This window comes from Ovis canadensis, chromosome X (genome assembly GCF_042477335.2).
Source record: "Ovis canadensis isolate MfBH-ARS-UI-01 breed Bighorn chromosome X, ARS-UI_OviCan_v2, whole genome shotgun sequence".
Taxonomy (NCBI): domain Eukaryota; kingdom Metazoa; phylum Chordata; class Mammalia; order Artiodactyla; family Bovidae; genus Ovis; species Ovis canadensis.
The window spans coordinates 58629270-58773448 of record NC_091727.1 but is presented as its reverse complement, the minus strand read 5'-3'; the positions used below and the strand labels follow the sequence as shown (position 1 = coordinate 58773448).

Here is a 144179-nt window from a genome sequence, read left to right as displayed (position 1 = left end):
TTTTAAGTGTACATAGTCAGTAATATTAAGTATTTTCACATCTTTGTGCAACCAATCTCCAGAACTTTTTCATCTTTCAAAATTAGAACTCTGTACATGTTAAACACTAGAGCCCCATCTCCCCCCATTACCACCAGCCCCCGGCAACCACCCTTCTACTCTCTGTCTCTATGAATTTTTCTCCTCTAGGTATCTCATGTAAGTGGAATCATGCACTATTTTTGTTTTTGACTGGGTTGTTTCACTTACCATAATGTCCTCAAGTTTCATCCCAGTAAAATTTTTAAAAATCCTTGTAATTTGGAAAATTTTAAACATACACAAAATAAGAGAGAATGGTATAAAGAGTGCCTATGAGCTGTTACCCAGCTCTAACAAATGTCATCCATTTGCCATTTCTGTTTCATATATTCTGTGAAATCTTTTTTGTTAGAATTTTCCCTCCAACTTTTTATTATGAAAAATTTCAAATATCTACAAAAGTTCAAAGAACTGTACAGTGAATACCCATGTGGCTATTGTCTAGATTCTCTAATGAACATTTTAATATATTTACTTTATCAATAGTCTGCTTTATCTGAATAACATTTTGCTATATTTTTTTCATTTTGCTATATTTTTAAAGAACTTTCTGCTCCATTTTGCCTGGGCTTTACTGCTTTTTAATATATAATTTACTTATTTTATACTATTGGTTGCACTGGGTCTTCATTTCTTCAGGTGGGCTTTTCTCTAGTTTTGGTGAGCAGGGGCTGTTGTTTGTTGCAGTGTGCAGGCTTCTTATTTCGATGGCTTCTCTTGTCGGGGAGCACCGACTCTATGGCACACGTGTGGGGCTTCAGTAGTTGTGGCTCACAGGCTTAGTTGCTCCATGGCATGTGGAATCTTCCTGAACCAGGGATCGAACTCCATGTGCCCTTCATTGGCAGGTGGATTCTTATCCGTTGTTCCAACAGGGAAGTCCAACATTTTCCTGTATATACCCACCGATTTTTTTTCCCTTGAGAGTGGTTAGGAATTTAATACTTGTAAATATTGCAGATTGTAGATGTAAGTTGTAAATGACCCAATGTCATTGGGCATGGGAGAAGAGACCCAAGTCAGATGTCTCAGCAGATGGTGGCAGCAGAAAACACCCAATGAAGGCACACCTGGGAATGCCAGGTGCTATGGGAATTGGTTCATTTCAGTCTCGGGGTGGCCCCAATAGGTAGGTGTGTTATGTCATCTTGGTGGTGGTTTAGTTGCTAAGTCGTGTCCAACTCTTGCGACCCCATGGACTGTAGCCTGCCAGGCTCCTCTGTCCATGGGATTTTCCAGGCAAGAATCCTGGAGTGGGTTGCCATTTCCTTCTCCAGGGGATCTTCTTGACCCAGGAATCCAACCCAGGTCTCCTGCATTGCAGGCAGATTCTTCACCAACTTGTGTCATCTTACACATGGGGAGATAGACGCAGAGACATCAGCACAGCAAGGAGCTCACAAATGGCCAAGTAGCAGAGCCAGGATTCGAACCCAAGCCCTGCTGTGTGCACTGATCCCCTGGACCCAGCTCTCTTCTGCTCACAGGGTCTTATGAGGCTGAGGCCCTAGGTTGAGCACCAGAACCACCTGGAGAGCCTGGTAACAGATTCCACCCTCTGCCCAGGATGGAGGCAGCTAAGTGGAGTGAGTCATCCCACCCCAAGCACAAAGAGCACAACAGGAAGGCAGCAGGAAGAGCTGGTGGAAAGAGCTGAGAAGCCAGGCCATGAGGCCTCCAATCCACAAGTCCTGAACTTCACATTCCCACGCCCAGGTGTGGCCATCAGACCTGCACCTGCCAGCACCAGACATTACCAGAAACTGGGTTTTGATGGTGACATGGGTGAGTGCCTGTCCACCCCAGGCTCTGTCTCATTGAGCCACTCTTTCTCAGCCTGCCCACTGGCAGAGTGGGCTGCTCCTCATAGGGACTTCAGTGGGGTGAGTGGAGGGGGAGGCCTGCCCTGCAGACCCCAGCTCCCTGCTCCCTCTCGCTCAGGAGCCTCACATATCCCAGGGATGGGTGAAACCCACAGCTGTGCTCCCATCATAACACTGTCCTGTCACCTTGATTGTCTCTCTCTCTAGTCCACGGGTTTCACCGGGGCTCAGGAAACATCTTACTCCCCTTCGCATTCCTAGTGTTAGGGCTCAGCATGGCTCCCCTAACTAGGGCACAACCTGAAATCCCTGTGTGCTAGCCCAGAAAGAATCAGGAGGACAGATAAGTGGCAAAGTGAGGAGTCCAACTGGTGCCGTGATTATCCTCGCTGGCACCACATCTACCTGCCCCAGGTAGACCTGGATTCTGCCATAGGTCCTGCCCAGTCAGGAAAACAGTGGGGTGTGTAAGCAAGATGGGTCATTCAACGCCTGGGACAAGGAAGGCACAGGCTCATTTTCATCTGCTCTGAAGCTGATCTATCTGGAAAGGGTGTGAAGAAATAGCACCCCTGCAGAATGCCAGCTGGCCTCCCTTTCAGGCCACATTTGCCAGCGGGTGGAGAGGCACTTTCTTTAAAGAGGATTCATCACTCCTCCTTTGTTGGTCTCCATCTAGGATCTGCTGGAAGCCTGGGAAAGCTGCCCAAGTTTGGGGGTTGGGGATGCTGTAGAACTCACACTTTCCACCACTTCAGCTTCAGCTGAGGAGACCAAGGAGAAAGGGCAGGCCCAAAGTCTGAGGCAGTAAAAGGCAGAGCTTGGCACTGCTTGTCCACCTGTCCCAGCTGCCCCCTTTTCAGTGCAGCAGGTGGACTCTGGATCCTGACAGTGGTTACGCTGCCCTTCAGCCCTGGTTAGGGGGCCCAGATCTAACACAACCTTTTGGTACCCACAAGAAGAGTGTTGGGGAAGGAGATGGACCCACTCCCCTGACCATCTCCACCACCCCAGAACCCGGCCCTTGGCACATGGCATCAGGGCCAGGAACCAACAAACCACAGGTACACTTAATTTCTCAAATCTGATGAAGGCTGAATGGGGTATACATTTGGGGAGATTCCCCAAACCTGGCTTTGAAGGCTCCAGCTCTCATCTGCCTGCTCCTTCTGGGGTCTGACCCCAGGCCCATCCATCCTATCTACTAATGCACTGCAACGTGAATTGCAGACACCAGTACACCTTGCCCTTGCTAGAGTGCTTTTAAGGAAAATCCCAGACGTTATTATTTCAGGCGTAAGTGTTGGGTTGTCCAAAAAGTTCATTCAAGGTTTTCCTATTATTTGCTTTAACATAACCACAAAACGATTGTGAAACCTAACAAAGTTAGTAATTCCTTATCTGCTATCTAGTTCATGGTTAAATTCTGTGGGGTGAATGCTGAATGGCTGACCATATGGACACTATCTCTCCAGGCTCCTCTGAGTGTCTGTGGAGCCCCTGAGCCAGATACCACAGTGAAGGCTGCAGGATCTCCCTTCTGGCTCCAGAAACTCTGGTTGAATTCACAGGTGCATACCTGATCTCTTTTGCATTACCTCCCCATCTCTAAATTATACACATACATTGCTAGTTCTTACTCTTGCAGGCATTATCTTGTTTTTCCACACCATGGAAGATAAAAAGCTAGCCTTCTTTTGTGCATCACACCCTCACTTCCCAAGCTCCACACTTCTAACATGTTTGTGTCATTTGGTTAGACCTATGGTCAGTATTTATTATTTTGACTATGTAAGCTATTCAGAACTGAGCCATGTTGTAATTTTTCTTTCCTGCTCATCTTCTGGTTTTTCCTACAGCTAGTAATTGTCTGACTAAGTGTTTGCTTAGTTTTCCATATGCTTCCCTGGTGGCTCAGATGGTAAAGAATCCACCTGCAATCCAGGAGACCTGGGTTCGATCCCTGGGTTGGGAAGATCCCCTGGAGAAGGGCATGACAATCCACTCCAGTATTCGTGCCTATAGAATCTCATGGACTGTACTGTTCATCATCACAGAGTTGGACATGACTGAGCGACTAAACTCACAGCACACCAGTAATGGAATTGAGAGCCCTTTTCCAGATGTGTAAATTTTATCAGCATATTCCACATATTCCGTTCAGTTGCTCAGTCATGTCCAGCTCTTTATGACTCCATGGACTGCTGCATGCCAGGCCTCCCTGTCCATCACCAACTCCTGGAGTTTACTCAAACTCATGTCCAATGAGTTGGTGATGCCATCCAACCATCTCATCCTCTGTCATCCCCTTCTCCCCTTCTTATCCCGCCTTCAATCTTTCCCAGCATCAGGGTCTTTTCTAATGAGTCAGCTCTTCACATGAGGTGGCCAAAGTATTGGAGTTTCAGTTTCAGCATCAGTCCTTCCAATGAATATTCAAGACTGATTTCCTTTAGGGTGGACTGGTTGGATCTCCTTACAGTCCAAGGGACTCTCAAGAGTCTTCTCCAACACCACAGTTCAAAAGCATCAATTCTTTGGCGCTTAGCTTACTTTACAGTCCAACTCTCACATCCATACATGACTAGTGGAAAAACCATAGCTTTGACTAGACCGACCTTTATTGGCAAAGTAATCTCTCTGCTTTTTAATATGCTGTCTAGGTTGGTCATAACTTTCCTTTCAAGGAGTAAGGGTCTTTTAATTTCATGGCTGCAGTTACCATCTGCTGTGATTTTGGAGCCCCAAACAATAAAGTCAGCCACTGTTTCCACAGTTTACCCATCTATTTGCCATGAAGTGATGGGACCAGATGCCATGATCTTAGTTTTCTGAATGTTGAGCTTTAAGCCAACTTTTTCACTCTCCTCTTTCACTTTCGTCAAGAGGCTCTTTAGTTCTTCACTTTCTGACGTAAGGGTGGTGTCATCTGTATATCTGAGATTATTTATATTTCTCCTGGCAATCTTGATTCCAGCTTGGGTTTTATCCAGCCTGGCATTTTGCAGGATGTACTCTGCATAGAAGTTAAATAAGCAGAGTGACAATATACAGCCTTGGCATACTCCTTTCTCAATTTGGAACCAGTCTGTTGTTCCATGTCCAGTTCTAACTGTTGTTTCCTGACCTGCATGCGGATTTCTCAAGAGGCAGGTCAAATGGTCTGGTATTCCCATCTCTTGAAGAATTTTCCAGAGTTTGTTGTGACCCACACAGTCAAAGGCTTTGGCATAGTTAATAAAGCAGAAGCAGATGTTTTTCTGGAACTCTTTTGCTTTTTCAATGATCCAATGGTTTCTGGCAATTTGATCTCTGGTTCCTCTGCCTTTTCTAAATCCAGCTTGAATATCTGGAAGTTCAAGGTTCACATACTGTTGAAGCCTGGCTTGGAGAATTGTGAGCATTACTTTACTAGCATGTGAGATGAGTGCAATTGTGCCAGTCGTTTGAACATTCTTTGGCATTGCCTTTCTTTGGGATTGGAATGAAAACTGACATTTTCTAGTCCTGTGGCCACTGCTGAGTTTTCCAAATTTGCTAGCATATTGAGTGTAGCACTTTCACAGCATCATCTTTTAGGATCTGAAATAGCTCAACTGGAATTCCATCACCTCCACTAGCTTTGTTCGTAGTGATGCTTCCTAAGGCCCACTTGACTTTGCATTCCAGGATGTCTGGCTCTAGGTGAGTGATCACACCATCGTGATTATCTGGGTCATGAATATCTTTTTTCTATAGTTCCTCTGTGTATTCTTGCCACCTCTTCCTAATATCTTCTGCTTCTGTTAGGTCCATACCATTTCTGTCCTTTATTGTGCCCATCTTTGCATGAAACGTTCTCTTGGGATCTCTAACAGTGAAAATAACAGCATCTGGTCCCATTGCTTCGCAAATAGATGGGGAAACAATGGAAACAGTGAGAGACTATTTTGGGGGGCTCCAAAATCACTGCAGATGGTGACTGCAGCCATGAAATTAAAAGATGCTTGGCTCCTTGGAAGGAAAGCTATGACAAACCTAGACAGCATATTAAAAAGCAGAGACATTACTTTGCTGACAAAGGTCCCTATAGTCAAAGCTATGGTTTTTCCAGTAGTCATGTATGGATGTGAGATTTGGACTATAAAGAAAGCTGAGGACTGAAGAATTGATGCTTTTGAACTGTGGTGGTGGAGAAGACTCTTGAGAGTCCTTTGGACTTCTAGGAGCTTGAACCAGTCAAGCCTAAAGGAATCAGCACTGAATATTCACTGGAAGGACTGATGCTGAAGCTCCAGTACTTTGGCCAGCTGATGTGAAGAGCTGACTCACTGGAAAAGACCCTGATACTGGGAAAGATTGAAGGCAAAAAGAGAAGGGTCATTAGAGGATGAGATGGTTACATAGCATCACCTACTCAATGGACATGATTCTGAGCAAACTACGGGAGATAGTGGAGGACAGAGGAGCCTGCTGTGCTGCAGTCCATGGAGTTACAGAGTTGGACACAACTTAGCGACTGAATAGCAACAATGCAAGGCGTTAATAACAGAGGTGATGAAATTAAATTGATATTTTAAGGCAGGACAAGAAAAATTAAATATCAAATTCTCTGTTTGTTCAGTGCTCCTCCTTCCCTCCTTAATGTTCAATGTACATCTACGTTATGCATTAATCAGAGCACCTAAAAGACAGAAGTGCCTGTTTAACTATAAAGATCAATTTTTTCCTTTATTCTGATGCTAGCAATGTAACTTCTTAAAAGAATAGCATTCTTTCCCAACTCTGTAAGGGGTCATGGTGACTTGCTGTTTGCTTAGTACATGTTTACCTGGACTATGTAACCTCGGTGAATGAACTTTATGTAAAATATTAAAATGTCATTTTGATGTACAATCCTTTGTCTCAAAACTTTAACTCCTAACAGGTAGAACTCAGAGCTTTCTGAGAATCTGAGAAGCAGATTCTTCTTGGGTTATAATCTTATTTGGCTTGAATAAAATTTCCTTTTTTTCTTCTTATCTTGATTATTATTTGAATTTTTGTCAACAGGGGAAACTGTGAGCTATGGAGAGACAAGGTATATAGGAACTCTGTATAATCTGATCAGTCTTCCACAAACCTAAAACTGCAAAAGAAGTTTATTAATTAAAAGATTAATGCAAATGGTGTTGGTCATACAGTTACTTGGATTCTTTCTGTTTTGTGAAGCTTGTATTTTCAAGATACATCCATATACTACTTAATCTTTCACAGTGCTTGTCCACCAGTGTCAGACACCCAGGCTGCCTCCAAACAAATAGATGTCCTCATCTATGTTCACTGTGAGGACACGATTTGCTCAGGGATATTTGCTTAGGATTCAGATTTCTAAATTGTAGTATTAACTTACATTTAAATAAATAGTGCCAGATGGCACTCTCAAAAGGCTGCTGTCACCCACTGGGAATGGATCTCCTCTGTCTCTCGTTTTTGCCAAAACTTGGCATGACCGAGGTCTTCAATGTATGATAATCTTTTGGGTATAAATATCAGAGTTGTTTTACCTTGCATTTATCTAAATATCAATAAGTTTAAATATTTCTTCATATGTTTCTTAGCATCTCTCTTGTTAACTGCTTGTTAACTATCTTTCGTTGTGGTTATTGATTTGCAGGAGTCCTTGTATATACTCCTGGTGGCTACCCACTCCAGTAGAACTGCCTGGAGAAGTCCATGGACAGAGGAACCTGGCAGGCTACAATCCATGGAGTCGTGAAGAGTCGGACATGACTAAGTGACTTTCACTTTCATTTGTGTATACTAGGTAAATACCCTGCTTGGTGTTAGACATTTAAAATATCTTCTCCCAATTTTTGTTTTTATGTCTATTGACTTTATCTATGGCTTCTTTCATTGAGCAAGAATACTCCTGAAATGTAATGACATTCATCAAAGTTTTGCTGTGATTTTCTTTAAACCTTTCCTCACCCCTCCTAGGCAGGATTTTCCCCTTAGCTTTATTGGGATATGTTGACACATAACATTGTATAAATTCAAGGTGTACAATATGTTGATTTGATACATTCGTATATTGGGAATGGGAACTGATTACCACCATAGGTTAGCTACCACTTCCATCCTGTCACATAGTTCCCATTTCCTTTTTGGGGTGAGAACATTTAAAATTGACTCTCTAGGCAGCATTTAAGTATATGATACAGTAACAGTAGCTATAATCACTGTGCTGTACTGTAAATCCCCAGAGCTTGTTCATCTTATAACTGGAAGTTTGTTGCCTTTGAACAATATCTCCCCATTTTTCCCACCTTCAGTCCCTGGTAAACACTACTCTACTTTTTGTTTCTCTAAGTTTGACTTTTTTAGATTTCACGTATAAGTGATACCATGCAGTATTTATCCTTTTCTGTCTAACTATTTCACTAAGCATAATACCATTCCATTCATGTTGTTGCAAATGGTAAGTTTCCATCCTTTCTTAATGGCTAAGTAATGTGTCTATACACAGACACACAGACACACAGACACACACACAAAAGGATATACCACATCTACTTTATGGATTCATCTGGTGATGGTGGACACTTAGGTTGCTTCCATATCTAGCCTATTGTAAGTAATATGCACATGGGAGTGTAGACATCTGTATGAGATCCTGATACCATTTCTTTGGATATATACTCAGAAGTGGGATTGCTGGATCATATGGTAATTAATTAATTTAATTTTTGAGGAAACTCCACACTGTTTTCCATAGTGGCTGTACCAATTTACATCCCCATCAACAGTGCACTGTGGTTCTCTTCTCTCCACATCCTCACCGACACTTGTTATATCTTCTTGTCTTTGGATAATAGCCATTCTAACAGGTGTGAGGTACTATCTCATTGTGGTTTTAATTTGTATTGATTATATTTGATTTGTATTTGATGTTGAGCATCTTTTCATACACCTGTTGGCCATTTGTATGTCTTTGGAAAACTGTCTATTTATTTTCTCTTTCCCATATTAAAATCTGATTATTTGTTTTTTATTGTTGTTATTTTGCTATTGAGTTTTATGCATTATTTATATATTTTAGATATTAACCCCTTATCATATATGTGATTTGCAAATATTTTCTCCCATTCCATAGGTGGCTTTCTCATTTAGTTGATGATTTTCTTTGCAATGCAGAAGCTTTTTAGTTTGATGTAGACTCATTTATTTATTTTTGCTTCTGTTATTTGTGCTTTTGCTGTCATACCCAGAAAGTCACTGCCAAGGAGCTTCTCCCCTATGTTTTCTTTGAGGAGCTTTATGGTTTCATGTCTGGTGTTTAAGCCTTTAATCTTAACATTTTGAGTTTATTTTTGTGAGTAGTGTAAGGTCAAAGTGAGTGCTGAAGAAATGACGCTTTCAAATTGTGGTGCTGGCAATAGAGTCCTGTGGACAGTAAGGAGATGAAATCAATCAATCCTAAAAGAAATCAACCCTAAATATTCATGGGGTGGACTGATGCAATGCTGAAGCTGAAGCTCCAGTACTTTGGCCACCTGATGCGAAGTGTTGACTCATTGAAATAGACCATGATGTTGGGAAAGATTGAGGGCAGGAGGAGAAGAGGGAGACAGAGGGTGAGATGGTTGGATGATACTGCTGACTCAATAGACATGAGTTTGAGCAAACTCTGGGAAATAGTGAAGGACAGGGAAGCCTGGCATACTTCAGTTCATGGGGTCACAAAAAGTCGGACACGATTTAGTGACTGAACAACGAGTATAAGGTAGGGGTCCAATTTCATAATTTGTTGAAGAGACTATCCTTTCTCCATTGAATGTTCTTTGCTCCGTTGTCAAGTACTAGTTGGGTGTGTATATGAGGGGTTATTTCCAGTCCTTCTCTTCTGTTCCAGTAGTCTACATTTTTCCAGTAGTCTATTTTTATGCTAGTAACATACTGCCTTAATTATTATAGCTTTGTAATCAGGAAGTGTGATGCTTCTAGCTTTATCCTCCTTTCTCAGAATTACTTTGGCTATTTGGGGTCTTTTGTATCTCCATACACATTTTAGGATTGTTTTTTCTATTTCTGTGAAAAATACCATTGGAATTTTTATAGGGATTTTGTTGAATCTACACATGGCTTTGGGTAATATGCACATGTTAACAATATTAATTCTTTCAATCTGTGAACATAAGATATCCTTCCATTTGTTTGTGTCTTCTTCAATCTCTGTCATAAAGTCTTGTAGTTTTCAGTGTACAGATTTTCACCTCCTTGGTCAAATTTATTCATAAGTATTTTATTGTTTTTGATGTTATTATGACTGGGATTATTTTCTTTATTCCTTTTTCAGATGTTTTGTTGTTAGTGTATATAAATGCAATCATTTTCTGTATGTTGATTTTATACCCTGGAACTCTACTGAATTTGTTGATCTAGTGGGTTTTTTTTTTTTGCTGGAGTTTAGGGTTTTCTATATATTAGATCATATTATCTGCAAACAGACATCCTTACCTCATCCTTACTGATTTGGATGACTTTTGTTTCTTTGCTTGCTTGATTGCTCTGTCCAGGACTTCCAGTGCTATGTTGAATGGAAGTGGTGAGAGTGGGCACTGCTATGTTGCTCTTGATCTGACAGGAAAACCTTTCAACCTTTTACCATTGAGTATGCTGTTTGGCTGTGGGTTTGTTATATATAGATATAGATATGAAATTCATCAAGACCCATACTTTTACATGGCTGCATACTATTCTGTTGTGACACGTTACGTCTGTACCATACTTTATTGAATCTCTTCCCCCCACTTACCTTACAAAAGGCTGAACTAAATATTTTTGGGAATATATCTCAATTTACTTCTTTCTATATTTCTAATGATAAAAAGTAATATCCAATCATTGAAAACAATTAAAATACAGAAAAAAAACATTTATAATGCAGCCTCCCAGACTGTATCACTGTTGATGTTATTTGCACATATCTTCTGATCTTACAGTTATTCCAAAACACCCCAACAATTCTTCCAAAACTTCTAGCATTATGCATTATCACAAAGCCTATGTTTAAATATGTTTATTAATAAATAAATGTAATTTTTATTATAGAGATTTTCAATCCTATATAAAAGAAAAATACTAGTAAAATGACCATATTTCTATCACCCAACTTCAACAATTATCAAAATATAACTAAATTTGCTTTTTCTGTACTTCAGCTCCCCAATGGAATATTTGAAAATCCCAGACACCATATCATTTTTAAGGTAAATAGTATATTATGTGTTCTTTAAGCATAAAAACTCTTTCTTCTAGTAACATAATCATAATACCATTGTGAATGTGAATGTGAAAGTCACTCAATTGTGTCCGACTCTTTACGACCCCATAGACTATACAGTCCATGGAATTCTCCAGGCCAGAATACTGGAGTGGGTAGCCTTTCCCTTCTCCAGGGGATCTTCCCAACCCAGGGATCTAACCTAGATAGTATGACTATTCACAACAGAAGAGTATGGGTTAGATCTCCCACATTGCAGGCAGATTTCTTTACCAGCTGAGCCACAAGGGAAGTCCATAATACCATTATCATACTTAAAAATTTACCAAAAATTCCTTAATATTATCAATGTTCAAATTTCTCTGATTGCCTCTGAAGTCTCTTATTTACAACTAGATTATTCAAATGAGAGTCTAATGTTGTCCACACTGTGTTTGCTTGATAAGACTCAAGTATCTTTTCATTATTAATATTTCCTATCCCTTTTTTTAGTTATTATATTTTACTTTTCAAAGCATCCTTGTCACCTGTCCTAGCATTTCACGTTGTGGATTTAGCCTCCTGTGTTTTCACTGTGTCCTACAATATAAAGCTCTATCACCTGGATTTCCTGTAAACAGGTATTAGAGGCTTGAGCAGATTCCAGTTTGATATTTTGATAAGAATATTTTATAGGAGATGCTTTGCACTTTTAATTGCATCTATTGATACACACACGATATTGCATTGTGTCTCTTTTTGTGATGCAAATATTGGCCAGTGGCTTTGAGTATTGAAACTTTTTTGTTTTGTTTTCCTTATCAATATAATGTAGATACCTTTCACTGTCAGAATCTACCAGCCTATCCAGTCAGTCTGTAAGGAAGACATGCTGGAGTTCTCTTTTGGGTCCTTATACAGTACAAACTGCTGGTACAATTGTGGTTTATAACAAGAGGTTGCAAATTTTGGAATTGTTTCCTGCCACTCATAAGTTTCACAGTTATATTAGTGAATTATCTCAAATATCTGAGATGCAAGTTATCTATATGTTCAAGAATAAACTGTCTGAAATTTACTTTGGAAAGATCTTATTATGCCTTTTAGACATCTAAGAATAAATATTCAACTGCAATGTTTTGTCTTTATTCTACTGTTTGTTTCCAAAGTAGTTGGACATTTACTCTGACATCCCAAATGCTTGACAAGCCAGACTTCTAGAAAAAAAAGTCAAAGAAAAAGAAGCAAAGGAGACTGTATGCTGATTATACTCATGAGGATATTTTTAAAACATATTTTAAAAAACACTTGTGTTTTAGTCTAGCATTTCTATGATGTTTTTAAAGTCCCTATTGGAGAACAATTTGACAATCTTTATCATTCACCATACCAATGTTCATAGCATTTAGCATGTCAACCCCATGTCTCAGAATTTTTCTTTTAAGAGTTACTCAATATCACTAAAAACTATAGGTATAAAATTTAATGAAAATATTATTTGCAATAGACCCTCTACACATGGAAAACCCTGTATATATACTTTAAGTAAATTATGTCATAGCAATATACTGTAATACTGTTTAACTGAAAGGAACAGTATGTTTATTTTTTATTCAAAATTCATCAAATTTGTATTGAGCAACTACTGTAAGTGTTGACTGTACAGGAGTGAAACAACAAGCAAACAAAACAAAGATCCTGCCCCTGGGGTTAACATCCTAGTTGCTACAGGAGGTTAATGCTGCTGTAAAAACAGCAGAAACATTTAAATAACAATATCAAGGAGACTGAAGCTGAGAAAAAAAGAATGAGTGGAAAATATAAATCTTGTGATGGCTGGTATAGAGATGCCAATTAAAACATGGAAGCCGATGATGTCATCTCATTTTCACACTGAAATTCTCAACTGTTTGCCCAAAGCTAGTCTGAACACAAGTGGCCATAATCTTTTTTTTCTGACTGCCCTTTGTGGCATGTGAGATCTTAGTTCCCAACCAGGGATCAAACCCACACATCCTGCAGTGGGAGGACGGAGTTTTCGCTGGACCTCTAGGGAAGTTCCAAAAGGCTATAATCTTGTGGTTCTCCTATGAAATGTCCCACTATAGTCTCAAGATGATAGAGTGGAAGGACATGAGCTCACCCCTTCTTATGAAAACACCCAAATCACAACTAACTGTTGAATATGTGTGTGCCATCATATCCAACTCTTTGCGACCCTTTGGACTGCAGCCTGCCAGGCTTCTCCGTCCATGGGTTTTTTCAGGCAAGAATACTGCAAGGGGTTGCCCTTTTCCTTCTCCAGGGGATCTTCCCAACCCAGGGATCAAATCTGCATCACCTGCGGTGCCTGCATTTCAGGCAGATTCTTTAGCCCTGAGCCATCAGGGAAGGCGTCAACAACAACAACAAAAAGCTGTAACCTACCAAAGAAGATACCCTTCATCCAAAGACAGGGGTGCAATCATGATAAAATCAAGTCCCATACCCGCAGGGTAGGCAATCCACAAACTGGAAAATAATCATACAGTACAGGAGTGAAAGTCTGGGGATCCAGCAACAGGAGGAGGAGGTCCCAGAGAGTCTAGCTTTGAAGGCCAGCTAGGTTTGATTGCAGGACTTCCATAGTATTGGGGGAAACAGAAACTCCTCTAAGATGTCCCAGCAAAAAGGCCCTCTACTCATGTCAGCTGCTCTCACATGTCAGGACTCCGGTACATTCTCCAAGGCAAAAGCCGTGAGGATGGTCCAGATATTTAAATATCTATACACACACACACACACACACACACACACAGAGTCTTTTCAGCTCCATACCCATATGAACAGTCTCTGTTGGTCTGCTTCTCTGTTGTCAGTCTACAAAGTCTGGTGATTTTATCAGGGTAATGAGAATACAGATGCCTTTTAAAAAGACTTTATGCTGTTCTGTTTACTCCAACTATTTTATAATCAATTGACATCAATCTACGAACAGAAAAAGTTATACATTCATTCACATTAAAAAAAAATGTATCCAAAAGTCCTGCCAATAAAAGTAACATAAAATTGTTCTATTTTTGGAGTTATTTGCTCCCCAAAGGTTCTGCAATTATGTATTTATTTTCAGCTTTTATATTAAAACCTTGTAAGAAGCCTCTGTATTGGATGGATCCCAAATCATATGTAACCAATTCCTCAGTTTATGCAGCTCATGAGGAGAACTGAGGTGAGAGCATATGTATCATGGAAGTTAAAACCCTGGATTCTGGATCAGGATGCTAACATATGTGCTAACACAATTCCGTCGTATCAGACTCTTTGCAACCCTATGGACTGTAGCTCATCAGGCTCCTCTGTCCATGGGATTCTCCAGGCAAGAATACTGGAGTGGGTTGCCATGCCCTCCTCCAGGGGATCTTCCTGTCCCAGGGATTGAACCCGAGTCCCCTGTGGCTCCTGCATTGCAAGTGGATTCTTTACCGCTGAGCCACTGGGCAAGTCCCTGGATCAGGATAACAGGTTTAAAAACTAGTTTCATTGTCTAACAGCTCCTATAACTTGGAAAAGCTACCTAATCCTAGTTTCCTCACCTCTCAAATAGAAGTAATAATACCTACTTGGTGTGGTTGTCATACAGACTGAGTAGGATAGTAATAGTAGCAGATGAACATGCATTGAGGGGCTGCCTGAGGGAGGCAATGTGGAGAAGGCTTGATAAGAATTATCTCGTTTAATCCTCACAATGACCACGTGGTGGGCATTATTATTTTCTCCATATTACAAGCGAGAAAACAGGATTAGAGTAGTCAATGCCCTTATTGAAAATTACAGAAGTAAATGACTGAATCAAAATTAATCCACAGTGATGACAGATGAATGGATACAGAAGATGTGGTGTGTATATATATAAATATATATATACATATATATATAGTGGAATATTACTCAGCCATAAAAATGAAATAATTCCATTTCCAGAAATGTGGGTAGACCTCGAGATTAAGTGACTAAGTGAAGTAAGTCAGACAAAGACAAATATCATATGATATCACTTATATTGGAACCTGAAAAAAGAGGTACAAATGAATTTATTTACAAAACAGAAGCAGACCCGCCAACATAGAAAACAAACTTATGGTTTGTTGTTGCTGTTTAGTCGCTCAGTTGTGTCTGACTCTTTGCTACCCCGTGGATTGTAACCCACTTACCAAAGGGGAAAGGAGGGCGAGGGACAAATTAGGAGTTTGGGATTAACATATACACACTACCATATATAAAATAGAAAATCAATAAGGACCTAATGTATAGCATAGGGAACTAAATTCAGTATTTTGTAATAACCTATGGGAAAAGAATCTGAAAGAGAATATATATATATTCAGTTTTATAAATATATATATATATATATATATATATATAACTGAATCACTTTGCTGTACACCTTAAACTAATGCACTGTAAATCAACTATGCTTCAATAAAAAATTAATCCACAGGCAGTGTGCCTCCAGAGCCACGTGTTAACAATGTGCTTCCAGAAATCCCATAAAACACACATAAGCTGGGATGAAGTGAATGCTTAATAAGTGGTTGTTGTTATTAAGATGAGTAATACAAAGATTAGGTATAGTTGACATAGTTCATAAACAGCGGCTATTCTGTTTCAACACACTGTATGAAAGAAAAACTGGAACTACCTTGGCTCTATGATATGCTTATTCTCTAAGAGGTCATAGTTGAAAATAGTGTGCCAATACTTCATCTTCAAGTTACATTAATGCAAGATTCCTCACTCTGTTTATGAAAAAATGGAGAATTCACAGACTTGCACTGTCCTATACAGTAGCCACTAGTTACAGGAATTGAGAAATGCAAACTACACACAGGATTTCAATGATTCTAGTATAAAAAAAGAATGCACATATCTCCTTAATAACTTCAGATTCTTCATATGCTAAAATGATATAATTTAGGACATACTGGGTTAAATGAAATGTATTCTTAAAATTAATTTCACTTGTTTCTTTTTACTTTTTATAAAGTGGCTACAAGAAATTTCATTTTTAAATGGCTTGCAAAATCTTTCTACAGAAGAGTGCTGCTCCTGGCAGGTTCTGGCAATGAAGCCTGAAGCAGGTTAGACATAATCATGGTTTATAAAATTCTAAACCCAATTAAAAACCAAATGCCAAAACATGATTGAAAGATTATTATACAAAATTGTTACATAGTATATTGATAACTGTATGAACCATAAGCCCTAGATTATGTTTAAAATGATAGCAAACAGGGTTGGGAAAGGACATTACAATGATCAGATGTATGTTAGATTCCTTCTTTTAAACAGATTCGTGCATGCTAAGTCACTTCAGTTGTGTCCGACTCCTTGGGGGCCCATGAACTGTAGCCTTCCAGGCTCCTCTATCCATGGAATTTTCCAGGCAAGAATACTGGAGTGGGTTGCTGTGCCCTCCTCCAGGGATCCAACCCATGTCTCGTATTTCCTGCATTGGCGAGAGTGCCACCTGGGAAGCCCCTTTAAACAGATGGGCCTCAAAAGCACCATTTCAATCTTAACTTCGACAATTCGAGAAAAGCCATGTGTTGTAGATTCTGAGATACATGTTCCACATCCTAATAATATTCTGGATCAGAATTTGGCATGCAGTGGATAGGGTGGGGACAGAGGTCCTGGTGGGGCTGGGACATTGGGACTGAGTGTCAGGTCAGCCTGGGACATAGGGCAGAAATATCAGCCAAAGAAAGCTGAGGGGAGGAGAAAAAATGGCCAATGTTGATTCTCGACCACTGGGTCCCCTCCTCCCAGCCACCTATCTAGCTGTTGAAGGCAGGGGTCGAATTGGTAAGAGGAAGTGTTAGTGCCAGAGACCTAGCCCCTCCCTTCCAGCTCCTTGGGCACTGCCAGGCCCTGGCTCACCCCTCCGTTTCTTCCAGTCACAGTGACAAGCTGGAAGAGAAGGGCACGCCAGGTGCAGAGAACATGAGGGAGAGGGTCTGATTAGGGAAAAGGGGAATGAGGGCAACAGAATAGGAATGGCTTCTGTTTCTCACTGCCACTCCCCCAATTTATTTTGGGGTCACTTTCACCCCATCCGCCAGGAAGCTCAGATGTGCTGGGGGGAAAGGAGGCTCTTCCAGAAGTTCAGTAGTTCAGTCAGGAGCTCTGTCTCTGCCCTACTGCAGCCAGAGCTTTAAATAAGGTCCCAGGCATAGCCTTTGCCTGCCCCAGTGGTCTAGAAGGGTTAAGACAGAGCACTCCTTCATATCTGGACACAAGATGCTGTTTGTCTTTCTGTACCCTTGTGGGGAGCACTGAGCCAGGACTGAATCCAAATTCCTTATCTGCCATCCTAGGCCTGATATACTCAAATGGAATTTACTTTTAGGAGCTATAGCCTTGGCAGTGCCAGAAAATGATGATAAAGTGGATTGTACACTTTGATATTCAATGTGTATTTTAAAACCTTGCTGGTTACTTTGCTGATATTTTAACATACTCGTGGCCATTTAATGTATATTGTATTCCATAAAGATGTACAGTTGACTCTCCACATCTGCAGATTCCACACCCCAAAACTGACAATATTTGAGGGAATTCCCTGATGGTCCAGTGGTTAGGAATCCGTGCTTCCACTGCAGAGGGCACAGGTTCAATTCCTAGTCTGGGAACTAAGATCCCACCACATGTTGCAGGGTGCAGCCAATATGTGTGTGTGTGTGTGTGTGTGTGTATTTGGTAAAATATTCCAGAAAGTTACAAAATAGCAAAACTTGAATTTGCCACTCAGGCAACTAGTTATATACCATTTACTTGTCTTTTAACTTCAATCCCGTCTATTACACTGAAGGCCTCTGTTAACACACGCAGGTACTTTGTACTGCCCATCAGGGCTCAGGGCTCAAGGCCCAGGGGCATGGATCGCTGAGCACCATCAGTGAGGCGAGGAGGAATTAAGGGATGGAAAGCTGACCCCCTCTTTGTCTAATACACATGCGGATGGAAAAGCAAGGCCAAAATGTGAGCATTTTCAAAGCCAAGCATGGATAAATTTCTTCAACTCAGTAGATCAATTGAGAGATTCTTAAATATTTTGAACCGAGAAATGTTAACAGGAGATTATTTCAAGAAGCCTACAGAGTAAGATTTTCAGTTTGGGTGGGTGTGGTTGGGGTGTGTAGGAGGTGGAGATCTTAAGGTAGGGATTCCTGGGCACAGTGGAAAGGGAGCAGAAAACTACCGTTGCAGAGATGGGTACGGGTAGATCCAAGGAACTGCTGGGGTGGGGGAGCTGACAAGGAGTCACTGAGAAGCCCTCATACCCAACTCAAGCCTTGCCCAGGCTCCCCCTCCTGCCCAGACACAGAGCCGGATGTAGCTTGCTTCCTTTATTTGTAAAAAAAGGTTTCATTTTCTTTTTGTGTGAATTTATACATACTGTAGGAATGTGAAAGATCTGTAAAAGCATTACTGTACCTGTAGAAAACCATTATTCATACTTTGGAGGAGTTTTGGTTGTCATTCCCTTTCTGTGTACAGCTAACATTTTACCATGGTGATTCATTTCTTTCACCTTACTATTATATGGAAGTCATTTTTCCATGATGTTACATGGTCCTGACAGAAGACTGTTTTAGCGTTTCAGTAATATTTTTAGAGACCGTCTACCTTTGGTTTCCTTAATTGATTATTCGGCAACTGTGATTCCAAATGTTTCCCTTTTTACGAATAATGCTTGGATAAATATCTCCACACATACATATCTTTATCTATGCATGCATTATCTATAAAACAAAAAAAGATACAGAGAAGATGGATGAGAAAATGGAAGAGGCGGGGGTGAGGAGGAGGGGCAGAGCAAGGGAGGAGGGTTATTCCTCCTTCTTAAGAACCGTGGTCCCGGGGAGCGGAGACCGCAGTGCGCACGACAGTCACCAGGGCAGCGGCTGCGGATAGGGGCGGAGCCACCAAGAGCCTGAAAGCCCAGGACAGGCCCCGGTACTGCGCAGAACCGGGCGGGGGCCTTGTGGCAGTAGCGCTTAGCTTTGGCTTTGGGCGGTCTCTGGCGCCCCCTGCCGTCCGCGTTGTGAGTCTGCAAAGGGCTGCTGTTCTTAAGTGCTCGTTCCCTTAGCCCGTGCCTCCTCCATTTTGCTTCTACATCCCTTGTCTTTCCCTCCCTTCCGTGTCCCTCTCCAGTCTTCCGCTTATTAATTTAAGGCTCCCAACTGGAGGAGCCCCTTGCGGAACTAGCTACCGTCGTTAGACCCAAAGGAGCAGGCAGAGATGGTGCCCGGGTGGGAGGGAACCGCTGGCAACGGGGCCCAAGCCCTTCCCAGCTCGGGAGAGCACAGATCTTGAGAGGAGGCTGCTTGCCACAGGGCTCGTGGCGCCTCCTAGCGGTTCCTGGTTTCTTGCTCTCTGTAGTCCCCGGAGGAGATGCCGTAAAGGATCAAACCCGGGGTATAATGGGGACTGCACCGCCCTGGCCCCAACAGGCCCTCCCGCGGACACAGGAAGTGGGACACAAGGGCCAGAGGCATGGGGTCTCTGAGGTGGGACCTGCCATTGTCAAACATAAAGCAGAGCTGGACAGCAGTCGGACTTCCCTGGTGGTTCAGCGGTAAAGAATCTGCCTGCAATGGAGGAGATCCAAGTTTGATCCCTGGGTAGGGAAGATCCCCTGGAGAAGGGCATAGCAACCCACTTCAGTATTCTTGCCTGGAGGATACCATGGACAGAGGAGCCGGGCGGGCTACAGTCCCTGGCTACAGTCCCTGGGGTTGCAAAGAGTTGGACACAGCTGAGTGACTAAGCACAGTGGACAGTAGTTAAAGTAGGAAAGTGTTAGTTGCTCTTTGCGACTCCTTGGCCGTAGCCCACCAGGCTCCTCTGCCCATGGAATTCTCCAAGCAAGAATAACTGGAATGGGTAGCCATTCCCTTCTCCCGGGGATCTTCCCCACTCAGGGATTGAACCCAGGTCTCCTGAATTACAGGCAGATTCTTTAACTTCTGAGCCAACAGGGGCTTCAGTTAAAGCAGTAAAAACAGATTTAATTCAAGACTACTGCAAGAGGGAAAAAGAGACCTCTATATAGTACCAGATTTAATTTTGAATATAGAATGCTGCTGCTGCTAAATCACTTCAGCCGTGTCTGACTCTGTGCGACCCCATAGACAGCTGCCCACCAGGCTCCTCCGTTTCTGGGATTCTCCAGGCAAGAATACTGGAGTGGGTTGCCATTTCCTTCTCTGGAATATAGAATGAGCAAGTGAAAATTATCACCAAGGAGCAGTGGGGGTATGGGTATATCTGTGGGTGGAAAATTACTAAAATGAAATATCTAGGGGTAAGGTGGGATTCTAGTTAAATCCATCTAACGGGATTCTTGGTGAGGGCAGCAAGGGTGATCAGACATCACCTGGGAGATGGTGGAGGATGGGGAACCACATCAGCTATCTGGAGTGATCAGATACAAAGAATGGGGGATTCTGGCTAAATTGACTTAGCAGAACTCTTGCAAAAATTGGACAATGCAGAGATGATCACAGAAGCCCAAAAGTTGATGGTTAGTCATGGGTTAAGATTTCTGTCAAAGTATTTGACCTGAGCCTGGTGTGAAGCAAGTTGCTGTTCTTTCTTGAACGACTTCTTCCCCCAGAAGAAGACGGTAACCACCCAAAGTTCCACCTGTTACTTTGGGAGTCTCATGGGGTCAGTGACTCACAGTCTCTCCAGCTTCTCAGTATGGCAGAGTGGAGAGTGCCCTCCTGGTTTTTCCTCTGTTCCAAGTCCCAGCCAGGACCTGGGTGACTGTGGAACTGTGGATGGAGCAGGCCAAGGGCAGGGAGCAGTTTGGCTTCTCCAATGTCTGCTTTTCTTCAGAAGCTAAAGGACTTCTTGGCAATGAGGCGGAGCTCAGCTTTCTTGAAAGTGATTTTGTTCCCTGCCTGTGTTTAACCGCTGTCAAAAGTGACAGCCAGGTGTAAGGGGGAGGAAGGGGCACGGACTGGCAGCCTCTCTCAAGCTTGCTCTTGGCCTTTGATCCTGACATTAACAAATGTACCTGTCACTTGTTGGTGTTCTTTGTCACCATAGATGTGTTTGAAAAAAGTTTGAAATATTGTAACTTTCTCTATAAAGACAAAGCAAACCAAAAGTCTGGAAGCAAAGAGAATGGTTTAGGAAATGGAAACTGTAATACAGATGAGAAGGGATGATGATATGAATTAAGGCAAGAGCTGTGGGGAGGCAGGTACACCTATCCCACATAAGCGTCCTGTGAATTTGAAGTTAGGCTAGAGAAAAGCAGCCAGCGTGGTGTCCGGCATACTACTTGGTGTCAAATAAGTGCTTTGTTGCTACTTTTCCCTCTCCCTGAGATAAATTCTGTCAGAAAGCAGGCCCATGGGTGCTATCTGTAGGTATAGGCTAGGAGTCTTGTTCTGGCTCCTAATACTGTGGCAAGTTTCCCAAGGGACGTCATGCCCCTTTCAGCTCTGGAAAGGGCTTCTAGAAATGAGGGAGCATAAGAGGTGACCAAATGAGTCAGGCCAGCACACTCTCCTGTCATTCAAGGGCTCTCCTCAAGGGTGAGGATTGCTGTGGGGGCCTCTGCTTGTTCTCTGAGAGGTTCTCAGGCCCTCACCCTCCTGCCCCAGTGGTCCCTCACCTTACTTTGGCAGCCTCCCAAGCCCCTGTGTCTAGCTCAAATTCAGCCAACTACCTCCCCTTCCCAGAAAAAAAAAAAGTTTCACTCTCGCATGAGGTTTTCCAACATAAGGAGCGAAGTGGATGTTGGGAAACAGGAGGCAGAGACTGCAGAATCCCCTGGCTCAAGCTTTATCCTCCCAACCTGACTGTGCTCTTTTACACAACAACGCAACCCTGAGCTACCCAGGGGGCCTAAGGAGCGCTGATCTCTTCACTTAGGTCAGAAGGAGGGAAGGAAGGAAGACGGGTGCGTGGATGGGAGGAAGGAAGAAAGGGATAGAGAAGGAGAAAGACGGGGGTCTAGAAACAAAGTTTGAAAGGGCTGGAGGAGGGAAAGAGAGAGAGAGACAGAGAGAAGAGAGAGAGAAGGAAAAGAGAAAGATGGAGAGGAGGAACCAGAACAGGAGGAGGAAAATGGAGAGAGGGGAGGTCTTTCCGATGGTAGCCAGAGAAGACGGAGGTCGAGCGGGGTTCTTAGGTCTCTGGTCCAGCTCTTCCTCTGGATTTACCCACAATGCCTCAGTAACCTCAACATCTCTCTTTAAAAATTTTTTTTTGTCTTTGTGTTTTGTATCTTTTTTAAATTTTTATTGAGGTCTAGTTATTGTACAAAATTATGTAAGTTACAGGTTTTTAAAGGTTACACTCCATTTTATTTAGTATAAGATAGTGGCCATATTCTCCCTGTTGTACAACATATCCTTAAAACTTATTTTATACCTAATAGTGTGCACTGCTTGATCTTAATCCCCTACCTCCCCACTTTTTGCCCCTCCCCACTTTTCTCTCCTCACTGGTAACCACTAGTTTATTCTCTATGTCTTTGAGTGTGGTTCTTTTTGGTTCTATTCACTAGTCTGCTCTATTTTTTAGATTCTGCATATAAGTGACATCATACAGTATGTGTCTTTCTCTGTCTGACTTATTTCACTTAGCATAATGCCCTCCAAGTCCATCCATGGTGCTGCAAATGGCAAAATTTCATTCTTTTTTGTGGCTGAACAGTATTCCATTGTATATGTGTATGTGTCTTCTTTATCCATTAATCTGTTGGTGAATATTAAGGTTGCTTCCATGTCTTGATTACTGTCCATAGTGCTGCTGTTAAAACTGGGGGGCATGTATCTTTTTCGATTAGTGTCTTTGTTTTCGTTTTGGATCTATAGCCCCAGGAGTGGAATTAACCTCAGCATATCTTCAGTGAAGTGTAAGTGAGAGAAGTACCAGAGATTGAGACCCGCCATAATCCCCCCACACACGCTGTCCAGTCTGGGGCACCTTCCACTCCAAAATCATGTCTTACAGATCAAGAGGGAGTGTTTGAGGGTGAGGATCTATATATCCAGAGACATTTCTTTAGCATCATATGCTTAGTGTCTGCTGCATACCGACCCCCTGTGACTTGTTCCAGAAGTACATGCCAGGAAAAGAGCAGGGGCTGGAGGTCCAGTGGGCCCCGCTGACAGTCTGATGGAGTCAGTGCCTTGTGCCTCAGGCAACCATGGCCTCATCTGAGGAGAACGTGGGTGAGAAGTGCATGGGAAGAGGCAGGTCTTGTCTGGGGGGAGCTGGGGGGATTAAGGCCCCCAAGTCAGCACCTGCCCACTCTGAGAGCCCTGGAAGCCACGTGTCTCTGTCAGGAGAAGAAATGTGCCCATAGGTTGGTTGCTTCCTTCTCCAATGGTCCAGCAGATTGTTCCAGGCTGATAGGGGAGGGAATTCTGCCTAACTGGAAGCTTCTGGGGCTGCTATGCCCAGAGTTCAGAGCCCTGCCTGACTTGGAAGAGAGCTGGTCTGACTTTCTAACCCTGCCTGGAGGGCCTCCATTGTAACTGGCTCTGGGCCTTCCTGACCCCCTTGTGAGCAACCTCCACGGCCCAGGGCCAGGTTAGTACATGGAGCCCCTCCCTAGCTCTCACTAGGGGAGTTCCTTCAGGGTAGCAACATAAGCTACCACACTCCTTGGTTCTTCCCTGCTCACCCTCCCAGAAACATAACGAAAGGTCCCCCCTTCCTACAGTATAGCCCAGGGAACTATAATCAATATACTGTAATAAACCATAATGGAAAAGAATATGAAAAAGCATGTAGAAATAACTGAGTCACTTTGCTCTACAGCAGAAATTAACACAGCATTATAACAATCAGCTATACTTCAGGGACTTCCCTGGTGGCACAGTGGATGAGAATCCATCTGCCAGTGCAGCGGACATTGATTTGATCCCTGGTCCGCATGCTGTGGAGCAGCTAAGCCCGTGTGCCACAACTACTGAGCCTGCATGCCACAACTATTGAAGCCTGTGTGCTCTAGAGCCAGTGCTCCACAACAAGAGAAGCCACCACAGTGAGAAATCTGGGCATCCCAGTGAAGAATAGCCCTCCTTGCTGCATAGAGAAAGCCTGTGCACAGTGATGAACACCCAGCAGAGTGAAAAATAAATACTTCTTTGAAAAACAATACTTCAATAAAATTTTTCAAAAAAGAGAACAGAAGAAAGGTCCCTGCCCCCACTCCACATAACTTCCCTGACTCACTGTCTAACAGAGAAGACTGAGTATCACATTGGGGTAATTCTCATTATAGGTATTCTCTTCATGGCCTACAGACAAGACAGTCCTGTCTCCACACCATCAGCTATGCAGCAGTCACCTATGCAGGAAGAGTGGTCAAGCTCTTCTTGACCCAGGGCTCAGTTCCATGATTGCCATCTTGGGCTCTGCCCTCCAGCTCTCAGAAGCACAGAGAAGAAATAGTTGTTTCTCTGTGACTGTGGCCCCATGTCAGGGTGGCCCAGGGCTAGACTAGGACATGAGCACTGATGAGGCAGTAAAGAGTAGAAGCTAATCACTTTTATCTGGAAAGATTTTCCTGTTTTTCCATTTTCTCCTTTAGTTCTATAACCACAGAAGGATTACTAGGCCCAAGGGCATAACTCTCCTTAAGGTTTCTTATTCATCTGCTAAGTGAATGTTCATTTCTTTCCAAGTGAGTTATTTTCTACTCCCACTTGCACTTTGCTCCATCTTCAGTGCTAAGTATCATCATTTCTCATTAATGCTACTTCAGTACTGGAAAATGATTTCTGATTGTGTTCATTTTAGTTTCTTTTTTTCCCCAAGTAAAGTGAACATTTTCCCATAGCTTTAAATCACCTTAATACTTGTTTGTTCAGGCCCTTTGCCACTTTATCCTTGGAGTATCTACTGTGTTTTTTTTTTTTAAGTTAGTTCTGTTCAATTAAGTTTTGATGAATTCCTACTTGGTATCATGCAGGAATTGTGCAGGGCCAAAACAATATGGAGATGAAGCGAACACATGCCTTACCCTTCAGATGAAACTCTTCATGGGAAAGCAGAGCTCCTAATGAGATCATCAGGCATAGGGAAGGGGAGCATTTTCCCCTGAAAGAAAATACCAAGTACAAGGAATAAGACTGAACCATCAGAAGAAAACTGAAGAATTCACAGGCAGAAAGAACCACAGGAATAAAGGGCCGGGGCAGGAACCAGCACTAGGTGGTGAAGAACTTGAGAAGCAGATGCATAAGGCTGAAGTGGGAGAGCTGGAGGGCTTGAAAGCAGTTGAGGCTAGGGGAGAGGCCAGAGTATGAATAACCTTGAACTCCACTGGAAGAACTTTGGGCTACTTTTTGGAAATGAGTAAAGTTAGTGAATGACTTTTAGCAGGAGAATGACATGGGAAAACTTGTCTTCAGATTTGATTCCACCTCCCACCCCACACTCTGCCCTGGCTGCAGTGTTGGCTGGTATCCAAAACAGAAGGGTGTATTAGTTTGCTAGGACTGCTGTAACCAAGTGCCACAAACTGAGTGGCTTTCCAGAAGAAGTTTACTGTCTCAGAGGCTAGAAGTCTAAGGTGTTATCAGGGTTGGTTCCTTCTGAGGGCTGTGAGGGAGAATCTGTTCCCTGCCTCTTGCCCAACTTCCTGTAGTTTGCTGGCAATCTTTGGTATTCCTTAGTTTGTAGAAGCATCGCCTTGATCTCTGGCTTTACCTTCACATGGCATTCTCCCTATGTACATGTCTCTATGTTCAAATCTCCCCTTTTTATAAGGACATCATAGTAGATTAGAGCCCACCATAATGATCTCATTTAAAGTTGATTACCTCTGTAAAAACCCCATCTCCAAATAAGATCACATCCCGAAGTACTGGGGGGCTAGGGCTTCAACATATGAATTTTACAAGGAAACTACTCAGCTCATAATAAAGGGGGAGAATAGATTAGGAGCCCAGGACTTAAACTAGGGCTGTGGAGGGACAGACAAGATGGAGGGACTAGGACAGAGTTCATTCGGTGGTGTAAAATAAACAAGTCTTGCTCTTTCATGAAATGTAAGGGAAGGAGAGTTCAATTTCCAGGTTTGGGGTACTCCACTATTTCTTGTTTAGTCACTAAGTCATGTCCGACTCTTTGTGACCCTATGGACTGGAGCCCGCCAGGCTCCTCTGTCCATGGGATTCTCTAGGCAAGAATATTGGAGTGGGTTGCCATTTCCTTCTCCAGGGGATCTTCCTGACCCAGGGACCGAACCCACATCTCCCGCTTGGCAGGCAGATTCTTTACCATTGAGTCATGGGAAGCCCTTGGAGTATTTCCATTCCAGGGCTATTTGTGTATTAGTACTAAAGGAGGAGGATGGGGAAGGGGAATAAAGAAGATTGGACTGTAAGATGACAAGATTACCCTAGATATTGTATATTAAGCTTGAAAGATCTGTAAAACATTCCCATCGGTCAGGCAGGAGAAAGATCAGAGCTGGAAACATACCTTTGGTAGTGAGAAGCATGTAGGTAGAAGTTTAAAGTGATGAGCAAGGAGGTGACTGTCCTAGGAAAGCAAAGGAAAGATAGAGGGTCAAGAACAAGAGGGTAGGGAACACCAGATATACAGACAGTGCTTAGTGTGAGAAGTTGATTGAAAAAATTCCAAGGAGGGAGTGGGGAGAGATAAATTAGGAGGTTTAGATTAACATATACACAGTACTATGTATTAAATAGGGCATCACAGGTGGTGCTACTGGTAAAGAATCCGCCTGCCAATGCAGGAGACCCAAGAGAAGATTTGATCCTTGGATTGGGAAGATTCCCTGGAGAAGGAAATGACAACCCACTCCAGTATTCTTGCCTGGGAAATTCCATGGACAGAGGAGTCTGGTGGCCTGTAGTCCATGGGATCACAAAAGGCTGAGTGTGCACATGCACACACACACACACACACACACACTTTAAATAGGTAGAGTAAGGACTTACTGTATAACACAGGCAACTATACTTGATATTTTGTAATAATCTATAATGGAAGAATCTGAAAAAGTATATATATATACATATAACTATATATATATAGGTGCTGTGTGTGCTGTGCTTAGTCATGTCCTCCAACTCTTTGTGACCCTATGGATTATAGTCCACCAGGCTCCTCTGTCCATGGGATTCTCCAGGCAAGAATACTGGAGTGGGTTGTTTTGCCCTCCTCCAGGGGATCTTTCCCACCCAGGGATCCAATCATGTGACTCCTGCATTGCAGGTGGATTCTTTACCACTGAGGCACCAAGGAAGCTATATATATATAGTAACTGAATCACTTTGTTGTACCTTGAAACTAAGGCAACACTGTATTAATAAATTAACTATACTTCAATTTAAACATTTTAAGAAGAATAACAGAACATTTCCAGCAATAAAAGAAAATTCCAAGAAGGAGCTATCTTCCATGGGAATGTTGGATCCATGAGAAAAAAGACTTGGTCTAATTTCCTCACTGCTATCTATTCAACTGCTTATAACAATGCCTGGTACAGAGTAGCTATACAATAAATATCAGATGAATAAAATGTTGAATGAGCTACTCAGAGAGGCATATGAAAAATCAAAAGTTCAGTGTCCCAGGAACCACAGGAGTGATTCTAACACCCCTACTATACTTCACTGAAAAAATATCATTCTTGTATGTTATTGACTCCAGTGACTTTCAAAAATAAGCTATTTGTAAAAGGGTTTCTAAACTTGATTTATAATATAAAAAGCATCAACAAAAAATTTATGCATGTTGTTGAAAAGAGATGTTATAAATAAACTAGATACTGTTCTTCCAATGGTAAATCTTATATGTCAACCCACAAGAATGATCAGAGTAATAGAACTTTTATATACCATTTGGCACTCAGATATTCATAGCAACTTTATTTGTAACAACCCAAACTAGGAATGACCCAAATGTCCAGGTGAATGAATAAATTAACTGTGCCAGACAATGGAATACTACTCAGTAATTATGGAATTCATATTGATGCACACAATGACACCTATGAATCTCAAAATAATATTGCTGCCTGAAAGAAGTTATGCAAAAAAGAAGTGCATACTGTATGAGTTCACTCATATAAAATTCTAGAAAATGCAAGTTAATCTATGGTGACAGAAAGTAGGTTAGGAGTTCCCTGGGAGGTTGGGGGGAAAGGAAGGAGCAGAAGGGAATGATTAAAAGGGGGCAAGAGAAAAATTTGGGGGCAAAGGATGTGTTCATGCTCTTGACTGTGGTGATGGGTTCTCTGAGGTAGGCATCAAACTTGGCAAATAGTACACTCTGATATGTGCAATTTGTTGTATGTCAGGTATATCTAAATTTTCTTTAAAAATCAAATACCCCAATTTAAAAATGGGTGAAGGACTTGAATAGATATTTCTCCAAACAAGACACACAAACTGCCACCAGACATATACAAATGGTACGTGAAAATGTGCCCAACATTACTAATCATCAGGGAAATGCAAATCAAAACCACAGTGCAATGTCACTTTACATCTATCAGGATGACTATTATCCAGACAAAAGACAACAAATATTTTGCTAGTATGGATGTGGAGAACTTTTACACTGTTGATGAGAATGTAGAATGGTGCTTCCATTAGGGGAAATAGTATGGAGGTTTCTCAAAATATTAAAAATAGAACTACCATATGATGCATCAATCCCACTCCTGAGTATATACACAAAAGAATTAAATCAGGATCTCCAAGAGATATCTGCACTCCCATGTTCACTGCTGCACTATCCATAATACTCAAGACATGCAAACCACCCAAACACCCATGACAGAGGAGTGGATAAAGGGAATGTGGCTGTCACAGAGCACCAGGTTGAGCTCCCTGTGTTACACAGCAACTTCCCACTAGCTATCTATTTTACATATGTGGGATTCAGGATGGGAGGGAGGTTCAAGTGGGAAGGGTACTTATACTTATGGCTGATTTATGTTGTTGAATGGCAGAAACCAACACAACATTATTAAGCAATTATCCTCCAATTAAAAAGAAATTTTAAAAAGTACACCCATTTTTAAAAAAGAATGTTGTATATGCACATAGTGGAATATTATACAGCCTTAAAAAAGAAGGAAATCCTGCCATTTGCAACAACATGGGTGAATCTAGAGGACTTCATGTTAAATGAAGAAAGCCAGTTGCCGAAGGACAAATAGTGTGTGGCTCCACTTAAATGAGACATAAAGCATGCATGCATTGGAGAAGGCAATGGCAACCCACTCCAGTATTCTTGCCTGGAGAATCCCAGGGACAGAGGAGCCTGGTGAGCTGCTGTTTATGGGGTCGCACAAAGTTGGACACGACTGAAGTGACTTAGTAGCAGCAGCAGCAGCATAAAGCACTCAGACTCCTAGAAGTAGAGAGAATAGAGTGGTGATTGCTAGGGGCTGACAGGAAGGGAAAATGGGAATTGTTGCTCATGGATATCAAGTTTCAGTAATGGAAGATGAATAAATTCTAGAGACCAGTACAACACAGTACCAATATATAATTAACCAAATACACTGCATGTCATTAACAATAAGGAACTGAACACTTCAAAATATATTGAGTCTAGATCTCATGTAAAGTGTTATCATCAGAAGGAAAAGGAAACATAAAAGAACACAAGGAAACTTTTATTTTATTTTTAATATTTATTTATTTGTTTATTCATTTGATGGCCTCAAGTCTTAGCTGTGGTATGTGGGACCTAGTTCCCTGACCAGGGATTGAACCCTGGCCCCCTGCACTGGGAGCACGGAATCTTAGCCACTGGACCACCAGGGAAGTCCCCACAAGGAAACTTTTAGAGGTGATGGATATGTTTAGTAGCCTGCTTCTAGTGATGACAACACTGGTGTATGCATATATGCAAAGTCATCAAGGTGTGTAAATTAAATACATACATTTTTGTATATCAATTATCCCTTAATAAAGCTTAAAAAAGAAAAGAAAATGCAGATAATTATATGAGATTTCAAGCAGTCTTAAAGTACTGGACTTGTAAACCATTGCTACATGGTGGCTGGCACTTAGTAAGCCCTCAATACTCTCCTGTTATTAACTAGAGCAGCGGCCTCCATCCTTTTTGGCACCGAGGACCGGTTTCACGGAAGACAATGTTTCCAGAGACCGATAGCATTGGGCGGCGGGGGAAGGGGGGGGGGGTGGCCGAGGATGGTTTAGGGATGATTCCAGCACGTTACATTCATCCTGAGTTTATTTCTATTACTATTACATCATCCCCACCTCAGATTATCAGGCATTAGATCCCAGAGGTTGGGGACCCCTGAACAAAAGGCTAAGAACTAACTCACCATTCTGCAACTCCCTATGGATCTTACAAACCTTGCCCCTGTTGCCAAGGGAACAAGTGCCAAGGAGACGCCACTTGGGCTGCATAGTCAGGAGCGTCCCAGCCTGTCTCTGCGGCGAAGATGGCACCAATGAGAGGCGCCCATAGCCTCCAAAGGACAAGGAATAGGGGAGGTAGGAGGCGACCTGGAAAGGAGGAACTGGAGACTAAACAGCCAGCAGAGAAGCTGGAGACCGAGGGGCTGGGAGAGAAGGATGGCAGAGGGTAGCCATTCCCCGAAAGAGGGGAAGATGCGGGAGAGGGCGACAGGGCGCCCACGGCAGGAGCAGGTTCCAGGCCAAGGTACACCCTGTAGTGACTTGACAGATTGCAAGCATCTGACTGGATGAAACAGGAACTCACCCACCCAACTAGCAAGTCTCCTTGCTCACGTAACCTATCCCCGCCCTCTCTACCCTCTACCGGCTACCCCCGCTTCCGCCGCGCAGCAAACTAAGGCGTTCATTGGTTCAGCCTTCGGATCTTTCTCGAACCCTGCAGCTTTGTCTGCAGTCAGCAAAGTGCAAGCTCACCTCCAGAAAGCCAAGCCCGTACCTTCTTAGCGACCGATGCCGGGTGACTGGAGCGCCTGCTGGGGACCTCAGGAGCTGCAAGAGGAGCATTTACTGTGGTCAGAGGCACAACTTAACTTGTCCTTTACACATCTTCATTCAGGAAAAGCTGAGCGTTGGAGCCCTGGAGAGATGAGGAGAGTGTTTGCTACCCCCACCCCCGCCCCCACCCCATGCCCCCCCAGCCCCACTCCCACCCATACTCCACCCCACCCCCACCCCCATCTTTAATGGTTTCTAAATACCACTCTCAGCTAAAGGATACAGGGCTCTTTGGAGGAATGGCTTATTCTGTGGCTACAGTAGGGAAAGTACAAGATGTACTTAGAACATCTAGCACCAGAAAGTAATGAATTGCTCAGAGAATAAGGGGGACATATCAGAATGATACAGGAGGTGGCTTGAAGGGTCTCTCCCTGGGCCAAATTTGGACAGTTTGGGCCCCCAAATAAATAATAACGACTTCCTGTGCCTGTCAAGGTGGAGTAGCCCATTCCTCCCAAGCCCTCTCTCTTACCACTGAAACCCCCCGTACTGTACATAACTCAAAAATTAAACATAGGAAGACTCTGGAAGGTGAAAAGAAAGCAGATAGATGGTCTAAGGACCTCAGGACGTAAGGAATAACACAGCAGTGAATTTCCTCAGCTTCCTTATTGTGGCTGATAAACCCTGCACCAGGGGCTCCAGAAGTCTCTGATCTGGAACTGCCAACAGGCACCTATCAAAAAACAAACAAAAGCTCTGAGAAAAGTCTGCTTCCTTTAGCCATAGGTCAGGGCAAAAGGTGACCTAACAACAGAAAAATCCTTTAGATAATATCAGCCCTACAGCTTCCCTGGTAACTCAAACGGTAAAGAATCTGCCTGCAATGCAGGAGACACGGGTTCAATCCCTGGGTTGGGAAGATGCCCTGGAGAAGGGAATGGCAACCCACTCCAGTATTCTTGCCTGGAGAATTCCATGGACAGACCATGGGGTTGCAAAGAGTCGGACACAACTGAGCATCTAACACTTTCATTTTTTTTTAATTTTTATTTTTACTTTATTTTGCTTTACAATACTGTATTGGTTTTGCCATACATTGACATGAATCAGCCACGGGTGTACATGAGTTCCCAATCCTGAACCCCCCTCCCACCTCCCACCCCATATCGTCTCTCTGGATCATCCCGGTGCACCAGCCCCAAGCATCCTGTATCCTGTATCAAACATAGACTGGCGGTTCGTTTCTTACCTGATAACGTTTCTTACCTGATAGTATACATGTTTCAATGCCATTCTCCCAAATCATCCCACCCTCTCCCTCTCCCACAGAGTCTAAAAGTCCGTTCTATACATCTGTGTCTCTTTTGCTGTCTCGCATAGAGGGTTATCATTACCATCTTTCTAAATTACATATATATATGTGTTAGTATACTGTATTGGTGTTTTTCTTTCTGGCTTACTTCACTCTGTATAATCGGCTCCAGTTTCATCCACCTCATTAGAATTGATTCAAATGTATTCTTTTTAATGGCTGAGTAATACTCCATTGTAACACTTTCATTTTTTACAGCAAGGGGAAAACCAGCATCCCACGCACACTCCCATGTTTCATCAGGAGACCAAGGATCTGGTATTCCACCCCAGCCCTCAGCAGGAGGAAGTGGACTGAGCCTCCACCCCACTCAGCATCCACAGCCTAAACAAGGCAGTACCTGATTAGATCTAATCAGGATTCCCCACTCCCCTCACCTCTGGTGTCAGCAGGGCCCAGCAGGCAAGTGAGCTTACACCCACACACAGAGGTAAGCAGATGATGTCAGTTTGTGTCCTCATTTTTCTGGGAAGGTGTGTTTCCATCCCATTCACCTACATGGAGGCGTTGTGAACAATCACTCCTTCACCTTGGCTGGGCTGGCATCCCAAAGGCCCTCTCCCAAAGAGAAGATTAAATATTATAATATCCAAAATGCTCTGGATATAATTTGTTTTTTTTTTTTTAAATCACTTGTCATACCAAGAACCAGGAACATCCACAACTTGAATGAGAAAAGACATTCAACATGAACATAAATCATATATTGAAGTTTTCTTTCAAGGATTTTTAAAGCAGCCACCATAAAGTCGCTTCAACAGGTAATTACAAGCTCAGTATTTCATGATTAAGCATGATGTCAGCTATAGGTTCCTTGTAGATGCTCTTTATCAGCTTGAGGTAATCCCTCTCTCATTTTGTCAAATACTCTTTCATGATCACATGATTTTTCTTCTGATGGAGTAAATTGTCTAATTTTCAAATGTTGAACCAGCCTTGTATACTTGGAATAAATCCCACGTGGTCATGGTGCCTATTTCTTTTCCTACATTGCTGGATTGGGTTTGCTAATATGTTGTTGAAGGTTTTGAATCTATGTTCTTAAGGGATATTAATCTATAAATTTCTTGGTTTTGTACATGATTGTTTTATTTTGGTATCAGGGTATTGCTGACATCATAATATGGGTTTTGGAATTGCTTCCTTTCCTTCTATTTTGGGAACAGATTGTGTAAAATTGGTATGGACTCTTTCTTTAAATGTTTGATAGAATTCTCCAGTGAGAGAAATTTCTTTGGGGAGAGTCTTAATTTCAAATTCAACTTCTTTAATAGTTATGAGACTATTCAGATGATCTATTTCAGCTTGGTTGTGCTTTCATAGTTGGTGGTTTTCAAGGAATTGGTCAATTTCTTCTAAATTGTAGAATTTATTTTCTTATCCTTTTAATGGCTTTTCTTTTTTACTTTTTTCACATCTTTTTTTTTCTTTTACTTTTGTCAATCTGCTAGAGGTTTATCAATGTTATTGATATTTTCAGTGAACCAGCTTTTTGTTTCATTAATTTTTTCTATTGATTTCTTGCTTTCAATTTAATTGATTTCTGTTCTTACCATTATTTCCTTCCCATTGTTTGGGCATATTTTGCTCTTTTTTAGTCTCAAAGTAGAAACTTAGATTATTTATTTGAGAACTTTCCTCTTTCCTAAATGTAAGCATTTAGTGTCATAAATTTCCCTCTCACCACAGATTTAGCTGCTTTCCATGTTTTAATTTGTTATATTTTCATTTTCATTCAGTTCTTTTAAAAAATTTCCTTTGAGTCTTCTTTTTTGACTCATGAATTGTTTAAGAATATATTCTTTAATTTCCAAGTGTGAAAATTTTACTAATTTCTAGTTTGTTTCCATTATAGCCAGAAAACATACTCTGTTTAATTTCAATTATTTTAAATTTGTTGTGGTTTTTTTAATGGCCTATGACATAGGCTATCTCCACCAATGTTTTATGAACACTTGACAAGAATGTGTATTCTACAGTGGAGGGTGTATTTATATATACACCCTTTGGGGGGGGTTCATTATTTTGTTCACTTATTCCATTGCTGATTTTTTTGATCAATTGGTAAGAGTTGAAGGTCTCAGCTATAATGGTGCATTTGTCTGTTTCTCCTTTCATCCCTATCATTTTTTGGTTTCATGTATTTTGAGGCTTTTTTGTTTGAAATGTGTGTATTTAGGATTATTATGTCTTCCTGGTAGATTGATCCTTTTATCATTTGCAGTGTCCCTCTTTGTTTCTAGTAAGATTTTTTTCCCCCTACTCTGAAGTCTACTTTATCTGACTTTTCATTCCTGCCTTTTTAAAAATTAATATTTAATCTACTTAAGTCACTGTATTTGAGGAGAGTTTCTTATAGATAACATCTGATGTGGTATTCAATGTGTATAGTGGGGATATTCAAGAAAATTATATTTTTTAAGTGGGGAGGATAGCTTGCAATGCAGGAGACCAAGGTTTGATCCCTGGGTCAGGAAGATCCCCTGGAGAAGGAAATGGCAACCCACTCCAGTATTCCTGCCTGGGAAGTCCCATGGACAGAGGAGCATGGTGGGCTGCAGTCTATGGGATCACTAAGAGTTGGAAATGACTGAGTGAGCATATACAAAGTTCTTATATAAAGCTAGAAAAGTGATCAAATGACCTTAAAAAGGGAAAATTTTCAATTGTGCCCTGGCTTCACCAAAACAAAAGAAAATTAAGATTTCTGCACTTCATTCAAAGTGGTAAATATTGATACCAATAGATAAACTATGTATCTACTGGTTACCTAGAGAAACCACTAAGAAATCTATACAAAGCAATACACTCAAAAAATATAAATAAATAAAATAATAAAAACTATAAATAAATTAAGATAGAATCCAAAACATGCTGAAGCAACCCATAGGAAGTTAAGTTTATTAAAGAGGAAACAAGCAGAAAATAAATATTAAAATGGTAAACATATGAATAGTTACAGTATAAATGGTCTAAATTCATTAATTAAAAGAGATTGGCAGAGTGGATTTAAAAACATGAACCAATAATATGCTGGAATATATAAAGAACTCTTAAAATTCAAAATTAAAGAAAAAAATCTTTTTAGGAAATGGTCAAAGGGCCTATGGCCATACTACCCTGAATGTGCCTGATCTCAGAAGCTAAGCAGGGTAGGGCCTGGTTTGTATTTGGATGGGAGAAAATGGGAAAAAAAGGGTATGAAGAGATATTTTGCTGAACAGGCTACACAATGGCAAATAACCATATGAGAAGATATTCAGCATTATTAACCATTAGGAAAATGAAAACCATAATGAGTATCACTACACACTCAAAATAACTAAAATACAAAATCATATTGCCAAATGCTGGCAAGTATGCAGAGAAACTGCATTACTCATACTTTGCAAGTGGGAATGTAAAATGGCACAAGCACTCTGAAAATGTTTGGCAGTTTTTAATAAACTAAACATATAATTGCCATGAAAGTGAAAGTGTTAGTCACTCAGTCGTGTCTGCCTCTTTGTGAACCCATGAACTGTAGCCCGTCAGGCTCCTCTGCCCATGGAATTCTCCAGGCAAGAATACTGGAGTGGGTTGCCATCCCCTCCTCCACAGGATCTTCCCGACCCAGGGACTGAACGTGGGTCTTCTGCATTGCAGGCAGAATCTTTACCGTCTGAGCCATAGGGAAGCCCATATTACCCAACAATTGTATTCTTGGGTTTTTGTCCCAGAAAAACAAAAACTTATGTTCATACAAAACCCTATACACAAATGTTCATAGCAGCCTTATTAATATAGTGAAAACCTCAAAACAACCCAGATGACCTTCAACAGGTAAATAGGAAAAGAAACTGTGGTATATCCATGCTCTGGAATATTACTCAGCAATGAAAAGGAACAAAACGTTGATACACACAACAGCTTGAATGAATCTCCAGGGAATTGTGCTGAATGAAAAAAGCCAAACCCAAAAGTCATATATTAATACTATATGATTCCATTTATATAATAGTCTTGAAATGGCAAAATGATAGAGAACAAATTAATGTCAGGTGTTAGGGTCATGGAGGGTTAAAAGGTAGTGGATGTGGTTGTAAAAGGGTAGCAGGAGCAATTCTGTGCCTCCTGTCAATGTTTATTCCCTGGTTATGATACTGTACTGTCATTTTGGAAGAAGTTACTAACAGATGAAACTGGATAAAGGGTATATAGGTTCTGTCTGTATTATTTCTTACAATTGCATGTGACTCTACAGTGCTTTCAAAATTTTAAAAATCTTTCATTTTTTAAAATGCATAGCTCACACATGATGGCTGTGTATCTCTGCTTTAGAGCATGGCTACAAAGTAGTAACCAGAAGGGCAGTGAGAATAAGGCAATGAAAGAGGAAATTTTCTGGAGGCAGAAGAGAAGACCAAGCAAGCATATGGAGGCAAGAGCCCCACTATGTGGGCTAGAATCTTGACTCTGCCACATACTAGTTCTACAGCCCTGGCTAAGTTACTCCCTTCCTCTGTGCCTCAGTTTCCTCACTGTAAAATGTGGATGAATTAATATGTACAAATCATTTAGAACAGCAACTGATACATAGCACTCAAGGGTTTGTTATTTCTATTCGAGGAAGGATATGCTCAACTTCTGGCATTGCTACAGAAATACTAAGTTGACATCTTAAAATAATTCCATAAAAATCATATCACATGAATATTTAACTCATGAGCATTTCACTATTTATGCTCTGGGGATAAATAGCATCTATGTAATAATTTGAATGACTGTTCAGATTTTGTTTTAAATTACTTCATTCTTCTCCATCTTTATCCTTATTTGTATAATAAAAATAATATACATTAAAAAATAAAATAATAGAAACAGATTATAACTAGAATAAATAGGGAATTATGAGTCCATATTTATATAAATAAATGAATACATTGAAAATATGATGAGGAACAGGATATTTACATGATCTCCATAAATTACATATTAATTACAAAGGGAGAAAGAATAACTTTACAGTGGAGAAGTCTGGCAGACTCACCTTACTTGAGTCATCATAGTGAATTATCATTGGTTACAATGCAAATTTACATTTTGTGCCATCTGATTGGATGCACTCAGGACACAGCCTCACTTCTGTGCTATCCCTGACAAAGATTAATTACCTGAGTTTAATCATAAGGAAGCATTAGACAAATCCAAGTTGAAGGACATTCTATGAAATAACTGCTCTAGAAAGGAATGGCAACCCACTCCAGTATTCTTGCCTGGAGAATTCCATGGACAGAGGAGCCTGGTGGACTATAGTCCATGGAGTTGCAGAGTCGGACATGACTGAGCAACTAACACACATGATCTTCAAAAGTTTATGAAAGATGAAGCAAGACTGAAGAACTATTCCCAATTGAAGAATATGAAAGAGATATGTAAACTAAATGCTAAACGTAATCCTAAACTGGATTCTTTTGCTATAATGAATGCTGTTGGGACAATGTGCTCAGTTGCTCAGTCATGTCCATGGGGTTTGATCTCTGGTCTGGGAACTAAGATGCTATATGCCTTGTGGCCAAAAAACTGAAACATTAAAAAACAGAAGCAGTATCGTAACAAATTTAATAAAAACTGTAAAGAAATGGTCCAGATTTTTAAAAATCTAAAAAAGAAAAATTTAAGCAGGTAATTGAAAAAAGAAGCAAACAATCATATAGAAGATGTTCAGGCTCATGAATAAAATCTCATAAAGAACCAGAGGCAGCAGTCATCTCCAATACTGGAGGTCTTCCAATACTGTGAAACCTACTTAATAAGAAAATGATTGCTTTCCTCATCATACATATAAAAATGATTTGTGCCTAGTATATTCAATATCATATGAGTAAATGTAGCTAAAGTGTTTGATCTTCATAGTGATTCAAACCTGTTCTACAATATTTATTTATTTATTTAACAGCTTTATTGAGATAATAATTGTGCAGAGAAAAAAAAATGTTGCTTGCTATTTCAGTAAACAAAGAATCTTGCCTGTCATTCAAGTAAATGACAAATGTTGCCTGCCATCAAGTCATCAACCACTGAAGCCACCACTGATGATGCACCTTGAGGGGAATTCAGGATGGAGAAAAACAAGACACTGGCCCTAGGTAGTTAAGATGCATATCTAAGGAATAATTTCAGTGGATCTAGATTCTTGCATCTTCCCATACATAGAAAAGCACTAAAGTAATTAACTTGAGATGTCTGTTTTTCTGGTTAGTAGTAATCTTTTCATGTTTGACTATATGTTGGGTTATTTCCCCCACAAAAATCTCCTATATATCCTGGCTCCTTCCTTATTACTTTGGAACAGTTCCTCCAAGCTATCTGAGAGGCTGTCTCCCAAGCTATAGTCCTCAGTAAGATCCTTGAATAACACCCAACTCACAACTTTTAGGTTTTGCTTTTATTTCTTCAGTCAATAATTGACACATAGTATAGTGTTAGGTACCACCTCCATCCTGTCACATAGTTACCATTTTATTTTTGTGTGTGTGGTGAGAATGTTATAAGGAAGATCCAACTTTGACTCCATGTTGTATCTGTTTCTTTTACTTTAATGTTTGCTTCCTAATGCTTTTGTTCACTAAAAAGATACTGTTTATACATAATGGCCTGCCTCAAGGAAGCCTGCCCCCCTTCCTGAATGTTAATCCGATATGCCTTTGTTTAGGACTCTTTCCACCTGTTGAAGGCTTCAGAAGGAAGGAATTGACACATCCCCACCCTGAAGCTGGCCATTCCAGGAGATATTTGTAAGATTAATGGCCCTTTTTACCTTACTTCCTCACCTTCCCCCTCTGTTCTATAAAAGAAATTGGCATCTAGACCCCACAAGAGGGTTATTTTGGGACGTTAGTCTGCCATCTTCTCGGTATGCTGGCTTTCCAAATAAACGTCATATTCCTTGCTTCAACATCTTGTCTCTTGAATTAATGGCCTGTCATGCAGTGAACAGAGCAAGCTTGGACTTGGTAACAAGAACATTTAAGATCTACTTTGCAGGCAACATTCAAGTATATGAAACAGTATCATTAGTTATAGTCATCATACTGTACAAAAGAGCCCTAGTTCTTGTTCATCTTAAAGTTTGAATTTTGTGCCTGTGACCAGTATCTCCCCATTTTCCTACCCTCAACCCAAGATAACTACCACTCTACTCCATTTCTGAGTTTGGCTTTTTTACATTCTACATATAAGTAATATCATTCAGTGTTTGTATTTCTCTGTCTGGTGCTTTATTTCATTTAACATAATGCCCTCAAGGTTCATCCAAGTCATCACAAAAGTCCATCTTACTCACAGCTGAATAATCTTCCATTATCAATGGCACCCCACTCCAGTACTCTTGCCTGGAAAATCCCATGGACGGAGGAGCCTGGTAGGCTGCAGTCCATGGGGTTGCTAAGAGTCAGACACGACTGAGCAACTTCACTTTCGCTTTTCACTTTCACTTTCATGCATTGGAGAAGGAAATGGCAACCCACTCCAGTATTCTTGCCTAGGGAATCCCAGGGACAGGGGAGCCTGGTGGGCTGCCGTCTATGGGGTTGTACAGAGTAGGGCACGACTGAAGCGACTTAGCAGCATATATATATATATATATATATATATATATATAACATCTTCTTTAACCACTCATCTGTTGACAGACACTTGGGTTGTTTTCATTTCCTAGTTATTATTATAAATATTGCTGCATTGAACAGGAGAGTGCAGATATCTCAACAAGATCCCAATTTTTATTCCTTTGAGTATATACTCAGAAGTGGGATTGCTGGATCATATGGTGGTTTTATTTTTAATTTTTGAGGAACCTCCATACTGTTTCCCTAGTGGCTATACCAATTTGCACTACCACCAATGGTGCACTAAGTTTCCCTTTCTCCATACCCTTACCAACACTTGTTATCTCTTGTCTCTTTGATGATAGCCATTCTAACAAGTGTGAGGTGCTATCTCACTGTGGTTTTGATTTTAATTTCCCTGATGATTCGTGATGTTGATTACCTTTTCTTGTATCTTTGGCCATTTGTATGTCTTTGTTGGAAAACTGTCTATTCATTTCCTCTGCCCATTTAGAGTAGAGTTGTTTGAGTTTTTAATATATTTTGATATTAACCCCTTATCATATAAACAATTTGCAAATATCCTCCCCCATTTCATAGGTTTCTTTTTTCCATTCTGTTGGTTTTCTCTTTGTGATGTAGTCCCACTTATTTTTGCCTTTGTTGCTTGTGCTTTTGCTGATGTATTTAGGAAGTTGCTGCCAAGACCAATGTCAAGGAGCTTTTCCCTGCATTTTCTTCTGAGAGTTTTCTTCTAAGAGTTAAATTAAGTCTTTAATTCATTTTGAGTTCATTTTTTGTGAGTGGTACACATTCAGCAACATTGTATTACCCAACAAAAGGGTAAAGGAAACATATATTTCAGTTAGCTGCCTTACATTCTGTTGGCTGAAAGCTAGAGAACAAAATTTCCTTGTACTATTAATCCCTTTAAACAACTACTCTCTTATAAACTTAAGGTAGGTGAAGGCAATAAGAACTCTTTTCTTCCCTACCAACTTGGAGATTTTGATTTCAAAATAGCATGCATCATGATTTTCAGGTGTTGTGACTTTTCCCTATTCAAGTAATACCATGACATTGTTCGATTTTTGGTAGTGATTATTTTAATTACCTGTTTAATGGCATTTTCTTTCTCTATCTCACTACTTATAAAATTGCAGATTTTTAAATAAAAAATAAATGAAATATTTCCAGTTTTCTGGGGTATCTAGTAGTTATTTGAGGAAAAAATGAAAACATGATATCTGTCTTCTCCTTCTACCAAAAAAGAAAATTCTATCTGGTTGGAAACTCTAAATGTTAAAAAAAAAAAAAGGAAAAAGAATAGAAAACTCAAAGAAAAAAAAAAACCTTGAAAGTGTTAAATTAAAATAAGGACAAATATTTTTATAATTGACAGATTGGATGTCATGAAACAAAAAACATTGATAAATTAAGCCTCCTAAAAATATAATTGTTTGTGTATGCTTCTGAACATTTTGCTATTCTTATACCAACAAAATTTTTTAACAAAAAATAAGATCAGTAAATGCTTATTGCTCTGCAACTTATTTTTATTCACTTTGAAATAAAATAAAGGCATCTTTCCAAATCAGTGCTTTTGTTTTAATAAAAATATATCTCATTATATGGAAATCTATAATGTATTCTTTTATATTCTTCCCTTTTGTTAATATCTTAACTAACCAGGTTATAGGAGGAACACCAACACTTATAATGCCTAAAGGTTCTTATCAAAGGGTTTCAAAACACCTAATGCAATGCTTTCCTGATATTCTTTGCTCCAACAAGTGGCAGGAAATAAGTGATTCTGAAAAGAAAACTGCTGAGTCATGAAGCATATTTTTTACACCACCCACAGGTGGATATCAAGTTTAGTATTTAAAAAAAGTAAGATTCTGAAGAAAATAAAGTTATGGATGTTGAAAATTACATAATTTTGCTTTTCCGAGTGGTAATAAAATGCACCATGTTAGTAAATTTAAAAAATAAACTTAATGCATCAATACATCTCAGGTAATGCTAACAAAAAGGAGAGGAAAAATGAGCTTTCTAATTTGATGATTTAAACATTAAATCTTCTAAGAAGTTTCCAAATTGTATACAAAATAAAATGTATACTTAGTTGTCTTCTTTGGCTCTCAGAAAAAATTTTCCCTACATTACATTCTCCTTGGCTTGTTTCCTTCCAGAAAGCTCCCTGGATGGAATTTTGCATTAGGCCCAGAAGAGGGCTCTGTGTTCTGAGGCACAGTCAGGCATACATAGAAGACACTGCAGACACCCAGTTAGGGAATCAGGAATGAGGGCTCCTACCTCCCACACTCCAACCACGAGGCTATCAAGTTCTAGTTACAGCTGTTCAGCTAACAACAGATGGTGTTTGCCCTTCCTTTTAATCAAGGAGTCAGAAGAAATGGTTTCTAAGAATAACTAGCAGCTTGGAAAAGTATCCCCATTTATCCCCATTATGTGAACTACCATGCAAGTATTTTATATTGCAGCTTTTATTCCCCTAAGTTCCTATTTTCATTTTAAAATGTATTTGAAAGATATACAGGTGTATAACATAAATGCTCAGGAAAAATACATTAAAAAGAAACACATCACAGTGGTGGTGAACAATGGTTATTAATGAAGAGATTATGGTTGATTTTGCTACATTCTTTTTTCCTCTAAACTTTACAGTTTGTGCAGTTCTTTTGTTTTGAATATTCCACTTTCAAAAAGAGAAAATACAGAAGAATGAAAAAGCAACAGACAGGAAGTGTAATGCTTATCAAAAAGATTCAAAACATTTGGAACAACTTTAAACAATCTTTATTTGAAAGAGTTTTTAGAATGGTATAAAATAATGTATGTGAAAATGATTCAGTTAGTCTATATAGAATTGGACCGTAAAGAAGGCTGAGCACTGAAGAATTGATGCTTTTGAACTGTGGTGTTGGAGAAGACTTTGAAAATCCCTTGGACTGCAAGATGAAACCAGTCAATCCTGAATATTCATTGGAAGGACTGATGCTGAAGCTGAAGCTCCAATACTTTGGCCACCTGATGCAAAGAGAGCTGACTCATTAAAAAAGATGCTGATGCTTGGAAAGATTGAAGGCAGGAGGAGAAGGGGATGACAGAGGACAAGATGGTTGGATGGCATCATGGACTCAATGGACTGAGTTTGAGCAAAGTCTAGGAGATGGTAAAGGACAGGGAAGCCTGGTGAGCTGCAGTCCATTGAGTCACAAAGAGTTGGACACAACTGAGCGACTGAATAATAACAATATATAATTCATCATTTTTAATCTTTTCAGGGAAAAAATATTGGAAGAATCCACTTATGTGAAGAAGGCATGGATCTTTTTTTCCAGAAACAAAGTTGAAAAGATGCACCATGAAGTACTGTTGTTTTTATCTCCGTTTCAAGGAAGGGTGAAAACCCTGTCTGATGACTCTGTCATTAACATATATTTTGAATTAAAAGATCATTTACTCCTTTATTCCACAAATATTTAGATTCTTTTTATGTGCCAGGCACTTTCACACCCTGAATGCTCCCCTATCAAAACCACAAAAAAGGTTTGCCTGCCTAATCTAGATCACACGCCCTTATCAGGAAACTAAACATGTTACCATCTTATCTCCTTTAAGCAGGTCCTCTAGCTCCCCAAATCCAGCTGTGACTTACCCAAGCCTCCTTCATTCTTTGGTTCTCCAACTATTCTTTTCTTCTAATTGAAATATAGTTGATTTGCAATATTCTATTAGTGTGCAGGTCAAGAAGCAACAGTTAGAATCAGATATGGAACAACAGACTGGTTCAAAATTGGGAAAGAAGTACATCAAGGCTGTATAGTGTCACTCTGCTTATTTAACTTATATGCAGAGTACATCATGCAAAGTGCCAGACTGGATGAATCACAAGCTGGAATCAAGATTGCTGGGAGAAATATCAACAACCTCAGATATGCAGATGACACCATCCTTATGGCAGAGAGCAAAGAGGAACTAAAGAGCCTCTTGATGAGGGTGAAAGAGGAGAGTTAAAAAGCTGGCTTAAAACTCAACGTTCAAAAAACTAAAATCATGGCATCCAGTCTCATCACTTCATGTCAAACAGATGGGGAAACAATGGAAACAGTGACAGATTTTATTTTCTTGGGCTTCAAAATCACTGTGGATGGTGACTGCAGCCATGAAATTCTGATACTTGCTCCTCAGAAGAAAAGCTATGACAAACGGAGACAGTGTATTGAAAAGCAGAGACATCACTTTACTGACAAAAGTCCATATAGTCAAAGCTATGGTTTTTCCAGTCGTCGTGTATGGATGTGATAGTTGCATGATAAAGAAGGCTGAGCGCTGAAGAACTGATGCTTTCAAACTGTGATGCTGGAAAAGACTCTTGAGAGTCCCTTAGATTGCAAGGAGGTGAAACCAGTCAGTCCTAAAGGAAGTCAGTCCTGAATATTCATTCATTGGAAGGACTGATGCTGCAGCTGAAGCTCCAATACCTTGGCCACCTGATGCGAAGAGAGCCGACTCATTAGAAAAGACCCTGATGCTGGGAAAGATTGAAGGAAGGAGAAGAACGGGGTGACAGAGGATGAGATGGTTGGATGGCATCATGGACTCAATGGACATGAGTTTCAGCAAACTCCAGGAGACAGTTAAGGATAGGGAAGCCTGGTGTGTTGCAGTCCATGGGAGCACAAAAAGCTAGACACTTACTCCATTTAAAGTTATAATGGCTATATTTTCCTGTGCTGAAGTATATATCTTTGTTGCTTATTTATTTTATACATGGTAGTTTGTACCTCTTAATCCCTTACCCCTATTTTTCCCCTTCCTCCTTGCCAGTGGTAACCACTAGTTTGTTCTCTATATCTGTGAGTTTGTTTATATTTTGCTGTATTTATTTGTTTTATTTTTTAGATTTCACTCTCCAACTATTCTTCACGGAGATCTACTCATCTTCCCCCACTGCAACTAGCTTTTGCTGTCTATCACCAGGTCATTTGCTGAACCAGGAAGGAAGGGCTCAGAAAATTCTTGAGCCAAACCTGCATTTTATGTATGTGTAAGTGAACTGTACTTATAGAAAAAGTGGTTTTGTAAGCATTCTCTAGTTCCAAGATGGGTCTTCCTTCTCCTTCCCACCATATTTACAAAATGTAAATCAGGTGCACAGCAAAATGATTCGGATATATATATATATATTTCAGATTGTTTTCCATTATAGGTTATTACTAGATATTGAATATAATTCCCTGGGCTATACAGTAAATCCTTCCTATAGTAGTTTGTATCTGTTAATCCCATATTCCTAATTTATCCCTCCTCCTCTCCCTTTCCCTTTTGGTAACCATAAATTTGCTTTCTATTTTACATTTTTAAGTGTTTATTTTGAGATTATTTTAAACTTAGAAAACTTGTAAGAACAGTAGAAAGAACTCCTTCATCCAGAGTCCTCATTTGTTAACATTTTGTCTCATTTGCTTTATCCTTCTCTCTTTGCACCTCCCTTCATTTATATTGATGACTTAAAAAATAGTCATAACCTAGAGGTCTAGAGTTGTTTTTTATTTGGTGGAAATATTTAGGACTTCAAGCTCAGGAGACAGCATCTCAAGAGACCCTAAGAGAACGTCTGAGGAGGTGGGGGTGAGGAGGGGAGTCAGGTTATATAGAAGCTTGCAACAAGAGGCAGGTAGTCTGAATATCAAAAGATTATTGTTAATTAAGGAAAACCAGATATCTCAAAGTTAAGGAACTTAGCCCTTTTCTATATATGGGAAGAAGCAAGAGTCTGGGTTCACTGAAATCATTCCTTTCATATGCATCTCAGCTATCTGAGGCCAGTATCCTGGCTTTTTTATATCCTTGGTTTATATCCTTGGTTTTCTCAGTTCACTGCAGGCAGTGGCTGCAGCCTCATGGTGGCAGCTTGATGGCTGCCGGAAGAACACAGTTCTTCCTAGGTGCCCTCTGGGCCCAGAAATTCACATTTGGAGGGCCAGGAGAGTTGATGGCTGTGACATCCTTGTTTACTGATATGAAAGGAAATATACCACTTCACAATATATATAATATTTTGGCATGATTTCCATTTACCCTTAAACATTGTGAGACTTTAAAGAAAATATTTTCTTGTTTCTGCATGTTCAGGGTTTTCTGAGCAAAGAAATTTAGGCTAAAAGACAAGCCTTAGAAGCTAAAGGGTGATTAGATAGTATGAGACCACTGGGAGAAATTCAGCATCCCAAAGATATGAGTTTACATATCAAAGTGAGAAGAAATCCAGATCCAGTTGTTTACCTTCCAGAGGATTCTGAAGGACTGGAACTAAGGTACAATGCGTTCTCTCTCTTTCATAGAAAGGAAATGGGTGGGCAGCTGTCCTATTCCTATATAAGTTCCAAGATTCCTAATTTTGGTCCTCCTCTCTTATAACCTAAACCCGGTGTTGCATGTCTGTCAATTTAACTCATAATGAATTCCCCTAGAAGAGGGAAAGATAGGGGCAAAGGGAAACTGATGTAGTTATTCCTGTAAGTAAATAACCTGCCTTGAAATCTTATGTTTACTTTCAATATAATATGAATAAATACAGATATTAAAATTTTATCAAATACTTCAGATTGTATTTCCTATTAACAAGGGCCTTCTCTTACAAAATCACAATTCAATTATAAAATTCAAGAAACTTAACATTAATATGAATATTGTCTACTCTACAGCCCTTATTCAGACTTGACACTTTTCCTAATAATGCCGTTTAAAGCAATTTTTCCTGGCCCAGGATACAATCCAAAATCACACATTGCATTTAATTGTCAAATTCATTTTAGTTACTTTTAATCTGAAACAATAGATTTGTTTCAATATTAACTTTGATCACCTGGGTAAGGTGATGATTGCCAGGTTTCTCTACTGTAAAGTTACTATTTCTTTCTTCCTAATTAATAAGTATCTTGTAAGGAGACACTTTGATGAATAGGATATTTTATAGACTCAAACTCCTCCCCTCCCATTCATTGATTGTTGTTGTTTTTGATTGTTGTTTTTGTTGTTTAGTTGCTAAATTGTGTCCAATGCTTTTAGACCCCATGGACTGTAGCCCACCTTTGTCCATGGGATTTTCCAGGCAAGAATACTGGAGTGGGTAGCCATTCCCTTCTCCAGGGGATCTTCCCGATCCAGGGAACCCATGTCTCCTGCACTGGCAGGCATATTCTTTACCACTGAGCCACCAGGGAAGCCCATTCATTGATTATTCTTGCCTACATCAAGAATGGTTGAAAATAATGATTTTTCTAACTCTAAATTTTTTTCTACTTTTAATAATAGCTTTCTGGGCTTCCCTAGTAGCTCAGTGGTAAAGACTCCATCTGCCAATGCAGGAGACTTGGGTTCAATCCCTGATCCGGGAGGATTCCATAAGCCTTGGAGCAACTTGAACACGTGCACCACTTTGAGCCTGTGCTCCAGAGCCAAGATGCTGCAACTACTGAGCCCACCTGCCACAACTACTGAAGCCCACATGCCCTAGAGCCCATGCTCTGCAACAGGCCACTGCAATGAGAAGCCCATGCACCACAACTAGAGTAGCTCTCACTTGCTGCAACTAGAGAAAAGCCAGCCCAACAAGAAAGATGCATCACAGCCAAAAATAAAGAAATAAAATTAAAAAGTGCTCTCTAGTGTAAAGCACTTGGTATAGACTGAATATTTGCATACTGCTAAATTCATATGTTGAAAACCTAATACCCAATGTGGTTGAATTAGGAAGCAGAGCCTTTGGAACATGATTAGGTCACAAGGGTGGATCCCTCATAAATGGAATAAAAGAGGGCCCAGAGAGCTCCCTCTTCTCTTCCACCAAGTGAGGGTGCAGAGAGAAGTTGGTAGTGTGTAACTCAGAAGAAGGCCTTCGCCGGAATCCAGCAATGCTGGCACCCTAAAATCTTGGACTCCCAGTCCCTAGAATGGTGAGATAAATTTCTGCTATTTGTAAGCCACCCAGTCTGTGGTATTTTGTTTTAGCAGTTCGAACAAACTAATATAACATAGACACGTGTGTGCTAAGTCACTTCAGTCATGTCTGACTCTTTGCAACTTTATGGGCTGTAGCCCGCCAGGCTCCTCTGTCCATGGGATTCTCCAGGTAAGAATACTAGAGTAGGTTGCCATGCCCTCCTCTAGGGGATCCTCCCGACCCAGGGATTGAACCCACAACTCTTATGTCTCCTGCACTGGCAGGCGGGTCATTTACCATCAGGGCTGCCTGGGAAGCCCATATATATTATGTGATATATAATATATATACATGGTATGGATTCATGGATTCTTAGTTTATTAAAATGGTTACAGTCTATTACGATGACAATCTATTTTGATGCTCATATGATTCCATATTTGCTCAAATAATACCACATTTGGCCAGTGCAAGCTGGCTTTTGTGTCCTTTTGACGTGTCTCCATCATTGTTTGAGCACATCCTCACTTAATTGCACAAGATGTTCCAATTTCATTTGTTTCCTCTTCCCTAGGTTCCTTTTAATGGGGAATGAAATTTAGAAATCAAGATTTGTATGCATATTAAATCTTGAAGAAGGAAATGGCAACCCACTCCAGTATTCTTGCCTGGGAAATCCAGTATTCTTGCCTGGGCTACAGTCCATGGGGTCACAAAGGAGTTGGACACAACTTAGTGACTAAACATCAAGCTGCATGTTAAAGTTTTTATTTATAATTTATCAATTACAATCTACATTTTCCTTATAGCAGTTAATATTGAGTATTTTTGAAGCAAATAATTTTAAATGTAAAAAAGTTTTTACATTTTCATTTCTTTTACATTTTCATTTCTTTTTCTATTTCATTTAATTTATATTGTCATGGAACACATAAAATTTTGTATACTTATTTCAATTGCATTTTACTTTTAATCCTTTAGTTCATTACTATCAATACAACCAAAATTTCACAAGATCTTGATTTTAGTATTTTTGCTAAAATGAAAATAAATTACATGAAATGTACATGTAATAACCTAAACATTTTATGTGAATTCTTATTTTAATATTCATCAAAATATCAGCTATTCATCAACAGAATACATCTGGGCAGTGATAATTACAATGTGATTACATTAGAAAGCAATTTTTTATTTTATTTATTTATTTTTGGCTGTGATGCATGTGGTGTTAAGTAGTCCAACTCTGCAACCCCATGGACTATAGACCACGAGGCTCCTCTGTGCATGGGATTTCCCAGGCAGGAATACTGGAGTGGGTTGCCATTTCTTCCTCCAGGGGATCTTCCCAACCCAGAGATCAAACCCAGTCCCCTGCATTGTAGGCAGACTGTTTACCATCTGAGCCACCAGGGAAGCCATAATTACATTTGCTGCTGCTAAGTCACTTCAGTCATGTCCGACTCTGTGCAACACCATAGACGGCAGCCCACCAGGCTCCCCCGTCCCTGGGATTCTCCAGGCAAGAGCACTGGAGTGGGGCTGCCATTTCCTTCTCCAAGGCATGAAAGTGAAAAGTCAAAGTGAAGTCGCTCAGTCGTGTCAGACTCTTAGCGACCCCATGGACTGCAGCCTACCAGGCTCCTCCGTCCATGGATTTTCCAGGCAAGGGTACTGGAGTGGGGTGCCATTGCCTTCTCCGTAATTACATTTAGCCACCTATGATATTTTGCCAACTTTCAGTCATAAAACTACAGTTGCTTCAACCTGTAAGAGCTGGAAGATGTCTCTCTCATACTTACAATAAGAAAAAAGTTGGTAAAACTGAAAATCAATGACTCTTCTTAGATCCACCAGAGAACTGAAGTCACAGGACAAACTTCCACCCCCAAACTGGAGAGACCCATGAATACAGAGAATTCACGTTAGTTTACCAGAAGCAGAAGCTACTGGAGCCAATAAATAGGTTACATTTGGCCAGGGAATGGGGAAAAGTATCCACTCAGAAATAATCCCAGAATGTTCTCCCATAATGTTAATCCCATAGCAAAGAACTACCTCACAATGGAAAAGTCTTTGCCAGGGCCTTATCCAACTTGGAGGAAGGGAAATTACCCAACTTTAGTCCTCTCCAGGCTTTCTGTCTGAACTAAGGGTCAGGGAGGAGCTGAGAAACACTTGTGTATGTCACGGGCCAGGGGCAAAGAGTCACTAAAAGAGAGAAACCTAATCATATGATTATAGAAAGTTTCTCTCTTCCTCCCACACCTACCATCAACATGGTTCCTGTATAACAGCAGTGGATTAAGCTGAAAGAACTTCGAGCCTTGGTCTCTCTTTAAGAAGAAGTTTCTAGGGAAACCCCAAAACAACAGGAGCTGTAAAACAATGACACTAGAGGAAATTGAAGCCCCTGAAACTTGAAGATACGACAAACTATAAACACAGCTTACCTCTAGTCGTATCAATATAAAACCTCACACTAAAGGTCTATCTACCTCAGTTCCTATTACCCAATTAAGGTACATGTATGGCTTTTAACCAAAAAAATTACAAGACATGCAAGACATGGTCTGAAGAGACAAAACATGCAACAGAACTAGACTCAGATATAGCATAGATTTGGAATGATCAGACCAAGAATTTAAACAGCTCTGATAACGTGCTAAAGACTGTAATGGAATAAGACTATAATGACTATAATGGACAACATGCAAGGATAGATAATGTAAGCAGAGAAATAAAAACTCCAGAAAGAATAAAAAGGAAATGTTAGAAATCAAAAACATTGTAATAGAAATAAATTCTTTTGATGCACTGATCAGAGGACTGGACAGGATCGAGAAAAGAATCAGTGAGTCTGAAGATCTGTCACTAGAAACTTCCCAAACTAGAATGCAAAGAGAAAAAACCAATGAGAAAAACAGAACAGAATATCCATAAGATGATTATGAAAGATGTAAGAAAAATGTAATAGGAATATCAGGAGAACAAATGAATTGAAGAAATAGTTGAGATAATGATGGCTGAAAATTTCCCAAATTTATTGATATAAACAAAACCACAAATTCAGGAAGTTCAAAGTATACCAAACAGGATAAATAACCCAAAACATTTATATCTAGGCATACTGTCAACCATGCAGCCTTGAAGAGAGTGGAGTGAAATATTCAAAATCTGAAAAGAAACCCCATTAACTTAGAATTCTGTATCCAGTGAAATTGTCCTTCAAAAGTGAAGGTAAAAGAGACTTTATCAGGTGAACAAAAACAGAGAATTTGTTGCTAGTAGACTTGACTTGCAAGAAATGTCAAAAGAAATTCTTCAGAAAGATGGAAAATTATATAGTTCATAAATTTGGATATACATAAAGAAATGAAGAGCATCAGAGAAAGAATAAATGAGGTCAAGAGAAAATAGTTTTCTTATTCTTATCTAATAGAGAATTGTTTCTTCAAAGTGATAATAGCAAAAATGTATTAGGTGATTATAGCATGGATAAATGAAAGGAATGGCAGCAATGCTATGAAAGATGGGAGGGAAGAATTGCAAACACTCTGTTATAAGGTACATGTACTACCCATGAAGCACTATAGCTTTATTTGAAAGTGGACTTGGCCTAGTTTTAATGTATATTGCAAACTCTAAGGTAACCACTAAAATAAAATTTTTAAAAGATGCATAATTTATATGTGAAGAAAGAGAATAGAAGCAGAGGGAATTACTTCTTAATTCATTCAGCAAGGTCATCATGATTCTTAATACCCAAACAAAATAAAAACGTTCTAGTAAAAGAAAACTATAAACCAATGTCTCTCATAAACACACATGTTAATATCCTCAACAAAACAGTAACGAATTGAATCCAAGAAACAATTATACAGCACGACCAAGTAGGATTTATGTCAAGTATGTAAGGCTGGTTCAATATTTGAAAGTCAACTAATGTAATTCATGACATCAACAGCCTATGAGGAAAAATGGTATGACCATATTGCTAGGTGCAGAAAAAACGTTTGATGAGTCCTGGTACTCTTGCCTGGAAAATCCCATGGATGGAGGAGCCTGGTAGGCGGCAGTCCATGGGGTCGCTGAGTCGGACATGACTGAGCAACTTCACTTTCACTTTTCACTTTCATGCACTGGAGAAGGAAATGGCAACCCACTCCAGTGTTCTTGCCTGGAGAATCCCAGGGATGGGGGAGCCTGGTGGGCTGCCGTCTATGGTGTCGCACAGAGTTGGACATGACTGAAGTGACTCAGCAGCAACAGCAGCAGCAGCAGCAGCAGCAGCACTTATTCATGACAAAAGCTCTGTGTGAAATAGGAGCAGAGAGGAACTTCTTCAAGTTGATAAAGAACCTCTACAAAAACCTACAGATAACATACTTAAGAGTGAGAAACTAGAACTTTCCCATTAAGATCAAGAAAAGGTAAGAGTGTCCCCTCTCACTACTCCTTTTCAACTTTGTACTGGAAGTCCTAGTTAATGCAGGAAGACAAGAAAAAGAAATAAAATTATACTGATTGGGGAAAATGAAGTAAACTCTGTTCACAGATAACGTGATTCTCTATGTAGAAAATCCCAAAGAATTGACTGCAACAACAAAAACCTCTGGACATCATAAGCAATTAAACAAGGTCACAGAATATAAAATTAATATATAAAAGTCAATTGCTTTCCTGTGAGCCAGCAATGAATAATTGGTATTTGAAACTGCAAACACAATACCATTTACATTAACATCAAAAATTACTTAGGCATAAATCTAACAAAATATGGACATAATGTATATGAGGAAAACTATGAAACTCTGATGGAAGAAATCAAAGAAGATATAACTAGATGAACAGATGGAATTCTCTGAAACTTCATTTATACATATATTCAATACAGTCCTAATCAAAAATCCCTGCAAGTTATTTTGTAGATACTGATAAACTGATTCTAAAGTTTATACGGAGAGGCAAAAGACCCAGAATAGCCAACATAATACTGAACTAGAACAAAGTCAAAGAGCTAACTCCTAAACTTAAGACTACATTAATTTAGATAGTGTGGTATCAGTGAAAATATACATAAATTGATCAATGGAACAGAATAGAGATCTTAGAAATAAAACCATACAAATGCAGTCAATTGATCTGTGAAAAAGGAATAAAAGCAATTCAATGGAGAAAGGATGGTCTTTGCAACAAATGGAGCTGGAATAATTGAGCATCAATATGAAAGAAATCTAGGCACAGTCCTTACACCTTTCACAAAAATTAACTCAAAATGAATCTTAGACCTAAGTGTAAAATGCAAAACTATAAAAATATGGTTCTGGAAAAGACTCTTGAGTGTTCCCTGGACAGCAAGGAGATCAAACCAGTCAATCCTAAAGGAAACCACCCCTGAATATTCATTGGAAGGACTGATGCTGAAGCTGAAGCTCCAGTACTTTGGCCACCTGATGCAAAAGGCTGATTCATTGGAAAAGACATTGATGCTGGGAAAGATTGGGATGGGAGTAGAAGGGGGCGGCATAGGATGAGGTGGCTGGATGGCATCACTGACTCAATATACATGAGTTTAAGCAAACTCCGGGAGATAGTGAAGGACAGGGAAGCCCAGTGTGCTTCAGTCCATGGGGTTGCAAAGAGTCAGACATGACTTAGTGACCGAACAACAATAACAAATAAAACTTCTAGATGATAACACAGGAGAAAATCTAAGTGACCTTAGGCCTGGTGGTGAGTTTTAAAATATAATACCAAAAGCACAATCCATGAAAGAAAAAATGGTTGTTAAAATTTAAAACTTCTGCTCTGCAAAAGATACTGTTAACAGAATGAAGAGACAAGCCACAGACTCAGAGAAAATATCTGCAAAACACATACCTGATTAAAAAAAATACTTGTATCTAATATATACAAACAACACTTAAACCTCAACAAGAAAACAAGCACCCCAATCAAAAATGGACAAAACAGTGCTTCTCTGGTGGCTCAGTGGTAAAGAATCCCCCTGCTAATGCAGGAGAAACAAGTTCAGTCCCTGATCCAGGAAGATCCCACATGCTGCTGAGCATATAAGCCTGTGCACCACAACTACTGAGCCTGTGCTCTATAGCCAGGAAACCCCAACTACTGAGCCCATGTGCCACAACTACTGAAGCCTGTGCACCCTAGAACCTGTACTCCACAACAAGAGAAGCCACCACCATGAGAAACTCTCACACCGCAACTAGAGAGGAGCCACTGCTCCCTGCAGCTAGAGAAAACCTGTGCACAGGGATGAAGAACCTGTACAGCCCTGAAATAAATTTAAAAAATAAATTTTTAAATGGACAAGATAATAAAAAAATTACTAGAGCTAATCAAATAATTTGGCAAAGTCACATGATATAAAATTATACAGAGAGATCCCTTGCATTCCTATACACTAACAATGAAAAGTCAGAAAGAGAAATTAACAATCCCACTCACTCATTGCAACAGAATAAAATATGTAGGAATAAACCTACCTAAAAAGATAAAAGACGTGTATGTAGAAACTATAAGACACTGATGAAAGGCACTATAAGACACTGATGAAAGAAATCAAAGGTGACCCAAACAGATGGAGAGATATATCATGTTCTTGGATTGGAAGAATCAATATTGTCAAGAAGCCTATACTACCTAGAGTGATCTACAGATCAATGCAATATCTATCAAATTACCAATGACATTTTTCACAGAAATAGAACAAAAATTTTCACAATTTATATGGCAACACAAAAGACCCCAAATAGCCAAAGCAATCTTGAGAAAGAAAAATGGAGCTGGAGGAATCAATAGTCTTGGCTTTAGATTATACTTCAAAGCTACAGTCATCTAGACAGTATGGTACTGGCACAAAAACAGAAATATAGACCAATGGAACAAGATAGAAAGTCCAGAGATAAACTCACACACATATGTGTGTGTGTTAGTCGCTCAGTCGTGCCCGACTCTTTTTAAGACCCCATGGACTACAATCCACCAGGTTCCTCTGTCCATGAGATTTTCCAGGCAAGGATACTGGAGTGGGTTGCCATTTCCTTCTCCAGGGGATCTTCCCAACCCAGGGATCGAACACGGGTCTCCTGCACTGCAGGCAAATTCTTTACCGACTGAGCTACAAGGGAAGCATGGGTACCTTATATTTGACAAAGGAGGCGAGACTATACAATTGAAAAAAGACAGCCTCTTCAATAAGTAGTGCTGGAAAAACTGGACAGCTTCCTGCAAAAGTATGAAATTAGAAACTTCCTAACACCGTACACAAAAAAATAAACTCAAAATTAATTAAAGATCTAAATGTAAAGCCAGAAAAACTATTAAGCTCTTAGACGAAAACACAGGCAGTATTCTCTTAGACATAAATTGCAGCAAGATTCTCTCTGATCCACCTCCTAGTGTAATGGAAATAGAAACAAAAATAAACAAATGATACCTTTAAATTGAAAAGTTTTTGCACAACAAAGGAAACTATAAAGAAGATTAAAAGACAGCCATCAGATTGGGAGAAAATAATTGCAAATGAAGCAACTGACAATCTCCAAAATATATAAGCAGATCATATAGCTCAGTATCAGAAAAATAATCCAATCAAAAAATGGACAGAGGACCTAAACAGATAGTTCTACAAAGAAGACATACAGATGGCCAATAAACACATGAAAAGATGCTCAACATTGCTCATTATTCGAGATGCAAATCAGAACTACAATGAGGTATCATCTCACACCAGTCAGAGTGGCCATCATCAAAAAAATCTACAAACAATAAATACTGGAGAGAATGTGGAGAAAAGGGTACCCTCCTCACTGTTGGTGGGAATGTAAACTGATACCGCCATTATGGAGAATGAAATGGAGATTTCTTTAAAAACTGAGACTAAATCTGCTATGCGTGTGTGCATGCTCAGCCACTGAGTCGTGTCCGACTCTTTGCAACCCTGTGGACTGCAGCCCACCAGGCTCCTCTGTCCATGGGACTTTCCAGGCGTGAATACTGGAGTGGGTTGCCCTTTCCTCCTCCAGGGAATCTTTCCCATCCTGGGATTGAACCTGAGTCTCCTACATCTCCTGCACTGCAGGAAGATTCTTTACTGCTGAGCCATTGGGGAACCTACCATATGACCCATCCATCCCACTAATGGGCACATACCCTGGGAAACCCATAATTCTAAAAGACACATGTACCCCAGTGTTCACTGAAGCACTATTTACCGTTACTATGTGTGGGAGCAACCTAGATGTCCATCAATAGATGACTGGATAAAGAAGATGTGGTGCATATGTACAATGGGATATTACTCAGCCATAAAAAGAACGGATTTGAGTCAGTTCTATGAGGTGGATGAACCAAGAGCCTGTTATACACAGTGAAGTCAGAAAGATAGAAACAAATATAGTATATTAACACATATATATGGAATCTAGAAAATGGTACTGATGAACCTATTTGCAGGCAAGGAATAGAGATACAGATGTAGAGAATGGACTTGTGGACACAGTAGGGGAGGGAGAGAGTAGGATGAATTGAAAAGGTAGCATTGATATATATATATATATATATACACACACATATATATATATATATATATACACATATATATACACACACACACACACACTATCTGTGTAAAGTGGATAGCTAGTGAGAAGTTGCTGTATAACACAGGGAGGCCAGCCTGGTGCTCTGTGATGACCTAAAGTGGTGGGATGGAGTGGGAGAGAGGTTCAAGAAGAAGGAGAAAAAAAAAAAAAGAAGAAGGAGATATATATACGGTTATGACTGATTCGTGTTATTGTACAGCAGAAACCAACACAACATTGTAAAGCAATTTTCCTCCAATTAAAAAATATGTTAAATAAAAATAAATCAAAAAATAAAGATGGGCAAAATATCTGAGCATAAGAAAGAATGAAGAAAATACACAAATGATAAGCATATGAAAAGATACTTAACATAGTAAGTCATTTGAGAATTGCAAATTAAATCAATAGTGAGATACCACTATGTCCTTGTTAAAATGGCTAAAATCCAGAAACTGACAATATCAAATACTGGTGAGGATGCAGAAAAACAGGAATCCTCATTTACTGCTAGTGGGAATGCAAAATGTGTCACTTTGGAAGACAGTTTGGCAGTTTCTTACAAAGGTAAACATAGTTTTACCATACTATCCAAGTCAGTTGAAAACTTAAGTCCACACAAAAAACCTGCACGTGGATTTTAAAAAATCATTTTTAGTATAGGTGAGAGAGATTAAGAGGTACAGAGTTCTAGGTGCAAAATAAGTGAGTCATGGCATGAAATGTACAGTGTGGAGAATATAATAATTATGTAATATTTTTGAATGGTGACAGACAGTAATTAGACTTATTGTGATGATAATTTTGAAATGTATAGCAATATACAATCACTATGTTGTGTATAATAACAGGAACTAACATAGTGTTGTAGGTCAATTATACTTCAAAAGCAAACTCATGGAGAAAGAGATCAGAAATGTTACCAGAGACAGGGTGGGAGGAGGGGGAATTGGATGAAGGCTGTCAAAAGGTACAAACTTCCAGCTATAAATAAGTACTAGGGATGAAATGTACCATATGAGAAACATACTTAACACTTGTATGTTATATATGAAAGTTGTTAAGATAGTAAATCCTAGGAGTTCTCATCATAAGTAAAGAATTCTATTTCTTTAAACTATATGAGATAATGGATGTTTGCTAAGCTTACTGTGGTAATCATTTCATGATGTACGTGAGTCAAATAATTATGCCATACACCTTAAATTTATACAGTGCTGTATGTCAATTTTATCTCAATAAAACTGGAACAAAATTTTTTTAAAAAAAATTGGTATTCATAATTGCCCAAAACTAAATGGAATCAGGCTCAGATGGTAAAGAATCTGCCTGCAATGCAGAAGACCCAGGTTCAATGCCTGGGTTGGAAAGATCCTCTGGAGAAGGGAATGGCTACCCACTCCAATATTCTTGCCTGGAAAATTCCATGGACAGAGGAACCTGGTGGGCCACAGTCCATGGGGTCACAAAGAGTCAGACATGACTGAGCGACTAACACCGAAGGAATCAAACTGTCCTTCTATAGGTGAACAGTCAAACAAACCATAGTACATCCATATAATAGAATATAATTCAGTGATAAGAAGAACTGAACTATTAAGCCATGAAAGATACAGATGAATTTTAAACACATTTTGCCAAGTGAAAGAAGCCAATCTGAAAGGCTACATACTGTATGGTTCCCAGTATGTGATATTTTGAAAAAAGCAAAACTACAATAAAGACAATATAAGATCAGTGGTTGCCTAGGGTTCAGTATAAGAGAGGAAAGGGATAAATAGGTGACACATGGGGATTTTTTAGAGTGGTGAAATTGTCCAGTATGATATAGTAATGCTAGATACATATCATTTTGCATTTGCAAAAATGCATAAAACTGTATAATACAAAGAGTGAACCTTAATGTAAACTATGAGTTTTAATTATAATTTTGTATCAATAAAGATTTATTCCTTGTAACAGATATACCATATTAATTCAAGATGTTAATAAGAGAGGAAACTTGTATCAGTGGCAGGAGAGATGTGGGAGACAGGGCTCTATGAAACTCCATGCTCAATTTTTTTGTAAATTTATTTTTTAAAAATATGTTATTTATGGCTGCATCGGATCTTAGTTGTAGCATGTGGGCTCTGTAGTTGTGGCACTTGGGCTTAGTTGCCCCATGGCATGTGGGATCTTAGTTCCCTGACCAGGGATCCAACCCACGTCCCCTGCATTGGAATGTGGATTCTTAGACTGAATCACTAGTAGCAGTGCTCACTTCCTTAGTCATGTCCGACTCCTTGGGACCCCATGGACTTTAGCCTGCCAGGCTCCTCTGTCCATGGAATTCTCCAGGCAAGAATAGTGGAATGGGTTGCCATTTCATTCTCCAGGAGACCTTCCCATCCCAGGGATCAAACCTGCATCTCTTGAATCTCCTGCATTGGCAGGCAGATTCTTTACCACTAGTGGGTAAAGGGAGCAGCCCAAGGAAGTCCCCTATTCTGTAAATTTAAAACTAATTTTTTAAAGTTTGAAAAAACCTGTCATTGGTCAGTATGAAGTTTGTCAAGACTGGAAAGAGACAACACGTTTTGTTAAATTTTTAGTTAGATTTATATCTTTTAAATATGTGTATATATATATATATATATATATATATATGTATACACACACACACACATATCAGAGAAGGCAATGGCACCCCACTCCAGCACTCTTGCCTGGAAAATCCCATGGATGGAGGAGCCTGGTGGGCTGCAGTCCATGGGGTCGCTAAGAGTTGGACACAACTGAGCGACTTCACTTTCACTTTTCACTTTCATGCATTGGAGAAGGAAATGGCAACCCACTCCAGTGTTCTTGCCTGGAGAATCCCAGGGGTGGGGGAGCCTGGTGGGCTGCCATCTATGGGCCAGAGTTGGATATGACTGAAGCAACTTACCAGCATATATATATACATATACATTGTTGATATGTGTGTGTATATATATGTGTGTGTGTTATACATATATAGAGAGTATGTGGCCTGTATCTTCATTTTTGCTTTAAGATCTGATAGAGCCGGCCTTAAATTGTGTAGATGATCTTTCTGAAGAAAAGCAAGTTTGGAAAACTTGTTCCACCAGATTTCAGAATGTTGACAAATTAGGGCAATGTTAATAGTTATAAGGATAAGCAAGCAAATACTAACCCAGGTGGCGCTAGTGGTAAAGAACCTGTCTGCCAATGCAGGATAGTAAGGGATGTGGGTTCAATCCCTGGGTTGGGAAGATCCCCTGGCGAAGGAAATGGAAACTCACTCTGGTATTCTTGCCTGGAAAATCCCATGGTCATAGGAGCCTGGTGGGCTACAGTCCATGGGGTCACAAAGAGTTGGACACAGTTGAAGTGACATAGCAGGCAAGCAAATAAATGAAGTTGAATGGAAAGTATAAAAGTGTGTCCAGTAGAGACCCTTAACCTATGATCAAGGTGTTATTACAGAGCAATGGGGAAGGTAGGCCTTTTCAATAAGTGGCTCTGGGCCAACTGTGTATCTATATGGAAAAAGGCTGAAATTGGTTCCCTCTTTCACACTGTCCACTAAGCATCAACTATCAGGGCATTATAGATCTGAATAAGAAAGGCAGAACTATAAATCCTTTAATAGATAAGATAGGGGAATATCTTCATGAGCTGGTGGCAAGGAATTTCTTTTTAAATGAAAACTCCAAATCACAAATCTTAAATGTGTGATTTATTTTACTCTATTAAATTAAGAGATTTGTTCATCAAATTATACTGTAATTAAAGAGATAACCCACAGTATGGGAGAAAATATTTGCAACATAGCTATGAAAAGGTGAAAAGAGTTTTTGCAAATCAATATAAAAATGGGTGACCCAACAATAAGGGGGCATACAGGCAACTCATAACTAGGAACTTCAGATGACATGGCATATAAACTGTGAAAAAGTGCTCTATTTTACTGACTGAGAGACTTCACTTTCACTTTTCACTTTCATGCATTGGAGAAGGAAATGGCAACCCACTCTAGTGTTCTTGCCTGGAGAATCCCAGGGATGGGGGAGCCTGGTGGGCTGCCGTCTATGGGGTCACACAAAGTCGGACACGACTGAAGTGACTTAGCAGCAGCAGCAGCAGGGACGTTGTCAATTAAAACCATAATACAATGCCACTACCCACTCAAGATATTGTCAAACATTTTAAAGTTTGATGGAACTGTAAAAACTGTACCTTTATCTAATGACTTTATGGATATATACTCCCTATGACACAGAGATATAAACACATCTCTGTCAGTCATTCATAAGCATAAAGTGCCATAGGCTGGCTGCAGCAGTTTAATCCATGCAAGTGTAAGGATTTCCCTAAATAGTTCAACTGGTGTACATTTCCTGAACCCCAGTAATTTGACCATTGAAACCCTATTTCTAACATCCACAAGCTAATAACAAGCACTTGTTTTGCAAATGAAAAGACATTTTAAATATTCATTATGCAAATTAGTAAAGCCTCAAATGTTGATCAGAGAGACTATAAATAACCAGTAGTAGCCTTCCAGAGTGAGGCCTTCCTGAACAAATGCTAGCTCACTCTCCTTGCTCTGGGAATGCTCAATTAGAATAACTTGCTGTTCTAGGTGTCAGTTAAAATCAACCCACCTAAGAAATTCCTTGTGGTCCAGTGGCTAAGACTCAGTGCTCCCAATGCAGGGGCTGAGGTTCAATCCCTGGTCAGGGAACTAGATCCCACTTGCCACAACTAAGAGTTTGCATGCTACCAGGTGAGATGTATGGAGAGAGTAACATGGAAACTTACATTACCATATGTAAAATAGATAGCCAACTGGGAATTTGCTGCATGGCTCAAGAAACTCAAACAGGGGCTCTGTATCAACCTAGAAGGGTGGGATGGGGAGGGAGATGGGAAGGAGGGTCAAAAGGGAGGGGATATATATATATACCTATGGCTAATTCATGTTGAGGTTTGACAGAAAGCAACAAAATTCTGTAAAGCAATTATTCTTCAATTAAAAAATAAGCAGATTAAAAAAAAAGATCTTGAATGCCGAAACAAAGATCAAAGGTCCCACATGATCAAAGGTCCTGGATGATCATGAAAGCTATCTTAGGAACAGCTAGACTTGTCCCTCTGTCCAGTCTGGCCTCTCTGCTTCCCCTACACATGTACCAATAACAAGAACATTCTAGTATAAAACATCTGAACATTAAACTCCATCGTGGGTTGGGACTGCTTGTTAGAGAGCCACACCTGCAACATCAACTTCTTATCTTGCATGCTGTCAGGTTTTAAAAGAAATGACAAACATTGCAACTACCAGATCAGATGGATGAGTCTATGGCTTCAAGGGATATGGTTTCAACAAACTAGTGTATATAACATAGCTATATTCTAGAATACACCTCAAGTTGCAAAGCTTCAGCCTACTGTGAAATGTGTGTATTTTGAAGACATAAATGGAAAAAAATCATTTAACTCAGCTTAGTTTTCAACTAGTTTTACTAATGCTAAGGTATTCATATTTTTGGATGAAACCTGAAAATCTTCCCATTAATTGTAAAAAAAGAAAGAAAGAAAAAGAAAAAAACCTGATGCTCTAGAAATACAAGAATTTTATCTGAATTAAAACTTCATATTGAAGGTGAAATGGTTTTTACCATCTTAGCCCTTTTTGTTTCTTATATTTTAGTGTGACATAAATTTCAAGATTAATCTGAACAGAAACATTTAAACTCAGAGTAAAAATTTGCAACTTTTTTACAATTTTATGCTAATTTCAGGTATACAGCAAAGTGATTCAGTTATATATATATATGTTCAGTTATATATTAATATATATTCAGCTATATATTATTTTTTATTTTAAAAAAATTATTTATTTTTACTTGAAGGATAATTTATTTACAATATTGTGTTGGTTTCTGCCATACATCAACATGAATCAGCCATACGTATACATATGCCTGCTCCCTCTTGAACCTCCCTCCCTCCTCCTCCCTCCCCATCTTACCCCTCTAGGTTGTTACAGAGCCTTGGTTTGAGTTCCCTGAGTCACACGAAAAATTCCCATTGGTTATTTTACGCATGGTAGTGTATACGCTCCTGGAGGAGGGCATGGCAGCCCACACCAGTATTCTTGCCTGGAGAATCCCCATGGACAGAGGAGCCTGGCAGGCTACAGTCCATGGGGTTGCAAAGAGTCAAACACGACTGAGCAACTAAGCACAGCTCACAGCACAGTGTATATGCTTCCATGTTGCTCTCTCCATTCGTCCCACCCTCTTCTTCCACTCCCCCAGACTTGTCCTTACGTCTGTTCTTTATGTCCGTGTCTCCATTGCTGCCCTGCAAGTAGGTTCATCAGTACCATCTTTCTAGATTCCATATATATGTGTTAATACACGATATTTGTTTTTCTCTTTCTGACTTACTTCACTCTGTATAATGGGCTCTAGGTTCACTCACCTCAGTAGAACTGACTTAATTGCATTCCTTTTTATGGCTGAGTATTATTCCATTGTATGTGTGTACCACAACTTCTTTATCTGTTCCTCTGTCAATGGACATCTCGGTTGCTTCCATGTCCTAGCTATTGTAAATAGTGCTGCAATGAGCATTGGGCTACATTTGTCTTTTAGAATTTTAGTTTCCTCTGGGTATATGCCTAGTAGTGGGATTGCTGAGTTATATGGTAGTTTCATTCCTAGTTTTTAAAGGAATCTCCATACTGTCTTCCATAGTGGCTGTTAGCAATTTACATTACTACCAACAGTGCAAGAGGGTTTCCTTTTCTCCACACCCTCTCCAGAATTTAGTTTGGAGATTTTTTTGATGATGCCCATTCTGACTGGTGTGAGGTGGTATCTCATTGTAGTTTTGATGTGCATTTCCCTAATAATGAACGATGTTGAGCATCTTTTCATGTGTTTATTAGCCATCTGTATGTCTTTCTTGGAGAAATGTCCTTTTAGGTCTTTGTCCATTTTTTGATTGGGTTGTTTTTCTGTTATTGAGTTATATGAGCTGTTTGTAAATTTTGGAAATTAATTCTTTGTCAGTTTTTTCATTTGCTATTATTTTCTCCCATTCTGAGGGTTATCTCTTCACCTTGTTTATAGTTTATTTTGTTGTGCAAAAGCTTTTAAGTTTAATCAGATCCCACTTGTTTATTTTTGCTATAAATTATTCAGTTAATATTAATATATATTCAGTTATATATATCATATATATTCTTTTTCAGATTCTTTTCTATTATAGGTTATTACAAGATATATTAATAGAATATGTTTCCCTGTGCTATACAGTTGGTCTCTTGTTTATCTGTTTTAAATATAGTAGTGTGTATCTGTTAATCCCAAACCTCTAATTTATATGTCCCTTCTGCATCTTTTTGAAATAGACGTTTTTTTGTGCAATATAAATGCTTAAGTCTTTGTTGAAATTCAATCCCTGGGTCAGGAAGATCTCCTGGAGAATGAAATGGCAACCCACTCCAGTATTCTTGCCTGGAAAATCCCATGGACGGAGAAGCCTGGTGGGCTATAGTCCATGGGGTCGCAAAGAGTTGGACACGACTGAGCGACTTGACTTAATGACTTACTTACTAGAGGGCCTGCACCTTAGGAACACTTGGTATAGTAGAGATTGCTTGGTTTAGCAATTGATGGTTTTAAGAGCCTTAAAAACTTTAAGACAGAAAATAACCTGCATGAAGTAAATAAGAAAGAGAGAGATACAGAGGGAGTTAGATAGTGACAACAAAGGATCAGGTGTTGATGGGTTACAAAGTGTGTTAATTGCTCAGTCGTGTCCAACTCTTTGAGACCATGGACTGCTGCCCGCTAGGCTCCTCTGTCCATGGGATTCTCCAGGCAAGAATACTGAAGTGGGTTGCCATTTCTTCCTCCAGGGGATCTTCCCGACCCAGGGATTGAACTTGGGTCTCTTGCATTGCAGGCAAATTCTTTACCCTGAGCCATCAGGGAAGCTGATGGGTTACAGGAAGGATCTTAAATGTCCTAGGGCCTAACAGTGCCAATATTGCTCTTCAGAATTAAGAAGTACCATTTCTCATGGGAGCCTGAAATTTTAAAGAAAAAAGGTTAAAAGAAACTCACCCTTGGGGACCTCTCTGCTGGTTCATTGGTTAAGACTCCACACTTTCAATGCAGGAGGCTTGGGTTTCATCAGACTGACATGCCACAACTAAGAGTTTGCATGACACAACTAAAGATCCTGAGTGCAGCAACCAAGATATGGTGCAGCCAAATAAATTAAGTATTTTAAAAAATAAAATGTAAAAGAAACTCACCCTTCTTTGGCATCTTAGAAGCTTTGGCACTGTCTCTAGCATCTGTTAGAATTCTCCTAATATTATGATGCAAATTACATTAAGAGCAAGATTGGGAATAAAGAAGTGGACACAGGTTTAGAGAGCTAGGCTAGGCCCTGCTGGGAAAGGCAGATCTAGGCCCCCTCATTTAGTCCCTGGGAAGTTTGGCCTCCTCATACTTAGGACCAGAGAGGGAAGAAATGGGATCTGATTCTTCTCACTTGTTCCAACTTCATGTTTGCCAGCCTCTGCCTAGACTGACTCCAACTTAGGATACCTCACTCTACATTAGTGCCTTAAGACATCACTTTTCTCTTTTGCATTGAAAAAGGCTTCCCATGAGGTAGAATAACATTTAGACTAGAAAATTTGGCATCATCTATAAATGTGTGTGCATTTGTGAATGCCAAGAATTGTTATTTTTGAGTGATTTCTCAAGGGAACACTGATAAGAAGATGTTTTGAATATTTTCCTTTCATGCCCTTCGCTAACATCATCTTTGCTCACGCATTTGCTGAGAACATGAAACAGAGACAAAAATGTTGTGCAATTTAGAGGAAAGAAATGTTCCCAGATCCTTATCCTTGAATGAGAAATATGGTGTATTTAGCTTCTGGAGTTGCCATAACAAAATACCACAGACTAGATGACTTAAACAACAGAAATTTATTTCTCACAGTCCTGGAGGCTAGAAGTCCAAGATCAACCTGCCTGTGAAGTGAGTTCCATTCTGAGACCTCTTCTCTTTGTTTTTAAGCAGGTGCCATCTCACTGTGTGCTCACATGACCTCTTCTTTGTGAAGAGGAGGGGAGTAAGAAGAAGAGAGATAGGAAGAGAAGGAAGGAGGGAGACAGAAGAGATAGAGGGAGAGAGAAATCTCATGAGCACTTTCTGATGTCTCTTCCTATAAGGACACTAAACCAGCAGATCAGGGTTCCATCCTTATGACCTCATGCATGCTTGCTAAGTTGCTTCAGTCGTGTCTGACTCTTTGTGACCCTTGGACTGTAGCCCACCATGCTCCTCTGTTCATGGGATTCTCCAGGCAAGAATACTGGAATGGGTTGCCATACCCTCCTCCAGGGATTTTCCTGACCCACCCAGGGATTGAACCCACGTCTCTTAGTTCTCCTGCATTGGCAGGCCGGTTCTTTACCACCAGTGCCACTTGGGAAGTCCCCTTATGATCTCACTTAACTGTAATTACTGCCTTAGAGGCTGCATCTTTAAATATAGCACACTGGGTATTAGCGTCAACATGTGAATTTTGAGGCAACACAACATTCACTTCCTAACATATGATGAAGATGCCTTCATTCTCTTCCATGAATAAGGAGCTGAATGTACTTGATATACTTGTTCCTAATAAGTATATTGGTAAAATCTCTTTAAATATTAAAGATAAGAATGGAATTTTACAGCATAGTAAAATTTTTTTTCAGAAGGCTCAGAGAATATTCTTTCTATGCCTAAAGGTATTTATGTTTCCTATAAAAGAGCTGATTAACAGAACTATTGTGCTGAAGCATGTTATATACCTAGACTATTTCTATATTAAGCATTTAACTGCTAACCTAGAATTAAACCCAAGAATAACAGACAGGGCTTTTCAAGAGGAAAGATGCTGTGTGTAGCAAAACTTCTCCTGTCAACGTGAAAAAAAAAAATTCAGGGAAACAGAGCTTTTAAAGAGACTTTAACCGGACTTATATCATTATTTTGGGGAAAGCTCCAAGATTTTAATTTAGGGGTTTACGTGAAGCCACTAGGAAAAGGAGCAGGCACTTATTCCAGCCAAGATGAAGTAACTGGTAATAGATATAACCTTCCATCTAACAGAACCAGAATAAATGAAACAATATACATGAAAATGGATAAAATAAATGAAACAATGGGTTTTTAAGACACTGGCTATCAGGCAATAAAGGAAAATGATCCATGAGATATGGAACATAAGGTGAGACCTGTGATTGCCCTGCCTTACTGCCTTGAGAGAGCTTCCATGCCCAGCAAACCATCAGAGAAAGAGATGAAGCCCAACAGACTCCTTGAGTTGAAAAGATCTCCTGGTTGTGATAGTGTACTACAGTTTTGCAAGATATTACTATTGGGGGAAATTTGGAAAAAGGGTACACAGACTTCTCTTTATTATTTCCTACAACTGCATGTGAATCTACAATTATCTCAAGATAATTTGTCTTAAATTTTAAGTTTTAAAAATCTTAACTTTAAAAATAAGAGAAATAAAGGTGCTTCAGATATAGAAAAAATTAATCGTAAGTAGACCTGTAGTATGAGAAATGTTAAAAGCATGTCGTTAAGGCAAAAGGCAAATGATGTCAGATGGAAATCAGGACCTACACAAAGGAATGATGAACACTGAACATGTAACTACATATATAAATATATAAGATTTTGCATATTCAAATCTCTTTAAAAGACAATTGCCTGGGCTTCCCTGGTAGGGGTGGCTCAGTGGTAAAGAATCTGCCTGCCAATGCAGGAGACATGGGTTCAATCCCTGGTCTGGGAAGATGCCAGATGCTGCAGAACAACTAAGCCCCTGCATCACAGCTATTAAGCCTGTGCTCTGGAGCCCGGGAACCACAACTGCTGAAGCCTGCGCCCTAGAGCCCATACTCTGCAACAAGGGAAGCCACCACAGTGAGAAGCCCACACACTTTAATGAAGAGTAGTCCCTGCTCACCACAACTAGAGAAAAGCCCTTGAAGCAGCAAAGCCCCAGCACAGCCAAAAATAAATACATAAATAATTTTTTTTAAAGACAACTGCCTGTTTAAGCCGGAGAAAGCAATGGCACCCCACTCCAGTACTCTTGCCTGGAAAATCCCACAGGCAGAGGAGCCTGGTAGGCTGCAGTCCATGGGGTCGAGAAGAGTCGGACACGACTGAGCGACTTCAGTTTCACTTTCATGCATTGGAGAAGGAAATGGCAACCCACTCCAGTGTTCTTGCCTGGAGAATCCCAGGGATGGGGGAGCCTGGTGGGCTGCCGTCTATGGGGTCGCACAGAGTCAGACACGACTGAAGTGACTTAGCAGCAGCAGCCTGTTTAAGCAAAAATATTAATACATGCTGAGGTTTATAACAGTTGTAAAAATATAATGCATGACAACAATAGTATAAATTTCAGGAGGGCAGAAATGGAAGTATACTGTTGTAAGGTTATGGAAGTATACTGTTGTAACGTTCTTATACTCTATATGAAGTGGTATATTGTAACTTGAATGTAGACTATGATAAGTTAAATATGTTTACTCTGAAACCTAAAGCAACCACTAAAATAATAAATAATTATAGCTGGTAAGTCCACAAAGGAGATAACATGGAATCATCATAAAACTATCAATCCAATAGATGGTAGAGAAAGAGATAAAAGGGCACAAAGAAAAAGAGACAAATAGAAAATGATTAGCAAGAGGATAGACTCCAACCTAACCGTGTCAATAATCACACTGAACATAAATGGTCTAAACAGCCAAATTAGAAGGCACAGATTGTCAGACTGGATAAAAAGGCAAGACACTGCTATATGCTTCCTACAAGAAACACACTTTATTTTTTAAAAATTTTTGTTTTTTAACACCAAAACATTTGTATTGGGGTACAGCCAATTAACAATGCTGTGGCAATTTCAGGTGAATAGTGAAGGGACTCAGACAGACATATACATGTATTCATTCTCTCCCAAACCCCACTCGCATCCAGACTGGCACATAACACTGGGCAGAGTTCTATGTATTATACAGTATGTCTTTGTTGGTTATACATTTTAAATACAGCAGTGTGTACATGACCTTCCCAAAGTCCCTAACTATCCCTTCCCCCTCGGCCACCATAAGTTCATTTTCTAAGTCTGTGAATCTCTTCTGTTTTGTAAGTAAGTTCATTTGTATCAAGAAACACACTTTAAATATAAAAACAGAAATAGGTTAAAAGTAAGAGTGGGGACAGATGCACTGTTCTAACACTAGTGAACACGAGTGGAGTGACTATATAAATATCACACAATGTAGATTCCAGAGCAAATACTATATCACAGAAAAGGTCATTTCATAATGATAAAGTAGTCAATCAAGAGAACATAACAATCCTTAACATTTATGTACCTAATAACCGTGGATCAAGACACATGAAGCAAAAACTGATTGAAATGCAAGAAGAAATAGAAATGTCAATATGTTTCTTTCAAAAGGTGATAGAACAAGTAGGCAGAAAATTAACAGGAATACAGTAGATGTGAACAACAACTGCATTGTTCTGTTCAGGCTGCCATAACAAAAAAAGACTAAGTGACTTAAACAACATAAATTTATTTTCTCACAGTTCTAGGAGTTGAAAATCCATGATCAAGGTGTTTGGCAGGTTTGATTTCTCCTGAGGCCTCTTTCTTTGGCTGCAGATGGCCATCTTCTTACTGTGTCCTCTAAATCCACTATCATAATTTGGAGATTTAAAACACCTTTCTTTCAGAAATGGACAGATCCAATAGGCAGAAACCAGTAACTAAAAGATCCTTGGAAAATCCCCCAATATTTGGGAACCAAATAATACACTTCTAAATAACCCATGGATCAAAGAGAAATCAAGAGGAACATTTTTTAAATCTTAGAATTTGTGGGATACTGCAAAAGCAGTATTTAGGAGGAAATAACCTATATTAGGAAAGAAGAAAGATCTCAAATCGATGAGCTTAGCTTCCACCTTAAGCAACTAGAAAAAGAGGAGCAAGTTAAACCCAAAGTAAGCAGAAGGAAGAAATTTGTAAAGATCAAAGGAGAAATCAATGAAACAGAAAACTGAAAAATTGGAAAAAAACAAAATGAAATCAAAAGTTGTTTTTTTGAGATCAATAAACTTGATAAACCTCTAGATAGACTGAGAAAAAAAAAGGCACCAGTTACAAAAATCAGGAATGAAAGAGGTGACATAACTACAGGTTCTACAGATATTAATAAAGATAATTAGGCAGTATTATGAACCATTTTATGGCAATAACTTTGACAACATGGATGAAATGGGTTAATTCCTTGAAAGCCATAAACTACCAAGGCTTATTCCAGAAGATAACCTGAGTAGCCTTAAAGAAATCGAAACTGTCGTTAAAAATGTTTCTATAGAAAAATGAAAATCTCCAGGCCATGACTTTACTGGTGAATCGACTAAATATTAAAGAGGAAATAACTCTTCCAAAAAATTGAAGAGGTGACAATACCTCCCAACTCATCCTATAAGGTCAGCATTATCCTCATATTAAAATCAGACAATGACATTACCAGAAAAGAAAACTACACACTAATATCCCTCAGTAATACAGACACAAAATTTGTAAACAAAATTTTGGCAAATAGAATTCCATAATATGTTAAAGTCGTATTACCTTGTGGCCAAGTGGGATTTATCCCAAGAATGGAGAATTGGTTTAACACTTGAAAAGCAATTAATGTGATTCACAATTACCACAATGACAAAGTAGAAAAGAAAACCATAATAATCTAAATAAGTGCAGAAAAATATTTAACAAAATCTGATACTTATTTTGATAAAAACTCCAAGAAAATTAGGATAACAGGAAACTTTATAGGGTATCCGGGAAAAGGAAAGGAAAGGGAAAGAAAGGAGCAGAGCTTCTGAAGGCCATAGCACTGGCTAAGCAGGGTAACTGCAGGCCACCAGGATTGCTAAAACATCTGTCAGTGCTGGGAATGAGCCTTCTGAAATGAAACTAGCCTTCGTACTGGATTCTTGGAGATATTTAATCTATTGTAATCCTGTGAGAATCCTTGAACTTGGATCATACATCAAGTTCTGCCAAGGGACAAAGATCTTTGCTTTGATATTTTATTAATATCAGCAGTGATGATAGTGATAATAGGAATAGCTAACAATTACTGCACAGCCAGTATGCACCAGGCACTTGATATAGTTTGATATAGATTAGTTCACAGAATTTTACAACAACTCTATCACGGAAGTACTTTTTAAAAATATATTAAAGATAAGGAAACCGAGACATAGAGAAAGGAAATAATTCATCCAAGGTCACACTATTGCTTACCAGGACATGGAGATACACACTCCGATTAGACAAAAGGTCAACTCCTAAGGCATTCTGGGTAACTTCAGAATTGATTTTCTCATATCACATGATATGACACAACATTTATATGGGTAGCACAAAAACTATAAGGAATTTTTATATACACGTGTGTGCTAAATGGTTTCAGTCATGTTTGACGTTTTGCGATCCTATGGGTTGTAGCCCGCCAGGCTTCTTGGTCCATAGGATTTCCCAGGAAAGAGTACTGGAATGGGTAGCCTTTCCCTTCTCCAGGGGATCTTCCCCACCCAGGGATCGAACTCAACTCTCCTGCATTGCAGGTGAATTCTTTAGTCTGAGACACCAGGGAAGCCATCCCCTTTTATATACACAAATGACTAAATATAATACATATGTCAAGAATGATATAGCAAAGACCACATGTCGGTCATTTATGCAGAAATAATGAAAATTTATTTGGAGCATATTTATCTGAAATCTAATTTACAAAGGTTTTACAAATTGAATAAAAATTAATTGAGTAACTGTGAGGTAAACCTACAGATATTAAACTCTTTTTTTTCACCCTTGATGGGCCTGTGGATCAGCGTACATATGTTTGGAATAAATATGCTAACCTTGAGAATTTTTTTACCAAATACATTTCTGATCAAAACCAAAAGCAGACATTTCAGGACCACTTCTTTTTGGGAAATTACTTTTTGTTTGTTTAATTAATTGATTAAAATAAAAAAATAATTGCTGACTATTGAATTGCAGTCCCTACGGAGGGAGCTACCATGGAGGGTCAGAGGTGTGTGTCACTGTTTATGGCATCCCAAAGATGGCTCCACTAATCAGTTTGTAGATTTATATTGATCCCTTTGCTCAACTATTAAGTGTTTTCATATTTGAGTTTTGCTTTATTTCTGAGAAATAAACATACCCACCAAAGGATTTCCTTATCAGAGTAAACTTAAATTACAAGGCTGTTATTTGGTTTATTTTTTTACCCAGCTTTATTGAGAAATAATTTATCTTTTTAAAAACTCATCTGATCCTTGCGTTTGGAAATTGGAAATATATAAAACTGCACGTTTGATTTTACAAAAACACAGAAGTATATATATATAATATAAAGAACTTAAAAAAAAATTAAGAACCCTGTCTGTTAGTTTAATAGTGTGGTTTCCATCAATTTGGTTCACAGATAGCAAATTAAAATTACCACCCATTGCATTTTGTAGGACATTGTAATAAGGAATATTAATGTTACAAGTAGCATTTCGGTTCACTTGTAAATTTTCCACACCTCTGACCCCCAAGGTTGTACATTAAAAAAATCTCTTCAAGGAATGTTCAGAAGTGGAAATTTCCATACTCTGCTGTAGATGGAACAACTACAATTGCATTGGCACTCATTTAAAAGCAACATTAAATTGCTGATTAGTAGCAAGTCTCAGTCCAGCACCACCTCCCATTGGCTGGGACCGCCCCAAACCCACCTCTTATGCCTAACTACTGGTCTGTCAGTGGCTCCTAGGTCTGGCTGGCCTCTCTCTCTTTTCACTCCTAAACGCTGGCGGTGAGGTAGGGCCTATCAATGGCCCGCGGCATCCCAAAGCCCGCCCTCCACTCCATTGCAATTAGTTGATCTCGCTGCCTGTCGGAGGCCTGGGGCTCAAAGTGACTCCCTTCAGAAGAGCCAACAGTTGAGGGCGCTGAGTCAGGGCTTTGGGACACCTAGCAAATTTTGAATTGTCGCTCAGCAAAATGTATACGCAGTCACATGTGAGGTACATGACTGAAGTCGTTTTAGTTTGGGATGGGTTTTCAGTGAGCCTACGACTCTTTGGAGAGAAAGGATAACCCTTGAGTGAGCCTCCCCCCCTCCTCCCTACACAGCACCTGTGCAGTGAGCTTACCCTGGAATTTTGCTCATCTTTTTGTAAACGTTGAGCAATGGAGTCAGAAATCTGTGTTCAAATACTGCCTAGAAATTAAAGTTTTTAAACAAAGTAAATAATATTTAGATGAAATTAAATTTAAAATACATTCTCCCCATCCATGAAATTATTCTTTCTCTTGGTAAGCATTTTGGAGCCCTTCACTGAGCTCCAACTGAAGTTGTTCCTGACCCTATGTGGTGCTGAGGTTGCCACCAGGGCTCCTGCACTGGGAAATGGGGTGCCTGGTCCAGGGATTCAATTTCATAATAGAGAATTTTTTTAAAAAATCCTCTAACCAATTAGAATTTATAAGAAATCAAATGTTTAGAATTACGTTTGAAGCCTTTTTTTTTGCTGTGAATTTTCTAAAATCAAGGTATATTTTACATACAATAAATATGCCCATTTTCAGGGAATTCCCTGGTGGTCCAGTGGTTAAGAATCCCTCTTCCAATGCAGGAGATGTGGGTTCTGTCCCTGGTCAGGGAACTAAGACGCCACATGTGAGGGTCAACGAAGCCCACAGGGCCACAACTACTGAGCCTGCAAGCCACAACTAGGGACTCTGTGTGTCTCAACTACTGAGCCTGCATGCCCCAACAAAGTTCCCATGTGCAGCAACTAAGACCTGATGAAGCCAAAAATAAAACTAAAATATAATAAATAAACATGCCCATTTCCAGTACAGATTTCAATGAGTTTTGACAAATGCATACTGAACAGCCCAATCACCTCCAAAAGCTCCTTCATGCTCATTCCAATCATTCTTCCCCAAGACAAGGAGTTCGATTTCCTTTACTACAGATTACTTTTCCTGGCTTAGAATTTCATACACACAGAATAATAACAGCATTTCCCTTTTGTCTGTGGCTTCTTTCACTCAACCTTATGTTTATGAGCTTCATAGACATATGAAGTAGTTTGTCTCTTTCATTTGGTAAATAGTATTCTATGATCCCATTGTTGTGTTTGTCAGTTCTTAAGTTGTTGGACTTCTGAGATGTTTCCAGTTTTTTGCTATCATGAAGAAAGCTAATGTGGAATTTCCCTGATGGTCCAGTGGCAAAGACTACGCTCCCAATGCAGGGGGCCCGGGTTCCATCCCTGGTTGGGGAATTAGATCCCACATGCCGCAACTCAGAGTTCAAATGCTACAACTAAAGATCTCGCCTGCCACAACGAAGATAGAAGAACTCACGTGCTGCAACTAAGGCCTGGCACAATCAAATTAATGTACAATTTTTTTTAAAAAGAAAGCCAATATGAACATTTGAGCACAAGTTTGCTTGTGTGTGTGAACATATTGCAGTAGTATCCTGTGGCTGGCTCACCACAGTCAATTTTGCCAGTCTCTTCTCAACTCTGGTTCTGTGATGTTATATTAGTACACAGCTTGAAATAAGCCAAGATGGGAGTATTTATACCATAGTTGGCAATCGCTACAAATTAGAGCTTTATTCCCCTGGAGAGCTGGTTGGTAAACATTTACCAGCACACCATCAGACATATTTGTTTTCACTGTTTTTTCCTTTTTTTAGAGTAAATATCTAGGAGTGAAATTGCTGGACTGCATGATGTATCTATGTTTGAATTTATATGAAGCTGCCAAACTGTTTTCAAAGTGGTGTAACATTTTACACTCCCAGAAGCAACGTATGAAAGTTCCAGTTGCTCCACATTCTCATCAGTGCATGGTATTGTCAGTCTTAATCTTAGCCATTGAATGAAGATCTGAATAGAAGAGGGGTGATGGGAAATGGGGGTTATATGGCAGCTCAGTAAGCCATACATTTGTTTTCTCTTCTTACAGATGGAGAAAGCCCTCAAATAAATACAAGTAGAAGCATGTTGAGATCCCCTCACATAATACCCTTTTTCTGATGTTCCCATTTCACTGCAGAGGAATGTTGATGCTACCAAGGGGAGAAGGTGGTCACTTCAAACATAACAGGCCATGTTCATGATGTCGGGGAATAATTAAAAATAAAATCTCGTGCCAACTCAATGAATTCTCTCCACAAAGGTAGAAAAGAATGAACTGGTTTTATTATCGAGTAAGCATTAAAACAGACAGTGAAGTGTATCACAAACAATTCACTAAACTGATTTAGGAGAAAGTAACCTCATCCTTTTATATAGCCAGGCAGATACAACCCATTTCATACATGTTCTTAAGACATGATAACTTGCCTTCAAGAGAACTGGACAGCACTACTTGATACACAGTTCATCTCAAATTTACCTGGTTATTGGTGTAGCCATCTGCCTTTAGGCAAAGGAAAAACAAAACACATATCTCTCTGACAAACAGCGACTTGGAGCCAGCCGGCTAGGTCAAATTCCTAGGGACCAGAAGATAGGGCGCTATCTCCGCTGACATTTACATTTCAAAGAGATGGCTCCCAGGGCCTCAAGAACGACATTCCTGAGTTGTAAAACTGGCAGGAGGCCTATTTAGCTTTTATTAAAAGGAGTTACATACATCTTGAAGGGAGGGAGAAAAAATTTACAATTGAAAGTTTTCTAAAAGAACTACACCAAGAAAAGGGAAGATGGAAAGTCTCATTTGTGACACCAGAGACAATTTGACTTTTAAAAACTTTGTGTTTACCCTACAATACCTCCACATGCTTCCCAGCGTTATGCACCATTCCAGGTCCACAATTCCCCTACACGTCTAGGATTAGTCTTTCAAAACCCTTATCAACTCCATTCCTAAAGGAAGGAAGCCTCCTCAAACAGCAGACCACCGCTCTTAGGGTAAGACCTCCAGCCCCGGCCACACTAGAGACTCGCTGTTATCAAGAGCTTATGACTACAGTCTCTCAATTGGGAAACGTTGCAGATGTTTGGTGTGATTCCAACCCATTTCAAAGACGGTAAAACTGAGACCCAGGAATGGTACTTAGGGCGCTGGGTCACTGGAGCAAAAAGAGCGCTTAAGGATCCCCCACCCATTTTCGGGAACCCCTAAAGTCAGCCCCAAGTGACCAAAAAAATAAGAGCCCTGCCTTATTCCATTACGGCAAGATTGGGGTTAAAACCCTTGGCACGCAGGTCTTTTCCCGACTGCGCCTGCGCGAATCCGGACGAGCGAATTTGCCCTAGACCCTGACGTTTCAGGCAGCCTCTCCTAATCCGGAACACGACCCACATTCCGCCAGCCCTGCCTTGACAGGCGTGTACCTAATCCAATAAGGATGGAGGGCTGAATCCTCCGGAGCCAATGGCTAAAGTCCGAGGGGCGGTGGAGGTGGACTCTGTAAGGAAACAAGAAGACAGGCCCAAGATGGAGGCGGCGGCGGCTGTAGCGGCGTGACAGGTGAGGGCGGGCCCGGTAGGGTTAGGTTTCTGGAGCTACTGTCGGGCACGGGTAGGGAGCCGGGAACGAAAGCTCAGCTCCAGGATGACTGCGCCTGGGCCCTGACGCCCCCCACCCGGAACCGGAGGAGTGGTTTGACCCGGGGCGAAACCATTGTCGACAGCGGGGGGGGGGGGTGATTGGAATGGGTGCAAGGCTGCGGGGGATGGTTTCGCCCGTCGCGTGTGGCAGCGCGCCTGCGCAAAGCTGGAACGCCCTCGGTGGGCGGAGCCGGGCCGAATGTAGCTTGGGTTGTGGTATCTGTCTTGTGGAGTTCTTCTTAATCTCTTTAAGGTATCTGATGCCCATTCTTTACCAACAACGGGGAATGCGTGAAGACGCGGCTCATTCCTCGCTTTCCTTATTCTGGATCAATGTCTAACCCAATAGGAGAATGTTTGAGGATTCTCACATTCCTCCTCTTTAACCCTCTCCAGCCTCCATCCATTATCACTAGTAATATGTCTGCGATCCTTTCATTAGCTGTCAAGGGGAATTTTGGAGTGCCCTCTGCCTCATCTATGCTTTTACTCCTGCTTATCTCACTTCAGCCACATCTGGTGATGCTCCATAACCCTCATTTCCCCCATTACAATGTCTGGTGATACCTGTTATCCACTCTTCTTCCCATTACAGTCTCTCAGTTCAGTTCAGTCTTTCAGTCGTGTCCGACTCTTTGCGACCCTATGGACTGCAGCATGCCAGGCCTCCCTGTCCATCACCAACTCCTGGAGTTTACCCAAACTCATATCCATTGAGTCGGTGATGCCATCCAACCATCTCATCCTCTGTCGTCCCCTTCTCCACCTGCCTTAAATCTTTCCCAGCATCAGGATCTTTTCAAATGAGTTAGCTCTTCGCATCAGGTGGCCAAAGCATTGGCGTTTCAGCTTCAACATCAGTCCTTCCAATGAACACTGAGGACTGATCTCCTTTGGGGTGGACTGGTTGGATCTCCTTGCAGTCCAGGGGACTCCTTACAGACTCCTTACAGTCTCTAGTGATGACTATTACATCTCCCCTCAGCATAGTGTCTTTGAGCCTTTATGAACTCCCCATCACAGTCTGGTGACTCCTGTTAGGCACCTAGTACAGTACCCATGAACCTACTGTCATTACAGTCCAGGGCTTTGGGATGCCCACAGTGTCTTTACAAACACTGTCTGGTGCAATTCCCATTTTCCCCAAGCTAAGGGCAGTGTCTGATGATCCTCGGTTAGTTCCCCGTCACCCTGTCTGACTCCTCCCACACCACAGTATCTGGTAACCCCCTTCTCCATTCAAAAGCCAGGACAGTCTGTTCATGTCCATTATGTACTTGACACGCCCCAGTGTAGTGCGTGCTGACTTCCCTATTAGTCCCCAGCACAGAGACTTATGTACTCCTATGCCCTGCGGGACAGTGTGTGCTGCCTCTCACTATGTCCTACCCCCACCCCACCCCACCCCGCCCTGTGCAGTGAATCTGAGACCTTGGCACTTAAGCGTGAGACAAACAACTGGAGGGGCTGAGCAGAGGAGGAACTGGATCCCTTGAGCGGTGTGGAAATTAGGCTACAGAGGGTGACGTGAAGTCTGGAGATTGAATTTTTTGTCCTCTGCCACTTTGCTTCCATACTGTCTTTATAGGACCTCTGAATTCTTCCTCTGTCTTTTAGGAGCCCCATGGCACCTGCCCAGCCCCACCTTAGCCCGTCTTGACAAAGTCCTAGGCTCCATGGAGCCACCACGGGGCCCCCCTGCTAACGGGGCCGAGCCCTCCCGGTCAGTGGGCACCGTCAAAGTGTACCTGCCCAACAAGCAGCGCACGGTGGTGAGTCTGATGGGAGCAAAACTGGCCAGGGGGTGGGCATGGACCTAGTTGTAAATCTGGGATAAGAAAGGTGACAAGGGCTGGGAGAGTCCACTGGGGACCCCTCTGGGTGCTGACTCCTTACATGTGTGCACACACACAGGTGACTGTCCGGGACGGCATGAGTGTCTATGACTCTCTAGACAAGGCCCTCAAGGTGCGGGGTCTCAATCAAGATTGCTGTGTGGTTTACCGGCTCATCAAGGGGTAAGTGTGGCTCTCCCACCTTCAACTGGGTGCCCAGCCTTCTACCCCCTTCTCAGAATCATCCAACTCCTCCACTCTGCTGTGCAGTCTCTGTTAGTCTTCCCTTCACTTAGTGAATCCATGAGTCCATCCAGCTTTTGTCTTATTGCTTCATTAGTTCATTGGCCTGTAAGGTCAGTGATTCATTTTCTTCTTAGATCCCGAGTCCTCACCATGCTCCATCGTCTCCTCTTGGAATTCATCTGTTTCATTCTTTCACTGTTTTATCAACTTGTCAACTCCCTCCTTCCTCTGTCTCCTCATTCTCTGTCTGCTGTGTGGGCCTTGCTGACCTTCCATTTGTTCCTCTGTTTTAGAGTTCCTGAACTTTTGTATTCAGTTCACACATTGCTTTTTTTCCCCCCATGCATTGCTTTTTATTGTTGTTTCACTGCCTCACCAGCTGCTTTGTCAGGGGCTTGCTTAGCACCTCGGAGATTTAGTTGTTTCTTCACTGTCTCATTTCCTCCTCCTCTTGTAGCTAAGAACATGGACTCTTCACACTGTCCTTCCACTCACAGTCCCTTGTGGCTCTGGGCAAATCATGTCATCCCTCTTTGCCTCAATTTCCCCATACATAAATAGGGGTAAGGATAGTACTAGTTCCTAGAGTTGCCATACTAAAAATGCAAAATGTCATCTGTTATTCCATGGAAGGACTTTTGGTGGATTTCCTTTCTCCTTGTGGCCCCTGGCCACCCTCCCACTCACTCCCTTCCATGCCTTCTGCAGGCGCAAGACAGTCACTGCCTGGGACACAGCCATTGCCCCGCTGGATGGCGAGGAGCTCATTGTGGAGGTCCTCGAAGACGTCCCCCTGACCATGCACAATTTTGTGAGTGGAAAGTGGGGGCAGACCGTGGGCATGGCGGGAGGGTCCATGACCAGGCTTCAACCTTCTCTACTCTGTGGCAGCAGGTACGGAAGACATTCTTCAGCCTGGCCTTTTGTGACTTCTGCCTTAAGTTTCTGTTCCATGGCTTCCGCTGCCAAACCTGTGGATACAAGTTCCACCAGCATTGTTCCTCCAAGGTCCCCACAGTCTGTGTCGACATGAGTACCAACCGCCGACAGTGAGCCTGGCCTGGGGTGGGTGGGCAGATGGGGAGAGTAGAGGCCCAGCCACAAGGCTTTTACAAACAGCTGACCCATGTTCCCTTGCTTTATACCCCAAATGCCCTCAAGGTTCTACCACAGTGTCCAGGATTTGTCCGGAAGCTCCAGACAGCACGAGGTTCCCTCAAACCGCCCCCTGAATGAGCCGCTCACCCCTCAGAGTCCCAGGTAGGGGATGCCTTAGCTGAAGGGCTACTGTCAGAAGAAAAAGATCTGGAGGCCTTGGTAGAGATCAAGCCATACTTAATTCTTTTGTCTACTCAATGAACATTTAGTGAGCACCTGCAAGTGTAAGTAAGGGCATGGAGCTGTGGGGCCTCAGGCAAGTTCCCTAGTCTCTCTGGACCTTAGTTTTCTTATTTGTAAGGAAAAGATGATACTTTTACCACATAGGGTTCTGGTGTGGATTAAATAAGTTAAGGTGGGTCCAATGCTTAGAACATGATCTAGCACAGGATAAGTTCTTCTTATTAATTATATATCTATGTATATATTATCTAACTACTTTGTTAATTCTCAAAGCCTTTCCACTTTGGAATACATATTATTTTTCTCATAAATTCACTTTTACCTCTCCTTTAAGTATAATAATACTATTATCACTCTAATATATCATGTTTATATGATATGCATTTTATATGTATATGTATTTTATAATGTTAATATTTATATGATATGCTATTGTATTATGTGTTATGTTGATAATATTTTCATACAATGTAGAATATTAAACATTTTTATGTAATATATAAAATAGTAAAGTTAGGGCATTATGTTATTTTTAATTATGGGCACATGTGAATTAATTACCTATGAATTGCATTTCAGGATAGTGAAGAAAACATTAAAAATATTTTTATGACATCATAATATATTTAATATATATCATATATAACACATGTATATATGTAAAATTAACATTATTATATGTACATGTAAAGCATTGCCATTTTAATATAGATAACATTGTATATTACATAATCCATAATATATTTGAGTACTGCATATAGTTATACAATATTACATATTGCTCTTCCTCCACTATTTGTGTGGCTTGCTGTCCTTCCTTTAAGTCTTTGCTCAAATGTCGCTTGCTCAGAGAAGTCTTTCCTGACATGATCAGGGACACTTCTTGTCTTCTTATGTTGCTTTATTTTTTGCTTTATTGCTTCTGTGAAATATTATTTGTTTTTTATTTGTCTCTCTCCCTACTGCAGTTAGTCCCATGAGGGTGAGAACTTTTGTTTTTCATTTCTTTTTTTTTTTAATTTAAAAATTTTTAGTACAGTTCAAATCAGCATGCATGTAGAACCTTTATTTGTTTTGTCCAGTTTTATTTCCACTGTCTAGAACAGTATCTGGCACACAGCCGGCATTTAGTCAGTGTTTCTTAAACAAATGCATAATGTAATGACAATGGACATTTACTCTATGTGAGCTAAACACATACCTAGGAAGGGGCAGTGGGTTGGGGGAGGCATTCTACTGGTTCTCTCATTCACCCAACAGTGATTTCACAGCCTTTCCCCTGCCAGCTCCTGCACCCAGCACCGCGACCCCGAGCACTTCTCCTTCCCTGCCCAGGCCAACACCCCCCTCCAGCGCATCCGCTCCACATCCACCCCCAATGTCCACATGGTCAGCACCACAGCCCCCATGGACTCCGGCCTCATCCAGGTTGGTGTTGAGGCAGGCGGTCACCAGGGAGCACGAGGCAGAGGGGAGGGCCATTCCTGTTGTCCTCCATGTCCTCTCTCTGACTCCCAGCCCTCTTCTTCCAGCTCACTGGCCAGAACTTCAACACTGATGGTGAGCCCCCTGCTGCCCGTGCCCTGAGGCCCCAACCCCACCCCACCCAGCTCCACTCACATCCCCTCTGTAACTGCAGCTGCTGGGAATAGAGGTGGTGGCGATGGAGCCCCCCGGGGGAGCCCCAGCCCAGCCAGCGTGTCCTCGGGAAGGAAGTCCCCACATTCCAAGTCCCCATCAGAACAGCGGGAACGGAAGTCCTTGGCTGATGACAAGAAGAAAGTGGTGAGCTCCAGGGGACACCTTTGGTGGGGGCACCACAGGCTAAGTGATGAAGGGTGTGGGCAGGCCCCTGAGATGCCGCCCATGTGGCCCACAGAAGAATTTGGGGTACCGGGACTCGGGCTATTACTGGGAGGTGCCACCCAGTGAGGTGCAGTTGCTGAAGAGGATCGGGACGGGCTCGTTTGGCACGGTGTTTCGCGGGCGGTGGCATGGCGATGTGGCCGTGAAGGTGCTCAAGGTGGCCCAACCCACAGCTGAGCAGGCCCAGGCCTTCAAGAACGAGATGCAGGTGCTCAGGTGAGATTGCTCGTGTGTGTGGATGGGGCGGGGGCGGCAGGCATGGCCTCCGTGCCTCTCTGGGGAAAGGCCCTGCTGGGGGTGCTTCCTCACATCCCCCATGTTTATGTTGTGTTATAACCATAATAGTAAGTTGTTTCTTTATCAGAGAAGTGCCTTTCCCCTCTGGGAAACGGGTATGTTTAAAGGACCTCTGATGAGGCTGTTGTTTGTGTAAATACTGGTATTAATTAATGGCCCTGCCTCCAAAATGTGACTCTTTTTGCTTGCCTGTTGTGAAATGAGTATCACTGCAGTGTTATTGTATGCACTGACATCAATAGCATAATGTTAGTTAACTGCATCGCCCAGCAGGCTGGCAGCCTTCCTTCTCCTCTGCTTGTTCTGCACCATTACTATGTGTTTACTGTGTTATATTCTTGTTATTGATTATAATAATACTATTCTTTAAAGAACAGTATTAAAACTATAATCAGAAGCATAATTTAATCATTGTTTGGTTAATGATTGTGATTGCTCTACTTAATATATTATTCCTACTATATTAATTCATTCACACCAAGAAGCCCTGGTGCTCCCTTTTGTCATCCTAGTTACTACCACTCTTGGGGTTGCTGGTGTGGGCTTTCCCCTCTTGACAAGTGGACACAATTACATTGCAGAGTTGATGTTTTCAGTCTCTGTTCCTTTCTGTCAAATGGCAGTGATTTGAACAGGCTGTGAATTTGCATTGTGTTTGTACTGAAACCGTAACCTAACTACTATGAAGAGCTCATGTGCTATTATCCACTCTGATGTGTGCAAAACTGTGGACCATCATTGATGTTCTTTGCATGTATGTTACCATTGTAACTATAGTTAATCCTTCTATAAGGAATGAAAATTTTCTTCTAAATGAGGGTGGCTGTTCGTACATGGCAGAGTTTCTATAAGGTAGATCCAGGTACCCAGTAGCAATAACAGCAGGGACAGTGGTGTTTTTAGGGTGCTTGCTTGTGTTTGGCCATTCAGAGCACCTTACAGGTTATTATGTAGTCCTCCCAAAACCCGTGCCAGGTATCTCATAGAATAATCAGTTTTTCAGTTAAGGAAAATGAAGCACAGAGAGCTTAAGTGTCCTCCCTGAGATTGCACAGAGAGTATCTGAGGAAGCCCGGATTAGAACATAAGTTTAGTCCAAACCCCAAACTCTTTACCTGTAAGCCTCTCATGGTTAACAGGACAGAGTCACACGTCACTGATGTTTTTACCCAGCAGTTATCAATGTTATGTTGATATATCACTGATGAAGGTTGGCATTCCACTTTCTCATCTTATCTCAAATGGTCACAGGCTCAGGTCATGGTCATGGTCAGAGGTATGGCAAGTTTGATGATTAAGATGCTCCTGGTCAGTAGGGAGTGAAGGGTTATCCCTCCCTCCTGCTTTTGTTGGGAGATTTGGATGAGGAAGTTCAGGACATAAATGCTCAGCCCAGTAAACATCTCACAAATTCACTGAATTTGGCCATCTGAGCCTCCTGAAAGACAGGGTGGAAATGATGGCAGAAGGCAGCAGTGAACAGCACCCTTCCAAAGGCTCAGAAAGTTGCTGTTTGCTCTCCCTGCCCTGATACCGCCTGCCCCACCTGCAGGAAGACACGTCACGTCAACATCTTGCTGTTCATGGGCTTCATGACCCGGCCAGGATTTGCCATCATCACACAGTGGTGTGAGGGCTCCAGTCTCTACCACCACCTGCATGTGGCTGACACACGCTTCGACATGGTTCAGCTCATTGATGTGGCCCGCCAGACTGCTCAGGGCATGGAGTGAGTGTTCTGGCTCAGGGACTAGGGAAGGGGCTAGGGGGCTGGGGGTAGGGAGATGAGGTAGCCCCCAGACAGTCTGACACCTGCTTGTACCCCTACAGCTACCTCCATGCCAAGAACATCATCCACCGAGATCTCAAGTCTAACAGTATCTACCTGTCCCTCTGGGGCTGGGCTGGGGCAGACGGCATCAAATAGGATGAGGACTTAGAGGTATGGGTCTTGTGGGGGGCCTTTCTGGGGGCAAACAGGGAGGGGCACCTGTTGCATTTTCCTTTGCCAGGTGCCAGAGTTGTGGCTGGTTCAGGTGGTGTTCTTTGGGACTCTGGTCAGGGTCTGAGGAGTGACAGTGGTGGAAGGCATTATGGGAGTTCCTGATCGGTGTCACAGGCATGGTGAGTGTAGGTGCCATGAGAGGAGCTTCCTAGTCAGGAGTCGCAGGGGAGCCAAGTATAGGGAGTGTTAATTAGAGCTCCCCTCCAAGTCAAGATTGTAGCTAGTTTGTGTGACACTGGGGGGCTTCTGGTCAGGGTTAGAGGCAGTGACTGGTGTGGAGGCGTCAATGAGAGCCTCCCAGTCAGGGCAAGAAGCATGGCTATTGGGAGACCCTGTAGTGGCCCTTAACCCCAGTGGACATCTTCCTGCACGAGGGGCTCACAGTGAAGATCGGGGATTTTGGCCTGGCCACAGTAAAGACGCGGTGGAGTGGGGCCCAGCCCTTGGAGCAACCGTCAGGCTCTGTGCTATGGATGGTGAGTTGGACCAGGCTGGACTGGGGGTGTATAGGGACATGGGCTGCTGGGCTAAGATGTGGAAGGCGGAGTGGGGCCAGGGTTTCCTGCACCAGGTGTGGGTGTCTGGATCACTCATGCTTCACCTCGTGGAGGCGGCTCTGAGTTATACTCAGTGTGGCTGGTGGGATCTGGGCCTGCAGGTCAGTCACTTGCTGACCTGTACATTCCTCCTGCCCGGTCTGGTCTGCTGAAGGCAGCTGAGGTGATCCGTATGCAGGACCCGAACCCCTACAGCTTCCAGTCAGATGTCTACGCCTATGGGGTTGTGCTCTATGAGCTCATGACCGGCTCACTGCCTTACAGCCACATTGGCAGCCGAGACCAGGTGAGCCCCATACCTCACCCACTTTATCCCAGGCCAAGGGATCCCCTTAGTCTCCAAGCCTCAGATCTCCTTTGCACAGACCACGAACACCACTCTGCCCCTAGAAACCCCAAATTTTCAGAGCTGAGGACTCCCAGACTCCTCTGGGTCTTCTGTACCCAGAATTATTTCCTTCACTCATATCCACTTCTCTGGGTCCTCAAAGTCCAGAATCTCCTGAGTCCCCTATACCCAGAATTCCCCAGGTCCCCAAAAGTCCCCCTAGACACATACAGTCCTCTAACCTGGGTACTCAAACTCCTCAAAGCCCAGAATCCCATTTCTCCCAGAAACAATCCCTTTGTGCTTCTGGAATCCCCACAGATACCCACAATCAGTGAGGCCTTGGGTATCTGTCAAGCTCCAGGGCCCTTGAATCCACAGTACTCTAGGCCCCAGACTCTCATATTTCTCCAGGTTCAAAGACTAGAATCTCCCAGGCCCTCAGAAACCCAAGATCCTCTAGGCTCCAGGTACCAATAGTCTTTGGTTCTTGAACACTCACTGTCCTACAGGCCACTTGGACCCACAGTCCTCTCAGCCCTGGACCGCTACAGAAATACAGGTTCCTGAGGACTACCAGCCTTTAACTCCCTCCAGACCCAGAACTTCATGTTTCCCCCAGGCTCAGTTCTTTCCAGGCCCCTAAGCCCCCTAGAAACCTGTGGACCCATAATCCCTTGGGCCCCAGACACTTAACCATCTTTGATTCCCCCAAGCTTAAGTCCTTCTGTTCTGTTAAGCAGAGAATCCTTCCAAGTCCTCAGGGACCCAGAATCTCTAGATCCACCAGATACCCACAGTCCTCTGGGCCCCAATACTCAGAATACCCCAGTTGGAGTCCCCGAGGTCCCTCAAGACCCAGAATTCCCTGGGCTTCCCAGCCCAGATCACCCCATTCCTGTCCCCTTTCCCAGATTATCTTTATGGTGGGCCGTGGCTATCTGTCCCCGGACCTCAGCAAAATCTCCAGCAATTGCCCCAAGGCCATGAGGCGCCTGCTGTCTGACTGCCTGAAGTTCCAGCGAGAGGAGCGGCCCCTTTTTCCCCAGGTGGGCTGAGGAGGAGGGCTGGACACCCTGGGGAGGGAGCCTCTGAGGAGCAAACGTGAACTGTGTGTGTTCAAGGCTCCGAAGTGTACAATGTGTGTGTGTGTGTTTCCCCTTTAGACTGGGGTTTGGGGGTGTTTGGATGCCCACGTGGCTCTGGACACCCCCTCCTCACCTGCCCCTGCCCCCAGATCCTGGCCACGATTGAGCTGCTGCAGCGGTCACTCCCCAAGATTGAGCGGAGTGCCTCCGAACCCTCCTTGCACCGTACCCAGGCTGATGAGTTGCCTGCCTGCCTACTCAGCGCAGCCCGCCTTGTGCCTTAGGCCCCACCCCCAGCCACCAGGGAGCCCATCTCAGCTTCCCGCCAAGGAGCCCTTCCCACCAACCAATCAATGTTCTGCCTCTGCCCTGATACTGCCTCAGGATCCCCCATCCCCATCCTGGGAGATGAGGGAGTGCCCATGTACTTTTCCAGTTCCTCTGGAACTGGGGGACCCTTGAAGACCAAACCCATAATTTGGTTTCCTCTTGGCTTTGGGGATACTTTTAAATTCAGGAGCTCCTTCATCTCCAATGGCTGGGATTTGTGGCAAGAATTCCACTGAGCACCTCTCTGTAATTTGTGCCTGATGTGCCTTCCACTGGATTTTGGGGTCCCAGCACCCCATGTGGATTTGGGGGTCCTGTCTGTCTCCTTTCCACCATTCAAGGACTCCCCTCTTTCTTCACCAAGAAGCACAGAATTCTGCTGGGCCTTTGCTTGTTTATTTTGCTTCCCGACTCTTCTCATGGGGTTCAGAGCCGCTGAGGGGTGAGGGTGAGTCCAGGCAAGGGTGGAGTTTGGGGGGAGGTGCGGATCACACAAACAGTGCCACTGCACGCATCACCACAGGCGGCACGATGAACGAGGACCACATATGCCAAGCACGGGCACGAGAGGAGGCCACGTCAGTCACAGACACAGACGTCACGGCAAAGGTGGGGAAGTGGGAGACCACTGGCCTTCTGTGTGCACAGGATGCTGGGAGGATGGGTGGAGTTTGCATATTTAAAGACAGCTTTCAGAGGCAGGAAGGTGAGGCAGGGGTCCCTGGGGAACTGAGGGGTCCTAGCAGTGGGAGGAGCTCTCAGTGTGTTGAATAGGGTTGGTGGGGGGAGGACTGAAGGGAAAACCTTGAGGGGCTTGGTGAGGACAGTTGTACAGGTGGATCCCCAGAGATGGGAAATCCAAAGGGTATCAAAGGGAGGAGTTTCTTAAGGATTGGGGAAATTTTGCTGGGGAACAAGGTGCACTGGAGAGATGTGGGGGCAGAAGTGGGGTTTTCCAGGAATTTCAGGGCTCCAGGAGTGGTTGCCTGGTGTTTGGAAGCTTTCAGGAAGGAAAATGCACTCAGAGGGCACCAGGGGTTGAGGTCTTCAGGGATCTGGAGGTTCTAAAACTGAGAAGTAGTTCTTGAGATGACTGAGAGTGGGTTTGTCAAAGGACGTGGGAATTCCAAATGTGAGGACTGGATTTAGGACGAGCAGTGAGGTTTCCCCAGGGACTTGAGCATTCTGAGGAGTGAGAAGAGGGATCTTGACGATCCAGGAGAGGACTTCTCAAGGGATGAGATTTCCAAAAGTGAGAAATAGATTCAAGGCCCAGACAGGGGTTGCCCAGGGATTTGGGGGTTCTCAGGGTAAGGTGTCAGTCGGAGAAGAGGCTCGCGAAAGACTTCCTCAGGCTGCGGATGGTCTCAGCTTTCACCTCGTCCTGGCTAAGGCTGGGCCTGGGCGGGGCTGGCTCTGGAAGGTTGAAGGCATTGGTCAGAGACTGGGATTTGCTAGAGAGAAACAAGGTGGAGGCGTGGGAGGAAGGGGGAAGAGGAAGGGAGGAGGGGGAGAGAAACACAACGTTACCCCAGGCCCGGCCCCAGCCCTGCCCCTCTGGTCCTGGGGCTGTGCCTGTTACCCTCCCACCCAGCAGCACAGGCCTGGACCCTGAGGGATTCTCAGGAGGAGTGGGGGAGTCCTGGGCTGGGTGGGAGGATCTGGATCCAAGGTGAGGAAGCCTGAGATGTATGGGAAGAGTTCTGGGCTGAATCTTCTCAGAATTCTAGACCAGATTGGGAGGTATTTGATATAATGTGATGATGGGCAGGAAGGTTTCTAGTCCAAGGGTAAGGAGTCCAGAAAGAGGGGTGGTGTAGGGCTTGGACCAAGGACAGGCTGGAAGGGGAAGATCTGTTTGGGGAGCAGTTGGATGGGGCAGGGAGGGCTTTTGAGGTAATGGAGGAGGTCTGGAATGGACCAGAAGAGGCAGAGAGGATAGTGTGATTTGGGAGGAGACTCAGATGGACCAGAAGGGAGCCTAGACTCTAGAGAAAGTAGGAGGATGACTGGAAAGTGAAATAACTTAGGAGGATTGTGGATTGGGCTGGGAGGAGTTTGGGGGTTCGGTTGCAGGGAGGTTGGGTAGGAGAAGAATGAGTTGGGCAGGGAAGTACTGAAGAAGGGTTAGCAAGGCTTCTGGGGTAGGCCAAGAGGAGCTGGGCTGGGGGGCTTTCCCAGGGCCTACAGGGAGGATTCTGAACTGAAAAGGGGATTCTCTGGGATGGAGGGTAGGAGCCTCTGAAGGGGGAAGGGTCTGGCTCAGACTGGAACCAGAGAGAGAGCTGTTAGGATCCTGTGCAGGACCAGGGTCTGAGGAGCCGGGGATCCCAGGGTTGCCCTCCACGTGCAGGAGACCATTTTGTGAGCAGCAAGGTGAGGGCTGCTGTGGGGTCCTCTTACTTGAGCTGGGGGTGTGGGGGTCCCCCGGCAGCAGCAGTGGCAGGTGGTGGCACATCCTGGCTGGGTTTCTGGGCCAGTTGTGGCTTGGTGGGACGTCCAGCGGGGCCCGGGCCACTGGGTCGCGGCTGCTGCGTAGTGGGTGGCCCAGTGCGGGGCATGGGACCAGCCTGGCTAGCCTGGCGTGTGGGGCCAGCAGGGCCTGGGGGTTTCTGGGGTGGGCCCTGGCGCTGCTGACCACCCGCTGGAACTCCTGAGGTCTTTGGTGGAGCCTGACCAGAGACCGATGTCTGACGAGTAGCCTGTGGGGGGCCCGCCTGGCGCTGGGGAGATGGGGAGGCGGGTGGGCGGGTAGCTGGAGGTGCCCCAGGTCCTCCAGCCACTGGCCGGGATTGGCGGCCTTGACCCTGGGTCAGCGGTGTGGCCTGGGATGCAGGCTGCTGGGGCACTGATGTGGGACTTGGTAGACGCTGGGGCAGGGGGCTGCCAGCTGGGGGTCCAAGGCCCGAAAGGTGCTGCTGGCCCTGTGGGGTCGGGCGCTGCTGCAACGGGGGTCCCTGGCGTTGGGGGCCTGGGCCCGGCTGTGGAGGGCCGCCTGAGGGACAGAGAGAAAGTGCACATGTGAGAGAGCCAGTGAGAGGTAGGAGGCTGCCAGGCAGAGTCGGGGCCCAGGAAGCTGGCCCCTCACTTACCCTGTGGCGGGGGTCGTTGCTGAGCTGGGGGCCCCGAGGGCTGCTGGGAGATCTGGCGGCCCAAGGGCAGGGCCCCTGGGGACGGAGTCTGCGGCAGAGGAGTGGAGCAGGAGAGGTTAAAAATAGTTACCAGCCAGTGGGGCATCAGCCAATCAGAATGACACGGGTTCCCTGTATGCTGGGTGTTGCCGCATTTGTGGCTGAGCTGAGGGATGGCAGGTTGTGGGGTTGGGGGGGGTGGTTTCTTCCCAGGGGAGGGGTCAGAAGGTACTCAGGGAAGTCAGGGTAGCAACTATTTATCAATTTTTAAATTATTGGGCAATTTTTAAAAGTTGTTCATTGCCACAACACATGTGTGTCCCTGTGTTACTCTTAGCCTGCTGGTTATCAGCTCTATGACACAGCATGACCAAGGGCTGGCCTGCCCACATCTAGCCCCTGAGGGCCAGAGCCAGGGGCCTGACCTGGCTGTGGGAGCCCCTGCCAGGGGAGGCATCCCGCTGCCGCTGCCGGGGCAGTGCCTGGGCCATCTTGTTGACCACGAGCTCTACGATGAGCTGCTTGTCTTCATCCTGGTGGTCACCGATGAGCGGCATGGAGGAGCCCACCACCTGGGGGAGGAGAGGGGATCCGGTGAGGAGAGAAGCAGGAAGTGCATGGGAGGGCAAGGATGACAAAGTTCTTGAAAAGCTGGAAAGAGGCATGACTGGCAGCTGCCCAGGAAACAAACTTCGGTTTGAGAGGCACTGATTATGCAGTGTGGGAAGGCTTGTCTTTTACAAGATACTTTACAGCTTAGGATATACAAATGGGTGAGCAAATGAGGGCTTACCTACTGGCCAAATCTGGCCCAGCACCTGTTTCTGTACAGTCCCCTCTGCCCCTCTGCCTCCTGGGCTAAGGGTGGGTTTTATATTTTTTAATGGCTGAGAAAAAAAACCCAAAAGATTTCATGTCCTGAGAAAACTATATGAAATTTAAATTTCAGTGTCCATAAACCAAGTTTCATGGTAACACAACCCCCTTTACTTTCTTGCCATATTGTCTGTGGCTGCTCTTGTAGAATTGAGGAGCTGCAACAGACATTATATGGCCCACAAAGCCAAAAATACACACTGTTTGGCCTCGATAGAAAAAGTTTGCCAATGCCTGCTTTATAGTTTGCTAGGTGCTTTGTCCTTTACAAAGAACTTTGTGGTTTATGTGCTGCTTTACAGTATACAAAGCTCCTTGTCTTTGACAAAGGACTGTTGCATATATGGTGTGCTTAGGCTTTAGAAAGTACTTTGCAAAGGGCACCACTGTTTAGAAGATGCTTACCATTTATAAAGCGCTACCATTTACCGTGCACTCTGAACTTTCAAGGTATTTTACAGTTTACGAATTGCTTTACTGTTTACTGGGGACACTGCTGCTTACAAAGAGCTTTAGAATTTTAAAAGCACTTTGCTATTCATGAAGCAGTACCTTCTTAAGGTACTTTACAGTTCACAGAATGCTTTAGTATCAGCCACCACTCTCTGTGAAGTTCTTTATAGCTTACTAAGTTCTTTGCTGTCAGCCAAGTAAAAGTTCACAGAATACTTTAAAGATTACTAAGTGCTTGGTCATTCACTATGGTGTCTCAGTTCACAGAGGACATTATAATTGAACAAATATTTTGCTATTCACTAAAGATGTCCAAGTTTCACAGAGCAGTTTAGAATTTACTAAGAATTTTGCCACTTGCCAAGGAAATCCCAGTTCACAAGGCACTTCACAGTTTTACATATTGCCATTCATTCAGGGCTTTCTGGGCCCTGGCATGCTTCACAGAGTGTTGCTGCCCTGCACCTGCTAGTGTGTCTGTACCCCCACCAAATTCTGGGGTGCTCCCACCTCAATGATGTGATCTCGTCCATCCTTGCCATGCAGCGCTTCCACTGCACAAATGTCCAGTCCCCCAAAAATCTCTGAGCACGTGTCCACCCACAGCTTGTACCTGCCAAAATGCAAGGCAAGGAAGCCTGTCAGTACCTGTCGGGGCAGCCACACTTACATTCTTCCCCCCATCAGCCCCCACCAAGGTCAGGCCGCCCACCTGTCAGACATAGCAATCTGCTCAAGCATCGCAGAGCCAGTGTTGGTCTTCCAGTTTCCTGACACTGATGTCCTCCTGGAGAACAAAAGGAGACAGGAGAGAGGCTCAGGGGGCCTGGACTGCACAAGGCAGGGCAGGGGGACCCCCTCCCCAGGCCTTGGTCTTTCCACTCACATGTAGGCCTTGTAGTTCTGCCCAATCTTCTGGATGCGTACATCGTATTTGGCATCAATGAAGGGCTCGGTGGTGGCATACGTCTTGGTCAGTGCCACGACACTCGCGATGTCCTGGAAGTCATGCTGGTTGTCCACCTTGACCTGTGGGAGTAGGGTGGGAGTCAGGGCCCGGTTAGGATGGGGTGGTAGTGGGCAGTGGGGGTGCCTTGGGGCAAATGACACAGGTGAGATGAGTGCACAGAAATTCAGTGGATACCCCCAAGGCAGTCAAGCATGTATTAATTCTGGGTTTCCTGGTTTTTACATGTGCATGGCAGATACCTCATGGGGTATGAGTACATACAACCCAATTTTTAGACTCTTACTTTAAATGGGTCAGTTTATGGTATGTGCATTATATCTCAATAAAGCTGTGAGAAAATTGTGTGTATATACAGTATATGAATATGGGCACCCAGACACAAAATCCATTGTATATACAATATGTAAACAGAGAAGCATGGACACAAACATAAAAATTACAAGTCTGCTTTCTATGGACGTACAGACAAAATCAGATGGGTGGCCAGCACACAGGACCCCAAGACCCTTGAATGTAAAAGATGACATGGTATGTGTTCAACAGAGGCCTGCCCACATACAAACAGTGCTGGAAACACTAACAAATAACAGGACACACAAAACTGGCTGAATGCAGGATAGAAAAATGGGCCAACAAATGTAAGCATATGTGGAAAAATACAAATAGATAAAGGGCACACATACAAAATTATTTTATTCACTGAATACACAATATGCTTCTATAGGCATACTTTCTTGGAGATACTGTGGATTTAGTTCTAGACCACCGTGATAAAGTGAAGGTCATAATAAAGCAAGTCACAAATTTTTTGGTTTTCCAGTGCATATAAAAGTTGTATTTATACTGTATTCTGTTAGGTGTAATACATATCTAAAAAAACAATGTACATACCTTAGTTTTAAAATACTTTATTGCTAAAAGATGCTAGCCATCATCTGACAATGCAGGGTTGCCATGCACCTTCAATTTGTAAAAAAAAAAAAAAAAAGTACCTGTGAAGAGCAATAAAGGGAAGTGCAGCAGAACGAGGTATGCCTGTACTTACACCTGCACAGCGCCAGGAACATGCATCAGTTACAAGCACACAGGTCCAAACCCCACCTGGGGACTTACCTTGCCCATCCCAGAGTGTGCGTGCCCCATCTTCACAACCACAGGGTACGTTGTGCTGCTGAGCTGGTAGGGTGGAAAGGCGGAGTGTGGTCAGTGGTCAGGGCAGGGGTGAGGGGAGCCCATCCAGTGGGAGCCACACAGAGCCATTTTCCCACAAGAGGTGGGTCAGAGATAGCCAGCTAGCAGCTGGGGTCACACAGCACCTGGGAGCTCAGACTCCAACTCAGAGCCCTAGCTGCCTGTCCCTCCCTCCACCACCCCCAAGTCCCAGACTTCCCGCCTCTGCTTTCCCGGGCAGAGGCATGGGTAAGGGGTGGGGGACTTTTCCGGAAAAGGGAAAGTTTATTTTTACAGTGAATGGATGGATGATAGAGAAGTGAGTATGTGTATGTGTGTGTGTAGGGGTGTGGTGGTGAGCAAGTAGCAACTGGACCCCTCAGCCAGGAGGCCTTGTGTGTGCATCTCCTCCACACACATACACAACCCAGAGACACACAAACCCTCACAAACCCTCAGAACTCAGATCTCCACTGCCACACCCAGAGGTTCCCACACACACTGAGACCCAGGCAATGGAAAGACCCACCGCCAACACAAGCTCTGGAGCACGCCTTGCTCTCTGGCCACACAGCCAGCCAGCCAGCCCAGCAGTATACACTCAACGCTTGTAGACATGCAGTCCATACTTTTGGGCACAGACGTACACACAGCCCTCCTCACCCAAAGCCATGTAACAGAGGGACACATAACACGAAGATTACCTGTGCAACACTGAGACACAACCCTCAGAGGTACACACAAGTGTGACAGGCACATACAACAGAACTGGGTACATGTTCAACACTCACATACATACACATGCAATATTCCTAGGCATATGCACACCAAATGGAAAGACCCACCCTACTTCCAGAGGTATACACACTTCTAGGTATTCACAGAAGCACTGAGACCCACAACAGAGACACACCACCCTCCTGGACACAAAATGTATCTAGGGATACACATACATACAAAACGTGCCTTGCCATACATACAAACAGGCATGTACACAACCAGGGACACCCACAACCTCTTAAGTACATGAACAACACTCTGGGGTGTGTATGTGCACGCACACACACATTTAGGTGTGGGGATACCTCAAGTCTCCCCCAACCCTGGGCAGGGTAGAGGGAACTGAGTTAGCTGACCCCAGCCTCACCGCACATGCACATGGATGCACGCGCAGGGTTGTGCCCTCCCTCTGCCATGTAGACGGGCGACAGGGTAGAGAGCAGCATTCCCGGAGGGGCTGCTGGGGTGGTGGCGGTTCTCAGTTCCCGACACAGGCACAGGAAGCCCGCAAGGTCAGGGTGACCGACTGACCTTCAGGCCTCACCCTCCCTCCACTGCCCCCCACCTTCCTCATTTCCCAAATGAGTGGCGTCACGATGGGGTGCTGAGAAGCACCGAGTCGTTATCTTGTTGCCAGGATGCTTTAGATAGCGTTCCAGGCAAACCAGGCAGAAATGGCAGGTGATGTAACACAGGCGCACACCCAGCTTTCAGAGGTGACCGCAAACCCTTAATTCCATGTGCAACCCAGACCTGCTTTACAGAGGCAGATACAACTCGAGAAGCAACACAAACATAGTGGGCTATCCAAAGCATTCAGGTACACAGCGCACACATACCGCACACCACACGGAGGAGCCACGCCGCCTAAAACCACACACACAACCCTCAGAAGCAGACACAGCAGGATGCTTTGTGTAAGCGCACATGCACACTCCCCCCTGAAGTCTTTAGGCCCCTTTTATAAACCTTGTTTTCTCTGGACCTGAGCCTGAACACAACACTGTGTGTATGTGTGTGCCCACACATGCTGTGCCTGTAGGGATCTCTGAACACTGGGATCCCCGAGCCAGCCCTAGGTTTGAATCTTGGCCTCTCCTCTTCCTAAGGCCATGTTTAACCCCAAGCAGGTCACTAAACCCCCTCCAGGCCTCAGTTTCCTGATCTGTACGTAGGGCACAATCAGGCCCAAGCACTTGGTGTATGGGAGGACTGTCAGGTGTCTGCACAACCAGCTGAACCCCACACCCCCCACACCCACCTCACCAGGTGGCTACACCAGCTGGACTACCCGTCCAGGAAACCCCACTGGTTTTGAGATCTGCACAATAACCCGCATCCACACAACCCTTCACATGTAGACAGTGGGCAAAACTCTGTGCTGACTCAGGTTACAGACTTAACAGCTGGCGTCAGAAGCAGGGTTAGCGAGGGGCTGCAGCAGGACTTCCCCTGCCCTCACTTCTCCCTTTGCCCCAAGACCAACTTACTCAGCCCGTCTCATCACTCTCACTCCCCACTTTCACAATCAGCTTCTCCAAATTCCTGGTTTATGTCTCTTCCCCCTTATCTAGTCCCCCTACCACCACCTCCCCCCTAACCCAAAGAGTCATTTCTTCACTCTCATTCCTGGGCAGATCACTCTACCCCTTTGTCTGTTTCCTCATCGGGATAATGAGAACATGAACAGTCTCTAACTCACATATTTTGTGAGGAAACACAACAGCTATTTCAGACAAAACATTTAGCACTGGCATGCTAAAGCCTGTGCTGGCTTTAGTATTTGGCACACAGGAAGCCTCCATCCTCAAAAAAGTGTCAAGCACTATTATTATTATTGGTTTTAACATCCCTAGGTTAGCCATTATTAATTGACAAGGAGGTGATCGGAACTGATGACAGATAGAGTAGCTACAAAGATTTCAGAGCAGTGTTTGATGTGTAGTAATAGTAAGAACTCCCTAGTGCTGGCAGTAGTTTCTGTTGTGGTGGTATTGGTGATGGTGATGGTTGTGCTAACCTTGCTGACTTAATCAAGCTTAATTAGCAAGGAGGTAACAGAGATCTGATGACAGAATTACACGAAGGCTTCAGGGCACAGTATATAGTAAGTGCTCCGGAAGAGGCTGCTATCATCATTATCATTGGCTTGTCCTCCCTGGACTAACCAAGGATGTTAATTGGCCCTCAGAGCCCTTTCCCAGGACCCCAGGGAAGATCCAGGCAGCATCTGGAAGCTGTTGGACAGATTGTCTCACCCCACCCCCCACCAGGGGCATGGGAAGGTTGGTGGGGAAGGGGGAGGGCAGGATGGGAGGGGATCTGTTTTCTACTGACTCACTGGCCTCTTTCACCACCTTTCAGCTCCCCCCACCCCAATGCTCATTCATTCACTGGCAGCTTCCCTGCTTGCCAGGACTGTGCTCTGCCTGGGTTAAGATCCTGGCACTAGTTAGCCTAGGTTCAAATCCCAGCCATGCCCTGTGGTCCTGGGAAAGTTCTTCAGTTCCTCTGTGCCTCCTCTGGGAAATGGGAATAATATCAATAACCACCCCAGAGGCTTATCATGAGCTTGAAGTGAGTTGTGTTAGTTGTTCAGTCGTGTCTGATTCTTTGTGACCCCATGGACTGTAGCCTGCCAGGCTCCTCTGTCCATGGGATTCTCCAGGCAAGAATACTGGAGTGGGTTGCCATTTCCTTTTCCATGAAGTGAGCTGGTGCTATATAAATGCTGTTTGCCTGTTTTTGTTTTTGTTTTGTTTTGTTTTGTTTTCTGAGAGGGGTTAAGATCCAGGCTTTGGCTCTACGACCTGAGTTCAAATCCCAGTTTTGCCACTTATTAACTGTGAGCTTGGATAAATCATTTAACCGCCTGTGCCTCAGTTTCCCCACTGTATCCTTCCTCCATTCATCTGCCCTATCTCCCTCCACTGTTTCTACTTGTTTGCTCTCTGCCTCCCCCCATAGTAGTTGCATACCAAAGTGTTTATTGAAGGAAGGAACCATTTGGGCTTCACCCATGAGGGGTTTTGGAGGATGTGGGTGATCAGATTCTGGAGACTTTAGGGAACTGCATTGGGCGGAATCCTGCCTGTAACCCTCGGCTGAGACCGCCTGGAGGGATGGTGCCTGACGTGGAGACGGGGGAGGGGGTGGTCAGGGCGAGGCTCTGGGGGAGGGAGAGGAGAAGGATGCATCTCCTTTTCGGCAGCCCAGGGCCCGCCCCTTGGCCTCCACGGATGGTGGGCGGATGAGTAATGCATCCAGGAAGCCTGGAGGCCTGTGGTTTCCTACCGCTGCTGCTACCCCGCCCTCGCGTGGATATTTATCCTCCGCAGCTCAGGCCCTGCCGCCATCGCCGCAGACCCAGCGCCCAGAGAGGCTACACCAGAGGTAGGCAGGGGCTTGGGCGGCCCGCGGGGCCTGGAACTGGGCTGGAGCTTTCCTGCCTGATACTCGGCTGCTCATCCTGGCCGGCGGGTACCAGGACCCTGGGCTGGAGCAGGAGAAAAGGGTGGGGACGGGGGAGGGGGGCTGGAATCGCTCTTTCAATCCCAACACTCCCAACTCCTTTGAACCCTTGACATCCATCCCCAGCTCCCCGAAAGCCACGAGCCCCTAAAGTCACAGCTGCCTCCCAAGCTGCCAACTCCCCTAAATTCCCTCTTTGTCCCCCAGCAACCAAACCCCCGAAGCTCCCTCAACCCCCACAATCCCCAGCCTCCCAAAGTCCCAACTCCCTAAACTCAAAGCTTTCTCTGCACCCTAATTCCTCAGGCATCCCACCCCCTTAAGCCCTCAAACTCTGTCAACCCCTTAATACCCCAAGCTCCTCCAAATTCCTCAACTTCCTTCAACTGCCCCACCTCCCCTACCGCTCAATATGCACAACCCCCAAACTCCCAACCTCCCTGCAAACTCCTCCAGCTCCCCAACCCCAAATTCTTCAGCCCCAACTCCTCAACCCTCCCATTTCTTTAACACCCCAAAATTCTCCAACTCCCCCAGCCCCCTAAACACTGCAGCCCCATAACTCACCCACTTACCTAGTGCTCAAAGTTTAAATTGCTCGAATTCCACGACTCCTAAACTCTCCTAACTCCCTATCCCCCTAAACTCTCCTGGGTTCTCAAATCCCCAAGCCCCTTAAAATCCCCACTGTGTGTGTGGAGGGGTGTGGTGTAGAGTGGGGTGGGAGGCCTGCCCAGGTATGTGGATCAGCTGGGCTGGGGGCCCTCTGACCCCTCCTCCCCACCCCCCACAGAACCCACCATGGCCCTCTTTGCACCCACGGTCTCTGGCATCCTGTTGCTGCTGTGGCTCACGGCCCCCAGCCGAGCCTGTACCTGCGTCCCACCCCACCCACAGACGGCCTTCTGCAACTCCGAAGTCGGTGAGTGTGCCCACCTTGCCCACACACTCCCGGCTTTGGTTTCCCTCTCAGTCCAGTGGGGTGCACGAGGGTGCCCACCTCTAGAACAGTTCCGCTCAGCACCCTGACTGCTTTAGCTGCTCTGCATCCTCACGCTTTCTTGATTACTCAAGGCCCAGACCAACCTCAGAGCCCTTGTACTGGCTGCTGCTTCTGCCTGGTATACCCATCCTCCCAGGTATCCACATAAGTGGCTGCCTTAAATGTCACCTTCTCAGGATGACCTTCCCTGACCACCCTATTCAAAACTTGAACCCCTGTCCCCTAGTACTCCTGATCCCCCTCACCCAGCTCTGAAGTTCCCTATCACGCTTACTACCTTCTAACTTCCCATATACTTATTTCACGTGTGTTTAGTCTCTCTTCTAGCTAGACTGTGAGCTCCACAAAGGGAGAGATTTCTGTGTTTTGTTCCCTGCTGTGTCCCTGACACCCAGAACAGTGCCTGGCACAGAGCAGGTGCTCTAAAATATTTGTTGTGTGAATGAACACAGGATGAATATAGGAAAAAGGGTTGAAGCAGTGCTTGGCCAAGAATAGGCATTCAACATACACATGAAGCAATTAACAAATGTATAAATCTCTAGGGTGCTGTCTGGCATCCAGCAATCCCTATTTAAGTATGTGCTTTGCTAGTATTATTGTGATTATTTGTATTGGCCCCTTGCAGTCCCTTTGACTTTTTTTAATTTCCCCTCTTCTTTTGCAGTCATCAGGGCCAAGTTCGTGGGGACCGCAGAAGTAAATGAGACTGCCTTATACCAGCGTTATGAGATCAAGATGACTAAGGTAACCCTTCAGTTCTTGCCCCAGCAGTTCCTAACATCTTCCTCCCCATCAGAATAAAAGCCTCTGGCCAACAGTTTGGCGGGGAAGTTAGCTGTGATCTCAGGATGCTATCTGACTTCAGGGAAGAATGTGGAGTGGGAGGACTGTGTCAGTAAAAGACTCTTCCCCTCATCCACTGACAGATGTTCAAAGGGTTCAGTGCCTTGAGGGATGCCCCAGACATCCGATTCATCTACACCCCTGCCATGGAGAGCGTCTGCGGATACTTCCACAGGTCCCAGAATCGCAGTGAGGAGTTTCTCATAGCTGGTGAGGTCCCACCCTAACGCCCTGTGCCACGCCAACCCTCCGCTGCTACCTGGCAACTGCGCAAGTGCAAGGGAAGGGAGGCTCTAAAAGAATGGTCCCTGTTGAAATGAGGAATGCCCCAATTTCAGCCTATCAGAAGGCTGGGGCTTTGCTCAGCGGGTGTCGGTGGTCCTGGGACACCAATCTGGTGCTACTCTGTCCCTGGCTCAGCCAATCAGAAGCTGCCTGTTGACCTCCCCCCAGGACAATTGTCGAATGGGCACCTGCACATCACCACCTGCAGTTTTGTGGCTCCCTGGAACAGCATGAGTTCTGCTCAGCGCCGGGGATTCACCAAGACCTATGCTGCTGGTTGTGAGGAATGCACAGTGAGTGCCTGGAACTTGCCCACCTCCTGGAGAGCAGTCCTTGGGCTTGTCCCCAAACCATGGCTTGTTTCTTGCTCCCTCTAGCTATTCCTTGTCCCCATGGCTGCTCCCCAAACCCTAGGGATATTCCTGATCTCTCTTGCTGTTCCCTCAAATCCGAGACTGTTCCTCTGGACATTCTGCTTGTTCCTTTGCCCTGTGTCTGATACCTGGGGATTCACAGTTCCCTAGACTATCTGCCTGCTTTCTGTCCCTCTCACTCCCCCTTGTGACTGCTCTGCCACTCTGAGGGTTCCAGGATTGCTCCCTGATGGCCCTGGAAGTCCTCTGACCCCAGTGACTATCTCTGAGCCCCATGTTTCCTTCTTAGGCTTAAGTTTCCTGCCTGCCAGCTATTCCCCGTCCAATGGGATGGGTCCCCCCAGGTGACCTGCCTGACTGCTCCCCTACCACCATTCCAGGAAACTGATCTTTGATATGGATTGCTATCATCTCACCAAGCCTTGACTGTTCCCCACAATGGGAGGGACTGTTTTTGAGTCTGTACCCATGTCGGGTGACACCAGGTCTCCCTAGCAGTTCTGTGTTAACAGCTGAGGAGTGGAAAGTTCTCTGGAGGGGCAGAAGGAGAAGCCCTCAGAGCTGTTCCTCCTCCCCCTCCTCCAGGTGTTTCCCTGCTCATCTATCCCCTGCAAACTGCAGAGCGACACTCATTGCTTGTGGACGGACCAGCTGCTCACAGGCTCTGACAAGGGGTTCCAGAGCCGCCACCTGGCCTGCCTGCCCCGGGAGCCAGGGATGTGCACCTGGCAGTCCCTGCGGCCCCGGGGGGCCTGAACCCTGCACAGCAGAAGCCGAGCTTGCACAGTGTTCACCTGTTTCCACTCCCACCTTTCTTCAAGAGGATGAAATAAAGAACTACCACCCAGCAGGCAGTCTCCCTGTGTAGTGTCTGGGAACAAACCCACGTCACTTGACCTGGTGGGGGTACCCTGGGACCAATGCTGAGGAGTGATGGGTGTCCACTGCTTTTTATATTTTATATACAGTTTGAGGTATTGATAATTATTCTCTACATTGGCATTAGCACTGCTGTCATGTAGCCTGCCTTACCAACCATGACTTACTGGATTATCTCTCTACTCAATACTTTAAAGCATTTTACCAGACTAATTTGTAGTTCCTACTGCATTGAGCTTTCTAGTTCAGAAATTATCCTACTGCTGCCACATGGCAGGGGCTTCCCAGGTGACGCTAGTGGTAGAGAACCTGCCTGCTAATGCAGATGTAAGAGATGCAGGTTCAATCCCTGGGTCGGGAAGATCGCCTGGAAGAGGAAATGGCAACCCACTCCAGTATTCTTGCTGGAGAATCCCATGGACAGAGGAGCCTGGCGGGCTACAGTCTACAGGGTCGTGGAGTCGGGCACGACTGAAGTGACTTAGCACGCATGCGTGCATACCAAATGGCAACCTCACTGGCAAATTCCCCTATTCACACATCCCTCCAGTGGACCAGCTCCTTGACAAATGCCCTATCAATCATTTGTATACAGCTCTCCTCGCTTCAGGTGCTGTCCTGATGTCATCCAGGGAGGACGTTTTACCCCATCCAAACCTGTGGGTGTCACTGTTGCAACCTTAGGTTTTGTACTGAGTCTGACTTGAGTGAACAGGGAGACTTCCAGTAGGCCCAGAGGTCCCCCCCAACCCCCGTCAACATAGCTCAGCCAGGGCCTCTGGAAGAAAGGGCAGCCCTGCCTCCCACCCACGGCCTATGGGAGATTCCTTGGAAGTGTTCATTTGGGGACAAGGAGGGAGGGGTAGAAGGCGTGATCTGAAAATCCCCAAGTTCTGCCCTTCTTCCCTCCCCTCTATTTCTGCTCCCCTCACTCTTTTGATCAACTGAAGCAGTGAAGTGCAGCTAGGGTCCAAAATCAGGACCAACCAGGTGCATTAGCTCACCCGCACCTCCACCTTCCCCTACACAGCTGTCCATTCACCAAAACTCAGGCCTCTAGACTCAAGCCTCACCTTTCTGGTTCATCTTCCTCCCAAAAACCTGAGTGAGTGGCCTTCCAAACACTCCCTTCCTCATGACTTCTTGCTTACACAGCTTGACCCAGGCCCTTCTCAGTCCCTAGAACCTACCCCTTACACTCCAAAGATCCAACTGAAGTGAGGCCCCTGGGAACTGGGCTTTCAGATTGGTGCAAACATTCAGTAGAACACTCAAGTGTCCTGTTGACTGGAATCTGCTTTACATAGATCTTTGTCAAAGGAAGGGCTTCCCAGGTGGCCCAGTGGTAAAGAATCTGCCTGCAATGCAGGAGACCCAGGTTCAATTCCTGAGTCATGAAGATCCCCTGGAGGAGGAAATGGCAACTCACTCCAGTATTCTTACCTGGAGAATCCCATGGACAGAGGACCCTGGCAGGCTATAGTCTATGGGGTCGCAAAGTTGGACACAACTAAGTGACTAACGCTTTTACTTTGTCAAAGGAAAAGACTTCCAAATTCCCTCCCATCAGACTACCTACTGGTGCTACCAGTAAGAACCCAGGTCTCCTCCAGGACATTCTGGGTCATCTAGTATGGCCCCCTGGATCCTGTTGGTCCATGTCCTTTTGTACTCCTGGAAGGTTCTGCCAGGTCTCAAGGTATGTCCCAGGGATGGATGTGCAGATATTTCCAGCAACAATTTTTGTCTTAATATTTACACGTTGGTTATGCCCTGGGAGGATTGAACCCTGTCCACCAAAAGGGGCAAATGGCAGCCTCTGCTGATGGTTACAAAGAAAGGACCTGACAGTTCACTAAACCCTAGTACCAGCTCCCTGCACTCTTACGCTGTTTCCTGACCCCAGGGCCTGCTCTCTGCATGTATGCATGAGTGTTCAGTCATGTCCAGCTCTCTGCGACCCCATGGACTATCACCTGCCAGGCTCCTCTGTCCATGGGATTCTCCAGGCAAGAATACTGCAGTGGGTAGCCATGTCCTTCTTCCAGGATCTTCCTGACCCAGGGATCAAACCCACCTCTCCTGCATTGGCAGGCAGATTCTTTACCGAGACACCTGGGAAGTGCCCTGAGCTCTCCATTAGTTTACCCCTGGGAAGAAGGTGAAGTGGAAAGTGGCAGTAGAAGGATGAAGCCTATTGTGGAAATGGTTCTCCTGCCAACCTGCCCACCTACAGGTAGTGCCCTGGATCAGGACTCAATACTTTATGGGATAACCACCAGGCCCTACTGCAGCCCTTTTCACAGAGTCTCAGCATACAAGATCACCTCCCCCAGACCCCAGCAGGAGCTCCAGGCAAGATACATGTAGTCCTGGGGTCATTACACCCCCCATCACTCTTCTGGAAAATCAACTAAAGGACTTCTCTGGTGGTCCAGTGGTTAAGACTCCACACTCCCCATGCAGGGGCCACAGGTTCGATCTCTGGTTAGGGAACTCAGAACCTGCATGCTGCACTGCAGCGCCCCCCCCCCAAAAAAAAAAGAAAATCCACTAAAGTGAGTAAACTGAGTTGCCCGTCACCCCTAGCATTCCACATGTCTGTGTGTGAACCTCTGATTGGAAGAGACTCTGATGGCTGAGAAGAAGCAAGTCAGGGTGGGTGGCAGTCTGGAGAGGTGTGCAGCATGGGGTCCAGCTCCACGGGTAGCCTGGGGGCTGGCCCTTCTCACCCAAGCCTCAGTTGTTGTTGTTCAATCGCCCAGTTGTGTCCGACTCTGCAACCCCATGGACTGCAGCATCTGTCCCTCACCATCTCCGGAAGTTTGCCCAAGATCATGTCCATTGCGTCAATGATATCATCCAGCCATCTCATCCTCTGACACCCTCTTCTCCTGCCCTCAACCTTTCCCAGGATCTCCCTGAAAGATGGGCCTTGCAGTCCCTACCCAGAATCCTTCTGAAGTCTGTGCTAGCGTTAGAGGATGATTAATGAGTGCATTCACCCACTGGGTATTTTGGGGGTGTCAAAACACATGAAACTCTCATAACAATAACTTCCCATATGATGTTACAGTAATTTAAATTTCTAGACCGGTAGACTTCACTTTCGCCTTTCACTTTCTTGCATTGGAGAAGGAAATGGCAACCCACTCCAGTGTTCTTGCCTGGAGAATCCCAGAGACAGTGGGCCCCCGTCTATGGGGTTGCACAGAGTCGGACACGACTGAAGTGACCTAGCAGCAGCAGCAGCAGCAGTGTAGTGTAGTGATTAAGAACCTAAACACTCAAGCCAGGTCATTTGCATTCAAATCCTGCCCGTTACATGTACTAGCTCTGTGACCTTGGGGAAATTACATTACCTCTTTATAGCTCAGTTTCCACCTCTGTAAGATTGGTATAAAATGAATGCCTAACTCATAGGCATGTAACTTTATGTGTAAAGTGCCTGGAACAGTGCTAGGTACATAGCACTTGTAAGTATTAATTAGGAGTAGTATGATAAATGTAATTTACTGTTTAATAGTGATTATCTGTATCACTAATGATTATTTACAATATTGAAAATCATGTTTAATGTTGGGAATGATAATTTACAATATTAGAAATAATGTATATTATCAGTAGTAATAATTGAATGCACCCTGGAAACCTTAGTTTAACTCATCATCCTGATAATCTTCCCCAGAGATGTAACAAATATTTAATATGCTCATGTGTTACTTTTTCTTATTATATGAGACTTTTACACTGCTTCCCAGTGTCCAAATCACCCCACTTACAAATACTGACATTTTCAAAGACTTCTGGGGACAAGCCCTCCCCTCAGTGATAACGTTGCCCACTATGAAGTCCTCATTGTGGACAAATCATCACATTTATAAATCTCTATTGCTGCCAAAACTATAGGTGACAAGTCTCTAAGCCCTTGGCATATTTCTCCTTTGAAATGTCCCCTCTGTTCACTGCACAAATTCCCTTTTCCACAAATATCCCAGTAACAAATACCTCTGTTGAGCTACCTTCTTTATTCATAAACATCTGATTGATGTATCTCCATTGATGACCTCCAACTGACAAATCTCCCCATTCACAAATACCCAGGAGCAATCTATCATCCACTGATGGACTCTAGTGACAAATATCTCTCTTGATGATTACCCAATCCATTGGCATATCTCCTATGACCACTTAGTTGACAAATCTCTCTATTCATGAATACCTTTCTATGACATAATTCTCATTGACAACTTCTATCAACAAATCTTCCCAAGAATACATTCTACTGGCATATCTCCCCATTCAGGCATGCCTATCAAAATGCTCTCATTGTCAAATCTTACCATTCAGAACCATTCGGAAATACTCACCATTGATATCTACCTCATTGCTAAACTCACCTGAAAAGTCTTTCTATTCATAAAGCCTCATCCATCCATATAGCCCCTACTGAGTGACCACCCTTCCCCACTGACACATTTCCCCATCCTTAGATATCTCTAGTTGGAAAATCTCCTTGCTGGAACAACTCTCAATATATTACCCTATATGTTGAAACATCTCTCCATACTCCCAATGACAGATGAAGAGGTAGAACAATTCTTCCCTTTTCATCAATACTGACTGGCACTTAGGTCTCACTCTCCAGCCTGAGACACCTCCTAAGCCAGTAGTGATGAAATCTGAGGACCAACCCTAGTTATAACATAGAGCGCCCACCAAAGGAAATGATTAGGGTACACATACTCTCTGGATGTAGAGGTGAAGGTGGAGCTTGAAAAAAGAGATTAGTTGAAAGTCTGCATAGGAAGTTGTTAGAATCCCAGACACTCCCCAAATACCAGTCCCCACTGCAATAGAAGGCTGAAGATATGAGCGCTTTAAAAAGCAAAATAGAGAGTTCATGTGGGCAGGAACGCCCAGGCCACACCTCTTTGTTGTTAACTATTTATCCACCACTGAGCCTGGGCCTCCTGCTGAATCTTTGTGAAGAGTTACAGCTCTGATGGGTGGAGGTGGGGCCACTGGTACCAGAGGGCAAGTCTCAGTGTCCTTTCCCCCCATCACATCATGAGGGCCTCCTCTGACTCCAGGCCCCTGGAAAGCAGTAGTATTAATTAAATGTTCCTTGAATCCTCTCCTGATTGAGGGTGAGCTGGGCCAGGAAAAGCTCATGCTTCAACTCCACTCACCCTCACTGTGTCTCCAGGTCCCTGCCATGAGTCCCAACTTCCTGCTGGTCCCTGCTTTGTTCCTGGCTCTGTCCCTGACTCAGGCTGGCCCTCAGGTGCTACCAACCACACCCCCACACTATTTATTGTAACTCAGATGTGGGTAAGTCTGGGCAGACCTCAGGAAGGCCTCTAATGCAGGGACTCACAGTGAGGTTCCAGAAGAGTGGATAAAGCCCTGTGAGGTGGTTGAACCTAAACAACAGTTGTTCCGCAAACTTTTTTTTTCCCCAAGTCTTGGGACAGGGAAAATCTTGAATGTTTAAAACTCAAGGGATCCCCTGACACATTTCTCCCACCGTTTATCCCTGTGGCTTAATTCCTGGGTCTTCTTACTGAGAACATGAAGCATTATGAGTTCAAAACATCAAGGCACCCTGCTCACCTCTTTCCCCATATCCGTCTCCTCACCAAAATACAGGCCCCTGACCTTGTTCTGGCTGAGGGAATAGGGTGGGTCTTTGAGGCCCCAAAACTAGGGACGTGATACTAAGACCCAACCCCTCATCCATTAAGTATTCTTCAGTCCCAGGGTCCCTCTCCCTTTACCCCCCTCACAGACAATCAATGTTCTAAAAAACCCAGAATCAACGTTTCTGGGTCATGAAAGTACTCAAATATAAAGAGCAATATGGTTATATCTATCTATCTACACATCACAGCAGTGGTAACATCCCTGGGGAGAAGTTTTCTTCTAGGAATTCCTTATCTCAGGCCAGCCTGCATGTCCCTACCCTGCATGGATACCTCATCTTCAGGCCTCTCTCTGTCCCAGCCCTAGAACAAAGTGTCCCCTCCCTGGAGCATTTTCCACCAAGTACTCCTAATCCCAGCATGCTGTGCTCCTGATTTCGGCCATCCACAGAAAATTCTGTCCCCAACCCATGGTGCCCTGGATCTTTGGGACTGAGCACTTGGGGATCACAATCTGTCCCAGCCAAGGGACATCTGGTCACACTTTACTGACCATCAGGGAATGGCATTCACCCCATTTAGGCTCTCTGATGGATGAGAAAGTGCACTGAGTTGTGTAGTCTTGGAAGGGGCTCAGGGAGGAGTATATCAGGGAGGGGTCCTGATCATCTACAGATATGCCTACAGGAATTCCAGCAGAGCTATTTAAAATCCTAAAAGGTGATGCTATTAAAGTGCTGCACTCAATATGTCAGCAAATTTGGAAAACCCAGCAGTGGCCACAGGACTGGAAAATGTCAATACTCATCACAGTTCCCAAGAAGGCAGTACTAAAGAATGTTTAAAACACCAGACAACTGTACTCATCTCCCATGCTAGTAAGGTTATGCTCAAAATCCTTCAAGCTAGGCTTCAGCATTATATGAACTGAGAACTAACTTCCAGATGTTCAAGCTGCATTTAGGAAAGGCAGAGGAACCAGAGATCAAATTGCCAACATTTGGTGGAGCACAGAGAAAGCAAGGGGATTCCAGAAAAACATCTCCCTGTTTCATTGACTACACTAAAGCCTTTGGCTGTGTGGATCATAACAATCTGTGGAAAACTCTTTAAGAGATGAGAATACAGGACCATCTTACCTGTCTCCTGAGAAACCTGTATGCAGGTCAAGAAGCAACAGTTAGAACCTTGTATGGAATAACTGATTGGTTGTAGGATTGGGAAAGGAGTACAACAAGACTGCTTATTGTTGCCCTGTTTATTTAACTTATATGCAGAGTACCTCATGAGAAATGTTGGGCTGGATGAGTTACAAGCTGGAATCAACATTCTGGGACAAATACCAACAACCTCAGATATGCAGATGATACCACTCTAATGGCAGAAAGTGAAGAGGGACTAAAGAACCTCTTGACAAAGGTGAAGTAGGAGAGTGAAAAAGCCAGCTTAAAACTCAATATTAAAAAACTAAGATCATGACATTTGGTCCCATCACTTTATGGCAAATGGAAGGGGAAAAGGTGGAAGCAGTGACAGATTTCCTCTTCTTGGGCTCTAAAATCACTGTGGATGGTGACTGCAGTCACGAAATTAGAAGATTGCTTCTTGGCAGGAAAGTTATGACAAATTTAGACAATATGTTAAAAAGCAAAGACATTACTTTGCCGACAAAGGTCTGTATAGTCTAGGTTATGGTTTTTCCAGATGTGAGAGTACTGTACATAAAGAAGGCAGAGCACCAAAGAATTGATATTTTTGAACGGTAGTGCTGGAGAAGACTCTTGAGACTCCCTGGGACAACGAGGACATCAAACCAGTCAATCTTAAAGGAAATCAACCCTGAATATTCACTGGAAGGACTGATACTGAAGCTGAAGCTCCAATACTTTGGCCACCTGATGGGAAGAGCTGACTCATTGGAAAAGACTCTGATGCGGGGGAAGATTGAAGGCAGGAGAAGAGGGTGATAGAGGATGAGATGGTTGGATGGCATCACCAACTAAATGGACATGAACTTGGGCAAACTCTGGGAAATGGTGAGGGACAGGGAAGCCTGGTGTGCTGCAGTCCATGGGGTCATGAAGAGTCAGACACGACTTGGCGACTGAGCAACAAAATGCCTGCAGACACAGATCCAGCTCTTCCCTGTTCTTTCTGTTCCTTGCTCTTGTTTGCTGGTTCCTTCTTCCTCTCCTGGTCCCCTGCTCCTGCTCCTTCTCCACGTTCTATCCTTTTCTTCACTCCTGCACCTTCTCCTCACGCTCTTCCTTCTTTCCTGATTCACACTCTTCCTTGTTTCACTGCTGTTTGCTATTTCCTTTCACAGGTCCCTGGTGTCTGGGCCTATCCTTCATCCTTGTGGCCCTTCTCTTCCAAAAGCAGAAGCTATGTAGAGAAACACATGGAGCAGTGTTCTGCACAGTCACCCCCAGTTGCCTCCCTGCCACCCCTGCAAAGTCACATACCTGAGTATCAACTTTGCACAATCCCTGTGGAGGGACCCTGAGTGCAATGATATGAAGGCATAAACTTTGCTGTCTTCCTTGGTGACCTGATATCTGCTATTGAATCTTCATGTACAATAGCCTCTGGCCTTGGACCCAGACTTCTACTCAGCCACAGTGGGCTGGGGATGCTTCACCTTCTTCAACATCATAAACCAGTCTAAGCCCTTCAACCTCCAATCACCACCTCCTCAAGCCTCCGAAAGACTCCCAGCTCCTAACTGTGCTGGAGCTCTATCTGGTTCATGTTCTGTTTCTTGATCTGGATGCAGAAGAGAGGACTATGTTCACTGTGTGAAAATTCTGTGAGCTATATACTTATGATATGTTCCCTTTTCTGAACTTGTTACACTTCAGTGAAATTGGCGCCTCAAAAGAAAACCCTGAAAACTACAAAAATATACTGTGCAGCACAGAGAATATAGCCATATTTTATTATTACTATAAATGGAATATAACCAAGAAAAATTGTGAATCACTATGTTGTACACCTAAAACTAATATAATACTGTAAATAACTTATACTTCAATTAAAAAATAAGTTAAAAAAGAAAGGGAATAAATGAAGTCCCCCACCCTCTTAACATATTTCCCTTGCTTTTTCCTTCAATTGCTCCCTCACTCCTGCACTCTCTCTTTCACACAATCCCAAAGTCACTTACCCTGTTGATTCTGACCGTGAAGCACCCTCTCTTTCCTTATATCACAGGGACCATGAATCCTGGGCCCAGAGAAGGGACTGGATCCAGAGAGGCCTTGGGTTCAGACTCTGCCTGTCACATCATGAACCCTCTACAAACATTTGCTGAGCCATAAATCACCTGGAGTGCAGGTAGCAAGGAAAGAGAAGTCCCTATTCCCATAGCAACCCACCCTCTAGGTCTGCATAACCAAGCTGATGTAAGTAGATCACCAGGCTAGGGAAGTTTGGGTGAAGATAAGTCAAACTGTACCCCACACTTGACTGGTAAATATTTAGACACACTGAGCTGAGCATCCTAGAGGATTCCTGGTGGTCTGCAAACTGGATGGGAGTAGATAAGGTAGCGGGGCCAGAGTTCTGATGTGTCTGCCATCTCAGCTTCCAAGTGTGGGGTTGTGCAAGCCTGTTCCCACAAATCCAGGGCCACCTTTTACCCCTCCATGTTGTGCAGTGTTGTTGAGAAAAGAGGAAATAGGGGAGGCAAGCTGGCTGACAAAATGTCTAATGCTTCTGCCATCACCTGCCACCATTACCCACCATTAATTGTCTTCCTCTGAAGGCCCGTTCTTTCTGTCCCTGACAAAAATAGCCTTTGTATAGCTACAAAACAGCCAGGAGGTACTATCAGGAATTAATGAGAAAATACAGCTATTAAGATAGCACTGAATTGGAACAGGTATAAAGAAAGTGACCAGTGGACTAGAACAGACTCCTGAACTTGCCCACACATACATAGGCATTTAGGATATGATGGAGGTGGCATACCAGATCAGTGGGGGAAAAGGGTTATCTATAAAGGAAAAGATGAAACTGGATCCCTACCTATCTCATACTGTATACAAAAATCAATTTTAAAGAACATATGTAATAAAGATGTTTGGAAGACTGCTAGGATTGCTATATTGAGAACAGCATTATGTAAGTGAATATGCAACAGCCATTCCGTTATGCATGTAGAGAAGTGTTAAAGAAATGTAATAAAGATGTTTGTAAGAATGCTAAAAAGAGAAAGGAAACCAATTTCAGATGGATGAAGAATTTATTTATTTATTTTTGTTTATAGCAGCTTTATTCATAATTGCTAAAACTTGGAAGCAACCAAGGTGGCCTTCAAGATATGAATGGATATATTATGGTACATCCAGACAATGGAGTATGGATGAAGAATTTAAATGTCAAAAACAAAGCTTTCTCCTTGTATCATCTACTAAATTTCCATTGTACATAGATCTAAATCTGGACTTTGCATTTTTCTTCCTTTAGCCTGTTAGTTTGTCTATCCATGTGTGTCATATCGTTTGAATTAGAAAAGCTTCATAAAATGTTTGCTTGCAAAAGCATTAAACTCCTTGTAGACTGGAAAGGCTAGTCCCCCCTCAAAGCTCTTCTTTTTCAGGATTTTCCTGGCTATTCTTGCATGTTTGCTTTTTCATATGAACTTTACAATCAACTTATCCAGCTCCAGATAACAGCTTATTAGGTATATTTGGGGAGATCATATTACATTTATAATTTAAAAATAGAGACCTAAGAAGGGAAACTGATATCTTTATGATCTTAATTTATCCTATCCACAAATAAGGAATGCCTTCCCATTTGTGTAAATCTACCCTTGAGTCTTTCAGGAGTGTTTTAAATTTTTCTTCATAAAGTTTGCACATATCTGTTAAACTTATTCTGAAGCATTTTATCTTTTTTGTTGTTACCTTAAATGGGGTTTTTTCTTCTGTCTGGTTAGTTGTATATATGGAAACTACTGATTTCTGTATGTTGATTTTATATTCTGCTGTTACTATTATTGTTAGAATTTGTTATTGAATCTCCAGGGAATTTCTAGGTATACTATCATGTAATCTATAAATAGAGATATTTTTACATCTCCTTTACCCATTTTTACATCTATAATTGTTTTGCCTAGTCTAATTGCATTGGTCTAATACCTCTAAATGCAAAAAGGCAAAATGGTTGTCTGAGGAGGCCTTACAAAGAGCTGAGAAAAGAAGAGAAGCTAAAGGCAAAGGAGAAAAGGAAAGATATAAGCATCTGAATGTAGAGTTCCAAAGAACAGGAAGGAGAGATAAGAAAGCCTTCCTAAGTGATCAATGCAAAGAAATAGAGGAAAACAATAAAATGGGAAAGACAAGAGATCTTTTCAAGAAAATTAGAGATACCAAGAGAACATTTCCTGGCAAGATGGGTACAATAAAGGATAGAAATGGTATGGACTTAACTGAAGCAGAAGGTATTAAGAAGAGGCGACAAGAATACACAGAAAAACTGTACAAAAAAGATCTTCATAACCCAGATAACCATGATGGTGTGATCACTCACCTAGAGCCAGACATCCTGGAATGTGAAATCAAGTGGGCCGTAGAAAGCATTACTACAAACAAAGTGAGGGGAGGTGATGGGATTCCAGCTGAGCTATTTCAAATCCTTAAAGATGATGCTGTTAAAGTGCTGCACTCAATATGCCAGCAAATTTGGAAAACTCAGCAGTGGCCACAGGACTGGAAAAGGTCAGTTTTCATTCCAGTCCCAAAGAAAGGCAATGCCAAAGAATGTTCACACTACTGCACAATGGCTCATTTCACATGCTAGCAAAGTAATGCTCAAAATTCTCCAAGCTAGGCTTCAATAGTACGTAAGCCAAGAAATTCCAGATGTTCAAGCTGGATTTAGAAAAGGCAGAAGAACCAGAGATCAAATTGTCAACATCTGTTGGATCATAAAAAAAGCAGAAGAGTTCCAGAGAAACATCTACTTCTGCTTCATTGACTACACTAAGGCCTTTGACTGTGTGGATCACAACAAACTGTGGAAAATTCTGAAAGAGATGGGGATATCAGATCACCTTACCTGCCTCCTGAGAAACCTTTATGCAAGTCAAGAAGCAACAGTTAGAACCAGACATGGACCAATGGACTGGTTCCAAATTGGGAAAAGAGTACGTCAAGGCTGTATATTGTCACCCTGCTTATTTAACTTATATGCAGAGTACATCATGTGAAATGCCAGGCTGGATGGAGCACAAGCTGGAATCAAGATTGCCGGGGGAAATATCAATAATCTTAGATATGCAGATGACACCACCTTTATGTCAGAAAGTGAAGAGGAACTAAAGAGCTTCTTGATGAAGGTGAAAGAGGAGAGTGAAAAAGCTGGCTTAAAACTCAGTATTTAAAAAACAAAGATCATGGCATCTGGTCCCATCACTTCATGGCAAATAGATGGGGAAACAATGGAAATAGTGACAGACTTTATTTTCTTGGGGTCCCAAATCATTGCAGATGGTGACTGTAGCCATGAAATTAGAAGACGCTTGCTCCTTGGAAAAAAAGCTATGACCAACTTAGACAGCATATTAAGAAGCAGAGCCATTAGTTTACTGACAAAGGTCCATATAGTCAGAGCTATGGTTTTTTCAGTAGTCATGTATGGATGTGAGAGTTGGACCATAAAGAAGGCTGAGTGCCAAAGAACTGATGCTTTTGAACTGTGGTGTTGGAGAAGACTCTTAAGAGTCCCTTGGACTACAAAGAGAACAAACCAGTCAATTCTAAAGGAAATCAGTCCTGAATATTCATTGGAAGGACTGATGCTGAAACTGGAGCTCCAATACTTTGGCCACTTGATGCAAAGAGCCCACTCATTAGAAAAGACACTATGCTGGGAAAGACTGAAGGCAGGAGGAGATGGGGACGACAGAGGACAAGACAGTTGGATGGTATCACTGACTCAATAGATATGAGTTTCAGCAAGTTCCAGGAGATGGTGAAGGACAGGGAAGCCTGGCTTTCTGGAGTCCAGTCCATGAGGTCACAAAGAGTTGGAGAAGACTGAGCGACTGAACAACAACAACACCTCTAAACACAGTACTGAAAAGGAGTAGAAAGAGTGGGCACCTTGCTTTGCTCCTCACCTTAATGGAAACGCTTTCAATGTTGTCCAATTAAGTTGACAGTAACTTTTAGATTGAGGTATACAAATTTGATCATGTTAAGAAGGCATGAGTTGATTTCTATTTTTGAATGATTTTATTAGAATGGGTGCTAAACTCTGTTAAAGGCTTCAAAAATATCTATGGAAATGATCATATGACTTTCTCCTCAGATCAATTAATATGTTGCATTATATTGGGTTGGCCAAAAAGTTCATTCTGGGTTTTCCATAAGATGGTACAGAAAACCCAAATGATCATTTTGGCCAACCCAGTGTATTATCTATAACAAATCATTCTTGCATTCCAAGGGGGAAACTTACTACAGTTATATTATTTTCTTAATATAGTTTTGGATTTGTTTGCTAACATTTTCTTTAGGATTTTGCATTGATATTCATGACTGAAAATTGCCTATGATTTCTTTTTTCTGTTGTCAAAGTTATAACTGCTTTAGAAAAGTAATGTGGAAGTTTCTCTTCATTTTATGTTCTTTGGAATAATTTATGTGCCATTGGGATTAACTGATCTCTAACAGTTTGGTAGAATTCCCCTTTGAAATCATTTGGGCCTGATGCTTTTTTAAGGAGGTAGTTTCTTAATAACTTTCTTCATTCAGTTCAGTTCAGTTGCTCAGTTGTGTCCGACTCTTTGCAACCCCATGAACCGCAGCACGCCAGGCCTCCCTGTCCATCACCAACTCCCAGAGTCCACCTAAACCCATGTCCATCGAGTCGGTGATGCCATCCAACCATCTCATTCTCTGTTGTCCCGTTCTCCTCATGCCTTCAATCTTTCCCAGCATCAGGGTCTTATCCAGTGAGTCAGCTCTTAGCATCAGGTGGCCAAAAATTGGAGTTTCAGCTTCAATATGAGTCCTTCCAATGAACACCCAGGACTGATCTCCTTTAGGATGGACTGGTTGGATCTCCTTGCAGGCCAAGGGACTCTCAAGAGTCTTCTCCAACACCACAGTTCAAAAGCATCAATTCTTCGGCAGTCAGCTTTCTTCACAGTCCAACTCTCACATCCACACATGACCACTGGAAAAACCATAGCCTTGACTAGACGGACATTTGTTGGCAAAGTAACATCTCTGCTTTTTAATATGCTGTCTAGGTTGGTCATAACTTTCCCTCCAAGGAGTAAGCATCTTTTAATTTCATGGCTGCAGTCACCAGCTGCAGTGATTTTGGAGCCCCTCAAAAATAAAGTCTTACACTGTTTCCACTGTTTCCCCATCTATCTGCCATGAAGTGATAGGACCAGATGCCATGATCATCATTTTCTGAATGTTGAGCTTTAAGCCAAATTTTTCACTCTCCTCTTCTACTTTCATCAAGAGGCTCTTTAATTCTTCCTCACTTTCTGCCATAAGGGTGGTGTCATCTGCATATCTGAGGTTATTGACATTTCTCCCGGCAATCTTGATTCCAGCTTGTGCTTCCTCCAGCCCAGTGTTTCTCATGATGTACTCTGCATAGAAGTTAAATAAGCAGGGTGACAATATACAGCCTTGATGTACTCTTTTTCCTATTTGGAACCAGGCTGTTGTTCCATGTCCAGTTCTAACTGTTGCTTCCTGACCTGCATATAGGTTTCTATAAGAGGCAGGTTAGGTGGTCTGGTATTCCCATCTCTTTCAGAATTTTTCACAATTTATTGTGATCCACACAATCAAAGGCTTTGGCATAGTCAATAAAGCAGAAATAGATGTTTTTCTGGAACTCTCTTCCTTTTTCCATGATCCAGTGGATGTTGGCAATTTGATCTCTGGTTCCTCTGCCTTTTTTAAAACCAGCTTGAACATCTGGAAGTTCATGGTTCATGTATTGCTGAAGCCTGGCTTGGAGAATTTGGAGCATTAATTTGCTAGCCTATAGCATATTGAAAAGCAGAGACATTACTTTGCCAACAAAGGTCCCTCTAGTCAAGGCTATGGTCTTTCCAGTGGTCATGTATGGATGTGAGAGTTGGACTGTGAAGAAAGCGAGTGCCCAATAATTGATGCTTTCGAACGGTGGTGTTGGAGAAGACTCTTGAGAGTCCCTTGGACTGCAAGGAGATTCAACCGGTCCATTCTGAAGGAGATCAGTCCCAGGTGTTCTTTGGAAAGAATGATGCTAAAGCTGAAACTCCAGTACTTTGGCCACCTCATGCGAAGAGTTGACTCATTGGAAAAGACTCTGATGCTGGGAGGGATTGGGAGCAGGAGGAGAAGGGGACAACAGAGGATGAGATGGCTGGATGGCATCACTGACTTGATGGACGTGAGTCTGAGTGAACTCTGGGAGTTGGTGATGAACAGGGAGGCCTGGTGTGCTGCAATTCATGGGGTCGCAGAGTTGGACATGACTGAGTGACTGAACTGAACTGAACTGAACTGAGATGAGTGCAACTGTGCGGTAGTTTGAGCATTCTTTGGCATTGCCTTTCTTTGGGATTGGAATTAAAACTGACCTCTTCCATTCCTGTGGCCACTGCTGAATTTTCCATATTTGCTGGCATATCGAGTGCAGCACTTTCACAGCATTGTCTTTCAGGATTTGAAATAGCTCAACTGGAATTCCATCACCTCCACTAGTTTTGTTCATTGTGAAACTTCCTAAGGCCCACTTGACTTCACATTCCAGGATGTCTGGCTCTAGGTGAGTGATCACACCATCGTGATTATCTGGGTCATGAAGATCTTTTTTGTACAGTTCTTCTGTGTATTCTTGCCACCTCTTCTTAATATTTTCTGCTTCTGTTAGGTCTCTACCATTTCTGTCCTTTATCGAGCCCATCTTTGCATGAAATGTTCCCTTGGTATCTCTAATTTTCTTGAAGAGATCTCTAGTCTTTCCCATTCTGTTGTTTTCCTCTATTTCTTTGCATTGATTGCTGAGGAAGGCTTTCTTATCTCTCCTTGCTATTAATTCTATGGAAATTGTGGTAAGCTCAAATGGGGTAAATTTTGGTAAACTGTGTTCCCCTAGAAAATTATCCATTTCCTGTAGGCTTAAATTTTTATCTGGGCATGCCTTTTTAAACTTTGACTTTTGGAATCATGCTAACATATTACATTTAAATACATAAAATTAAGTCAGCATAGATAGTAAAAAACCTAAAATTTAATATAAAGGGAAACAAACTATATTTGAAATAAAATAAGTAACACAACTGTTTTGAATGACAAAATGAACTAAACCATGTAGCATTTGAATATAGTACTTTGTATATTCTCATCTAAAGATATAAAAAGGGCAAACAAATCTCAAGTTATACCTTACTGTGGTTGTTTTTTTACAGTGGTAAGGGTGTTGAAATTCTAAAAATATTTTTTGTGTATTGTAAGATTGAGCAAATGAGTAAATATGTTGATGATGTTGGAAGCTAGGGCTCTCAGTGTTAGAGAAGAGAAATATAAATATGGAATGGGGAAAGGCTAGAAGGAACCTTATATTGTGTTGGATTAGAATTGAAAGTATCCATGGAATTCCGTGGTGGTCCAGTGGTTAGGACTTGGCACTTTCACTGCTGGGGGTCTGTGTTCGATCCCTGGTTGGGGAACTAAGATCCCAGAAGCTGCGTGGCATGGCAGCAAATAAAAGTATCAGTATGAGCACACTGCATATAATTTCATATATGTGTATATATAAAATTTCATATGTATATATGTCATAAACCACTCCAATAATCTTGCCTGGAAAATCCCATGGACAGAGGAACCTGGTGGACCACGGGGTCACAAAGAGTCAGACATGATTGAGCAACTAAACAGCATCAAAAATATATTTCCTAGCTCGGCACAATGAGACAATTTAGAAGCAAGGGCGTTCCAGTAGCAATGATCTAGCTTAGCTCCCAAATCCTGACTTTGAAATACCATTATCCTAGGGCAGCAAAAGAACAAGATATACCTGGAGGAGAAGTCAGCAGAAATGCCAGAGTAAGTGCCTATAACAGTCCTCTCCTCTGTAAAAGCAATGAGAATACTGGCAAAAGTGGTCACAATGAACTTTGTCAGAACTCTGAAAATTGAGCATAGGTTTACAGTAATTCAAGAAGTATTTATTCAAGAAAAAGCCTGAATCTCACTAAGAACAGTTAAGTTTTGTGACATTTGAACTTTTTCTGTTCTTATTCTCTTCTTTCCACCTCCCGAACAGATTTGAAAATCAACAGTCTTGCAATGCTGAAGAAAACCGGCAGGCTATCAGCCAATGGAAGCAGAACAGGGTTGGAGTCCTCCAAAGCCCCATTCCCAAAGAACTATTTTGTTTGACCTGTCTTGGACTTCCCTAGAAAACTTCACACACAGGACTTGTCTATTTGACCTGACTCAGAGTTCACCTGATGTGAGGAGTTTTTTGTGGGGATGCTTTTCAAAAATAATCAGCAGCAATTATTTAACACAGCAGCTGCTTGAGGCAACAATTACAGTTAAGACAAACAACAAGGTGACCAAAAGACTTAACAGAAAAATTTGGGGACTAAGACATCCATAGGAGTCTTTGAAAAGTTCTGACATATTCCTAGGAATCTAAAAAAACATAAATATGCTTAAGGCTGTGTGCTTGAATAGGATCTCTGGCTGACCCCAAGGCTCTGCACAGGCAGGAAGTGAAGGCTAGGCAAGGTTGTAAAAACGTGAAGAAATGAGCACCTGTAATGGTATGAATGCATACCGTTATGGTTTTTTTTGTTGTTGTTTCTGACACTTTCCCCCACCTATCTGATTTAAAACACAACTGCATCAAGCAATAATTCATAAGTCTATATTCATGGGCATATGATGTGTAAAGATGTAATCTGTATGGCAACAATAGCACAAAGGCAGAGTGAGTGAATAAAGCTATAAAGAGGCAACTTTTTTTTTAATACTATTGAAATTAAACTGGCTTTAATTAAAATGAGAGTGGTATAAATTAAAATGTTAATTGTAATCCCCAGGGAAACTACAAAGAAAATATTTTTTTTTAAAATATGGAAAAGAAATATCAAGAGAATTATAATGGCACACTAGAAAATATCTATTTAACATGAAGGTATGCATTAACAGAGAAATACAGGAACAAAAAAAGGCACAAGAAATATAGAAAACAAATAGCAAAATTATAAATGTAAATTTTACCTTATCAGTAATTATATTAAATGTAAATTAATTAAACACTCCAATTAAAGGGCAGAGATAGGCAAAACAGATGAAAAACATGACCCAATATATGCTATCTGCAGGAGATACACTTTAGAAATAAGTTGAACTACACTTTCAAATAAGTTGAAAGTAAATGAATGGAAAAAGATTTACCAGGCAAACAGTAACCAAAAGAGGACTGGCATGGCTATACTAACATCAGATAAAATAGACTTTAAAACAAAGATTGTTACTAGAGATAAAAAGGACATTTTATTTTGATAAAGAGTCAATCTATCAAGAAGATTTAACAATTATAAACATAAATGCACCTAACAACAGAGTCATATTGAAACAAAAAAAAACAGGCATAACTGAAAGGGAGAAATGGACAATTCAGCAATAATTGCTGGAGATTTTAATACCTCACATTAAATAATGCATAAAACAACTGGACAGAGGATAAACAAGGAAAGAGAAGACCAGAACAGCACTATAAACCAATCAGACTTAACAGATGTCTATAGAACACTCCATCCTACAACAGCAGCATAAATATTCTTCTCAAGTATACATAGGACATTCTCTAGGACAAACTATATGTTAAGCCACAAAACAAATTTCAATAATGTAAAAGGACTGAACCATACAAAATATGTTCTCTGACTACAACTGAATGAAATTAGAAATAAATAACAGAAATAAATTTGGGAAATTCATAAATATGTGGAAAGTAAACAACATACTCTTAAATAAACAATGGGTCAAGGAAGAAGTCATCATGAAAGTTAGAAGATACTTTGAGACAAAAGAAAATGAAGACAACATACAAAAATTGCTTATAGGGAAATTCATAGTTGTAAACTTTTATTCTTAAAAAGAAGAAAAATATCAAATCAATAGCCAATAATCTTCTGAAGAAATTAGACAAAAAGCAAAAACAAAAACAAACACCAGAGCAAGCAGAAGAAAAGAAGAAATAAAGATTAGGGTGGAAATAAATGAAGTTGAAAATAGAAAAAAAAATAGAGAAAATTGGTAAAACCAAAATTGATTCTCTGAAAAGATCAACAAAATAGACAAACTTTTAGACTAAGATTTCAGAAAAGAGAAAACAAGCTACTAAAATTGGGAATGAAAGAGACATAATTACTAACCTTATGGAAATAAAAAGGATTATAAGAGAGTACTATGAACAATTCTATGCTAATAAACTAGAAAACCTAGCTGAAATAGACAAATTCCTAGAAAGACACAAACTTCCGATACTAACTCAAGAGGAAATGAAAAATCTGAATAGACCTACAATAAATGAAGAGATTGAATCAGTAAATAAAAAAAAACTTCTTCACTGGTAAAGTATACCAAAAATTTAGAATAAAATTAACACCAATCTTTCATTAACTCTTCCTAAAAATAGAAGATGAGGGAACACTGTCTATTTCATTGTATGAGGTTACTATTACCCCAATACCAAAACCAGACAAAGACATCATAAGAAAACTACAGATCAATGTCCCTTATGATTACTGACAGCATAATTTTCAACAAAATACTAACAAACTGAATCCCACAGCATATAAAAAGGATCAAGTGGGATCTGACCCAGGAATGCAAGTGTGGCTTAATTCAGATAAAAATCAATTAATGTAATACACTATATTCATAGAATAAAGACCAAGAGCCATATCATATTAATAAACACAGAAAAAAAATTTGACAGAGTCTGACATCCTTCCATGATAAAAACACTTCAAATTCAGAAGGGACAACAAACAAGTGTTCATCAACACTAGGTAGCAGTTAGTATATATGCCAGATGCACTGTTCTAACCACTTTATGTTTGTCAAATAATTTAATTCTCACATTAACTCTATGAGGCAGGAACTGTTATTACTCACATTTTACAGATGGGAAAACTGAGGCGCAGAGCATTTAACTAATGTTTCTTATGTTCAGAAGTTAGTAAGTTGTGGAGCTAGGATTACAACACAGAAATTCTGACTTCAGGGTCTGTGTTCTTAACCATAGTTTCTCAATGAATATAAGATAATAATAATGATGAACAAATTTGGTTTCAAAGTAATGATTTGATTTTCATCTATAAGTAAGCTTAATTCATGACACTGCTGATTTGTATCAGTGACCATAATTTGTAATACTTGTAAGAATTTTTACTACTTTAATCGTTTATTCAAGTTGATAAAGCTGGGTCAATATTGATATTTAATTGTAATTTAATTCATAAAACTGGTGATGATAACTTATATAAGTAAACATAACTTGTAAAATCATAAAAAATTTGTAAAATTAGTTATAAAATTTGATGGCACTAGGCAGTGACTCAATTTCTATTTGGAACTAAAATTTGATTAATAACTGCTGTACTCATAACATATTAGTAATCATAACTTTAATATTAGTAACTATTTATGATATCAATAGGATTATTAACCACATTAATAGTGATATTCATAATTTATATTAGTATATTAATTTATAACATTGGCAATAATTTATAACAGTATGTTACAATGTTTGTACTAATAGGTTAATTTCTTTTAGTAATTATACCTTAATTCACAAAATAGGTTCTAATCACATATTGATAACCTTAGTTTATAATACTGGTAATAAATTGTAATCTTAGTTATAATATTTGATGATATTAGTAATGATAATTTAATTTTTATTATTAAGTATGATATAATTCAAAACAGGGACTTATAATTTGTATTAGAGCATAATTTATATATTGATAATAATTTAAATAATAGTTATAATCTTCAGTGATACTAGAAACGATTACTTACTTCTATTTGGAACTATAATTTATAACACTGGCACTCATAATTTACATCAGTAAGAACAGTTTGAAATAATGAGTATAATTTATGATGTTAGTGATTATATTTGTGATAATAGTAGGCAACAGCCAAATTTGCTATTTGAATACAATTTAATTTATAACATTGCTACTGATACTCTTTATTGGCAACCCTAATTTGAAACACTGTTAACATTTCTATCAGGAGGAATATTTGATAATGTTAGTAACAATGCCTTGATTTGTATATGTAACATAATCTGAATCATTACATTAATTCTGTTTACATTGGAAATCAGTTTCTTAATACTGGTGAGAATAGACACTATAGCAGGATCAATGATTTAAATCATACTTGTAACTACATACATAAGTGCATGGTATTAACAAGCCCTATCACAAAGCAACATCGCCCTCCATGTGCATGTGTCAGCTGTACTCTCCGATGGCATTCCACCAGCAACACATCCATTGGCAATATTATTGCAATAGGCATGATGCTTTTCCCTCCTGCCCACTCCCTTCCCCTAGACTCACCATCTCTTTGTGATTGGGGTAGAAGGTCTGATCGATTAGAGGGAATTCCTCTGTTCCCAGTTTCTTGTGCAGTCGAACCATCTGGGCAAACTATGAGAGCCAGGAGAGATGAGTCAGCAAGTCCCTTCACCTGGAGGGAGTCTGTAAGCTGGGACTTCAAGGCTCCAAGCTTCCTCCGATCCCCCAAATCACAGTGGGTTCAAGCTCCCACGTGCATGTATGAGCTATTCCCTCTGCCAGTAGCACCCTTCCTGTCACTTACCACCCAGGGTTTGTCACAGAAGTTGTAGACAGAATGCAAAGAGTTAATGCTGGGGATCCCAGCATACTGCAGCCCAATAACCAAACTGCGGTAGTCTCCATTCCGTGCCATGCTGAAGGCATGCTGGCGGATCAGCACGAAGTCTGGCTTCAGAGACCTGGGGTGGCAAGGGTAAGAGTGTTGAGGGTCCCCCCAGAAGCTCCCCACCACCTTTAGAATAAAGGTCAAGTTTTGAAATCTCCACGGCTCCTAGAAATGGCATAGTTTCTTACCTCAGCCATATACACAAGCTATTCCCTCCACCACATGCACCCTTCCTAACCTCTCCTCATCTGGTGACCCCCTTTTAAGCCTTTCCTGTCTGCTCTTTTACCTCACCAAGATAAGCTTGCAGCTTGCCTATTCAGCTCTCACACTTTCCCTATCACAATATCTCAGACTACCACTGTACACAAAGGATGCTGCCCAGAATAAATTGCAGCCTTAGGGCTCTACATGGGCTATTCCCTCAGCCTGAAATGTAGCCTCCCTAGATTTCTGCATCCACCACTCTTCTACCTCCTTCAGGTCTTTCCTCAAATCTCTCTCACTCTTTTGGTCTACACCAACCAAACTGCAGACTCTTCACCATCCAACAATCACTACAGCCCTTTGCTGACATACATATATATATATATATATATATTTTAGCACTTTGACATTTTCTTCTTTGTTTATTATGTGTATCCCACAGTAGAATGTAAGCTTCATGAGAGCAGAGGATTTTTTTTGGTCTTTTTGGGGTCTGTTTTGTTCACTTCCAGGACCTCAGCATGAAGAATAGCTCCTGGCACACAACAGATACTCAGTAAATATTTGTTGAATGTGAAATCCTGAGAGTAGCACCCAGTATGCAGTAGATGCTCAAGAAATGCTTGTTGAATTAGTTGCTGAAAAATTTGGCTTGTTGTCTTCTGAGATCCTTGGCTCTTCTTCAGAAGAGAGGCTATCTCCTTTCTTCAGAAGAGAAGCTATCTCCTTTCATTCTGTTCCTAAGTTCTTAAAAAAATTGGAATATAATTGACATGTTATATGTCAATCATAATATAAGTATAAGATGTATTATTTAGTTGCTAGGTTGTGTCCAGCTGTTTTGCATCCCCATGGACCGTAGCCGGCCAGGCTCCTCTGTCCATGGGATTTCCCAGGCAAGAATACTGGAGTGGGTAGAAAATCCCTTCTCCAGAGATCTTCTCGACCTAGAGATGGAACTTGGTCTCCTGCATTGCAGGCAGGTTCTTTACCACTGAGCCACCAGGGAAGGTGTATAACATATTATTTGATACATTTATATTAATATATTATAACATGATTGCCATTCTACCATTAGTTAGTAACCTTACCATTTCTTTTTTTCATGGTAGGAATAATTAAGATCTAGTCTTTTATAATAGGAGATTTGCTGATTATGACACAGTATTATTGTCTTTATCATGCATACTGTGAATTAGATCTCTAGGACTTATTTATCTACCAGTTGCAAACTTGGACTCTTAAACATCTCTCCTATTCTTACACACCCTCCCCCAGCCTCTAGCAATCACCTTTCTAGAAAGGTGATTTCTATTAGTTTGGGTCTTTTAGACTCTACATATAAGTGATATCATACAGTATTTCTCTTTCTCTGTCTGATTTATCTCACTTAGCATAATGGCCTCAAGATCCATCCATGTTGTCATAAATGGCAGGATTTCCTTCTTTCTCATGGCTGAATAATATCCCTTTGTGTGTGTGTGTGTGTGTGTGTGTGTACCACTTCTTTATCCATTCATCCATTGATGGATACTTAGGTTGTCTCCATTATCTTGGCTACTGTAATGTGCCTAAGTCTTGTTCACAGAAAGATAGGAGAGGAGGTGGGGAATCTCCCTCAGCTCTAAGGGAGCCCTTATGTCTCTCCGATAATACCAAGGTAACCTTTTTACACTCACCGCACAACTTTTACCCCATTCCGAAGAACTTCCATGTCCACAGAGAATCCACCATTGGCATGAGCCACAAGGTTGAGATCAGAGAATTCAGCCTAGGAAGGAAAAAAATCAGGGATTCACTCACAGTACACACAAAAGACCACTCAGTTTACAGTATGGACAGTTGACCCCCCAGGTCCACCTGCCCCAACTAACCTGTTCTACTTTAATGTCAATTTCTCCATGGATCTTTTTCCCTTTGAAGTATTTCGCCCTGGAGAGGAAAAGCAGAGCACATCTGTCAATGCTCAAATCTCAGAAAGACAAAACCCAGACTGGTCCTTTGACCCCTTTGCTCCTTCAGTGCCATTAAAGAAACTATAAAGTGATTTATGATGGTTGAAATATTTTGAAAAAACCTAACAGTTGTTTGTGAACAATGAAGTCTGTTATAATCCTTGTGGAGGTATGTAAATATCAAGGTACTAAATTGCTCAGTCGTGTCTGACTCTTTGAGACTCCATGGACTATATAGTCCATGGAATACTGGAATCGGTAGCCTTTTCCTTCTCCAGATCTTCCCAACCCAGGGATCAAATCCAGGTCTCCCACATTGCAGGCGAATTCTTTACCAGCTAAGCCACAAGGGAAGCCCTGTAAATGTCAAAGTGAAAGTGAAGTTGCTCAGTCGTGTCCAACTCTTTGCGACCCCATGGACTGTAGCCTACCAGGCTCCTCCATCCATGGGATTTTCCAGGCAAGAGTACTGGAGTGGGTTACCATTGCCTTCTCCAGAGGATCTTACCGACCCAGGGACTGAACCCGGGTCCCTGCATTGTAGGCAGACGCTTTACCGTCTGAGCCATGAGGGTGACTTAAATGTCAAAGGACACTGCAAATTATAAGTTCTTAAAACAGAGTGCAGGCATTTGCCAAAGTATGGTTTGCTTGTCACAGTGCTATTTGAAAAACTTCTCAAAACAAGGAGTCCTTTGTACATTGTAACATACTTTGAAATAGCATGGAGGTTTGTAAAATGGCATAGATTCTTAGAGGACATATCTATATCTGTGTGTGTGTGTGTGTGTGTATGTGTGTGTGTGCATACTCAGTTGTATCCAACTCTTTTGCGACCCAATGGACTACAGCCTGCCAGGCTCCTCTGTCCATGGGATTCTCCAGGCAAGAATACTAGAGTGGGTTGTCATTTCCTTCTCCAGAGGATCTTCCCAACCCAGGGATTGAACCTGCGTCTCTTGCATTTCTGCATTGGCAGGCAGGTTCTTGACCAGCTGATCCACCATATATATATATGGTGCCTGTCTGTGTGAGCTGCAGCATCTCTTTGCTTGGGTCCTTTCCCAAGGAGGAACACATTTACCATGTGTTGTTGTGCACCGAGAGGGACACAGCAGCCATGAGTGGGCAGCTGCATCAGAAAAGGAAGAGCAGACTAAGGGCTGCAAGCTGGTGAGGGATCAATAGAAGCCAGAGTCAACCATGATAAGGGTGGAGGGAAATGCCGCTGAGGATAAGGGGAAACTACAGGAGGGAAGAGGGGTAGGAATGGCAGTAGGCATATCACGAATTGCTAAGTCACTGTCCCTGGGCCCATCCCCAGCTAGACTCCTCCACCAGGCCCAGGATTCCTATCTGACAGGCTTGTCCACAAACAGAAGCTCATCACCAATCAGGTTTTTCATAGACAGGGATTGAGGGGAGGAGCCACTCCTGGGATTGCCTACATGCATACCATCAGGGTCTCTGATATACATGCTGTACAACTGGACTCTGGTGATTTCACTGACATACCCCAAAGACCACAAGCTATTTTCTTCTCTCTTTCACTCTTCCCTCCTACCTCCCACCTCATCTCTGACACTGTCCCCTCATAGATGTTGGAAGAGAGTCTCTTAGACCTGTGCATTTTTCATTTAGAAAATGATGATGAGTGTAGACTATATCACCACTTTCTTTTTCAAACTTTTTTGACCATATATGTAGTGGATACTGTGGTACTCTTCTTGGGTCTCCTCTTCAGGGCCAATGCACCCTGACTATCAGCTGTTGACAGATTGCAGCTGTGTCCTTTGGGGAATTATCTTCTACCACAGGGAACTTTCCTGCCCAAGGTTATACCTATTTTGGACAGCCCATGGATTATGTCTGGTCTGTGAGTGAGTATGAAAGCCAGCCTCTTAGCCTCAATTATAGGCTGACTCTGAAGGACTACCCTAGGATCTCCCTAGAAGCTCTCCCTAGGACCAGCAGACGCCTCAGAGGCAACTGCACTGTGGACCCACTTCTCCAACTGCTCAACTTTGCCTTCCTTGCAGATGTTGATCCCAATGCATGTATGCTAAGTTGCTTTAGTTGTATCTGACTCTTTGCGAGCCCATGCACTATAGCCTACCAGGCTCCTCTGTCCATGGGATTTCCCGGGTAAGAATACTGGAGGGGGTTGCCATGCCCTCCTCCAGGGGATCTTCCTGATCCAGGGATCGAACCAGTGTATTGCATTTCCTGCATTGGCAGGTGGGTTCTTGAGCACTAGCACCACTTGTTGATCCCAAAGGCACTCCCAAATAAGCCTGTGCATGCAATTCTCTGCCTGGAAAATCTGTTTCAGAGATCCCAACCTAAAACAGTGGGTCAGAGAAGTCAAACTACAAAGAAAACACTACTGCCTTTCTGGAGCTGGGCCACCCAGCAGCCCGCAGGCAAAAAGGAGCCATCATTTGTGCTGGTGGAGCATAGATGAGGGCTTTCCTGGTGGCTCAGTGGTAAAGAATCCACCTGCAATGCAGGAGCCTCAGGAGACATGGGTTCGATCCCTGGGTTGGAAAGATCCCCTGGAGGAGGGCATGGCAACCCACTCCAGTGTTCTTGCCTGGAGAATCCCATGGACAGAGGAGTCTGGTGGGCTACAGTCCATGGGGTTGCAAAGAGTTGGACATGACTGAAGTGACTTAGCATGCATGCATGCAGCATAGATGGCCTCTGACATGCTGTAGTAACACAAAGTGCCCTGTGGCATGTCTGGGCTGTGGTACAAGCAGGATGCCACTTGCACCATAAGATGTAGCAAACCCTATGATGCTGGAGATGTCTTCAGGGAGAAGATGTGGCATGGAGTGGATTCTCCTGAGTGGGAGAATTACAGTGCAGGCGCATAGGGTTTTGAAGCAGCAGTAACTTAACTGATGGTGGACTGTAATGAGATACTAGTGGAAGGGAATGCACCAGCTGGTGAAATATTGCTGGTACTTGACAGGTATGAGGGAAATGATAACCAGACTCAGGGGACTAAACACCATTTGATTAGCTGAAGAAATATATGACATGCTTAGGGTGAATAATCAACAATTCAAAGCAAAATGTAGGGACGTGCCTGTGGTCCAGTGGCTAAGAGTCTGTGCTTCCAAGACAGAGGGCCCAGGTTCAAACCATGCTCAGGGAACTAGATCCTACATGCTGCAACTAAAGATCCCATGTGCTGCAACTAAAACCTGACACAGTCAAATAACAAATTTTTAAAACAGCAAAATGTAAAAGACAAAAGACCTCCTTGGGTGTATTTAGTTCAGTCCAGTCGCTCAGTCGTGTCCGACTCTTTGCGACTCCATGCACTGCAGCACACCAGGCTTCCCTGTCCATTACCAACTCCCAGAGTTTACTCAAACTCATGCTCATTGAGTCGATGATGCCATCCAAACATCTCATCCTCTGTTGTCCCCTTCTCCTCCTGCCTTCAATCTTTCCCAGCATCAGGGTCTTTTCAGATGAGTCAGCTCTTCACATCAGGTGGCCAAAGGATCAGAGTATCAGCTTCAACATCAGTCCTTCCAATGAATATTCAGGACTGATTTCCCTTAGGATGGACTGGTTGGATCTCCTTGCAGGCCAAGGGACTCTCAAGAGTCTTCTCCAACACCACAGTTCAAAAGCATCAGTTCTTCAGTGCTCAGCTTTCTCTATAGTCCAACGCTCACATCCATACATGTCTATTGGAAAAACCATAGCCTTGACTAGACGGGCCTTTGTTGGCAAAGTAGTGTTCCTGTTTTTTAATATGATGTCTAGGTTGGTCATAATTTTTCTTCCAAGGAGTTAGTGTCTTTTAATTTCATGGCTGCAGTCACCAGCTGCAGTGATTTTGGAGCCCAAAAAATAAAGCCTGCCACTGTTTCCCCATTTATTTCCCATGAAGTGATGGGACTGGATGCCATGATCTTAGTTTTCTGAATGTTGAGCTTTAAGCCAACTTTTTCGCTCTCCTCTTTCACTTTCATCAAGAGGCTCTTTAGTTCTTCTTCACTTTCTGCCATAAGGATGGTATCATCTGCATATCTGAGGTTATTGGCATTTCTCCTGGCAATCTTGATTCCAGCTTGCACTTCTTCCAGCCCAGCATTTCTCATGATGCACTCTGCATAGAAGTTAAATAAGCAGGGTGACAATATACAGCCTTGACGTACTCCTTTTCCTATTTGGAACCAGTCTGTTGTTCCATGTCCAGTTCTAACTCTTGCTTCCTAACCTGCATACAGATTTCTCAAGAGGCAGGTCAGGTGGTCTGGTATTCCCATCTCTTTGAGAATTTTCCATAGTTTATTGTGATCCACACAGTCAAAGGCTTTGGCATAGTCAATAAAGCAGAAATATATGTTTTTCTGGAACATATATTTTTCTATCTTGCTTTTTCAATGATCCAGTGGATTTTGGCAATTTGATCTCTGGTTCCTCTGCCTTTTCTAAATCCAGCTTGAACATCTGGAAGTTCATGGTTCACGTATTGCTGAAGCCTGGCTTGGAGAATTTTGAGCATTATGTTTTACTAGCGTGGGTGATGAGTGCAATTGTGCGGTAGTTTGAGCATTCTTTGGCATTGCCTTTCTTTGGGATTGGAATGAAAACTGACCTCTTCCAGGTCATGGTGGAGAGTTCTGATAAAATGTGGTCCATTGGAGAAGGGAATGGCAAACCACTTCAGTATTCTTGCCTTGAGACCCCCATGAACAGTATGAAAAGGCAAAGAGATAGGACACTGCAAGATGAATTCCCCAGGTTGGTAGGTGCCCAATACGCTACTAGAGATCACTGGAGAAATAACTCTAGAAGAATGAAGAGACGGAGCAAAAGTAAAAACAACACCCAGTTGTGGATGGGACTGGTGGTGGAAGCAAGGTCCAATGCTCTAAAGAGTAATATTGCATAGGAACCATGAATCGAGGCAAATTGGAAGTGGTCAAACAAGAGACGGCAACAGTGAACGTCGACATTCTATGAATCAGCAAACTAAAATGGACTGAAATGGGTGAATTTAACTCAGATGATCATCATATCTACACTGTGGGCAAGAATCCCTTAGAAGAAATGGAGTAGCCCTCATAGTAAACAAAAGAGTCTGAAATGCAGTACTTGGATGCAATCTCAAAAATGACAGTATGATCTCTGTTCATTTCCAAGGCAAACTATTCAATATCACAGTAATCCAAGTCTATGCCCTGACCAGTAATGCTGAAGAAGCTGAAGTTGAATGGTTCTATGAAGACCTACAAGACCTTCTAGAACTAAAACCAAAAAAAGATGTCCTTTTCATTATATGGGACTGGAATGCAAAGATGTCCTTTTCATTATAGGGGACTGGATGGGACTAGGAAGTCAAAAAATACCTGGAGTGACAGGCAAATTTGACCTTGGAGTACAGAATGAAACAAGGCAAAGGCTAACAGAGTTTTACCAAGAGAACGCACTGGTCATAACAAATATCCTCTTACAACAACACAAGAGAAGACTCTACACATGGACATCACCAGATGGTCGACACCAAAATCAGACTGATTATATTCTTTGCAGCCAAAGATGGAGAAGCTCTATACAGTCAGCAAAAACTATACTGGGAGCTGACTGTGGCTCAGATCATGAACTCCTTATTGCTACATTCAGACTTAAATTGAAGAAAGTAGGGAAAACCACTAGACCATTCAGGTATGAACTAAATCAAATCCTTAACGATTATACAGTGAAAGTGAGAAATAGATTTAAGGGACTAGATCTCATAGATAGAATGCCTGATGAATTATGGATGGAAGTTCATGACATTGTACAGGAGACAGGGATCAGACCATCCCTAAGAAAAAGAAATGCATAAAAGCAAAATGGCTGTCTAAGGAGGTCTTACAAATAGCTGTGAAAAGAAGAGAAGCGAAAAGCAAAGGAGAAAAGGAAAGATATAAGCATCTGAATGCACAGTTCCAAAGAAGAGCAAGGAGAGATAAGAAAACCTTGCTTAGTGATCAGTGCAAAGAAATAGAGGAAAACAATAGAATGGGAAAGACTAGAGATGTCTTCAAGAAAATTAGAGATAACAAAGGAATATTTCATGCAAAGATGGGCTCAATAAAGGGCAGAAATGGTATGGACCTAACAGAAGCAGAAGATATTAAGAAGAGGTGGCAAGAATACACAGAAGAACTGTATAAAAAAGAGCTTCACGACCCAGATAATCACGATGGTGTGATCACTCACCTAGAGCCAAACATCCTGGAATGTGAAGTCAAGCGGACCTTCGGAAGCCTCACTACAAACAAAGCTAGTGGAGGTGATGAAATTCCAGTTGAGCTATTTCAAATCCTGAAAGATGGTGCTGTGAAAGTGCTGCACTCAATATGGCAGCAAATTTGGATGTATTTAAGGAAACCTCAATCTTCTGTGACCAGAGGGCAGATGGAGGAGATCAGACGTAAGACTTAACTGTAAGGGTAGCAGAACTTCAGAGAAGGTTGAATTCTCAGGCCCAGTACATCCCCTGTTCCATGCTCAGGGCCCTAATAGGATATGAGTGGAGCCCTGAGATTGGGATGGGGCTATCTGGGAAGATGCATTTAACACCCTGACCTTACAGATTCACCTGAACCCACTGGGTCTGCAGAATTAGCCCACTTCTCTTTGTTAGAATATAGACCTTCCCTTTGCTCGAAGATGATGCACAGGCCTTGAGTGAAGCATGTGCCTTATAAAACAATTCTTCCTCACAGAATCAACTTCCCTTCCCCTCGTGGCAACCAGATCAATAACCAGGGTCAAATCCTAGCACAACCTGACTAGAGAGGTTCTCAGCTTGCAAAGAAAGCAAAGGAATGATATGTGGAAGCTGAAGAATCTGGCTAACATGTATCGGCAGGAACTGGGAAAGCAAGCCTGAGACTGGATGCTGAGGACAATGGATCAAGGGAATGAAGCATGAACCTGGAGCACTGTCCCAAGACACAGAACTTAAAACCATGGTAAGGACTCTAGGAAATGTTGCTGATACAATTTTTGGATGACTTGTGGAAGCCTGGCAAGAACAGTGGCCCACACCAAGTGAAGTAGAAATACCAGACTTCAATGGCAGATTGTGGAGGAAAGGATCAAAGGGCTCAGATAAGCTGATGTGTTAGAGAAGATACACTACTCCAGTCTGGAAAACCAACTAGCTGACTATATTCTATGGGAGGGCCCAGAGCGTATACCCAAATTACAAATGAGGAATACGTTGGTGAGAGTAGCAGCAGATATGTTGAGAAGCACAGTGGAGGTAAGGTCATAAGTGAAGTCCCAGCCCAGGTCCTGCTCACAGTGGGTCCACTGGGTCCACAGGTCCACCTAGTGATCACTTCACCAGCCCACAAATACCTAATTGGAATGGACATATCTGTAGTTTTCAGAACCCCTACATGAGTTCCTTGGCCTGTGGGGGAAGAGCTATGGTAGCTGGGAAGTTCAAATGGATGCCTTGGAAACTATTCCTGCCTTCCCTGAGCAAAGCTATAAATCAAAGACAATACTGTATCTATCCTAAGGGTGATGGTAGAAATTAGTGTCCCTCTGAAAGATCCAAAGGATGCAGGGGTGTTAGTCCCACCATGTATATGTGCTTAGTTGCTCAGTCGAGTCTGATTCTTTGTGACCCCATGGACTGTAGCCCGCCATGCTCCTCTGTCCATGGGGGTTCTCCAGGCAAGAATACTGGAGTGGGTTGCCGTGCCCTCCTCTAGGGGATCTTCCCAACCCAGGGATCAAACCCAGGTCTCCTGCATTGCAGGTGGATTCTTTACTATCAGAGCCACCAGGGAAGCCCGAGAATACCGGAGTGGGTAGCCTATCCCTTCTCCAAGGGAACTTCCAGACCCAGAAATCGAACAGGGGTATCCTGCATTGCAGGCAGATTCTCTACCAGCTGAGTCACCCGGGAAGCTCAGTCCCATCATATCTCTGCTGAGTTAACCAATTTGGGCCCTGAGGAGGCTGGATAGATCCTTGAGAATGTAGACTACTGCAAGCTCAACCAAATGGTAGCACTGATTGAAGCTGCAGTACTAGTCATGCTGACATTGCTGGAGCAAATGAAAAGATCTCAGGTATGGCAGGTGGCCACTGATATAGTGAATACCTTTTCTATTTTGATCAGAAGATCAGAGACATTTCACATTCATCTGGGACTGACCACAATATACATTGATGGTCTTGCCATAGGGCTAAGTTATCTTTCTCATCCTATGTTATCATATAGTCGAAGGAGGAATGGACTATCTGGACATCCCAGGGACTATCACATTGGACTACTATAACAATTACACCGTATTGATAGGCAAGATGAGCAAGAGTTGGTTAGCACACTGCATTGATAAGACACATGCACTCCAGAGGGTGGGAGGTAAACCCTAAAAACACTCAAGGTCCTGCCATATTAGTACAGTTTTTAGGGATTTGGGGGTACAAGGTATGCCAGAACAGCCCCTCCAAATCATAGGGCAAAGCATCTCATCACACACCTCCCACTATGATGAATAAAAACAGAACAGATGGGAAGATTCCTCAGGTTCTGGAGGCAGCATAATCCACACCTGGAAATACTGCTCTGATCCATATTTCAGGTGACATCTAAGGCTGCTAGCCCTGAACAGGTCCAGGCTGTGGTGCAAGCAGTCCTGCCACTCAGGGTATATGATCCAGCAGATCCTACGATACTGCACTGTGGGGGAAAATGCAGTGTGGAGCTTATGGGATGCTTGACTGGGAGGCCCCTGGGGTTTTGGACCAAGGCCATGCCATCTGCAGCAGAGAATTACACAGCTTTTGAGAAACAAATCCTGGTACAGTACTGGACCCTGGGTGAGACAGAATGCTTGACCACAGGGTACCAAGGAACCACGTATCCTGGTGCCTGTTATGAGCTGGGTCGCACCAGGCCCACCAAGTAATGAAGTCAGGCCCAGCAGCCAGGATCGATCCCAGATAGGACCAAGCAAGCTGTCTGAGCAAGTAACCCGGATGCCTGTGTCATCCACACTGTTGTGTTAGTGCCTCCCTCAGCTCACTAAGAGAACTCCTTAGAACCAGCAGATGAAGGGAGAAAAATCTTAAGCTTGGTTCACAAATGGGTTGGCTTGCTATGTGGGTGGAATAGACAAAAATGAACAGGAGTGATCCTATGGCCCCTTTCAGAGTGGCCTTGAAAAACAGTGGCAAAACTCTCAAGGGGCAGAGCTTTTGTCTGTGCACCTGGTCATCTATTCTGTTGGGAAAGAGAAGCAACCCAAGATTCAAATACATATTCACTGATGGGCAGTGGTAAATGGCTTGGCTGATTAGGCAGAGGCCCTGAAGGAACAATATTGGAAGATCAGGAAAAGGAGGTCTGGGACACCGAAATATGGGTGGACAAATGGGATTGGAGATGAAATGGAGTGAAGATCTTTGTATTGTGTGTTAACACCCACCAGATAGCATCCACCCTGAAAGTGGCACTAAGCAACCAGGTAGGTAGAATGACTCAGCCAAATGATGTCAGCCAGTTTCTAGAATCAGCTGCCCCAGCACTGGCAGATGGGAAAACATATGAAGTGGCAAGGGTAACAGAGATGGAGGCTGAGTGTGGGGCCTATGGCATCATTGCTGAATGTCCAACCTGCCAGCATCAGAGACCAATATTGGGTCCCCAACACAGCACCATCCCTTAGGAAGGCAACCAGCCACTCTGTGGTGGGCTGACTACACTGGGCCTTCTACTCTGGAAAGAGTAATGATTCATTTTGACTGGAATATTCTATATATGAGTTTGCTTTTCCTGACTACCAGACCTTAGCCAGCATCGCTGTCCAAGGGCTTACATAATATTTGATCCACCAGTATGGCATTCCACACAACAGTGAAACAAGCTGAAGGACACACTTTACAGCAAAGGAGGTGTAATCAACCGACATTTTATACTGATGACATTCTATACCACACCATGCAGAAGCTGCTAGTCAGACAGAGTGATGGAACAAATTGGTATATCCACAGCTAAGATTTCAGCTTGGAGGTGACACTGTGCAAGATGTGGGGTACCATCCTCCAAAACACAGTATACACCCTAAATCAATGAACATTGTTTGGGCTGTGTTCCTTACAGGTAGAATACACTGGTTTGGGAACTCAGAGGTGAAAGCAGGAGTGGCCTAGCTTACCATCAATCCCTGGATCCACTTTTGGAATGTGTGTTTCCTTTTTCCTTAGGGCTCTGCAAGGTTAAAGGTCCTGATTCTCCAAGGGGGAACACTGCTACCAGGGGACACAGCATTACATTCTAAGCTTTGACTGCTACCTGGACACTTCAGGTTTCACAAGCCAATGGATAAGAAGATGAGTCTGTCTCAGCAGGTCCATAGACCCCGGTCATCAGAAGGAGATAGTTGCTGTTGTTTAGTTGCTAAGCCGTGCCTGACTCTTTGCAACCCCATAGACTGTAGCCCACCAGGTTCCTCTGTCCATGGGATTTCCCAGGCAAGAGTATTGGTGTGGGTTGCCATTTCCTTCTCGAGGGGATCTTCCTGACCCAGGGATCAAACCCAAGTCTCCTACATTAGCAGGTGGATTCTTTACCACTGAGCCACCAGGGAAGTCCAGGAGTTGATAGGGCTGCCATTAAACAATGGGGGCAGGGAGGAATATATCTGACCCTCAGGCTGTCTGCTTTGACATTTTGTTGGTATTCTTGTTCAACACTGAAGGCAAATGGACAAGTACAGCAGTCATAGCCTGAGCAGATGGGGACCAGGAGCTCAGGGATCCCTCAAGGATGAGGGAATGGATCACTCACCAGGTAAGCCACTGTGACCAAGAGAGGTGCTAGCTGAGGGTAAGGGGAATCTAGATTGTGTAATACAGGAAGGAAACAATGTATCATTTATTTATGCCACATTTATCAAACTACAGTGGAGGCTGTAGTTTGTCCCACTAACTGTGGTCTTTCAAGTGCACCCCAGAAAACAAGACCAATTAGAATCCTAGAAATGCTGTTCCCAGATGGAATGAACTTACTTCTGAAAAGCAAGTGAATCTGAGAAGTCCTGGGGGTTGCCTATGTGCTCTACTCAGATCTTCAAGCCCCTCCTTCTTGTCGTAACTGTCCTCCAGCTTCCGGGAATATCTGCTGCTGAAGGCTCCCAGTGCTGTCCATCATTGGGAACTGCCCCCTACAGCAGGGACTCACCTTCTGCAAGATTATGCCTCCTCCCAGAGGGCAACCTGTAGTCACTGACTAATGCAGGACTACAAAAGCCTGGCCATCCCATCTCAATTGGGACAACTCTGAAGGGTCATCCCATCTCCAGAGCTCCCCAGATGATCGGCTGGAGCAATTGTTGCACAGCATCACAGCTGCTCAACCTTTCCATCTGCCAAGTCCTGCTTCCCCCACTCCTCCTCTGCAACACGTGTTGTTCCCAAGAGCTCTCCCCGATCAATCTGCACACAAATCTCAGAGTCTCAGGGTCTGCATCCAGGGAAGTCTAAGAAAAGAAGCCACAGTAAGAATGTTCTATATATATATAATATATATTATATAAGACACATATGCAGAAAATTTAATATAGGATGTCTTATATAACATATTGCATGTTATATATTATGTGTTGCAGTATCTAGAATGTATATAAATATGCATATAGAATGAAAGTTTCAGTAAATAATTACCTTTAATATGTACAATGGGGTCATATTTCCTATTCTATTTCATGAAAAGAAACATTCATTTCATGAAAAGAAACATACACATATATATGTATGTGGTATTATAAACCCATTGTATAACAAATATATTACAGATACATATAATACGTATTAATACATATTACATTAATACATATGTAATACATATTACATATAATATGTAATAATACATATAATATGTATGGTACACACTAATGATTATATTTCTTATTGGAGTAAGTTTCACTAAATAATAATTCCACTTACTATGTACAATGTACTCTCATTTTTTATTTTCATGTATCAATATTATAATTTATCATAGTTTTATTTTCATTTCATGAAAAAAATGAAACACTGGTCACAAGCCAAGAGGTGACCTACAGCTGGAAAAACACTGGATTAAATGATCTGTAAAAAGAGGTGATGAGTCTCAATTCTGAGTTTTCAGCTTTAAAGCACACAGGACTCAAGACCCAGGAAGGAAGGAGAGGGGTGAGGTTTGGTGGGGAAGGCACCAAACTGTACTTAGGTGTACAACCCCATTACAGAATTTGTATGATTCCTTTTATTCCAGGCTGAAATCCCTAAGCTTGTGTGGTTCTGAATGTCTGCAAGCTGGTGATGCAGAGTCTCTGTTCCTCGCACTAAACCTGGTGTACACAGGCTCTCTCCCTTTACCCATCCCACCCCATCTATACCAGGCACTAAATAAATAGTTGCTAGGTCGACTGGAAGAAAAGACTGAAGCAACTGCTGGGATAAAGGAAGGTTTTTGGGATACAGAAGTGGAAGGGAAGAATAGTTCACAGAATTCAGCAGGTGCTCAGTAAGTGCTTGCTAGACAAATTAGAAGAAAAAGTAGAAAATACAGGAGTTGTGATTATGGAAAGGCGAAGGGTCTTGTCAGTGGTCTGTAGATAATATATGTTTAATGGAATGAAGGAAAAGGCAGCAGCAACCTGCCTGGAGGGTTGGAGTGAAGAAGGTAAGTCGAAAGGAGGGTGGTTACTAAAATATTCCAGTGGATCTTTCCAAACCAGGGATCAGAATCGCATCTATTGCATCTCCTGCATTGGCAAGCAGATTCTTTACCACTAGCGCCACCTGGGAAGCCCCCAATGTACAGCAAGGGCTTCAATAAGGTTTGTTGACTTCAATAGAGCAAATTTAGCCAGGAAGATGGCATCTGTGCGAGTGGGTGTTGGTGAAGGAATTAAAACACGTGTTCAATAAATGCTTTATGGACTGAAGGAGAAAAGAGTGGAGGAGTCTGCTGCAGGGATAGGAATGTTGTTGTTTGAGCAGAACACAGTAAGAGAGTGATAAATCCTTTTTGGATTACTTGGGGGGAAAGGGCAGTGGGGAAGATGGCTACTACATGGGAGAGGGTTCCTAGCCAGAATGCAGTAGGTACACATCGTGAGTTTTTGAGATTGTGTCATGTGAAAGGCAGGATGTAGATTGTTGAAGGAGGAATTAGGGCTACAGGAGGGGGAGAAGAGGCACTGACTATGGGTTCTCAGAGTATAGAATAAGTGCTCATTAAAAGATTGTTGGGGCTGAGTAGAGGAGAAGGTATGAAGAATCCAACTAGTGGTTGGGATTAGAAGGAAAAGAAACTGAGGGAGGCTTCTTCCTAATGTATTGTAGTGCATAATAAATGCCTCCCATAGTTTAACACATGGAAAGTATGCAACAACTGTCTGTAGAATGAACAAATGGCTCTGAATAGAGAGAAAGCCTGCTGGGTAAGGGCTCCTGGCAGAGGAGAGGTAATTAACCAGTAAAGAGCTGGTACTCAATATATTTAGGCTGAAGGGGACCCCTGGAGAGAGAGCTCTTGAGACAAGGACAGGAACTTCCAAGCTTGGAAAGGGGAAGTTGAGAATGTCTCTTATATAGTAAGTCCTCAGTTAAGTGTTTATTGGTTTAAATAGAAAAAAAAGCCCTTCGGGGTCTTAAGATTGGGAGAGGAAATCCTAGGGAGACTGAAGAGAGTGAGAAAAGGGTAACTCTTCTAAATTTGGTTCTAGATTTATTGAAGGAAAGGACTCTGTGGAAATGTTGTATGACTGGCACAGGTTATCCTAAGAGTAAAGAAGGGGAATCTACTTCCTACACACAACAGGTACTGCAAATGTGCTCATGCACCCACTGGAAGAAAAGCACTTTGGGGAGGAGGTGTGAATATAGAGCACCCAGGAAGCACTACACAAATGCTCACAGGAGCTGCTGGAGGAAAATGCCTTTGGGGGAAGGTGATCTAGAATCAAGCACCTGGCAGACAGTGACCAAATGCTCACTGCATCCATTAAAAGAAAATGTCTTTGGGGAAGATTGGTGGCGGTGGGCGGTGGGCGGGGGGGGGGAGGCTATGGAAGAGCATATCATCACCGGATCCATTGGAGGAAAAGTCTTTGGGGGAAGAGAAATGGGGATACAGTAACTTGATTTATGTGAGCTTGATTCTCCATCCTTGGGAAGAAAGGCTTTTATGAAGAAGGCACAGAATCGGCACACAGTGGGTACTCCACAAATGCTCCAGGAGTGATTTTTTAAAGAGGTATTTGGAAAGACAGATTGAAATGTTCTACACAGTAAGTGCAGATATATGATCACTGTATTAATTGGAGGCAAAGGTCTTTATGGAGAAGGTCTGAGGTTGAGTCATGCAGATGGTGCTCAATATATACAGACTGAAGCCACTGGAGGAAAAGGCATTGGGGAAAGGGTCTGGGGTGACGTAAACAGTGGGCACTCAATAAATGCTTGCTGAATACACTGAAGGAAAGAGTCTTTAGAGAAGGCTCACACCTTTAGATCAGGCAGTTAGTAAAGTCTTGGTGGGTCCACCAAAGGAAAGATTGTTGAAGAAGTAGTTGAGAATAGGCGGTAGGGGAGGCACTCAAATGAATGCCTTCTAGATCCTTCTGCTGTAGGAAAAGGATTTAGAGCAGACAGTGTGAAGATAAGCCTCACACAGTAGGTTTAAAAATGGTCATAGAACTCATTTAAGGAAAATATGTTTGAGGAAAGGGCTTGGGGATGGGGCATACACCAGGCCCTTAATAAATGCTTCTTAGATCCTTTGGAGAATTAAGCCCTTAGGGGGACTGAATTGGGGCACACAGAAGGAATTCAATAAAAACTCATAGGATCCATTAAAGGCAACGCTTTTGGCAAGAAGCTGGGGTGGGATACACAGCAGGCACTCAGTGTTCAGTGAATAGTTTAAAAGGTTTTTGAGGTGAGGGCTGGGGTGGGGCACATAGTGCACTCTGGATACATGCTCACGAGATCAGAGAAGGCCTTAGGGCAAGGACTGAGGAGGACAAAACACCTATCAAGCTCCCAACAAATGTTCACAGAATTCATGTAAGCCAAACGCCTTGAGGAAGGGCTCCCCACTGAGGCACACTGCCGGTACTTGATAAATGCTCACAAGATCCATTAGAGGACAAGACCTTTGGGGCACGGGTTGCGGGGTGCAGGGCACATCAGACTCTTGAATGCTCACAGGATATACTGAAGTCAGGTTTGTGGAATGGAGGCACACAGCAGGCGCCCGATAACTGCTCCCTGTATGGATCAAGAAGGCCTGGGTGAGGGCAGCGGGAAAGCAAGGGTGGGGCACACAGGAAGCGCTTCGTATAATAATTTAAAGGAAGAGGGTTTGGGCAAGGGGGGCAGACAGAGGGCAAACAAGCGGCGCTCAATAATTGCTCATCATGGGATGATCTGGGGACCCAGAACCGCGGGGGCACGTCCCCAGCAGTGGCTTACCAGTCGGTGTGGGGCTCGTCGATTACCAGCAGCACCCTGGCGGCGGCGCCCCCACGGCCTGCGCCCCCAGAGCCGCCGCCCACCTGCTCGCTGAAGGTGGCGGCCGCGGCCGCTGTGGTCTGCTTGACCGCATTGGACAGCGACGAGAAGAAGCCACCGCCCCCCGAGGACCCGGGGCTAGGGGCAGCTGGAGAGGCCACGGGGGCGGCCGAAGAGGCCCTCTCGCCAGTGGCGGTCGCAGGACCGGTAGTGGCCCCGGGACTAGGGGCAGCGGGCGGCGGTGGGGGCGGCTGCGGGCGCTGCAGGTCTGTCATGTACCCATTTGGCAGATTGGCCATGAAGTTGCTGTCCGACAGGCGGCGCCGTAGGTAGTTCATGGCTGCAGAGCGGGGCAGGGGGTCTTAGGAGCAGTCTGGTCAGGAGCCGCGGGGGCGGACCGCGATCGGCCCAGGAGCACCGCTGCGCTCTCAGGCACGACACGTCTCTTCCGCTGCCCGCTGCAGACTGAGGCAGCGCTGAGTCGCCGCCGCCGCCGCAGCGCGGTTGGTCGCGCCCGTGACCCCCTATTTCGCGCCCCGTGTGGTGCAGTCCGGCTGGGCCGGCAGCGGCGCGGACGCGACCAAGGCTACTGCGAAGGGGAGTTTGCGGAGGAGCGGCGAGTGACGTCAGCGCGCCTTCAGTGCCAGGGCGGCGGCGGCGCGCGCCGGCAGGCGGGGGCGAAGGAGCTGTCCGCGGTGCTGAAGGCATAAGTGCGCAAGCGCCACGCCGCATCCTGTCTCCCCTCCCCCGCCTCAGACTGGGGGTGCGCAATTTGGGGATGGGGGCGGGGTGGGAGCCTGTCCGGAGGGTCGGGTGGGTGCATCAGGCAAGCCTCCCACCCTGTCTCATCCTGGTCTTCACATGCACTCGCACCCACACCTAGGACCCTCTGCGGATACTAGGTTTCCAGTGTTGATATTCACCACAGGAGGCATTTGGGGGGGTGGGAATGGAGTTATACTCGGAAACTTGAAAGTAGAGAAATAACCCCTTCACAGCGAGAGCCGAGGGTCACACGCAGTACTCTGCAAGATCAGTTTCCCACGTCCACATAGGCAGAGAGATGGATGCGCGGGTGGTGTAGACAGCATCAGACAGGCGGAGGTGGACACTTGGGAGGAGTGTACTCTTGCCCAGGGTTGGGGGGCGTCCTGGAGGCACACTGGGAATGACATGTACGTGGAGATACATATAGAAATACACAAAAGTAGGGAAACATACGGAGGCATGTACAGAGATAGAACACACCGATCTAAGTATCTATACTGACACAAACAAGCCCAGGGTAATACTCATGGGCATACACGCACATGAATACGCCTACACACACACACACACACACACACACACACAGAGGCACCACACAGACACACAGAGACCTAGAGAAACTCACATGAGCATGCACCCCCGGACAAAACGCACCCACAATCATGGACAAACCCAGATCTCCATACAGACACATTCTCTGAAGTCTAGTCCTGATGTGTGTTCATCTCTCCCCACACACACTTGGCCAACAAGCCTCCATCCTTTTGCCCTGGACACAGTCAGAAACCATGATATCCACCTGGCATTGTCAGTGCCCAAGGCTATCATCCTCTGTACCAGAAAGCTTCCCACAGGCAGAGGCAGACCCATTCTAGGGTATGCAAGCTGTAGGTGCCAAATAATGTTCACCACATGCACAAATGATCTTTGTAGTCCAGGCAGGGGTGGGCTATGAAAGCTTCTATAGGATCCTGATTACAGTGAAGACACAAATTCATTTAAAAATAATAATTCACTAACTGATTGTACCCAATTCTCATAAAACTATGGAGTGGGTAGTATGATTTCCATTTTACAGATGGAATCCAAGAACTCCAATTCATTCCCAAAGGGTCATGTTCACTTTGTGATCCATACTTTTTAAAAAAGAATGTGCCGGAAAGGGATGTCAGTGTGGCTGGAGCAGAATGAATGAGGGAGACTGTGGCAGAAGAAGGGGTCAGAGAGGTTAGCAGGGTCCAGATGGAGCAGGGCCTTGTGGGCCATAGTGAGTGATGATGGTGGACCAAGTGAGATGGAAGAAGATATGGCAAGAAGTAGGCAGATTTGGAGTCTTTTCTTCCTGAAGAAAATACAGAGATAGAACACACCAATCTAAGTATCTATACTGACAAGCCCAGGGTAATACTCATGGGCATACATGCATATGAATACGCCTACACACACACAGAGGCACCACACGGACACACAGAGACCCAGGCAGATTTGGAGTCTTTTCTGCCTGGAGGACTTTCAAATGAATCATCCACTTATTCATTTGTACATTCTCCATTTATTAAATATTTGGCATGTTCAAACAAGGTCATGGTGTGAGGTCTGGAGTCAGAGTGCCTGGGTTCAAACTGGCCCTCTACTATACTCTTGGGAAAATGACTTAACATCTCCAAAACTCAGCTTCCTCACCTGTAAAAACAATCACCTGACCAACTCTAAAAGATAGGGGTGGGGGAGTGCTGTGCCTTTCTCTCTCAAGGATCACTTTTGGCCAAGGTCTCCAGGAAGTCCCCTCTCCCCTTAGGCTCCTGCTGTCCATCGCCTCTGCTCCCTCCTCCATCTCAGCCAGCTTCAGTCCATCTGCAGGCCTTTGCTTTGGCCATTCATTCTCTCTCTCATGGATGCCCTTTGGCATCCCCATTCCAGTGTTCCCCAGATGGGGAACTGCCCAGAAATTGGGTATTTCCCAACATTGTGAAGTATATGCTCCCCAGTTTTTGCTCAGTAATGGAAGCAAACAAGTTCTGCTGGGTCTGTGGTGACCTCTCTGAGGCACAGGAGCAGCTGCAGGTCTACAGACCTTTTTGGATCCTCTAGGAGTAAGAAGTCGGGCTCCTTAGCAGTCTGTCTCTAGACTGCCTCTTCCCAGTGGCCCTGTTGCCAGGTTTATAGTACCATGCCCCTCAATGTCATCCCCTTTCTCCAGGTAGCTCACTTTCCAGAAATTAATTTTTGGTAGAAGAATGAAGAGTTTCCCACCCCCACCCCCAAGGAGTGTCTCAACTCCCTGTGGCAGAGGTCTCAACTCCTCTGCACTAGCTTCATCTTCTCCAGCAGGAAGGAACATACAGAAGGGGCTCCAAGAATGTTTTTCTTTGTTGTGCATTGGTGAGCAATGACTCTGAAATGCACACCCTTGACATATGTTTGTAATCAGTATTGTACCCACGTTTATGTGCTTCCCAGGTGGCTCAGTGGTAAAGAATCCGCCTGCCAATGCAGGAGCTGCAGCAGACATGGGTTTGATCCCTGGGTCAGGAAGATCCCCTGGAGGAGGAAATGGCAACCCACTCCAGTATTCTTGCCTGGAGAATCCCATGGACAGAAGAGCCTGGTGGACAATAGTCCAAGGGGTCCCGAAGAGTCAGACACAACTGAGCACACATGCACCCATGCTTATAACTCACAATACATATCCACGCCACCTGTGTATGTGTGTATGAGCATGTGCACACATATACCCCCACACCCTTATACCTCACACATTGTTATGGTGCACATAGTTGTTAACTTCACATGCACTCCACACATACTCGATATATCCTTAATTCTTGCAGAGACCCTACAGGTCTTCCTATCACACATACACAAAGATATGTGCCTCATAATATACACATACAGCCAAATTTCCACTTTCTTATAGACGTATAACTTTCTCATACCCTGCAGTAGCAATCAGACTCCCTCACTTAGGCTCATTCCTCTTACGATAACTAGTATTCATTGATTTCATCTTTACCCCTACCCATCAATTGATCCATTTTACACAAGGGAAAATTGACCCAGAGAAGTGAGCAGCCTGACAGACTCTGGGTGTCACAGACCTCCCATCTGAAGCCTCCCACAGAGAGGCGCCCCTCCACTCACAGGACAAACTCCTAAACTCTGCTCCTGGCATGGTGTTTCCCAAATGTCTAGCCCATTACATTTCTATGCCTGTTCCCTCCTAGGTAAAATGCAGATAATAATATTGACCTCATATGTTCGTTGTGGGTTAAATGAATTCATGCTATGGAAAGTCTTAAGACACTACCAGGCACACATCCTTGCTTCCTTCACTGGGGAAATACATATCGCTCTGACTCTTCTTCCCCATTTCCCATGATGTCCAACGCTATTGTTAGTACACAGTAAGCACTGATAAATGTTAAATAAATGTTCGAATCCCATTTTGGTCTGTCCTCTCTATCAGCCTTCCTTCACCGGAAGCCCAGACTTAGCTCTAGTATACAGTAGATGCTAATAAATGTTGAATGAATGAACAAATCCTAAAGAAATGTGTCTGAGT

The 144179-nt window shown here is 42.9% G+C and overlaps 3 protein-coding genes and 1 long non-coding RNA gene across 7 annotated transcripts; 3 read left to right on the top strand and 1 right to left on the bottom strand.

The window, feature by feature from the left end:
• The first annotated feature begins 31011 nt into the window (after window positions 1-31011).
• LOC138931058 (uncharacterized) lies at window positions 31012-39394 on the top strand. The gene is made up of 4 exons (XR_011446349.1): window positions 31012-31156; window positions 32656-32887; window positions 33104-33218; window positions 39152-39394. It is a non-coding gene; the product is annotated as an uncharacterized lncRNA (long non-coding RNA).
• A 36693-nt stretch (window positions 39395-76087) lies between these two features.
• Window positions 76088-86665, top strand: ARAF (A-Raf proto-oncogene, serine/threonine kinase). 2 transcript variants are annotated; one of them, XM_070291730.1, is made up of 16 exons: window positions 76088-76308; window positions 78006-78160; window positions 78303-78406; window positions 79178-79280; window positions 79364-79518; window positions 79631-79729; window positions 81082-81238; window positions 81343-81370; window positions 81450-81595; window positions 81690-81892; window positions 83526-83702; window positions 83804-83850; window positions 84336-84454; window positions 84690-84821; window positions 85778-85912; window positions 86101-86665. In XM_070291730.1, the coding sequence occupies exons 2-16, from the start codon at window positions 78065-78067 to the stop codon at window positions 86233-86235; spliced, it is 1836 nt and encodes a 611-aa protein (XP_070147831.1). In that variant the 5' UTR covers window positions 76088-76308; window positions 78006-78064; the 3' UTR covers window positions 86236-86665. The 2 variants fall into 2 exon arrangements, with proteins under 2 accessions (XP_070147831.1, XP_070147832.1); XM_070291731.1 differs by having other exon boundaries at window positions 76234-76308; window positions 81097-81238.
• On the bottom strand, window positions 86659-140374 carry SYN1 (synapsin I). Of its 2 annotated transcripts, none has more exons than XM_070291708.1 (13): window positions 139811-140374; window positions 124223-124280; window positions 124028-124119; window positions 122058-122214; window positions 121796-121885; window positions 92825-92887; window positions 91628-91770; window positions 91454-91528; window positions 91252-91354; window positions 89838-89984; window positions 89374-89461; window positions 88685-89276; window positions 86659-87697 (listed from the first exon to the last, which is right to left on the bottom strand). In XM_070291708.1, the coding sequence occupies exons 1-13, from the start codon at window positions 140185-140187 to the stop codon at window positions 87670-87672; spliced, it is 2013 nt and encodes a 670-aa protein (XP_070147809.1). In that variant the 5' UTR covers window positions 140188-140374; the 3' UTR covers window positions 86659-87669. The 2 variants fall into 2 exon arrangements, with proteins under 2 accessions (XP_070147809.1, XP_070147808.1); XM_070291707.1 differs by having other exon boundaries at window positions 86659-87735; window positions 139811-140372.
• On the top strand, window positions 88546-100490 carry TIMP1 (TIMP metallopeptidase inhibitor 1). Of its 2 annotated transcripts, XM_070291741.1 has the most exons (8): window positions 88546-88657; window positions 95853-95946; window positions 96873-97054; window positions 97926-98054; window positions 98803-98882; window positions 99065-99191; window positions 99435-99559; window positions 100226-100490. In XM_070291741.1, the coding sequence occupies exons 3-8, from the start codon at window positions 96919-96921 to the stop codon at window positions 100394-100396; spliced, it is 768 nt and encodes a 255-aa protein (XP_070147842.1). In that variant the 5' UTR covers window positions 88546-88657; window positions 95853-95946; window positions 96873-96918; the 3' UTR covers window positions 100397-100490. The 2 variants fall into 2 exon arrangements, with proteins under 2 accessions (XP_070147842.1, XP_070147841.1); XM_070291740.1 differs by lacking the exons at window positions 88546-88657; window positions 95853-95946 and having other exon boundaries at window positions 96077-97054.
• Window positions 140375-144179: the final 3805 nt, after the last annotated feature.

Bases quoted from the DNA above. Each gene is read 5' to 3' on its own strand.
- ARAF (XM_070291730.1), top strand. From the start codon at position 78,065: ATGGAGCCACCACGGGGCCCCCCTGCTAACGGGGCCGAGCCCTCCCGG. The intron at 81,239-81,342 runs GTTGGTGTTGAG...CTCTTCTTCCAG, and splicing joins TGGACTCCGGCCTCATCCAG to CTCACTGGCCAGAACTTCAA. The intron at 83,851-84,335 runs GTATCTACCTGT...TAACCCCAGTGG, and splicing joins CCGAGATCTCAAGTCTAACA to ACATCTTCCTGCACGAGGGG.
- TIMP1 (XM_070291741.1), top strand. From the start codon at position 96,919: ATGCATCCAGGAAGCCTGGAGGCCTGTGGTTTCCTACCGCTGCTGCTA. The intron at 98,055-98,802 runs GTGAGTGTGCCC...CTTCTTTTGCAG, and splicing joins CTTCTGCAACTCCGAAGTCG to TCATCAGGGCCAAGTTCGTG. The intron at 98,883-99,064 runs GTAACCCTTCAG...ATCCACTGACAG, and splicing joins ATGAGATCAAGATGACTAAG to ATGTTCAAAGGGTTCAGTGC.
- SYN1 (XM_070291707.1), bottom strand. From the start codon at position 140,187: ATGAACTACCTACGGCGCCGCCTGTCGGACAGCAACTTCATGGCCAAT. The intron at 122,215-124,027 runs GTGAGTGTAAAA...TTGCCACCCCAG, and splicing joins AATGGGGTAAAAGTTGTGCG to GTCTCTGAAGCCAGACTTCG. The intron at 121,886-122,057 runs GTAAGTGACAGG...TGGCTCTCATAG, and splicing joins TCTGTGACAAACCCTGGGTG to TTTGCCCAGATGGTTCGACT.